The sequence below is a fragment of the Medicago truncatula genome, chromosome 8 (genome assembly GCF_003473485.1).
Source record: "Medicago truncatula cultivar Jemalong A17 chromosome 8, MtrunA17r5.0-ANR, whole genome shotgun sequence".
Taxonomy (NCBI): domain Eukaryota; kingdom Viridiplantae; phylum Streptophyta; class Magnoliopsida; order Fabales; family Fabaceae; genus Medicago; species Medicago truncatula.
Window position 1 is genome coordinate 36,300,225 of NC_053049.1, and position 144,179 is coordinate 36,444,403.

The window sequence follows — 144,179 nt, forward strand, 5'->3', positions numbered from 1 at the left end:
CAAACTACCAAAAAAGCAAGTTCGTCCTTTTAAAAAAAAAAAGTTCGTCGGAAAAATCATTATGTACAGGGTCAAATATGGTAGATTACGTTTATATGGTAGATTATTACTCCCTCCGGTTCTATTTACAAGAGACAATTTACTTTTTAGATACATTAAATAATTTATGCATTTAGTTTAGATTCTTGACTAGATACATAAATTATTCAATGTATTTAAAAAAATCAACTTTCTCTTGTAAATAGGACCGGAGAAAGTACTCCCTCCATTCCTTTTCTTTTGATGTTTTAGCTCTTGACACAAGTTTTAAGGAGTAATTAAAGTATATAAACATTTGTGTATTTTTTACTTAAATGTCCTTATTTATCATTAAATTCACATGTGATAAACCAAAGGTCACAACTACTTTAATAGTTTATTGTGTTTTCCAACAAGGGTAAACTTGAGAAAACAATAACAAATTCACTAAAACATCAAAAGTTTTGGAATATAGTTGAAGTTCTAAAACATCAAAAGAAAAGGAATGGAGGGAGTATTATATATGCATACGAGTCTTATTTTTATGGTTTAAAGTTTCAACTAGGGAGAAACAAATTCAAAAGGTGTAACGTGGATGAGGAAGCAGATTTTTAGACAATGTGATCGAAATTATAAATGAATACAAGTCATATTTTTATGGATCGATGTTGAATTCATTAATTATTTCATTTGGACTCTGAAATTGCTGCTTATATGATTCCCCCATTTCCTACTTGCATTCCACAATGTCACATTTTTCCTTCCTTGCAGATGACAAGTGCACATGAGTTCGTAAAATGCGATTTCTAGTGAAAAAAAGAATGTTGGAAAAATCCCGTGAGTTTAGCTCAGTTGGTAGGGATATTGCAAATTATATGTAGAAGCCGGGGTTCGAACTCCAGACACTCCATTTCTCCACAATTAAATTGTGTGAGCTCTAGCCACTAGGCTACTTGACAAAAAAAAAGAATGTTGGAAAAAGAATTATTATGCATGCATGGTTCTGAAATTTAACTGAAAAAAGAGATCATGAATTTTGTGAAATAAAGTTGGTTGTGAACTCCTATGAACCATTCAGCTTGCAAAAATAATGCAATGAAAGGCGCAGTTTAACATGCATTTTTCAATAATTTTAGCATTGGATCTAACTATGTTTTAATCTCTGAATTTGTGCACCTTTGCCAATTTTTTATTTATATATATATATATATCATATCAAGTTGTTATCAAGAGTTCATTATATATGATATTACACCGATACTTATTTAGTCAGAAGTCCAAATTGTTGTGGATTCATTGAAAAAATCACATTAATAAAAATTTGATGTGTGAAGTAAATTAACCAAGCAACCAATATTAATGTGGGTGATAGTTATAAACACAAGCAAGATAAAACAACAATAGATAAGAAGAGAGAGAACACACGAAAATTTGTTTACCCAATTCGGTCGAATACTGACATATTATGGGGGAGAGAGCAGTTCTCCGTTCCACTATAACTTTTAAGTAACTTTACAAAAGATTCCAAAGGGTTACAAGAATTAGTCTTCAAACCTAATTCTACCCAAAGTCTTGAATCTCTTCCTGACCAAGAGACTCAATCCTAATAGTGTTTCTTCAAGGTGAATCAATGGTGATTCAATTTCAACCCTAGTGTTTGTTGCCAAGAGAAAACTTTACAAATCCTAGTTTTATTCTTGGCTTATAATCCTTGTTTTTCTCTACTCTCTACTCTATTTTTCATCTGATAAAAGATCTGTATTTATAGAGAAATAAAACCCTCAAAATTTGGAACAAATCTCATGCTGAAAATACGTTTTTATTTTTCTCCATCAGCGCAAAATCGGGGGCCGATTTTTTTCACTTCGGGGGGCCGATCTTTTACGAGACAAAAGTTTTAAAACAACACCCAAAATCGAGGCCCGATTCCTCCAAATCGGCGGTCTATTTTGGCAGATTCTTCTCCATCAATTTTGAGTCAAAAAACAACACATATAAAAAGGATTTGAGCGCACACATGAGTAAGATAAGGTAAAAGAAAAATGTATTGAACAATGTACATTTTTTTAAATAAGTAAATAATATTTATTCTGATGTGTGTACGTCTAAAGTATTTTTATTTAGACCAAGTGTTGCTTATGAAATTAAGGTCTCATGTTCGTCAAATCCATCTGCTGACACCAATTTTTATGGATTAGTCCATACAAAATGTGTTATAATTTTAAATGGATCTCTCATTAATGGACGGTAAAATTGATCCTCTCATATTAATCGTCTCTTAAGTCGGATATTTAGTTTTTTTTTTTAAATAGCTCATGAAAAATATTGTAGTCTATCTTAAAGTTTACCTTAACCATTCTTTTAAAAGGCACATGGCTATATTTGTAAAAGTTTTTAATATTTATTAAAACTAAAAAATATTAGATGAAATTTCCTATGCTAAGAAGATTATTAAAGAGCATTTTTTGATAGTGATGGATTTTATTTTATTTCTTTTAAACTGTGATAGAGGATACATAATAATGTGCCTCGTGTAAGTACTCATAAGGTGTTTTATAAAAGTCAACTAGTTTTGGAAACGATTAAGTCAACACTCCTCTAGCTAAGTTAAAAAAGATCAGCATAATTATCCTGCAATTGATCATATATAGGAACAGATCCATAGGTAACATGGAAGAAATCAGATTTAGATCTAGTTATAGAAAATTTATCCCCTAAATCTATGGACTTCAAAGTGATTCGGACCTTATCAAACTATTGACTCCTTTTTATTTAGTGAGACTCATTCATATTTGAGACACTTGTGAGAAATTTAAAGTGGACATCTTAACTGAAATTTAAAATTAATTCGATGTAAGAGTCTAAAGTGTCTAACCACATTTGCTAAACATAACTCATATTAGTAAATAAATCTCTATGAATTTAAGTCAACATTGAAGTGTATTTCCTTCAAAAAAAAATAGCAAGTGTATTAAAAAGTGTAATATAATGTTACTGGTCAAAACAATATAACACTAAATTATGGATATGTCACATGCTCACCAATGTAATTCAACATGGAGTGAGATGGAGTGAGTGAGTAGTAAACATCGGGATCTAAGCTACTTCTATTAATAATGAATTACTCAATTCAAAATGAAATATAAGTAAAAAAAGTTACTATTCTCATTTTTGTTTATATTTCATTTTGAAGCATAAACTTTTTTTATGTGTGTCTTAAATAATAATGTCGACACATTAACAATCTCAAAAATTTATTTTTCTCTATACATCAATAATTAATTCAATTGTGCTCTAATGCGTGAGATCAATTTCATTTATGGCATCCACATTCATTTAAAAAAAAAATTAAAGCCGTAAAATTTTATCAAATAGACTAGTAATTGAACTCACACACTTGAAGTGTAGAGAAATGTAAAATCTTAAGTTCGAACATGAATAACAATGTCTTTGCAGATGCCAACTGACTTGTTCTTAAGATAAATCGCTAAGTATGTTTATCAATTAAGTTACAAACATAGGGCCAAATTTAATATATTTACATAGTTGTTGATAATGCTTACCATTGCTTCATCTTTCATACTAACTCTTTTTAATAGACCTTGATGAATCATTCAGACAAGCTTATCATCTTCTACATTAAGTCTTGTTAATTCGAAGGCTGGATTTTGAGGTTCCATTTGCCTTTCCCTTTCCCTTTCTCGTGATCTTCCCTATTGTACAAAGCTCCTTAATTACTACTTCTAAAAGAGTTGATAATTTCTTTTCATGATCTTCTCCAAGAAAATATGAATCAATGGTTAGTCGAAATATGTTGTCAATAAATCTTGTTTTTTAAGATTTTGGAAATAAAGAAATCAACAATGTGTAGAACGGAGAAGAATGACTAGTGGATTTTGTCATTGAGAGAAAGAGTTGAAAATCTGTGTTTAGTTGCATAATTTCTTGGAGGAAAGGAAGTTGAATTTTCCAATCTATCTCTAAATCACGATTATGTTGCTAGGTAGATTCAGGTATTGACAGAAAAAGATCGCATGTGAGGAAAAGAGTAAAGAATTCTATACTAATCTTGATAGGAACTTCAAGAACCCGGGTAGCACTTGGGTGACATAGAGTTGGGTGACATTGGTGACATTGACCAATCACATTGTCACAATGCTTGTGAAAGAGAGAGAAACACAAGCATTGTGGCATTCTGATTGGTCAATGTCACCAATGTCACCCAACTCTATGTCACCCAAGTATTTTCCCAAGAACCCAACCAAAAACAGAAGGAAAAAAAAAAATCAAATAGAAGGTGTGATATTAGGTGAGTGGAGTTCGTAATTAGTTGTCTCTCGTTGTGTGAAATTTGTGTGATCTTTGTATGGAACATGGCAGATCTAAGGATAAGGGCGACCAAGACAGTCGTCTTTAAAAAAATTGAAAGAATATCATGATATGTGATCATGTAATAATTCAGTCATACTTAATGATTTTCAAAAACATTTTCGTACTTGTATAATTTAGTAAAGAAAAACAAGTCATCCTCTCCACTCTCCTCCAAAATCGTCTTCCCAAACAGACCATAAGTCTTCTCTCTCTTAAAGGTTCTTCCGTGGAGAATTTGTAAAGGTTGTCTCATGACCATACTTAACTTACAAAGATTAATATGTTGATTTTCATTTTTAACAATTTGTGTTGTAATCGTTTCGAGCATAACCTGTGCAAGATTAATAAAAGGGAGCTGCTATATCGCACGAGGACTCAACACACGAAAAGCCGCACGACATGTTCAATAGCACCCTATTTACTTTATTAATGGATTTGTTTTTAAGTTTATGGATGCTTTTGAATGTATATAGTATATATACAGTAAGAAAAAACAATGCTACCAAAGCAATAATAGCATACATGATCCACGTTCCACAAGGGTGATAAGACACATACAAAAGTTGATTTGGAGAACCATCATTGAATGAGGTGTTTTTTTGTGATTTTTCATGAGAAAGATCCAGCAGAGACAAGATTTGTCATTTTGTGCAAAATAAAAATTAGGAAAAATAACCAAATGACATTTATAAAGCCATTCGTGCAAATTTGACGACAATGCTTGTCGTGCTTTTCAGCATTTTCCTTAATAAAAATGTCTTATATTTTGTTAGTTTCAAATCTAAAGTTAATAAAATTAAGAAAAACTAATATTATCTCAATAAAGATTGAATTGATTGACTTTTTTATCACATGAAAAAGAAATATTTAAAAACTAATTACATTAGTATTTTCTCATAAGATCCTTTCACGGAAGGTAATTATATTGAAGGCATGTTCTATACAAAATTTAAGTGTTTCTCCCAACTACGATTTAAACCTTAGTTTGCGATGCTGTAGAAGTTTGGTTTCTTTTGTTAGACCCAACACCCGTTGATTAATGATTACATTATTAATTTAGTAAATTGTATTTTTTTTTTTGACAAAGTAAATTGTATTTTAAAACGTGTAAAAAAATATTATTTAATAATTTTACTCAAACACTAGTTTTACTCAAACTGATTACACTATTTTAAAACTCAAACACTATTATGGACTCTAAAAAGGCTTCATCTTAACGTTTATCTTAGTAGACATCAATATTTGTTGAGTTAGATCAGATCTATTAAGGATGCATATCTCAACTTGTTGGAGGGAGTGCCATCTATTTGGCAGCTAATATCTCAATACGATTCTTGTGAGTATTTCTTCTTTGCAACTCTTTGAATTTTGATGGTCCTAATTGCTCCAACTTTTTCTATTCTTAAAGTCAATTGAAATGTACACATCCAATAAAGCACAATTTTTGTGTTGTGCATGTGTTCTTTTAATTTGGACATAGGTATAGCTTTTCTTTTTTGAAAATCATGTATGGTTTTTCCAAAACATGTTCCTTTCTTTCCTTTTCTTTTTTCTTCATTTTTTTTTTGGACTGCACAGCTTTCTTTATTTTGCTTAATCTAAAGGAGGTGAACCTTTCCTTTTGATTTTACACAAATAAAATCTAGCCTCGATCATTGTCACAGTATTATATGAATATAAATGACCAAATAAGAAATTAATTGCAAAATCATATGCAAAAATGAGCAATGAAATTTTAACAAAAGATCTTCATCAAATTTACACAAGAGTAAAACAGCCACATAAATTAGAAACTCCCTCAATCTTTTTTCCTTAAAATTTCTTTTGTAGTCAAACACTCATGACTAGAAGATGAATACCATAAAATTGGTTGTTGATAACATATTAAAGGTGATGTCCACTGGCTTTACCACAAAGCAAGACATTAGTGGGAATGTTATATTCATTACGAAGGCTACGTTGATCGGTCCAAACCCTAAGATATAATTGTTGCCCAAGATACTGACGTTCCCAGATTGCAGACCTAAGGTTCCACATACCTTGGTTGTCCAACGACACCAATATGGTAGTCCAAGAATTTGGGTACACCTATAAAAATATGAAGCACACCAAGTAAGCATACCAAAAGATAACATATTACAAATGTTAATATCAGATAGTCCAAATGTGACTGACCGCATGCAGTCATACTGTACACAATCCAAATCTGTCGTATGTCTTATAAAGTATATTTATTTTTATTTGAAGTTACGAATATGTACCATCGAAATCTAGCGCAAATGATTAGTATGGAGCGTGTATGAGTGTTGTAAATCTCGGAATCTAAGTACAAAGTTTGATTTTTACTTATAAAAAAGTTACCTGTGCAGTGTGCCTGGTCGGGGCATCGACTAAATTATATATTCTTCTCCTGGCTGGGGTCCACTGGCCAAAACCATAACTGTAATAATCACAATAAACATCATCATCATCTCCCCCTTAAAACAATTTTAAGCAACGATGATTATTTTTAATAAAGCATGTAAACATGATTAAAGCAAAATGAAAATAATGAAAAGATTACATACCCCACAACCCAAAAATCATAACCATCAAGATGCCAAGATTGCATGGTGTTTTCATCATTCTGGAAAACAAGCTCAACAAAGTCATGGAGAGAAGTTGGCAATACTGAGGTAGCTACATAAGCAGGACCGCCATTAGAAGGAATGCTTTGGATTGAATCCACACTGAAGATTCCAGGAATGTTGAAGTAATCAGCAAGCTTGAGAGGGGTTTCAGAGTTTACATAGGAAACCTTGTTAACAGCGTAACGTAATTTTCCATTAATTAATGGTGCTGAATTGGCTAATACAATTGTCTTTGTAGGAGTTATTTTTCCATAATGGTATGATCCTTGTGGGTTTGGCCTTGCAGCATTTGCTGTTAGATTCCATCTGAAATAAAAAATATAGATAGATAAATTATTGCAAACTTTAGGCTTGTTGATCTTGGTTAGAATTTCATGTTTAAATATGTTTTTAGTCTCTCACAAAATACTGTATCTAATTTTTGTATTGAAGGTCTTCTTGATAGTGGAGTAAGATTACATGTTCAATTAGTTGATAATGGGGATGAAAGTATAGTAATCGTGTTCTTTTACTAGTGTGACTGTTTAGTCCGACTTCGGATCAAAATTGGTTAAACGAATGACATAAAAGAAAGATGACTTATACAACAAGTATCTTCAGATTTCGGACGGAGATGTAATGTGAAAGCCTCTTGAAAATTTATTATGGATACTTGAACAAAATTAGGTAAAAGATCAAAATTGACTCATATTTATTACCTGAAACTTCTAGCTTGTATCAAAGACCAATGATATTGGTAAGCAGGAGGACTAGGCAAAGGACCAGAAGCAGGGGAGTGAGAGTTTGTATAATGCAACACTGCAGTTGCTGTGAGAATCCGTCGGGAAAACCTTGTTGAAGCAACAATGTAATAGTCCTTAGGAGATTGGTTTAAGGTTACCAAAACAGCAGCTGATTGCCCAACATGGACATCAAGGGAGTCATATATGTTTTGGATAACATGTGACCCTTCCACCTCAACTAGTTTTAGGGCATGTCCTTGAATTCGGAAGTTAATCGATGTTGACATTCCCACATTGGAGATTCTGAACATATACGTCTTTCCTGAAATTAAGCAACACAAATTTAATGAAAAAGTTGAATGGTTTTCCTAGAATTTGCAAAAAAGTAGAACTATATTCTCTTGGTTGGAAAAGACTGACCTTGATCACCGTTTATAGTTGAATGAGCTTGACCATTGATGAGGAGACCATCAGGAAATGCTAGAGATTTTCCAGAATCCAATGACTCTCTTAATGCCTGCAAAATCAGAACATAAAGATGAATATTAGGTATCAAATCCATCCTTAGAATTAAGAAAGACCTATTGAGGTCAACTTTATTTCTGAGAAAATATTTGTCTTGCCACTTGTCATCACATTTTTTATTTAATTAACACACGACTTTCTCTTCAGACTCATGTTACAACATGATTTGGATTTTCTGCAGTCACGAATTCTATGCATTTATGCAATAAGCAAATCAGCACATCAGTGGTCGTTGGGTCGATATTAGAGTCCAGATTTCAAGCTCAATATTGTAGAGTTAAAAAATAATTAAAATATGTTCGCTTTCTGCACCATTCAATCTCGATCCAACAACTAACGATGTGCTGGCTGCAGGAATTTGTGACTAAAAAAATCGAAATCCCTCCCAACAGAGATTACTATTACTAGTGATGTTAGAAAGTTATGACAATTTGTATAGAAAATGGAGGACAAAAACCTAATCAAGGTTACCTTATGGTTGGTCTTGTACCAATCACCAATGAGCAAAGTGAAATCTCCATCAGGGTATGGATAAGGAACTGAGATTACAGATCTATGATAGACATTAATTGCTCCAAACCCTCCAGCTGCTTTATGAAGTTGAGTTGATGGAAAGTATGTGTATGTTCCAATCTGATCTTTGGCCTGAAACTTGTATGTGTAATTTGAGTTTGGAGGTATTGGACAGTTGGTTCCTAATACCCCATCTTGCCATGAATTTTTCCTTTGTTTAATGCCATTCCTAGTTTACAACAACAATGTTAAACCATTTTCTCAAATAAAATGTCACATTATACTAAGAAAATGCACAATCTCTTTGTAATGACATATATATAAACTCAAAAACAGAAACTCACCAAGTGAGTAGAAATGGTTGGTCCAATTTGTTGACAAGATTGAGAACCACGTTTTCATTAGTTACTAAGTCTAGTTGAGGCCCCGGAAACTGACCATTTATCAAAATCACCTAAAAAAATGAAGTACCAAAACTTTAGATTAGACTTCAAAAACACAATTCGTATTCGTACGACAAATCAAATTCATATTCTCATAGATATTAAGTTTGGTTGAGATCCAAAATTGACCATTAAGTTCAGTGAGAAGAGAAATCTCAAATTGATATATGAAACAATAAGGTAAAAGCTTGTTTGATTATGATTTTTAGTAAGAGTATGTACTGTAAAAGCGTGGCATATCGATCATTTAGTCATTTGAAAGAAAAAAACCTCTGGTAAAATATTACATCTAAATAAGATTCAATATATATTAGAAGTCTATTACAATTAACACACCTGCTGAGGAGTACCAAGTGGAGAAAGAGTTCCATAAGTTACAGTCCATGTAAAATATTTGTATCCATCTTCTGCTTGCACTAGAGAAACACTAAGCAAAGCCAAAACAACAACATGCAGCAGCAGGTAGAGAAAACATGTGCTTCTCATTTCTTCTACAACCAATAAAGAAACATGGTTACATTTTAAGGTAAAAATGTTGAAAACTAGGAATTGAAATTCAAAATTACCAGTTTTGTGATTCTGCACAAAGTGTGACTCACTTCAAGAGTGAGAGTGTGAAACACCTACTCAGGCTTGGAAGCTGTACTGATGAAACATTTGTTTGCATAATAATATATATGCAAAGAGTGTTACTACTATGATAATATAAAATTGCAAAAATAGAGGATCTTTTTTTGGTTGGTACTTTTAAGGTAGCAATTTGATGATTCATCTTCGGCGCTGTTAACGGGTTTAGATGATTTTGTAGTTGCTTCAAACTAAAGTTATACTATGACATGCCTGCTATAAATTTAATTTTGTATATCTATAATAATCACATACCATATTAAAGTGAAATTTTATGTAGCTTTGTATTCTTTTTGACTTGTATACTATACCCCTTAAATGTAGTCATATATGGACTTTGTCTTCCTTGCTTTAGGAGTCAAATGGACCCTATGTTTGTTTCTAAATAATTGTATGATTGTATCAACGTAGTTCTATATCAAATTATAACAATCAAGTTCGTCTCTTGGTCCAAATTGGTATCAAATGCATGTGTACCAAATCATTATTTGGGGCACTAAATTGATAATATACTAGACCAAGTTGATAGAATTCTACAAACTGGGGCGTTAAATTGGGTTTTTCTTTTTCCCCTGCAATTTTTCAAATACGGTTGTAGATTTGATTTACACCAATTATGCGGTTCATAAATGTTATTTTTTGAGTTTAGAAAAAGTACCTTTAAAAATTTGAAATTACCACCGAAGATATTACGGGTTGAGTCACGATCAGGTAGTTTTCTTCAAAATGTTTCGCGCCACTACCCGAGTTTGTGCAAGGTGGACCAACAACAGTGTCGCCTCTACGATAAAACAACCCAATTCACCAGTGCACCACCGTAAGTAATCGTTCGAGAGATAGCACCCTTAATTATGGTTTAATCAATCAATCATTTGATTAGACCACTCTATATGGTAGACCACTCGAAATCGACGGGACAGAAAGGAGTAGAATAAGAAGGACTCGACAACACAAGTCGAAAAAAAGGGAGGAGAGGAAAAGCACAAGAACCTCAACTGTGAATTTCGGTGTAAAGAATAAGTGAGGCGAGCTCTCCTTTTATAGGGAGAGTTTCGTAACAAAAAACGGAGTGATTTAAGGGATTAACTCTAAAACAAACCGTGTTTGTTTTCGTGTGTGGATATATCCGGAACCTTCCGGATACTTTGTTGGATCGGATCGTAACAAATTTCTAAGCGTTATTTTACTCATGTTTGTTACTAATTTTTTTCTTAAAGTCCAATCTTTAATATTATTTTTTGCTCACGTTTGTTACTAATCTTTTTTTAAGAGTATTTAGGTACCATTTGGCCAGACTTTTTTTCGGTCTAAAGCTACTTTAAAACAAAGTTAAAATAAAGCTCCTTAAGGGAAAAGTTAAAGCTGTTTGGTTTCTTTATTTTTTTTTTAATTCTAAAGTTATTTGGCAAAATATTGTACAAAACTTTGAATTTTTTTTTTTGTTGTGGTGTCCGGGGTTCGAACCCTCAACCTTGTATATATTTATACATTGTCTATATCAACTGAGCTAAGCTAGAGAATAGTTTGTGTTTTCTTTTCCAATTATATTGTATAACAAATTTTGTTATAAGAATATCATATTTTTGGTGTCATTTAAAAAGATAAGAATTTATATTATATGATATTATATTTGTTACATTGTTGGTGTCATTGAAAAATATATGTTTAGTTTTTTTAATAAGAAAAAGATATGCATAGTTTGTTACAATATAAATGTGTAAAATATATATATAAGTATAATTTTTTTAGGCATCTATACTAGTAATTTTAATTAAAATCAAAATTTTATAAAAATAATAATTGTATGCATTACGCAACACTGAAAAAATTAGGCTTAATTACACTTTTGGTCCTCGTGTTTTGGCATACTCACGAAATTGATTCTGCCCTTTTAAAACAGAACAAAATGCTCCTTCAATTATCATTTTTGTTGCATTTTTCGTCCTACCCCCAATCATTCTTGCTCCTTCAAAAAGTCTTACCATCCAATCATGTTGTGTATTCGATTAAAACTCACATCAATATTTTGATGTGCGGAGCAAAATTAGTAGTAACCAATGAACAACTTATCAAACAAAAACAAACAATAAGATGAGATAAAGGAGAAGAAAAACATGATGATATTTATTTACTTAGTTCGGCTCAAATTTGACCTACATATGGAGGAGAAAGATTTCTCCAATCCACTATTAAAGATATTATACAATGGTTACGATAGATTAATCTTCTACAAATTCTCCAAGAACCAATTTTTTCGAATCTCTTCCATCAGTCAAAAGACTCAATGATGTGTTATACCAAAGTGAATACAGTGTTTTTCAATCCTATAGTATTACAAGCTCTAGTTTACCTCACACCCCTTCCTCTTTGTTTTAATTGATATAACAATTTTTTGATTTTCAAAAAAGTTAAAATAATACAATTTTCGATTTTCCAACAGAACATTTCTACTGATAGTCATGGACATTTCTTCAAAAAAAAAAATCTACTGATAGTCATGGACATAGTATGGCCCATGGCGGTTGAACTTTATGTTACCACTCCACCGAGTAATGGAAAGCCAAAGTATATGTCTAGCCGTGAAATTGAATGATGCTATTAAACTGTCATTTTCAACGCGATTGACGCTCTCCCTGCCTGCATGTGCCTTTTACAGTTTACTCGTACTGTCCATTGCCTGCAAATTCATCTGGTTTTCCATTATATTTTTTTTTTCTGCACCGATTTTCGACCCACCAACGAGTAATTTATTATTTTAATTTTCCTGGTTTTTATAATTGAATACTCCCTCCGTTCTAATTTATAAGAAAAAACATTAATTCACATTTATTAAGAAAACTAACACTTAGGGGGTGTATTGGATCATGATTCTAAGAGATTTTAAAAGACTTTTTTATCATGAAAAAGTCTTGTGGTATTCAATCAAGACTCTTTCCAATTTAAAAAAAGTCTTGTGTTATTCAATCAAGATTCTTTGTCATTTAAAAAAAGTCTTGTGGTATTCAATCAAGACTCTTAATCACTTAAAAAAAGTCTAGTGGTATTCAAAATCATTCAAATTTCGAAGGATTGTTTAATAAATCAAATTTTGATGGATTTTGTGGGATTTTCTAGTGAAATTTTAGCATGAAAAAGTCTTTCATGAAAACATGAGATTTCTTAAGATTTTTTTTTTTTAAAATTTTTTTTTACTATCTCTCCCTCTCTCTCCTCCCTTCTCTCTTACTCTCTCTTTTCCTCCTCTCTCTCTCTCTCTCTCTCTCTCTCCCCCCCTTCCTTCTCTCTCTCTCTCTCTCCCTCCCATTCCTTCTCTCTCTCTCTAGCTCTCCCATAAAAAACCTCTCTCTCCCTCTCTCTCTGATTCCTTCACTCTCTCTCTAACTCTAGCTCTCTCGTAAAAAATAAAATAAATAAAAGAGTCTTTATTGATATTTTGTAGCTCCAACTCTCCCGTATAAAATAAAATAAAATAAATAAAAGAGTCTTTATTGAGATTTTGTGAAAGAGAGTGTGTTATGATATTTTTTTTCAATTATTTCTTAAAATTCATAAAATCTGTTGAAATATCTTGAAATCCATAAAATCATTTCAAATCCTTTAAAATCTTATGAATTAAATCCATTGAAATCCTTAATAGTCTTTTAAAATCATCAAAGTCATCAAAATCTTGCAAAGTCTTTTAAAATCCTCAAGACTTTTTTAAACAAAAATTGTCCTTTAAAATCCTAATCCAATACACCCCCTTAGTAATTTGAGGAATAATTTTTTGTGTTCTCTTTGGAATAAGTTTCATGGAAAGATGTAAAAATAATTCTCATTAGTTAAAAATCATGGAGAAAATAAAAAGGAAAACAAATTAAATGCAACTTGCATTTAATTTTACATTGGAAAAGATGATTTGTTTGAAAAAACATAAAAATAGCATAAAAGTTGATCTTTTTTGCTTATATTTTGAGGCAAAGAAAATGAGATTTTTTTGCTTATATTTTAGGACGGAGGGAGTACTTCTCATCAGGCCTCTTATTCTTATATGCTCAAAGGCCCCAAATTTCACATTTCTCACCCGAATAATCCTTCTTGATGAGACTCTTAAGACGGAGTTATCTATCTATACATAGGTTTGTTTGAAATTTTAAAACTTATAAAACTTTTTTAATGAATAAATATGCAATTACCTCATGAAATTATAAGTTTCGTCAATTACCCCAACGTTAACAAAACTTCAATCATCTCTCTTAAATTGCACAACGTTAATCAATTTACCTCATCCGTCAAATTCTTCTATTAGCCAACATCACATTTTGAAAATACCCTCCCTAAAGTTTTGCACTTATGTGCAAAATGCCCCCCGAACTTGATATTCTTGTAAAAAATGTATAATTATAATATTTTTCAGCTTAGCTACATATTTAAATTGATATGTTTTGTTTTATAAACAGATTAGATGACATTTTTTTAACCAATGATTAGATGACAATGTTTCTAATGGTTTTAGTCTGCAATACTTATCTGATTATGAAAATTATATCAAGTGACAATATACACTATTATCATTCAGCAATATAATTCATTACCATGTTGCATCATCCACTATTTTGAAATCACAAAGGATATGAAAGAATTAAATGAATAGTAAATAAATACACCTCTTAGATTAAGCAATAGTCTGCTAAATCTTGCTTTAACTTTGGATTGGAATTGGAGATGCATTAATTTGTTAGCAAAATTAGAAACTCATTTCACATATTGTTGGGTTTTGGGAGTTTTCTTGTGTCTCGTTGTGGTTGTTTAGATAGCTAAACAATTTATGTGTAACATCCGTGACAACTTTAAGCATTGCTGTCTGACCTGACAAATCAACATGAGTCTTTTTAGCGTGTTTTGTCCTCACTCGCACGCTTATCATGAAACTTTCCGATAGGTCACCCATCCAAAGACTACTCCAAGTCAAGCACGCTTAATTGTGAAGTTCTTATGGAATGGGCTACCAAAAAGAAGATACATCTTGTTAATATAGGTAGTACCAAACAATTCTTATAAGTTTTCCTTCAACCATACAGTCTCATACCTGCACGGTCTCGGGATCCCTCTCATTCTGGTGTGATTCAGTTCCTCTTGAAGTTATCGGGAGCCGCTCATTGTCGTGCCTTGTGCACCGGCGACCACTCACGCCCTCGTCAGCCTTGGGTGTTACATTATCTATGCTTATCTTCTTGTTCTATTATTGCACATCTTGTGCTTGAATGTGGTTTTAATGGTATAAGTATATTTTGCCTTTGCAACAAAAAAGAAGTGGTAGGTAAGTAAATGTGAAGGGACTGAGTTTGAGCATATTAAATAGATCGTAACAATATTGAAGCATAGGAAAGAAATAGAAAAAAATAGGTGTAGAAGAGTCAACTATTTAGTATCAAACATAATCTAAAGGGACAACCAAATAGTCCATATAACATAGATGAAGAACCAAGTATCAAGTGGAGATTCTAAAACATTTTCATTAAAGTTAACTGTTAATTGTTTGTCTTTAATATCTTTTGAGTCAAGTATAAGAAGAAAAAAATATAAATTTTCAAGTTCGGTGGCATTTTGCACATAAGTGCAAAACTTCAGGGGGGGTACTTGCAAAACGTGATGTTGAATAACAGAAGAATTTGACGGAGGGGATAAATTGATTAACGTTGTGCAATTTAAGGGAGGTAATTGAAGTTTTGTTAACGTCAATGGATAATTAACGAAACTTACAATTTCAGAGGGGTAATTGCCTATTTACTCCTTTTCTAATACACCGACTCAAAACTGCGCAACTCTTACATAGTCATAACCTCAAATTTAAAATATTTAGACACACACAAATGAAAAAAATAATTAAAAGAGGAATAAATTATTCACATCATTTTTCATTTTTATCTTAATATTTCTTATATGTTTGAGAGTGCTTAAGTATATTTTATTTGTGTTTGTGATCAACTAAGACTTTCTCCTCAAAAACACTCCAAAACATAACAATTTTCACAAAATTTGAGTTTAAATACACAATATTTACATACATTACTACTATATATCAACATCATTTTCCTCTAAAAGCAAAGATAAAGTAACTCTAAAACTCTTGCCGTTGTTATTTTATGCAAATTTTCCCCATTAAACTTACGAGGTTCTTTCGGAAGAACCGTTTCGTTATGAAATGACGTGTTTGGATCAGTCGATATAGTAGGTTTTTTTTTTTTTTTTTTTAAAGTTTTGTTTCAATTTAATGATATCTTTTTAGTTACGGAAGATCCCCTTTTGATTTGAACCTGAGCGTTCTCAAATTGTACCACCCATAAGAAATTTATCTCTAAAGGATATTGGATTAGGTTTGTTATGAAGTACTTAAATTAGGTTTTTTTCAAAGTCAGGTAATGGTTCTAATTGAAGAAAAAAATTTCTTGTGTTGGGATGTGAAAGAGGTGATGTGTGTATAAAGGAAAAAGTTGAACGTAAAGATATGAAGAAAATGTGAGTCTCCACTCAAGGTGCGTGGTTATTTCTTGTGTACCAATGTTTGGAATCTTATTGTTGTGTGTGGAAAACACAATAACTGGTTAGCTCCAAAGTTAGAAGATAAGAAACTTTTCGTCCAATGGTATTTTTCATAGAAATAGCATTTTTGCTTATTTCGATGGTACTCAATACAGAAGACAAAATTCAGGAATTACTAAATATAGAACTATAGGAATTCATTCCGTTTTTCAAAAAGAAGATTTCATTGAGTATCGAGGAATCAAAGAATTAAAGCCAAAATACCAAATCAAAGTAGATCGATTTTTTTTTATTCCCGAAGAAGTGCATATTTTACCTGAATCTTCTTCCATAATGGTACGGAATAATAGTCTCGTTGGAATAGGAACACCAATCACTTTCAATATAAGAAGTCGAGTAGGTGGATTGTTCCGATTAGAAAAGAAAAAAAAATCAAATTAAAATTATTTTATGGAAATATCCATTTTCCCGGAGAGAGGGATAAGATATCCCGACACAAATATATCTTGATATCACCCAAAACGGTAAAAAAAATGAAAGGAATAAAAAAAATTAATAATTGGATCTATGTCCAATGGATCGCAACTACAAAAAAAAAAGTATTTTATTTTGGACATTGACCCTTCCAAAAAATATTCTCATGACTTTGAAAAAATGGTTTTACAATGTGACTACTATCAAGCAAGATACAAATAAAGCTATATGGGGTTTAAGATCATAAATTGAACATCAGTTGGAATGTCTAGATGATGAGAAATATGTCTCAGATATAGAACGTTTGGTGATTCTAAAATATGAGATATTTTATGGACTCATCACGAATTCTTCAAGTTGCTTAACCTTTTTTCCGTACGTACATTTTTTACAAAAATTCTCTACATTTCTTAAAATCTTTTAGAAATGAGCAATGATATTTGAACAACCATATACAACTTTCATGACAACCTTCTTTTTCTCTCTTCTTATCTATATAATATAAATTTGGGACCTATTTCATGTCCCTATATAGAAATGTTTTTCTCTTCTTATGGTATTGACATGTGGCACAATAATATAATGGAAGTTTTTTACAAATACTCTCACCACATTCATCCTCACAAAATACTCTCACCACATTCATCCTCACAAATTTTTATTTAGTGTTTATATATAAAAGGAAGTTTTACAATTTCAATTTCTAAATTTGAGATTAAATTTTAGAAATCAATCATTTCGAATTTCGAATCCAAAAAATACAAATTTTAATCAAATAATTTAATTTTTTTAATAAACAAATAATTTAAATTAAAATATTTGAATGCAGAGATTAAAATAAATAAAATAAGTAATGGAATAATTATTTAAATGAAAAAGAGAATAAATAATTGATATATTTCAAATAATAAAAATATGATTTGATAAGGGTGTAACTTTTTAAAATAATTTTATTTAGATTTGGTAATAATCATTAATTTTTTATATAATTTGAATTAATATGTTCTCTTTTAAGGTAATATACTTTTGTTTCTATTTTCAAATGTATATTGTATAGTAATAATACTGTATAATAGTGTTTATTCAAAACAAAAACAAAAATAATGTTATACATTTCTTAATTTTTATTTTCGTAATAATAATAATCATGATGTTGGACAATTTTTTTTTTTTTTTTTATAAATGATGTGAAACAATTGATTTGATTGTAATTATATCAAAGATATTTTATTCAAAGTGGCATTAAAACAATTAAACACAGTATGATTCGATTTTCCTTAATAATAAGGAAAAACCTTCCTCTCAAAGAAAAAAGAAAAACGAATTTGGATCCATTTAGTTTTATGTAACCGAAAAAAAAGGGCAGAAAAAATAACAATCATGCAAATAAATATCATAGATGATTTATAATGGTTGATTGCTTAAATTATGGTCAAATAATATCATGACTGATTGGAAAAGATATTATTCACTTATGATGTGTGACTTTTTTATTTGACCGGAAAAAAAAGTTTTTGGAACCAAAATTGACATTTAGATGGTAACTGAAATTTAAAAAAAAATATATATATAGTACCGAAATACATATTTGACTTATTTACATCATGAAATTATTCTAATGGACAATAAGGTTGTTTGACTCCAATTTTTTTGTTTACCTCTTTTTTTTATGTCTTTTTTTTATATTATTTTCTCCGCGATTATATTAGATCATTTATTTTTGTATCTATAAAAATGAAACCGATTGAATTCGTTTTCGATATCTCCCGTTCACATCATGAAATTTGGAGTATCAATTGTCGAGTCAAAGGTTGATTTATTTACATATTTTTTCGTGTGTAAATACATATTTAAAAAAATGTGTTTAAATACATTTTATATAAAAAGAATTATACATTTGGTTTTTGAACACATTTACAATTTTTTTTACACATTTAAATAAAAAAAATTAAATAGAAATGTACATCATGAGTATTTGTTTCCCCTAAAAAAAATCATGACTACTTTTTTTTTTATAATTTTAATCATACTAATTGTTGATAATTAATGTACCAATTTATTTTCAATTACTACATGGGAAATTTTTTGTGATTGCTTCATACATATTGGTTATAAATATTGTGTTTGAGGCTCACACTTTTCACATCATTTTGAGTTATAACTCATAATTTTCACATCATTGTTATAAGTTGTGCTTTTTGGTTTTAAATTTTCACTCAATTTTGAGCTTGATGCTGAAATTTTGATAATTTTCTCGAGATCATTCTTTTAATTTATTCATTTTTACTTCTTATTCTCATTTTTTTTCTTAGATCTAATTCTTAAGACCGGTTCTATTTCTAATATTTTCTTTGTCAATTCATCTTGATCTTTATTCACCTTTTATTTAGTTGTAGAAGTACATCTCAAACGACGAAGATGATGAAAGAATCAGCAGATGGTGTGAACTTTGAAGAAATTGGATTATGCACTTTGATTAGAATGAATGTATTTTATGAGTTTTTTAAGCAATGATTATTCTTTTGTACAATTATTCATCTAATTAGCTTTAGAGTTACAATTTGTGTTGTAAATGATATTTTACATTCCAAATAGTAGTATTTCTATAGATTATTGAATATGTTGTACTTTCAATTTGAAGTGCATCTATGAAAAAATATTGTAAAAACTATCATATATTTATTATGATTTTTTTAAAAATATTCTAAAATTGATAAAATCTTATTGAATATTATAGAAATTTGTTATTTGCTTCTTTGTAATTTGTTATTCAATGAAATTAATGAGCACCAAAATACAATTATAGATCTTCTTAAGAGACAATGAACATTGTGGTTCAAATCCTTCACCCTATGACTTTGTGTGGGATATGAACATAGACCAATTTTCTTAATCTTTAGAAATGGTTTTAATGAATCAAAAGATTGTCTTGCAATTTTGATTTTTAATTTTTGAATTTTTTAGTAACGTTAAAATTGAAAATTGTTCCATCTATAATCAAAATTACCAAGATTAGTTTTTTTTTTTGAATTCATATCACTTTGTCCGATCCATTTGTAATGATCTTCATTGATAGGAGTAAAATACAAGCATTAAAATAAAACAATCTAAAATACTTTCATTCGACAAAAAAAAAGTTATTGAACCGTATCTTTTTTTTTTCTAAAAAAGAAGTTATTGAACCGTTTATGTTGAATTAAAATGTGCTATCTATTTATGTCGAACCGTTTTATTCACAATGATATTGATAGTTCATTTCGAATATATGGTACACATTAAATGCTCATTTTTCTCTCATGGTAGTGCTATCCATTTAGCAATAAAAATATAGCCATTTAACTTTGCATCTTAAGTTAAAGCACAATTCCTTCAAAAATAAAGCACAATTATTGCATTATTGTTAACCACAACTTTTAAAGGTAATAATTTTCCAAGGAAATGATTAATGAATAAATATTCACCATTCAATAGACATTATCAATGACCATTTATCAAAACAAAAAAAAAAAAACAGACATTATCATTGACCAAAACTTTTAATGCGCTTGAAGTGATACATATACTTTCAGACACTGTTAATATTTTAATTTTAATATATAAAATACAAGATGATATTTTTTTAAAACGAACTTTTAGATGATTATGACCAACAACAAAAAGACATAGACCTCTATTGTCTATATTATATATGAAAACAAAGTTCTTCAAAGCCTACTCTTGACACACGACACCATGGACCAAACCAAGCATTCTCATGTATTTGACATTTGTACGGTTATTTTTTTATGATACTTTTTGTATTTGGTCATGATGTATGCATTAAAATAATTTTACTATTCTAAGGTTTTTTATTTGCTTATTATGTATGCATTAATTGGACCAAACACAAAAATTTAATAATTATAATTAAAAATGAAAATTTAATTTTTTTTATAGATATAATTGTTTTAATCTTATTTTTTATAAATAATTTTTTTTTATAAGGCCAAGAGAAAGGTTGGGCATCCGGGAGAGTCTGAAGCATCCCAACTAGGTTGGCACCCAATAGACACCCCCATCCTCTACCGCCTTTCCAATACGTATATTTTATTAAAAAAAGGAAAAAGAATTACAATGAGGGGGGGATTAAGCCAATACCCTCTAAAGAAAAATAAATATTTACAGAAAACTAGAAACATAAGTAGATAAAAAGATCTATAGTTCGGCATCTCATTTCTGTCCCTAGAAAAATCCGCCCCTAAAGAGGGAGGCAACAGAGTGAACCACAAAGTGTCTTGCATATCATGCCCCAAGGCTGCCAGGCCATCTGCACACCAATTCCCTTCCCGAAAGATATGAGAACAAACCGCACTAGAGGAGTCCCCCTGATATTCCAATAAATAATATTCATTTAAACGGTGGGCGGGGACCCTGAGAGCGGGTTTTGTATGCAACCTTTTGCACATTCTTTTTTTTTTTCTATGACTTTGAAATTACCGCATTAAATAGTACCTCATTATTAACAGCAGCCTTCGCTAACCAATCTTGCATAAAATTTAAATCCTTCTCTAGAACCGGATGTATTGGAGCACCCTCCGAAGCCACAATGCTATTGACATCTAAGGCTTTCTCACGGACGGGAGATAAAATATGTTCATGGTTTTCTTCTACATCATATCTAACAATTTCATCAGATACATTCTCAAGTTCCGTGAATGTATTATTAATAATAACAGGAGTATGAGAAGTATCAATTACCACTGATGTCGGAATTGATGATGATATATCCTCTGAATGATTAATGGAAACATCCCCCTGGACGGGAGATGTTGTTGCACCGAGCCTTGCTGCTCCCTCTGCGGCCTCAAGGGTAATATGCAGTGGAGTATCTGTATTCATAGATTCTTGCTGCATTGTTTCTGTTTCCTTCTTCAGTTTTTATTCATGGATTTTTTATAAATAAATTGAAATAACATTCATGTACTTTAATATTTTTTATCTGTTGAACAAGTATAAATGAAAATACTTTGATTTTTTTTTAAATTTAAATCATTTTAAATCTACTGCATGGTTAAAATAATTTTGTTAAGATTTTAAATATTATAATTATATTCCTAAAGAAAATACTATAATTATATAATATTTATTTCATAAAAGAAACTTGCGAAGGAAGACAAATATTTAAGAGAATGAGAAGCAATTTAAATGATATTATTGTAATACAAACTTTCTAAATAAGTTATCAAATTGAAATTTTTTCAATAAAATATTAGTTTTAATGCGTACTCTCCTTAATGAGTAATGAAGTTTTCAAAATAAGTCATCTCATTATAATATATAACAAAAAATTTAATTTTAATGAGGACATTCTCTTTACCGTCAAAGATTAATAATTATAGTAATAAATAAAAAATTCAATTTTTTTATAACTATAATTAGACATTAATAGATTAAAATAATAAGTACTATTAAAATAAAAAGGGAAAACCAGTCCATTTTATTTTATCACAGGTTGATATAATTTATTGATTTGTCTTTAATGTCCAAGATCTATCTTTTTACCACTAGACCAAACATTTGCAAATGTATTACATTAATATAAATATATTATTTGTAACTAAGCATGCTCTACTTTGGGGTTAATATATAAAAACAGTTAATGGACATACCTATGACACGTTCCAGGAAGCATGCTCTGCTTTGGGATTACTTGATGATGACAGAGAGTTTATAGATGGTATCACGGAAAATGGTGAGTTAGGTTCGGGCAATCAATTACGTTGGTTGTTTGTGCATCTCTTAACCACTAGCACAATGACGAGCCCTGATATAGTATGGGATGCGACATGGCAGTTACTGGCCGATGGTATCTTATTGAACGTAGGAAGCGTCTGAATATTCCGAGTAATGTTTATTGTACTTATTACGAAATCTATGCACCATTTTCGTTTTGTTTACGATCTAATTTTTGCATTTTTTTATTCTTTGGCTAAAAAGGCACAGTTTAGAAAAATGGTTAACATAGTCGTGCTCAAAGTATTGTATGTCTATCTCAATAAATATATTTATCTATTTAAGTAATGATAATAAACAAATACAATATTCTTTCAAAAAAAATAAAAAATACACTATTGAATATTTTTTATTTTGTGAGAACATGTTTATACAACAATATATAGAATAGAAAGAAAGAATTTAAATACGAGTGGATGCACATAAGAAAACAATAGCTTAAGTAAAACAGATATAAATTCAAGGCTACCTAACAAAGTAGACACACCAGAGAGCTTTTCACTATTTTTTTTTAGACGGTAAATATTATTCTTCATCGAGAGGGCGTAGGAAACGCCAAGCACTTGCGGAAATGAACAGAGGATGAATACAAGAACCAACAAAGGCAACATGCCTTCACCCAAAAAATCATGAGGCCGAGGTGTACACGAGGTTGCCTTAATCAAAGACCAAACCCAACAAAGTACCACGACAAACCGTGGTGCTGCCTACACGAGAGTACCCCTGTCTCACAACCTAATGCCCACAAAGATCCTATAAAAAATCACAGTTGCACTACAATAGGCCGAAATACCTGCAACTAAAAAATAGAAAAGCCAAGCGTACGCATCAGCAATTATGCACACACAAAAGCCTCCTAGCCAACGGCTACATCACGTAATAGCAGCGCAAAACTGACACCAACACACCCACAGATAAAACAAACAGCATAAGGTTAATCTAGAACCTACTGTCGACGCCATAAAAATGTCATATATAGCTTTCCACTATGTATATCTTGATTAATTTGTTCACATTATCTGTTCTTTAATTGATTAATTTGTCACGTTATATATATTAGTGAGCATTCATGACATCATTTTGTAGCAGTTCCTATATCTATTTATTTTCGCGTTAAATAAATAATGTCTTGGGAAATCCTTTAGAAATAAGCTTATTTTTTTAGTTTGAGTTAAGCTGAAAGAAACTTTTTTCGATTAAGAATTGAGTCGTAACTTTAATATCATTTTTTCTGTTGCATTGCATATATTCTCTTACTATCATTTTTAGTTTTTATGACAATGACAGAAGTGAAAATAGGCATATTTCAAGACATAATGATATGTTTTTTTTTTAAGGCCATAACATGTTGTAATTGTCATCGATGAGAATCAGAACAAATGATGTGTCATTATGCAACTTTAAAAGGAAAAGCTGCACTTAAAATGCATTAAGAGGTAACATAAAACTTCAAAGTAAAAACATGTCTCCACTGAGATATGTTTTGTTAGTGTTGTATCCACTGCACTTCTCTTTGCGTACTCCACTTAAAATGCATTAACAGAATTTTTTAATGGTATTAAGAGCTCTAGAATTCCAAATCACCGGTTGAAACTAAGGGTGAGATGTCCAGTTATGCTGATGAGAAACATCGATCATGCTAATGGACTGTGTAATGGTACGAGGCTGATAGTTACACATCTAGGGAAGAGCACGATAGTTGATACTGTAATTACAGGAAAAGGGGAAGGTACCAGTGTATTCATTCCCAGGATGAATCTTATTCCGAGTGATCCAGGACTATCCTTCAAATTCAGGCGCAGGCAATTTCCATTGACGTGTTGTTTTGCAATGACAATACATAAAAGTGAGGGTCAATCTTTATCTCAAGTGGGGGTTTATCTTCTTAAGCCTGTGTTCACGCATGGACAACTTTATGTCGCTGTCTCTCGAGTAACTTCAAGAAAAGGTCTGAAGTTGGTCATCCTGGATGAAGATAATAATGTTTGTAAGGAGACCACAAATGTTGTGTATCGTGAAATTTTTCAAAAAAGTATGATCATTGGTTATGTTTTAGAATTGTTATTGCTATAATTTCGAAAACTAAAGTTGCCTATTGTTTGGAAGTCGTTTTATTTTTAATTTCTTTGTAAGGCGTACTGGTCATTATAGACATGCAATTTCTATATAAGCAGATCCCCCTGTCATTGACTATTAATTCATGCACTTTTCAGGTTTAACAATCTGCGGAACCTTTTTTTTTTTTTTACATCGTTGTTACCCTAAAATACAATATTTACATTAAACCATTTGTTTTGTAAAAATTAAAAACAAATAACAATCGACATTTTTGTAGCCCAAACTATATTTATACACACCCGTAAAAAAATTAAACGTTTGCATTTACCGACTACGTGTATGCATGTGGCACTGACTATTATATAAAAAAAAAACATATTTTTTTAGTTTTTATGATTAATAAAATACATTTTGTCAACAAATATTATTATACATTAAGTCAGCGTATTTTTTGCAAAAATATTACATATGCTAAGTTTAACAATGAGTGCATCTTATACAACAAATAATTAGTACAAGTATAATAATCCAAATACTTTTATCGTTATATACAATGTTTAGAGCTTTCAAGAACCATTCCCTCATTCCTTGGAAGCTGAGAAACCGTTGGAACAACTGCTTGCATATTGTCAGAGGCATGAACTTTCTGGTTACACATGTGTTTAGAGAGGGTAATTGTTGCGCTGATGCTTTGGCCAATATTGGCCTCACTCTAGATCATCTCACTATATGGTTAGATTTACCTGATTGTGTTAGAGGGTTCTATACTCAAAACAGACTAGGGCTGCCTTGTTTTAGGTTTGTATAGTCTTGAAGAGGTTTGGTTTGGCCCCCCTCTCTCTTTTGCTTTGTTTTTGTTTCTATTAATATATTTTGGATAGTCTCAGCTAGTTACTGAGCTATCTTTGCTTAAAAAAAAAAAAAAAAATATATACAAAATTAAGATGATATTTTTTTCATATCGAATTTAAATTATAACCACAATTATAACTTTTAAGATAACATAATATAAAATCTATACATATGATAAAAAAAAAAAATTATTTCCCGTGCGTCACTATACTAGTTGGTCAAAAATAATAGAGAGAATAAGAATATAATGTGAGTATGAGAGATAAAATTGTCTAAAAATTATCAGAAAATGGTTGTACATATATCATTTCTCTTTAGAAATATACCAAGTCTATTTTTTAATTTTTTTTAGGGTACAATGTTTAACAACTATTCAATTTTTAACATTTGTTTATTTTAATTTGAAATAAATTACCCATACGTTAAGTTTTAGTTTATTTTGGCCATTATTCTCCTTCTCCTGAATTCTACTATACAATTTGGTCACTATTTTTACGATTTAATTTCGAACACCACAATCAACTTCAGTACAACGTATATATAATGACCAATGCAGAAACAATTCAACAGGGATCTGTGGCGCAATGGTAGCGCGTCTGACTCCAGATCAGAAGGTTGCGTGTTCGATTCACGTCAGGTTCACATCCTGTTTTTATTTTATTTTTTCATCTATCACTACAATGACGTATGCTTATTATTATTGGTTTCAGAAAGATTGGATAACCTTTTTGGATGGTGCATCAATTAATTGGCAGACAAAATTAATGGTGTTTGCTTTCAATACTGTATTACAGATTAAATTATTCTTATTCCTTGTTATCAGAAAAAGTTATTTTTGTGTGTTAATTTCCCGATTAAAAAAAAGGATCATGATTATTTAGAGGAGAAATGCTAGGGACACACTCTCTAACACATCCTTTTAATACACACCAATAATAAATTGCCACGTCATCCAATTTCCTTATTGATTTACCTGACAACCGGCTGCATAAGTTAAGAAACAACGTTATTATTTTTTTCAAAAGTCATCCAATAATCTTAATTGTGAAAAGAAAAAAAAAACATCGTCACTATCCTTTGTTCCTTCAACCACCCTTCCACTAATCTCATTCCTGCAGGTATTTCCAATTACGTTTTTCTTCCCGTTGAAATCGAAATCTAAAACAAACTCACTAGAAATTACCAAACTCAAATTGTTATAGAAATGGAATCCTTATGCTTTTTCAAACTCAAATTCTCTGTTTTTTTTTTTTTTGCAAAGGTTCCAAAAAAGTGAAGGTACAGTCATGGTGAAAAGTGGAAACACATGGAAGAATGAAGATGGACGGTTTTTTTCAAAACTGAAGATGGAGAGTTAAAGTCCAAATAAAAAAAATAAATACTCTTTCAAAATCAAACCGGTAGCAAGTTACCAAATTAAAAATAGTGGATAACATGTCAATTTTTAAAAACTTTTGTATAATATGCAGAATGCCACTTTAATATAGCATATAAGATAAAACTTATGAGCATTTTTCCTTCAAAAGAAAAAATTTATTAGCATTTCTTTACATTCTTTTAGTATGGTTTTCAATAAAACTGATCATGATTTTCTCAAATACTTACTAAAAAAATGATTTTCTCAAATACATAATTTGTTTTAGTTAAAAACATATAAACAATAAAAAAAATGCATCTGCTTCTTCAAAAACAAAAAGAAAAATGCATCTGAGTTTACCCTAACTAACATTATTCCACTCCTTGAAAAAATCACTATGGCGGCACCAAAACTACTGAAATATCCATTCCTCCAAAAGCGAAAGTTGATTAAAAATTTTACATTTCGTCAAAAAAAAAAAAAATTACATATCAAACATTTGGGCACAAAAGTACATATAATTTAATTATTTTAAAATTACACATTATTCATTTTTTTCCTTTCTATTTTGTTCTCAAAATGTATATGTACCCAAACCATAAACTCAAATGTTACCAAAAAAAAAAAAAACAACATAAACTCAAATACTTCATACTTGTGAGTTGCGACCAACCAACTATTTTTATGATTTTTTTTATTTTTTTTAAAAAAACATATATGATTTAACCTATGCATACTAACCCCACACACTCAAGTCCAAGGAATATTTATTTGGACACATTCCCACAATTACGGTTAGGAAATTGTTAACTAATGCCTACGGAGCATTAGTTAAGGACCATAAAAAATAATTTTTTATTAAAGTTTGTGTAATCATTGCATTGAAAACTTTTTAAGTAATTTTTTCTTCAAATTTTATACTACCTCCGTCCCTAATTATAGGGTCCTTTTGAAAAATAACGGAAATTAAGATAGTGGATATTTGTATTAAATATGTTTGTAATTAGTATTGTTTTTACAGTTTTATCCTTTAAGAGATAGATGTTTTATGTTTTCAACATGCTATTTATTGTTGATTGAAGAAAAAGATGTATAATTAATAGGGGCATGTATGTAAAGAAATAATTAATGTAGTTGGAAATAGCAAAGGAGTCTTATAAAAAGGGACAAAAAAAATTCTCAAAAGGGTCTTATAATTAGGGACGGAGTAGTAAATAATATGATATTTTATCCAAATTAACCAAGATTTTAACATTTCAATCAGGGAGGTTGGCTTGAGTCTTGATGACAAGTCCACAACTAAACCAAGAACTCATTCATTCCTTCTAGATCTTAAACAACTAAATTTATGTTGACTCCACTAAGTCGTCTTTGATTCCATCTAAAAGCAAAGTGAACAAAAAAAATGCTTTTGCATTTAATCACTATTAAAAAAAAGAAGGAAATTTCTATGTTAGCAATTGAGCAAGGGACCACAAGATTAAATTCTATGTTAGTTTTTTTTTTTTTTTTTTGGTGGTGAAATTCTAAGTTAGCTGTCCAAAATCCAAATATCAAAGATTTCGTCAAATAAAGATTATTTAAATAAATACAAAATCCAAGATATTCTCAATTATTAAGAAACCATTCTTCCTTGTTTTTTCCGATTCGTGAAACCAGAATTGATTGGATAGAATCTTTTATAGCACATTCGTTTTATTAGTAATAAGTTCATCACCATCCCTTTCATTATTTTTTAACATGATATTTGACTTTCATTGACCTTCCTTAGATCAAAATTTTTTTGTCTATTAATTTTGTTTTTTGTTTTATTTGTTCTTGGTAGATCATGGCTATGGTTCTAGATGCTGTTGTTGGGAAATTAGTTGAAGAACTAATGAGTTCAGTTGTTGACATGAAGAACAAAGCTTTGAAGTTCAAACCAACTCTAGATAGATTAGAAGCTACACTTCAATCATTAGGACCATTGATCAATCAAATAGATGAACTCAAGAAGAAATTGGATCATTCACCCAATGAAACAAAAACACTGATCAAACAAATGAAAGATGGAAAAGAACTTGTTCTAAAATGTTCTAATGAAGACAAAATCCAGTGGTGGAATTGTTGTTACAAAAAAGCACAGTATCAAGAACAACTTGAAGCATTGGATGAAGAGATTAAAAGATTCTTTGGTCTTGATATGATAGCTCAAGGTGCAGTGACTGGATTGGAAACACTTTTGGAGATTAAAGAGTTTCGTGCTGAATTTAGTAAGGCTAATGTTGGGAGAAGTGAAAGAGTTGAATTAAGAGGTGTTTGTTTGCCACCTCAACCACCTGGTTTTATTGTTGGGTTGGATGGTCCTTTGAATGAGTTGAAGATGAGATTGTTGAAGGATGAGGTTAGTGTTTCTGTTGTTACTGTTACTGGTTCTGGTGGTTCGGGGAAATCTACGTTGGCCAAAAGGTTTTGTTGGGATGAAGAAGTTAAAGGTATGATTTTGTTAATTTCTTTCATTGCTTTAGATTTTGTGAGGAATATTGTTCTTTTGTGATGATGTTTTATGTGAAACTAGTTTAGTATATGTCAAGTGACCGAAAGGTCATGGGTCGGGTTCAAGTCCTAAAAACAACTTTTTGTGTAAAAAAGCAGGGTAAGACTGCATACAATACATAAAAAATGGTGACACTTCTTCCCGAACCCTGCGTATGCAGAAGCTTTAGTGCACCGGGTTGCCCTTTAGTTTAGAACATGTCACTTTAGTGTTAGTTATTATGGTCTAAAAGGGGCATACATTTTAAATTTGTTTCACACATTCAATAAGAACTTAGCATTTGCCACTTTATACCACATTGTTAATACTTTTTTAACATTTCAACTGATACATCTAAGCTACACTTTCGAAAATAACATTCAGTTATATTTGTGCATGTTTAATATCTAGAATAAGATATCCACTGCCAAATGTGATGAGTGCCCTAATTTGTGCATGTTTCAAAAGATACTAGAATACGATGATCTTGAGTTTGCATGGCTTCTAAATGTGTATGATTTTGCTCTGGTTAGGTAAATTCAATGAAAATATTTTCTTCATTACCTTTGCAAAAACACCAAAGCTGAATACTATAGTGCAGAAGCTGTATCAACACACTGGTTACTATGTTCCGGATTTTCAAAACGAAGAAGACACGTTTAACCAATTGGAACATTTGATGAAACAAGTTGTGAAGAAAGGACCAATATTGTTAGTCCTAGACGATGTTTGGCTAGGGTCAGAATCACTTGTTGATAATTTTGTGTTTGAGATTCCAAACTACAAGATTTTGGTGACATCAAGATTTGCAATTGGAAGATTCGGTCATCCATTCGTCTTGAAACCTCTTTCTGAAGCACATGCTATAAATCTGTTTAAACATTCAGCATCCTTAACTAAGAGCACCTCAGATGTTCCTGATGATGTTGTGAAAGAGGTGATTTCTAAAGTCCTATTAAATTACAATACTAAGTTACTCTATCCTTTCCAAATATAAGTCATTGGTTTAGCGGCGCAGTTTATTACTTATTTGTCTTCCATTCCTCTATAATTCATTGTAAATATATTTTGATGTATACTAATGTACAAAATATGTTGCAGATAGTAAGAGGGTGTAGCGGTTCTCCCTTGGCACTTCGAGTGAGTGGCAGATCGTTAATTAACGAACAACTGATAGTTTGGCTTAACAGAGCTAGGGAATTATCAGCTGGTAGGTCAATTCTTGATTCTAACAAGGACGTGCTTTCTTGTCTCCAAAAGAGCTTAGATGTTTTGGATCCTATGTCCATGGAGTGTTTTAGGGACCTTGGCTTATTTCCTGAAGATCAAAGGATTCCTGCTGCTGCCCTTATTGATATGTGGGCTGAACTAAGGAATGATGATGATGCAAGTGCAATGGAGAGGATTTATAAACTAGTCAACCTCAACTTGGCAGATATTATTGTTACAAGGTATTATACATTGATTGGTGTTTCGTAAACAATTTGATATGGTATATAGTTAAGACAAGAGTGTCAAAATTTTGGTCACAAAACCGACTTGCAAAGTGAGGAATGTCTCTCTTTATAAACTCTTATCAATAGTTTAATATTTCCAATGCGAGACATGGGATTTCCCAATGAAGAATATCATGTGGGTTTGTAAGGTTGAGTTAAGTCAAACTCAAATTCTTAGATGGTATCAGCTTGTTCAAGGTCTGTTTGATCACTTACTATCACGTTTCTACTATCGGGCTATTTAGATCAGGCTCCAAATATATCACATTGAATATGATATGACCTGATGATATATTTATAAGTGGATGCAATCCGCACCCTACAAATTCGTTTATGAGGTTGAGTTAAGCAATATAGGACGAAGGTAGTACTTAGGTTATTATGTTTATTTTTTAAAATATAAAAGTTAGTTTTGTTAGAGTTTATGTTAGGAATAAGGATCAAACTCTTGACAATCTTGTTACTCCACTCTTTGACACCCTCATTATATCCTCAATGTTGGAACAAAGGGATTCATTTTGTGAATTTTGAGAGAAAATATGGAGGAGAAAAGAGAAGAGATTAGAGACAATCGGAGAAATTAAACTTGTATATCATATTACAAAATTCTCTAATGGAAACACATATGAGAGCTAAACTGTTTATAGTCTATATTACTTGAGTAACAAGTAAACTCCTCTAAAAACTTTACAACAAACTTTTCTAACTTAATTCACAACAAGAAGTTAACTAACTTCACTCAAGGTCATTACTACCAATTTCTTTTTGAATGCACGGTCTTTGATTTGTTTTCATTGATCAGGAAAGTTGCAAGTGGCACAATTGACTACAACTACCATTATGTTACACAACATGGTCTTCTTCGGGATCTAGCCATTCGAGACAATAGCCAAGAGGCAGAGGATAAGAGGAATAGACTCATAATTGACACAAGTGCAAATAATCTTCCTTCGTGGTGGACTTCTGAGAATGAGTATCACATTAAAGCTCGCATATTATCCATATCAACTGGTTTGTTCATTTTTCTCTCTTGACTCACAAACTGATAGAGTTTTTCTCTGCTCGAATGTACAAACTGGTAGAGTACTTTAACATTGATTGTTGAATCTTTTTGCAGATGAAATATTCACTTCAAAATGGTGTAACTTACAACCAACAGAAGTTGAGGTTTTAGTGTTAAACCTTAGAGAAAAGAAGTTTGCACTACCAATGTTCATGAAAAAAATGAAAAAGCTAAAAGCTTTGATAATCACAAATTACGACTTCTTTCCAGCTGAATTAGAGAATTTTGAGGTGCTCGATCATCTATCGAATCTCAAAAGAATCAGATTAGAGAAAGTTTCAGTTCCTTTCCTTGGAAAAACTGTATTACAATTGAAGAATCTTCAGAAGTGCTCTTTTTTTATGTGCAATGTGAATAAAGCATTTGAAAATTGCACAATAGAAGATTCAGAAATGCTACCAAATTTGATGGAAATGAATTTTGACTATTGTGATATGGTGGAATTACCAAATGTGATTTCCAACATTGTATCTCTAAAGAAGCTTAGTATTACAAATTGTCATAAGCTTTGTGCACTTCATGAAGGAATTGGAAAATTGGTCAATTTGGAATCACTTAGGTTAAGTTCATGCAGTGGTTTATTAGAGTTACCAAACTCAATCAGAAATCTTCATGTGCTCAAGTTTCTTAACATTTCTGGATGCATAAGCCTTAGTCAATTACCTGAGAACATTGGTGAGTTGGAGAAATTAGAAAAGCTTAATATGAGAGGTTGTTCAAATATAAGTGAATTACCATCCTCAGTTATGGAACTTGAAGGATTAAAGCATGTGGTATGTGGTGATGAAGAGACTGCTGAAAAATGGGAACCTTACAAAAATATCCTTGGTGATTTAAAGGTAGAGGTTGTTCAAGAAGATTTCAATTTAAATTTTCTTTACAATTAACAGTGAGGATATTTGGGACTTGACTGCATGTGGTAATTGTGGATTTCTTTACATTTTTGGAGTCATTGATTAAGTGATTTTTACTTTATACTTGTGTACTTTATTATACTTAAGAAATGTGATGCCTAACAAAATTCCAATAATAGTCCCATTTAATTTTCACTACTTGTCCTTTCTTGTTTTTTTGTGTAATTCTTTTTTACATATTTTCAAATTCATACAACAAAAACAAAATGACAAATTGTCATTTGTCAACTTCATTCTTTTTGGATAGATCACTCATTATTTTCGCGTTATTTTCTATAAATGAGTCACTAAAGAGTGTGGTTGGAAAAGACAATTCATATACAAGATAATTGTTTGTCATTAATTGATAAATGAATTACTCCCTCCGTTTCAAATGAGTGTCGCTTTAACCAAAATAATTTATTTCAAAATGGATGTCACTTTATATTTTCAATACAACTTTAATTTTTTTCTTCCAACTTTACCTTCTGCAACTTTTCTCTCGCACAATATCATACACAAAGCAAATGTTTGTCACCGCAAAAAATTACTAAAATTTGCAAGACCTAGCACAACCAATAATACAAACATATATTGTTAACATTTTAAGGCTTAATATCTTTTGTGGTGTCTTGGGTTCTACATCATATCCTCTGCTTTGTATGTGTGAATTTATAATGATGTTTGTCACTTCGGCTAAAGACAAAAAAAAAAAAAACTAGAGCTTTTTTAATATTTTTCACATAAAAAAGAGAAGAATTATATAATACATCAATTATAATTTAATTTTTATATTTGACATAAAAAAAGATAATAATAATACACCAATTATAATTTTTTTACGTTTCATTTTTTTCACGTTGTATTTTTAGAAATGAGTCACTAAAGAGTGAGATAAAATTCATACACAAGACAATTGTTTTACATTAATTATTTAGTTTCTTTATATCTTCTAAACAAAAATGAGAAAATTTGAATATACTAATTTTAATGATTATAAAATATTTTTTTGAAATATTATTTAAATTGCTTGTTTTCTTTTAATATATTTTACAGAAAAAAAAGAACAATTATAATACAAATTTGAGATGCTAGATTAGTGGTAAGAACACAACCTTGTAACCTCAAGGTACTATTAATAAAAAAAAATGCCCCCTTCCCTAATTTTTTAAAAATATCACACCCTAATTGATTTCATCATTCTGATTCACTTTATTTTCTTTGCAAACAACAACTTTTTTGCAAGCCCCCCATTTTATTGTTTTTAAATTAAGTTTAGTTTAATTGTCGAGTCGAACCACGATCTATGTGGAGACAATATCTATTTATTACTGTATTACCTTATGATATTTAGCTATGTCGAATGTTTATATTGATGTACTAACATCTATTGTACACTTAATTATGGAAAAAATAGGCAATTATCCGCCTGAAATTGTAAGTTTCATCAATAACTTTCATGAAATTAACAAAACTTCAATTACCTCTCTGAAATTTTACAACGTTAATCAATTTATCTTATTCGTCAAATTTTTCTGTTAGTGAACATGACGTTTTGCAAATATCCCCCTGAAGTTTTGCACTTATGTGCAAAATGCCCCCCAAACTTAAAAATTTATATTATTTTTTCATAAAGACAAACAATTAACAATTAAATATTAAAGCTAACTATTAATTTTGGAGTTTGGAAAAACTACATGCATATATACATCAAAATAAAAAAAAAATGTGTATTTTTAAAGTGACAATAATAGTTATTTCTAATAGACAAATTATTATTTTTAGGGGTTTATAGACAAATTAATAATCAGTTTTAAATTTATATTTTCTCCTTCACCATCTTAGTTTTTTAACTCCTCCAACTCCTTCAACAATTTGTTCAAACCATTTAAACTACACAACCCCCAATATTTTCATATGATTTGTTCTTGTTTACACACTTTATAGAAAACTTCATTCTAACTTCTTGTTTGTGCTTTATGCAGGGACAATCATTCATCGTATACAATCTAGCTCACACCACAATACTATCAGACCGACATATCATATATAACATATGAAGGAATATTCATGTAAAAAAGACACAAATCATCAGCAAATGAAATATGTGATCGGTATGTATAGAGGAACACTTATTGAGAAATGTCAAACACTTACATATATTTCTTTACCTTTGAAATTAATCCACAAATCATCCCATTATTGTCACTTTAAAAAATACACATTTTTCCCCATTTTGAAGTCTATTTTGATGTATATATGCATGTAAATTTCCCAAATTCTAAAATTAATAGTTAGTTTTAATATTTAACTATCAATTGATTGTTTTAAGAAAAAAAATATTATAATTTTTTAATTGTTTGGGGGGCATTTTGCACATAAGTGCAAAACTTCATGGGGTATTTGCAAAACGTCATGTTCTCTAACAGAAAAATTTGACGGAGAGGTAAATTGATTAACGTTGTTAAATTTCAAGGGGGTAATTGATGAAACTTACAATTTCAGGGGATAAATTGACTATTTACTCGATTCAGATTCCTTCTTCTCTTGTTCTATGTAAAGTTGCGCAGTTTTGAATCGGTGAAATTTCACAACGTTAATCAATTTACCTCTCCGTCAAATTTTTCAGTTAGTGAACATGACGTTTTGCAAATACCCCCCTAAAGTTTTGCACTTATGTGCAAAATGCCCCCAAACTTAAAAATTTATATTATTTTTTTCTTAAAAACAAACAATTAATAGTTAAATATTAAAGCTAACTATTAATTTTGGAGTTTGGAAAAACTACATACATATATACATAAAAATAGGAAAAAATGTGTATTTTTAAAGTGACAATAATGGTTATTTCTAATAGACAAATTATTATTTTTAGAGGTTTATAAACAAATTAATAATCAAATTTAAATTTATATTTTCTCTTTCACCATCTTTGTCTTTTAACTCCTCCAACTCCTTTAACAATTTGCTCAAACCATTTAAACTACACAACCCCCAATATTAATCCACAAAATCATCTCGTTATTGTCACTTTAAAAAATGCATATTTTTTCCCATTTTGGAGCCTATTTTGATGTATATATGCATGTAGTTTTTCCAAATTCCAAAATTAATAGTTAGTTTTAATATTTAATTATTAATTGTTTGTTTTTAAGAAAAAAATAATATAAATTTTTAAGTTTGGGGGGCATTTTGCACATAAGAGCAAAACTTCAGGGGGTATTTGCAAAATGTCATGTTCACTAACAGAAAAATTTGACGGAGGGGGTAGTCAAGACTAACGTTGTGAAATTTCAGGAGGATAATTAAAGTTTTGTTAATTTCAAGAGGATAATTGATGAAACTTATAATTTCAGGAGGGAAATTGAATGAATCTTATCTTTTGTACAGAAAAGTCAGGCATCTCAAATCTGAATCTTATCTTTTTTATACAAATCAACTACTTACTTCTCTTCTTTGTGGTGGTAAACTAACAGACAAACAAACATGCTTCTCCTGTGTTGTTACTCTTCTAGAGTTGTGTGATTCTTTGTTCCTTCCTGCTTGCGATTTGTTCATTTTCTTTGTTCAGGTTTGCGATTCTGGTTTTTTTTTTTTGAGTGAATAAGGTTTGTCATCACTTGGTTACCAATACACACACGTATCCGCAGCTTCACTCTTCATTCAATAATAATAAATTAATAATAATAATAATTAATAATTACTTTTAGATGGTTTATTTGTTTATTCATATATTTATATATTAAACTAAAAAAAAGTGTTCATTCATCTCTTATTTAAGTTCAAGGTAATTTTAAATTAACATTCTTAATTGAACCATTTAATTTGAGTATTTAGATAACAAATATTAGATGAAATTTTAGAGAATGAGACCCCCTAAATAATACACGTGACACCTTACTAATGGACCGGAGGTTCAAAACTGCAAAAGAATCAAAACATAGAGGACTGTTTTGTATTTAAATTAGTTAGGGGTCCATAACCGCAACTTTTGAAAAGATAGAGGTCCAAAAGTGCAATTAAACCTATTTTTAAAGATATGGTGACTAGTGGTGTGATCAGTAAGTTTTTATTAGACTTTTTCAAATGCATTAGTAGTTTCTTATGATGTGAACTAAATGTAATTAATTGATCATGAACTTTCTTTAAATGAGTAGTTATTTATTAGTTAGTTTCTTTTCAATCTGTCAAACATTCTATCTTTACTAAATGTAGTCTATTTTTATTATTATATTTACTTTAAACATGTTATAATTATGGAAAAAAGTATTACTCCAAGTTATTATACATTATATGATAATATAAAGTTTTAATACGTTTTGATTAATTCACATCGCGAAGACCGTTATTTGTATCGCAGCGTCCGTTACAGTCGAAATCGCGACAACATTAACGCGATCGCGACCGTTATTTAGAACCTTGGCACAACAATACTAAATTGTAAATTAGCTGTCCAAATATCAAAGAACTCGGTAAACAAAAATTGTACATAAATAAATACAAAAGCCAAGGTATTCTCAATTATCAAACATCTCAGTGAGAACAAAAAACTTGTTGTTTGACTTTCATTGAACTTCCTTAGATCAAAGCTTTTGACTTTTAATTTTGAGTTTCTTTGGTTTTATTGTTCTTAGCAGGTCATCACTATGGTTGATGCTGTTGTTGGTATAGTAATTGAGGAACTATTGAATTCAGTTATTGAAATGAAAGACAGAGCTGTGAAGTTCAAACCAACTCTAGAACGCTTAGAAGAAACTCTCGAATCATTAGCACCATTGATCAATCAAATAGATGAACTCAACAAGAAGTTGAACCGATCACCTAATGAAACAAAGAGAATAATCAAACAAATGAAAGATGGAAAAGAACTTGTTCTAAAATGTTCTAATGAAGACAAAATCCAGTGGTGGAATTGTTGGTACAAAAAAGCACAGTATCAAGAAGAACTTGAAGCATTGGATGAAAAGATTAAAAGATTCTTTGATCTTGATTTGATAGCTCAAATTGCAAGGACTGGATTGGAAACACATGAGGTGACTAGGGAAACACTTGAGGTGACTAGGGAGGTTCATGCTGAAATTCGAAGTGTTCTTGTGAGGACTGAAAGGATTGAATTTGAATTAGAGAATATTTGTCGGCCTCCTAAACCACCTGGTTTTATTGTTGGGTCGGATGAGACTTTCAATAAGTTGAAGGAGATATTGTTGAGTAAGAAGAATGAGCTTAGTGTCTCTGTTGTTACTGTTACTGGTTCTGGTGGTTCGGGTAAGTCTACGTTGGCCAAAAAGTTTTGCTGGGATGAACAAGTAAAAGGTATGATTCTGTTATCTATGAAACAAACTTAGTAGAGGTCATTTTAATGGAAGTTATTACTACGGGATAAACAAAGATGATAAATAGATATCTTTAAATTTCATAAACAACAATGACATCGCCAAACTATCACATTCATTAATTACATCAATATATATTTTATTTTTTATTTTTTTTTGTTTTAAGATGTATACACCTATATGGAGTGTGCACAGAACAGTTCTTCGAATTAAAATGAACATACACTTTCAATATGTGATTAACTAAGCGTAAGAGGTTAGTATTAAATCGACAAGATTTTTGATAGGAGGTGGCAAAAGATGTCCTGATTACACATTAACCTGTTTAGCTTGTTATTTTAAACTGATTAGGGAGGGAGGGAGAGAGAGTTGTCCAACTAAGACACAAATTTCGTAAAATACCTCATGATAGACTTTTAGCAAGTGTACTAAAAATGCATCGAAGTAATAAAATTAAGTTCGTATCCACGAGGACTGTGTTAATCTCAATTTAGCAATACGTTAATATATAGGATGTGTAAATTTCTTTTAGTGCCCAAGGTAGTAGGTTGGTGTGTATAAAAAGTAAATAACAGAAAATAAAGATAGTTTTGGAAAAGATAAAGAGAGAGGTGAGTTTAAGTCTTTCGAATCATCTATGTTTCCCTAATTGGTATACTGCACCTATTCTTATGAATGATTCTCTAGTTCCACGATAGTTAACAAAATAGTCATAATCAATCCCTTGAGTTAGAACCCTCTTCTCAAACTACAACCCCTAATTCCTTAGGTGGTCTAATAATCTTTGAAGGTTTTATGCACGTTAACCTAATATCACTAACAAACGATTATCCATTTCTAGACTAACCATGTTTATTAGAACAATTCAATTAGGTCTAAGTCGAAAGCTAGGGTCAGTAGTCATTCGTTCTCACTAAATCATGTTTATATTTGATCAGGATATAAAAAGCATTAAGAACAATTGAATTGAATAAAAATTAGATTGTCATTCACAATAAATAGAGTTTCACAGAAACATGGTTCAATTAGGATTACAAAGAATCATCTCAGACCTAATGAGATTTAGCTAGACATATAAAAGGATAAGCAATATAGATAAAAGAAATTACACATTATGATCATGAAAATTCCTTCAATTTGATATGCATGTTCTCCTTTTTGCATGCGTTGCTGGCTCTTCTCCTATGCGCGACTCCCCTTCCTTTCTTTCCAAAACGTGATTGCCGCTTTGTACCAAGCCGTCAATCCCCCTTTTCCTTTGCGTCTTGCTTTCTTTTTAGGCTTAATTGCACTTTTGAACCCCCTATCTTTTCAAAAGTTGCGGTTATGAACCCCTAACTAATTTAAATACAAAACAGCCCCCTATGTTTTGATTCTTTGGCAGTTTTGGACCCCCATTCCATTGTTGACTCGGTCAACGCTGACGTGGCACCCTAAGTGAGGTGCCACGTGTCAATTTTTTTTTTTTTTTTTTTTTGTCTTGGGGGTCCAAAACTGCCAAAGAATCAAAACATAAGGGGCTGTTTTGTATTTAAATTAGTTAGGAGTCCATAACCACAACTTTTGAAAAGATAGGGGGTCCAAAAGTGCAATTAAGCCTTCTTTTTATAGGTTCATGTAAGTAACCTAGTTCCTTTCTTTTTCCACAAGTTGTTTCTTTTACAATTTTCTCCACGTGACCTATGTTTGTCATTCTTCAATTTAGGCCCAATTCTTTCTTCTTCATTTCAGCGCCCCCATGTTGCACTAGATGCTACATTTTCTTTTGTTTCAACTTGTTATCATTTTCCTTGTGCTACATGTTCCTAAAATCGTGTCACGAAATAGCCATCGTGACACGTTTTAACCAATGTCGAATAAACCTCATTCTGTGTTCTAAATTGTGACACGTTTTCAACAATCGTGACACGATTTTGCTTTCTTCAAAATCTTCTATTTTTCTTGTTTTCTTTGCTGTTTAAACTTTCTTGTGAACTCAAAATATCATGAAAATGACACTAAAAATAGTGAATGACTGACTGTCATCACAACCCCAAACTTGAACCATTCCTTGTCCTCAAGGAATCTACTTGAAATATTGACAATCGACAGTAAAATAACAATTACCTGATCAAGCGATAGTACACAAAAGTTCAACACCTTACTAGCTAAAGATGAGCTAGTTTGACTTGTTAGCAACCACCAATTTACAACTCCACGCAACAATATGAAAGGGTTCACACACAGTCGACATGCAATCTACATATTACCATACGCTTGAAAAGTTTCTAAACATCAATCAAAATCAATGTCAATGCACACTTTGAGGTCTTTAAGGGTTATAACGGGGCTTAGGTGAAGGTGGGATATTTATTTGGATAAGTAGGCTACACAAAATTTGAGTTAGGCACCTACGGAAGTTAAGCACAAAATTCAATCCATCGTTCATTCCCCTTTTGGAACAACAATTCTTGCAAGGGTACTAGAGATTATCTATAACAATTGGGACAATCGAGTTTGAAGTTACTCGGTTTTTCAATGTCTTGTCCCTTTTTCATTCTATTCTCTCTGTTTTTTTTTAATACATCATTTTAGCATATTGTTTTCAAGAGAATGTTCTTTTTTTTTTTCTTTTTTTCTTTTCTTTTCTTACTTTTTCTTTGTTCTCTAGTACCCTCACCCCAAACTTAGTTGGTTGCAAATTCCAATAGCAACCCCAAACTTAATATTTAGCAACATTCTACAATGCCTAACTCAGAAAAACAATAAGGGATAAATCCTAAAAGTCTCTAAGCTTGTAGTTTGTCACCGAACAAAAAGATCTAAACCTACCGGCACAATTTGACTAAAGAAAGGATAAAATTTCAATACAATCAGGGTAGGCTTCAAAAGGGCTCACAGGACCAAGCACGTTTGCCTCAGTGTGCTAATGACAAAGATCAATCAACAATAGAGAAAAATTGCAAGTTCTAGAAATGTAAATGCATGAAACACTCTTTATAAGTAAATTGGAAAATAAAATTTGGCCATGAACCTTACAGTTTAGATTTCTGGGAGTTGTGACTACCTATCTTTCACTGCCATACACTTCGCCTTTGAATCACAAGTCACTCCTCCTTTTGAACTTTTGGAATACCACTTGAACACATATTTGTTACTAAACTGGAAAAAGTCAACAAACAAGCAAATTCATCAATAATAAACAAGTTCAGATTCAATCACATAACAGGGGGATACAACTGAGTTAATCCAAAATGAAAATTAAAGACAAATTGTTTGACTCAACAATAGAAATAAAATACTGAAAATAAAGACATAATAAAAAGGATGGGTTGCCTCCCACCAAGAGCTTTCTTTTACGTCATCGAGCTTGACGCTTCAACCAATGTTAGGGTGGCAAATATGATAGAAAGAATATATCATCATTCTTCTTCCTCTTGTTTGGTAGGAAATCCATGAATTTGGCATAAAGAATCAGATACTCTCATGCAATCACTGTTGATCTTTTGGAATTTAAGCTCTCCCACCTTAGAGAAGGACGTGCATCCATTTGCACACGAGTTATTTCCTTAACCCCCGTTGATACAGACTTCGAGAAAATATCAACACTCCTAACCTTGCAATTTTCTTCCACCACCACCTTGTGACACACAGTCTCCATCTGAACCAACTTCCTCTGAGACTCATGCGCTTTCTCAACAAGATCACCACACTGAACATCGAACTTCTCAAATGAAACTTGATTTGACACCAAGAAATCATCTAAAATATTTTGAAGTTGAGTATTGTAATCGATGTTGATCACCTCTTTCTTCTCTTCACAATTACTACCTGGTTGATCCTATCTTCAAAGATAGCATATATTTTTCATACTGCAACATACAAATCTCTTTTGTGTCATGGAGGTATAACCTGTTTATCATAGCTGCAAAACTTGGATAAAATTTTTAGTTGCACAATACAATGAGAAGAAAAAGAAGAGCATAACTCATTTTTTTTTTTCAATATATAAACAAAAATATAAATGACAGAAATCCTAAATAAAAACAAAATTACCAAATTGAAATGACTCAACAGTCCCCGGCAGCGGCGCCAAAAACTTGATAGATATTTGGCAAGTGTACCAATAACTATCGAAGTAGTAATAAATATCGTTCCACAAGGACTGTATTAATTCCAATTATAGCAAGTACGTTATTATTTTAGGATATGTAAAAGTTATTTTGATTGCCCTAGGCAGATGATTTTTGTATAACAAAAGTAAGTAAAGGTTGTTTGAAAAGATGATTAAAGAAGAATGATTAAGCCGATGAATCTCATATTGTTCTATATGAGTAATTACCTCCCTTATTTACTAATTACTATTCATTCTTTACGACAAATTAACAAATTGGCTTTGATCAATCTCTTGAATCAAAACCCTTTCCTAAGTTATAACATTTTAATCTCTTAAACCGATTGAATAACTGCGGAAGCGATAAAAGAACGTTAATTCATATGTCATGATTCTCAATTTCCTATCTCTAGGTTCCTATGTTGAATCAAACAGAATTACTAATTCAGGATTAAAAGTTAGGGTTAATAGTCATTCAATTCCTAATATCAATTCATATAAATTCAAGAAGCTAGGGTTAATAGTCATACAAACAATTATATGAAAGCAATAAACACAAGTGATTCTGAATAAAGACTGAATAATATTATTAAATAAGAGAGTATCAACTACTAAATCATATATTACAAAGGTTCATCATGGCTCAATCATACCAAGAGTTTAGCTACTCATGGTTTTACGATTATAAACATAAATAAGAGTGAACATACATAAATCCGGACCAACTATGAGTTGATATAAGATTCAGGGCTTGTTCTTCGGTCTCCTGATGTCTTCTATGCTCAAAATCGCACTTCACAATCCATCCCTAATCCTTGGCCACAACTGGCCTTATATAGAAAGAATTTTAAGGTTCCAGAAAGCCCATCATCGTGCCACGATACGATCCAATCGTGGCACGATAGGTTCATTAATCCTACGTGGCAGCAGACAAAACCTAGCATCGTGGCACGTTGCATTTTGCTTCGTGCCACGAAATTTCCAGTGCTGAACCTTTGTCCCACGTTCACTTATCGTGCCATGAACAAGCTTCATCGTTCATCGTGGCACGATGCTTCACTCTTAGGAATTCTTCATCTTTTTCTCAGTTTTGTCTCTTTGAGCTCTTGTTCCTGTTTTGGTCTGATTTCACCATGATTTATAGATAGTTGTCTCTCTAAATGTCATAAAAACGACATAAACATAACTAAAAACTAGTGTTGATGCAACATCATCACCCCACACCATATACAAATAATATTTTCTATTTTTTCTTTCCTTTTCCTCTTCTCCACTTTTCAGCAACTCTCTCTCTCTAGACGGTTGTGAAGGTCGACGACGATCGGGGATGACCATGATGAGGTGGTGGCTGACAACGGGGACAACAATGAGGACGAGGATGGTGGGAGAAGATATATATATATATATATATATATATATATATATATATATATATATATATATAGAGAGAGAGAGAGAGAGAGAGAGAGTTGTCCAACTAAGGCACAAATTTTGTAAAATATCCCACACCATATACAAATAATATTTTCTATTTTTTCTTTCCTTTTCCCCTTCTCCACTTTTCAGCAACTCTTTCTCTTATACAACTCTCTCTCTCTCTCTCTAGACGGTTGTAAAGATCGACAACGATTAGGGATGACCATGATGAGTTGGTGGCTGACAACGGGGACAACAATGAGGAGGATGATGGTGGGAGAATATATATATATATATATATATATATATATATATATATATATATATATAGAGAGAGAGAGAGAGAGAGAGAGAGAGAGAGAGGGGGGGGGGGGGGATGGTGGTGAGGATGACGGGGTTGGTGGTGACCGATGACGATGACAATGGTCGGACAATGGTGTGGGAAGGATGGTTGTAGAAGGAAATCTAGTGGTGGTGGTTGGATGGTAAAATCTCAATCATGCCATTGTATTTGAAAGGAAATTACAAAATTACCCTTGATGTTGTATTTATTTAAATTTTTGTGTGTTTGATTATCACCGTTCTATGAGGAATGTTAAACAAATACAAAATTTTAGGATGTGTTTGATTTTAAAAAAAATATATAATGGACAAAACAGGACAATTTAAGTTGTGCTGTGTTGTAAATCTTTTTCATTACATTTGACAATGGTTCTTTTATTCTATACATAAAAGATGCACAAATATAACTAAATATTATTCTCTTAAGTGCAGCTCAAAAATATCAGTTGAAACACTAATAAAGTAATCAGCAATGTCATATCTCTAAAAAAAATAACATTAAAAATTCTTTAAGAATAAAGAACACTCAATCACAATGCATTATTTACCGGCTGAAAAATAGGGAGTGAACAAATAAATTATGCAATTAAAACTTGTCAGTTGTTTCTTGAAAAATTCTTGATGCTATTTTTCTAGAGAAATAGCATTTTCCTAAAGTATTATGAATGAAGCTCAAAGTTTGAAAATGAGCTTATATTTAGAAGGAAAAAAAAAAATTTAGTCAAATGATTGCTTATATTTAGGGACAGAAATCTATTGACAAGTTTATTGAGTTATCGACGTCAATAATTATGGACTATCTTACCCTCCTAAAAAAATTGATGTATACATGTTTGATTAGGAATTTTCTAACATGTCAAAGGAATAAGACTACATTATAAATGATTAAATTGGGATAAAAAAAGATAAGGGACTAAATCAAGGGATAAAAAATAAAGGACTAAAGATAAAGGAATAAATCAAAAAGAATAAAAAAAAAAATGACGAAAGTGTTACTTAAAATTAAAATTAAGTTAATGGATGAAGTGTATAAATATATTGTTTTCTTGATTTATTCTTTATGCATATTCTTGAATATGGTTTGCAGACCTCTAAATTATGTTTATGATTTTTGATTAGGTAAATTCAAGAAAAACATGTTCTTCATTACATTTGCGAAAACACCAAAGCTAAATGTTATAGTGGAGAGACTGTTTAAACAGACTAGTTACAAAGTTCCTGATTTTCAAAGCGAAGAAGACACGTTTAACCAATTGGAACATCTGATGAAAGAAATTGTGAAGAAAGGACCAATATTGTTGGTCCTAGACGATGTTTGGCAAGGATCAGAATCATTTCTTGACAATTTTGTGTTTGATATCCCAAACTACAAGATTTTGGTTACATCAAGATTTAAAATTCGAAGATATGGCGAACCACTCGACTTGGGTCCTCTTTCAGAAGAACATGCTATAAATCTATTTAAACATTCGGCATCCTTAACTAAGAGCAGCTCAAATGTTCCTGATGATGTTGTGAAAAAGGTGATTTCTATAATCTAATTAAATTTTCTCGCATCCCTAAATATAATCACATTGGCAATGTTTACATTCCACTAAAAAAAAAATTAAATTTTTTTTATCGATGTCATGTCAGGTATCTCTGTCAATGCTTTATTTGTAATAATAGTATTTGATTTGGTGACAATATGATGCAGATAGTAAGACGATGTAGCGGTTCTCCCTTGGCACTTCTAGTGAGTGGAAGATCATTGATTAACAAACAACTGATAGTTTGGCTTAACAGAGCGAGGGAATTATCAGCTGGTAGGTCAATTCTTGATTCTAACAAGGACGTGCTTTCTTGTCTAGAAGAGAGCTTAGATGTGTTGGATTCTAAGTCCATGGAGTGTTTTAGGGACTTGGGCTTATTTCCTGAAAACCAGAGGATCCCAGCTGCTGCTCTAATTGATATGTGTGCAGAACTAAGGGATGAAGATGATAATAGTGCATTGGAGACAATTAATAATCTGGTTGACCAAAACCTTGCTGATATAATTGTGACAAGGTATGACATATATATATTTTTAACAGCACAAGGTATTCATTTATACATTTATTCTTAATACGTGTGAAATGAGCAAAAGGCTCGGTAGTAAAGATATAATGTCCATGCAAGTGGCACAATTGATTTGTTTTCATTGATCAGGAAAGTTGCAGGTGGCACAATTGACTACAACTACCATTATGTTTCACAACATGGTCTTCTTCGGGATCTAGCCATCGTTCATAATAGCCAAGAGCCCGAGGATAAAAGACATAGACTCATAATTGACACAAGTGCAAATAATCTTCCCTCTTGGTGGAATGCAGAGAATGAGTTTCAAATTGCAGCCCGCATATTATCCATTTCAACGGGTTTGTTCATATTTCTCTCTTAACGCAAATGAAAGTTACCATATTTTTTTTGCACGTTAAAATGAAAAGTAAAAGTTTCATAAAAACGCTAGTTAGATCAGAGAAGGCGTGTAACTTGAATTTTTCTCTATTTGAGCCTCTGATAGACAAATTGATAGAGTACTTTATATTATCGAATATGTTTGCAGATGAAACATTTACTTCAAAATGGTGTAACTTGGAGCCAACTGAAGTTGAAGCATTCATCTTATACTTTCGAGAAAAGAAGTGTACACTACCAATGTTCATGAAGAAAATGAACAAACTAAAAGTTTTGATAATCACACATTATGATATTTATGGTGCTGAACTAGAGAATTTCGAGCTACTTGATCATCTAACAAATCTCAAACGAATCAGATTAGAGAAAGTTTCATTTCCTTTCCTCCGAAAAACACTAGTGCAATTGAAGAATCTTCAAAAGTGTTCTTTCTTTATGTGCAATGTGAATAAAGCATTTGAAAATTGCACAATAGAAGATTCAGAAGTGCTACCAAATTTGATGGAAATGAATTTTGACTATTGTGATATGGTGGAATTACCAAATGTGATTTCCAACATTGTATCTCTAAAGAAGCTTAGTATTACAAATTGTCATAAGCTTTGTGCACTTCATGAAGGAATTGGAAAATTGGTCAATTTGGAATCACTTAGGTTAAGTTCATGCACTGGTTTATTAGAGTTACCAAACTCAATCACAAATCTTCATGTGCTAAAGTTTCTTAACATTTCTGGATGCATAAGCCTTAGTCAATTACCTGAGAACATTGGTGAGTTGGAGAAATTAGAAAAGCTTAATATGAGAGGTTGTTTAAATATAAGTGTTTTGCCACCCTCAGTTGAGGAACTTAAGGGATTAAAGAATGTGGTATGTCATGATGATGAGACTGCTGAAAAATGGAAACCTGACAAAACTAACCTTGGTGATTTAAAGGTAGAGGTTGTTCCAGAAGATATCAATATAAATTTTCTTAACAATTAGCAGTAATGATATTTGGGAATTAACTGCAGAATTCAAGAACTAAATGAGAAGGTATTATGGATTTCTTTACATTTTTCGAGTCATTGATTTTACATTTTTTGGATCAAGTGATTGATATTTGTGGTTGAGAAATGTAAATCATTCTTACTTGATCTAAGAAATACTATTAGGAAAGAGTTCAATAAATCTCAGGATTGATAATAAACCTGATGATATACTTTAGGGTTAAATAAGTAAATAGTTCTCTTAAATATACCAACATTTGATTTTAGTCCCCTCAAAATATTCTTTAGGTTTTTGGTCCTTCTAAAAATTTTCATCTATGAAATTAGTCCATACTCTACATTGAGTATTAGACTAGATCAGGGACTAATTTCATAAATGAAAAATTTTAGAGGGACCAAAAACATAAAGAATATTTTAAAGGGACTAAAATCAAATGTTGGTATATTTAAGAAGATTGTTTACTTATTTAACCCTATACTTTATACTTATCTACTTTATTATACTTAAGAAATGTGATGCCTAGCAAAATTCCAATAATAGTCCCATTTAATTTTCACTACGTGTCCTTGTCTTGTCTTGTTTTTTTTTTTTTTTTTTTTTTAATTTTGTTTTACATATTTTCAAATTCATCCTACAAAATGACAAGTTGTCCTTTGTCAACTTCATTCTATTTTGGATAGATTATCATTTTCTTTATGAATCAAGAGAGTAAGGAATACATCAAGGGGAAGTTAGACATCCTAACTAGACTGACACCCGATAACTGCTCCCATCATTTATCAGTTGCACTAAAATTTTATTAAAAGAGGGAAAATTGTACAAAAGATAAGACTAGGTCAAAACCCTAAAAAATAACAACAAAAGTGAAAACTAAGGGAATCTAAAATACAGAAGACCATGTATGTCCCTCTAAAAATCTTGCCTAAGAAAAATAGGTAAAGAATTCCACCAGACAACATTTGTAATAACATGACCATAACTAGCCTATTGAGCCGGAGGAGTAATTTCACCCTTAGTAGTACCAACATTGTTATGTTTGGTCTCTTTCGTGGTGCCTTGGGTTCGACAATGGATCTTTCACTTTGTGTGTGAATTTATAATGATGTTTATCGCTTTGTTTACAGAAAACAAAAATACTAAATCTAGAGCTTTTTTTATTCACCAATTATAATTTTTTTATATCCTCGACATAAAAAAAAATAAAAATAAAACGTAATACGGCAATTACAATTTTTGTACTCTTCAATGTTTTCAAGTTGCTTTTCTAGAAATGAATCACTAAAGAGTGAAGTAGGTACAATTCATACGAGACAATTGTTTGTCATAGAATAATTAGTTAAATTTAGTTTCTTTATATCTTCTAAATAAAAATGAGAAAATCTTAATCATACATGGAATACTTTTTTTGAAAAATTACTAAAATTGTTTTTTTTTCTTTCTCAATATCTTCTACAGAAAAAATCATAACAATTATAATAAATTTGAGATGCTAACTTAGTGGTAAGAACACAACCTTGTATACCTCAAGGTACTAATTAATAAAAAAAAAATCTCCTTCCCTGATTTTTTTATTTTATTTTTAATATTACACCCTAATTGATTTCATCATTATGATTCACTTTGCTTTCTTTGCAAACAAATGCAAAACCCCCAATCTATTGTTTTAAATTAAGTTTAATTTAATTGTCAAGTCAAATAACAATTCATGTGGATATGATATCTACTAATTACTTTATTACATGTGATGTTTGGTACATTTATCGAATTTATCGTCAAGCCGTTACATGGTCGTTTTAAGTACAACATCGATGCTTCTTTCTTATTTTATATGAATCATGTTAGAATATGTATGTGCATAAGAGATGATGAATCATGTTTGTCCTTGCAAAAAAACATTTTTTTTTCTCCCGTTTGTAATGTTTATGTGGGGGAAGCTCTCAACCTCTTCTACGCTCTCCATTGCTGGTTTTACGATCTACATCATAAATTTTTTTATTTTGTTCTTGACTCGAAAAAAATTGTTGTATGCTTCAACAATGGTCGGAATGACATAACACAATTTTGGTCATGTGGTGTTGGAATGTAGGCATAGTTTTGCTTCTTATTTTGAAAACTCTTGTACGGAGTTTAGTTGTAGACAAACTAATGTAACCGATCATGATCTATAGTTGCATCTTTATTTAACTCCAAACTTTATATTAATGTACTAAAATATATTGTACACTTGATTATGACTGAAATGCAATATGAGAAACATTTCCTAAAAATATTCAAATCCTAATAAAACAGTATTTAAAGTTTACCTCATAAAAAATTAATGTTAATGACAGTGTTGATCGCAATAGATTACGAATGTGATAATATAAAATAAGCAAAGTCGTCCCTAAATATATCAAGTTATTACTAAGTGATATATGATGATGGATTGATGGTACGGGACTAACATAAGAATTTTTTCTCTCTCTAGAGAGTGGGAACAACCAAGAGAAACCGTGAAGGCAAAGTAACATGAACTCCTATTCTATTAGGAAGAAGGAATAAGGACAAGTTCTCAAACAGAAGCTGTCAATTTTGTGAGATGTTTGTCCATTTAAAAAGATTTTAACAAACTAGTTAATGCCACCCAACATGCATATGGTGATGTGAGAGGCAAATAGAGAATCAATTAAATGGTAAAAACTGTTGAGAAGGAACATAACATCCCCATCATAGTGTATATTTTTAATTTTTTGAAAACAAATAATACTTGATAATGTAATTTATTAAATAACTTAAAAATAAAAAAATAAACATCAACCTTAAGTAACAACTAATTTAGTGGAATAATTGCATTGTCCACTCGAATCTGATACCTAATAAGGAAAAAAACACTTTTAAATCTTAAACTACACCACCATATCAAACATACTTCCATCCATAGTTGTTATCATGATACTTGGATGGAAGTATGTTTACTCTCATAAAACCTCTGTTATCATGTTCTAAAAACTCAATGTTCAAGTATGATTTGTTACATGTTAAAGGGTTTTTTTTTCTTTTCTTTTTAAATATTGATCCACTCCTTTTGAAAGTCTAATTTAGTCTGAAAGTATGCTAGGCTTGTCATCATATCTACATCAAAGTTAAAAAAAACTAATAAACTAATCGTCAGTTGAAAACGAGTTTGTGCATCGCTACCCTACGACTACGTTATTTGAACAATTTTTTTTGTTGACAATTTATGTGAATATAAACAAAGAAATATAGATATTGACACGAAAGAGTAAAAACACAATGAGAATATGAGAGATATAATTGTTTTAAAATAATTGTATAAATCTCATTTTTCAAACTTAAAATTACAAAGTTTTGAATCAATGGGTGTTTAAATGCACACACCACCAAAACAAACATGTTAAATAGGACAAGTTTTAGGCTCTATTTGAGAGTTTTTGAGGAAAGGTGAGGGGAAGACTTGTAAAAAAATGAAGAAAGAAGCAAAAAGAGTTGAGAGCTTTGGAAGTAGGGCTTTGAGAAATTTAGTTTTTTTTTTTTTTTTTTTCATAATAAAAATTTGGCTAAACTTCACTTTTCGCCCTCTAAGTTTTAAAATGTTGCAATTTTGGTTCCATATTAAAAAAAAAGCAAAAGTGATCCCCTATGTTTAGGGAAATATGCTCTTTTGACCTCCTAACATAAGGGAAATATGTTTTTTAACCCCTTATCTTTACAAAAAGTTGCAATTATGGCCCTTTTTTTGGACACGTGGCGTCTTCTCAGAAATTTTTGGATGAAAGGGGCCAAAATTGCTATTTTTTTTAATAGGGGACCAAAATTGCAACATTTTAAAATATAGGGGGCGAAAAGTGCAGTTTAGCCTAAAAATTTCTCTAATTTAGAGAACTAAAAAATTACGTCAGAGGAGTTTGGAGGGTTTTGGGAGGAAAAGATTTCCTCCAATTGAGCCTCTCCAATTTTATCTGCAGTTTTAATCCTAATATTTAATAGCCATCTCTCTCTTCTTTTTAATCTTTAAATACTCTCACTTTATTAATGTTTAATAGTTAAGATTCCACTACATGGTGAATATATATTATTTTTTTACAATAAGCCGGCCCTAATTTTCTCTCTCTAGGTTTTCTCTTCGCGTTTCTTCATTGGGGGTGGTTTTGGGTCAATTCTTGATCTAAAGTCACCCCTCTTCATCTTTTTCTCTCTATTTAAATCTAAATAAGTGACTTTCACATAGATCTAGGTTTTTTTTCTTTGTGATTTCATCATCTAAGTGTGGTGGTTTGTTGTTCGTCTTCTTGTGCGGCGTTGTTTGTTTTCCCGTCTTCTTGCGGTGTTCATTTTATTCCAATTGAAAGATCGATTATTCAATCAAAGATTTGGACGTCAACGTTGCAGATCCGGAGGCCATGGATATTCCGGTGACTTTAATTTTATCTATCATATATTTTTGTAGGCATTATGCTGTTATATGCTATTAACTTGGATGTTGTGAGTTTTTTCGCAGATTCATCCTTTACATTTTTAGCGGTGTTGAATGATGTAATCTCTCGATTTGAATGAATAAATATCATTTTATTTTTGTCAAAACAAAAAAAAAAATTCCACTACATGGTGTAGTCACGGGATGAGATCCGTTTTTGGAGTTTTGAGAAAAAATTTCAAGTCTAATCTATGTTGTTACAATACTTTCAAACTAATATATGTTATAATACTTTCAAAATTAAAAATATATTAATCATTTGTATTAATTTATCATTCTCTACAAAATCACTTTATAGTAAATTTTGAAAGATTTATCTATTTTTTCTCTAATCTCAACCCTCCAAAACTCCCCTTCTCCTCCAAATTACCAACCTTAGGCATAGTCGCATAGACCATTAAATATATTATCATATTTTTGTGATATAGTTAAATGGGTTTTTTAAAAAAGTCATAGCCTTATTTATTTAAAGTAAATATGGTATGTCCTTCAGCCTAATTTAGGTTAGACTATAAAAAAGTCATAGTTAGCCTTGTTTATTTAAAATAAGGTGACAACTAGGGTACCCATGAAAAAATGGTGGGTAATTTACTCCAACCAATAAACATTCATCTTTTTAGGTGGTATCTATAAACTATCTTGACCCCACCAATAAATTGCTCATTATGATTGGTTGGTGGGTAAATTACCCACCATTTTCAAAGGTAATCTAGAAAAAACCTTAAAATAAATATGGTATTTCCTTCAGCCTAATTTAGGCTATTAGACTATAGTTTTTTTTTTTTTTTTTTTAACACGATTAGACGACCTAACTGTAATCTAAACCTAATCCATGGTGGAGTAATCAGCCGGTTCGTTTTAGATTCTCCATCTCATAATGTAAATATGTGAATTAGTGTTGGGAAAATGTCCAATATCATATAATAGGAAGAAATATGTAAAGATTTGACAATATAAATAAAAGTCTTGTGTGTTAGTATTTTTTACACCAATAATTAGTAGGTTTTGTTATAGTTTATATTATCTCCACTATTCAATATTTCAATATTTGTAATTATCTATTCTCGTGTCCTGTTATAACACATAAATGTTTGTTTTTTTGCTTTGTTTTTGACACTTGAGTAATTATTACATGTTAAACGGTATGATTTCTTTTTAAGCATATCTTGTTCTTATTTGGATCTCTTCTTCGTGTCATAGATTTTTTATACGTTATCCCTATATGAATTGAGGGTAATTTACTTGTATCAAAGAAAAATCATATTTTCTTCATTTTTCTTCTTATAATCGGTTATCATTTTCATCTTAAAAACATTAAAAAAAATTATCTCCTTCATTTAACATGTGATTTACATCTTTTTCGTTCTAAAATCTAATCGTGTTTATCATCAGATGTAAATTACTCTCAATTAATCAAGGAAAAATGTAGGCTCGTCGATATATTTTTCTTTACTATCAATTACTATTTTCATCTCAAAAACATCAAAATTCTTAATTTCCTTCATTCAACATGTAACCTCCATTTATTTCGTTTCAAAATCGAATCTTATTTATTATAAGGATAACTTAGGCCTCACCCGTTTAATATAATTTGAAATGATATCAAGAGAAAGCCTCTTGATTAATATATAACATTAGTTAAGTAAGCTAGCCCATTGGGAATAAAATAAGGTTAGGAGTACGTCTCTTACTACCCCACTAATCCTCAATCATATGCGCACCCTCTTTCCTTTGCTTCTACAATCCCACACGAATCATGCCCTTTATTTATCATTGGATTCTTCTATAAATATAACTACAAAAGGAACCAAGGAATTTATGCACTGGATGATATAAAGTGTAAAAAGCTTTAAAAAAAGGTAGTAACCACTAATCATCAGTGCTTAAAAGTAATCATCAATAAATGTATTAGGAACAATTATTGATATTAATGGGTCGTAAAAAGTTTGATGGTGCTTGGGAATGCATAAATGGAGGATTGCACTTGCGGTGCTGTGGGAACCTGTCACCTGAGTCACACTATCCGTCGATGACGACGTATCCGAAAGGAACGTCGTCGTCGATGGGTGAAGGCTCAGAGGTGGCCATAACTGTTGTTTTCTGCGTTATGGGAATGACATGTGCTGCCTGTGCTGGATCAGTTGAGAAAGCCATCAAACGTTTACCTGGTATTCGAGAGGCTGTTGTTGATGTCTTGAATGATAAAGCCCAGGTTCTATATCTTCCCACCATTGTTAACGTGAGTATATGTTCAATCTCAACATTTTATTTATATTCTTATTATTTATTTTGTATATATGTTCCTTGGTCTTATAAATAAGAAAATCGAATTGAAATGTTACGTGTCTACTTCTTTCTCTAGGAGATTACTTATGGTAAAAAAATTGTGAATACTTTTCATAAAACAACTTAGAGAGTAATATTTGTAATTAGCAAATGATATGCATATCAACACGTGTATATTCTTCTTTAAATTATCTACTTTCACATTTTTGTTTGTGAGAAATCTACTTTCACATATTATTTAAATGAGTATTATCCAATTATATATACAAACACTATCAAAAATTTAAATTATGTATAATATATCTTGCATCTGATTAGTTAAGGAAGCTGAAGAGGAAGGCATGTTATATCTGCATTCAAGAAAATGACATTCTTTCTTTTTAATTATATTTTTTTAGATTGTAGGCTGAAAATTCTAAAGAGACAATTTATTTTTAGGGTCATACTAACCGGTGTCCTGGACACTGGTTAAGGATGAAAAAAAGGAAATTATTACTATAAAAAGAAATATTTTTGACTTTTTTTAATATTACACAATTTTCAATTCAATAATTATTATATAATTTCCTTTTTTATCATTCTTAACCAGTGCCCCGGGCACCGGTTAGCATCTCTATTATTTTTAAACGTGATCTTTAAATACACTCCATCCGTTCCTTTTTTTTTTTTTTTTCTTTTTTAAGTATTCTTTTTCTTACCAAAACTGTTTTCATTTTAATTTTAATTGTTATTTTCAAAGTTCAAATTAATAAACCTAAAAAATATTAAATACTATTTTTTTTAGAAGGAACCTAAACTTAAAAAAAAAAAAAACCTATATTAAGAATTGTTTTTTCAAAATTATTCTTAAGCTTTGTCAAAAAAAATATATTCTTAAGTATTTTTCTTCTTGTTAGAGAAAAATAAGTGTCGTTAGATAATAATTAGACTATGATGTTAATGTTATCAAAAATAAAAAATTTTATTGATTTTCTCAATATGTGCAAATTTTATAATTTTAATTAATTGAAAACTCTATTAATAAAAAGCATAGATAAGTACAAGAGGTACTAAATCTTACAATATGATGAAGAATAAGTAGTACTAGTCCTTCTCAAAAAAAAAAATTACCTCAAAATATAACTTGAGCCATTCATAATAAATACACAAGTAGTCGACTTATTTCCCATGATAACTTTTTTTGGAATCCACCACCTCTTCTACTTTTGAGTTGAAAATTTGATCGTTCTTTGCCTTTCAAATAAGCCACCACCGAAATTACTCCTAAATACTTGAAGAACTCATACCGAACCACACTTGTGAAACCATATTTTGCAAACAAATGTTCATACAAAATGTTCTTTTTCTCTCTTTTCATTTAAACTATTTTTTTTGTACACAGGAAGAGAGCATACGTGACGCCATTGAAGATGCTGGATTTGAGGCCAAATCCATGGAAGATGATAGTTCCAACAACACTTCATTTCAAATATGTAGAGTACACATAGGGGGCATGACTTGTACTTCTTGCTCCTCCAACGTGCAATCAGTTCTTCAATCCCTTCGTGGGGTGCAAATAGCACAAGTGGCCTTGGCAACTGAAGAAGCAGAAATTCGTTATGATCCAAAGATTATAAGCTACACTCAACTAATGGAAACTATATCAAACACAGGTTTTAATCCCATATTAATAAGCAAAGGGGAACACATAAGCAAAATTGAACTTAAAATTGATGGCATAAAAAATGAACAATCAATGTATATCATTGAACAATCTCTTAGGACACTTCAAGGTGTTGAAACCATAGAAACATATTTAGACATTAATAAAATTGTCTTAACTTATAAACCTTATATGACTGGTCCAAGAACTTTCATTGAACTCATTGAATCTTCAGGATCAGGGTGTTTTAGAGCCACAATATTTCCAAATGATGGTGGAAGAAAAGCACATAAACAAGAGGAAATTAATAGATACTTTAAATTATTAATTTGGAGTTTGGTTTTTACTGTTCCTGTTTTTTTAACATCTATGGTTCTTATGTATATACCTGGAGTTAAAAATGTTTTAGAGGTCAAAATTGTCAATATGTTGAATATTGGATTGCTCATACGGTGGGAGTTTTCGACACCGGTACAGTTTGTCATAGGAAGAAGATTTTATGTTGGAGCCTATAAAGCTTTGAGCAAAGGTTATGCAAACATGGATTTGTTGATAGCATTAGGAACAAATGCAGCTTATTTCTATTCTGTTTATGTTGTTGGAAGAGCTACATTTTCTTCCCATTTCGAAGGAAGTGATTTTTTTGAAACAAGTTCTATGCTTATTTCTTTTATTCTACTTGGCAAGTATTTGGAAGTGTTGGCTAAAGGGAAAACATCACAAGCTATTGCGAAACTCATGGATTTAACACCTGATACAGCAACCTTACTAACTCTTGATGATGATAAGGGAAATGTTCTAGGTGAAAGAGAAATTGATAGCAGGTTGATACAGAAGAATGATGTGATCAAAGTTGTGCCGGGCACGAAAGTAGCATCGGATGGTTTTGTTGTTTGGGGACAAAGTCATGTAAATGAGAGTATGATAACTGGTGAGGCAAAGCCTGTTGCTAAGATGAAGGGTGATATGGTGATTGGTGGTACTGTGAATGAAAATGGTGTTTTGCATGTTAAGGTAACAAGGATTGGATCAGAAACTGCACTTTCACAGATTGTTAGACTTGTTGAGTCTGCTCAGATGGCTAAAGCTCCTGTCCAGAAATATGCTGACCAGATTTCTAAATACTTTGTTCCTATAGTAAGTGTAAATTACTAATACTAACTTAGCTCCGTGATTTTTACGAAAACTAAACTACTGAGCTTCAACAAAATCACGGTGTCAATATGATTTTGTCAAATTCACCGTGATTTCAGACATGCATTATGTGTTTAAACATTTAAGTCAAATAATATAATTGTATTTTACATATACTTACTGGTGCCTGTTTTTTGTAGGTGATTGTGTTATCTCTTTCAACATGGATATCATGGTTTGTAGCTGGAAAATTGCATTCATACCCAAAATCATGGATACCATCTTCTATGAATAGTTTTGAGCTTGCACTTCAGTTTGGAATTTCAGTCATGGTCATAGCTTGTCCTTGTGCTCTAGGCCTAGCCACTCCTACAGCGGTCATGGTTGGTACCGGAGTTGGTGCAACTCAAGGTGTGTTGATCAAAGGTGGCCAAGCATTAGAAAGTGCACACAAGGTGAGTAAATAACATTGGCAATTGCATGCATCCATTGTTCTCTCAACTTGCCATTTCAACAGTAGGAAACTAACTTGTTACTTACAATTTTTCAGGTGAATTGCATTGTGTTCGATAAGACAGGAACTCTCACTATTGGGAAGCCAGTGGTTGTAACTACAAAACTCTTCAAGAATATGCCAGTTAAAGATTTCTATGAACTTGTTGCTGCAGCAGAGGCAAGGCTTCTTCTACTTTTAATATTCTTCTACTAAATCAATGGTCTATTCATAGTTGTAACATTGTTCAATAATGTTGATTGTTATATCTACATCATTAGGTGAATAGTGAACATCCAATAGCAAAGTCCATTGTTGATCATGCCAAAAATATCACACAAGATGAACAAAATAACCCATCATGGCCACAAGCAAAAGAATTTGTGTCTATTGCAGGACATGGAGTGAAAGCAATTGTTCAAAACAAGGAAATAATGGTTGGAAATAAAAAACTGATGTTAGATCATAACATAGCTATTTCAGTGGAAGCTGAAGAAATACTAGCAGAAGCTGAAAACATGGCTCAAACAGGAATTTTGGTATCATTGGATGGAGAAATTGTTGGAGTTTTGGCTGTGTCTGATCCACTGAAACCTGATGCAAAAGAAGTTATTTCTATTCTTAAATCCATGAAAATAAAGAGCATAATGGTGACAGGTGATAATTGGGGAACTGCAAATTCTATAGCTAGACAAGCTGGTATTGAAACTGTCATGGCTGAGGCTCAACCTGAGACTAAAGCTATTAAAGTAAAAGAATTGCAGGTACACACAAAATTATGGTCCCCAATTACCAAATTATTGCTTCACTCCTTTAGAGTGTGTTTGGATGGAGGAATGTTTTGAGGGAATGTAATGTTTTGAGGGAATTCAACTACTTTGGTGAATTCTATTGTTTTGAATTCACCTCAAAGTAGTTTGAATTCCCTCAAAACAAAACATTCCCTCAAACATTCCCCCATCCCAACACACTCTTAGGGTTTCCTCTCATGGTCAAATTCAATAACTGCTGTTATTTAATCTTTAACGTCAGCTTATTGGGTCACGTGACGTGATTTTATTGGGTCACATATGACGTCAGAGACTAAAACCAACCGTGTTTAATTTGTAAGGATTGAATCTGAACAAAATATTTAGCTGGACTAACCAAGTAATTGGACTCAAATAGTCAATAAGCTCCTCTAGGACGAATCATTCAGGAAAACTCGAATTTGATTTTTGCTGGCAACAATTTTTGGTCAGACTTTATTTATCCGAGTTCAAAATAATTTGCAATAATTGCAAAAACTAAAATCATATTTAAACCTTCATTTTTTTATATATTAAAATTGAACAAAATTTACTTAGACTTCAAATAATTAAAATTTGTAGGGACCAAAAATATATTAACCCTATATAATCTTTAGACAATCTTGTGATAGTTATTTGACATACTTGGTGGCAGAATTCTGGATACACAGTAGGAATGGTAGGAGATGGTATCAATGATTCACCAGCACTAGTAGCAGCTGATGTTGGAATGGCAATTGGTGCTGGAACAGACATTGCTATTGAAGCAGCTGACATTGTTCTTATGAAGAGTAACTTAGAGGATATAATAATTGCCATTGACCTTGCAAAGAAAACTTTCTCACGTATACGTCTAAATTATATTTGGGCTTTAGGTTATAATATTCTAGCCATTCCTATTGCTGCTGGCATACTTTTTCCTTCTACTAAATTTAGGTTACCACCTTGGATTGCTGGAGCTGCAATGGCTGCTTCTTCTATCAGTGTTGTTTGCTCTTCTCTCTTGTTGAAGAAATACAAGAAACCAACCAAGCTTAACAACTTGGAGATGAATGGTATTCAAATTGAATGATCAACTTGTCATTTGTAAATTTGTAAGTATAATAATTAGTCTTGTTTGTTGGGAGCAACATTTTGTTATGTTGCAATTGTAATTTCAATGTAAATGAAAAAGTAGTTTTTTCTATTAAAAAAAAAGTAATTAGTTTTAGTAAAACAAGATGTTTAATTTCAATATTGATCTTGAATACGAAGAATATTGGATTTTTTTTTTTTAAGAAAAGATGTTTATAGTATTTCTTATAGTAAGTTGTTCAACAAATGTAGATACATCAATGTAAATATGAAAATTTGCTAGAGATCTGGTCATCCGCGGTGAAACATGAACGGTTTCATTTGTTTGTCTATAGTAAACTTAATAGGAGAGTTTTTCAAATGGGAGAAGAAAAAACGATCACACTTATTATTAATGTCTTCAAATTCAGCAATGTCGTTCTTATCACTATTAAGATCAACCACTTTTTTGGCTTAGTGTAAAGTCCAATGGTCTCAGATGCAATTCAAGAACCCAAGTGATTGCATGTAGAAGGCCAAGGCTTCCCTTATATCTACACTACGTATAGGCGAAATCCAAACTGTTTTTGTGGGAACAAATTGGTCATCTACATCACGAATGCAAATGTCAATCCCAAATTGATTTTGATGTGAAGAGAATGACACGTCAATGTTGCATTTGTAGCACCCCGTTGTTGGTTTCATCCAATTTGTATCAACTATAATGAGGGATACGTGAAGTTATATCATAATCTTAGAAAATATACATTCAACCAATAGTAATCATTGAATGAATAGTTAACAAAGTCTAAACTTTGATTTAGAATTCTTTCAAACTAATAGAATAGTCTAAACTAATGTGCGGCCTATGTGGTTTCGTAATTTATTTTTGATAAACGCGGAAATACGTATTATTGTGTTGAGGATTTTGAAATCATCTTTTATCATACATGCCAAATCATTTTCTCCTTAGATGATCTTTTAGTTTCCTTGTGTCGATTACCCCTATGAATCTTGCAAAGTTGAACGATTTTCCTTCCTTGTTTCGCTTCTTTGGCATGAACACGTCAACCAAAGCTCCATATTGTTGGAAGGGTTACATAATATCCTACAAGTATCCTCGAGAACATTGGTGAAATAACACGTGGTGATGTCATCGTATCAGTTAATTTTGTTATATGTCTCTCTCTTCCTCCCTCCCTCCCTCATCATAGATACATATCTAGAATATGCATCTAGGATATATGGGAGAAATTAGAGACTGAATAAGCCAACATTAAATCAGACTTATGTTGAGTTCTTTTAAAAACTTTTGCGTTGATATCCAAGCTTTGTCTTTTATAAAATTGTGTATCAACTTCGTAGCAGTAGTACCAAAGTTAGCGCGTAACCGTATACACCACAAAATCCATAAGTTAATTAATTATTTTAAACTTTTTGGCATCTCGTGCTTTCCGGGAATCGCAAGTCATCATAAGTTAATTAATTAACGGGTCATTTCAATTTGTATCCTAAGATCCAAAAATAAAAGTTTTACGTTTAAAAAAAACAAATATTTTTTTAGAGGCTCTTATCAATAAGATCAAAAAATTAACGGGTTATTTCAATTTGTTATTCATTTGATACGAATCTTTTTAAATAAAGGCATGTAGCCTCTTCATTTTTAAATACATGTCACTGTCAATTTTTATACAATGTCAATATACAATTTTGATCAATAATAGATTTATTTATTTATAATTCTTTTTTATATTTTGAAGATATTCATCGAAAAAATAAAACAACATTTTATATGCTAACATTTATATTTATATATTAGTTAAAAATATTGTTAAAGCAAATTTTCTGGATAATATACTTTATAAAAATGCGACGTATCTTTGGAAATGAATGAAATATCACTAAAGTACATTGACATATTCCTTCGTTAATAACTTATATACGTCAATTCTACCAAAAAAAAAAAAACTTATATACGTCAATTATCATGTCGTGAGGTAGTTTTCCTCACATTATTATACTAACAAATACTCCATTAATTTTAAAATGAATGAAAGAATATTTATTTTGCCTAATTATTGATGTCTTTTAATTTCACTATCATAATTTAAAAGTTAAATATGTTTTTAATCCTTACAAAATTACAAATTTTCAAGTTTAGTTTATATATTATTTTAATATTACTTTATAATATTGTAGTTGTAAGTACCTTATTTTAATTTATTTATTTTTAATAAAAAATAGATACTTTTAGTCTTCCAAAATAGTCTTTATAAAATATAAATAAGACTAAAAATAAATATTTTTTTTTTCAAAACTAAACTTAAAAACTTACAATTTTAATTTGCAAGAACCTATTTAACTCTAAATTTAAACTAGAAGTCATATTTTGGTTTTAGCAGCAAAAGAAATAAGTAATATTTGGGAGTTCTGAACATAGATGGTACAATTGAAAAGAATTAATACTGTATCGAAAATAATTAGCCTTATTCATTTTAAAATAACTTTTTTGTTAAAAAGAATATAGATATGGAAAATTCTATGGTGAAATTATGAGAATGACTTTTCTGGTGAAGTCAACACTATAGTATTAAAAGTGTAGTGAGTAGCACCCCACTGTTTATAAAGTTCAGTCTTCATAGTATCATCAATTCATCAGATTAACAAGACTGCACTTAATCTAATTTTATCATACCTTGTTTTAAGGGTAACATTCCAAAAAGTGTAACACTTAAGACTATCGCATAATATCATCAACTATGTTTGCATGTTAAAGATGTCAACGATAAAATAGTACATGTAAGTCCAAGATGTTGCAAGCATTACTAGATGAATTACTATTGATCATTAATCAGCAATCAAATTTAAAAATGAATCGAATAGTAAGATCAAAATTAACTTTTTCAAAAAAGTCAGTTTTCTGACTGCACTGTAGAAGCTCCCGATAGATATATCTTTTTGCAAGGTATAAAGATAAGTTTTTTAAAATAAAAAAAAAATAAGCTAAATGTTGATAAATATCTTTAGGGCATTGGTTAAACATCTAAAAATAGTAATTTAACATTAAAAGTTATATAGTTATGATTTGTCCACATTAAAAGATATATTATAAAAATATATATATTGTTTTCATTATGTTTTCAAGACAAAAATTCCCTTCGTAAGCTCCTTAAATTAACAATACCTTTAAAAAAAGTTTTTTTCTTTTTTTGGAAGAAACCTTTAAGACTATTGTTAGCAAGCCCGTAACCACTAATATTAAGATTAACAAAGATATAATATCCATTGAGCAACCACCTCCAACACGCGTAGTTTTCGTCTGATAACCACAAAGGAAGGTGCTAAGAAATTAAGTGGCAGTGGCAATTCACAACGAAACTTCATAAACCTCTCTATATAAGATACGCTATATACCCACTCTCTTTCCCCCTCTCTCCCTCTGGGGTTTCAAATATGAACTTTGAAGATTCATAATCACAAAGTTTTATATATAGTACCTATAAACTTTGAATTCTAGATCCTAGTTACAACAACCTAGACTTTCTCGACCTAGTTATTATACATAGGTGACACTCACACAACAGAACTAGATGCTATTACATCACAACTTCCACAAAACATTCAAACAAGTTCAACATGACCATACATCGTTGCAGTTTCTTAGGTCAACTCTCAAAGATTTTTCTCCACTTGTTGAAGATATCAACCAATAAAATGAACATTTAACTCAACTCATTCGGGTGGTGTATGCCCCTAGAGATCTTTGCCTGTTGTATCCATTCTCGAAACGAGAATGTATAGAACGATGGGTTGGTGTATCCCTGCGTTGAAGCCAAACATATTGAAGGCCTGTTTAACCACTTGGTTGACGTTGTGGTCAACCTAATTGGTTGCAATATTTCAACACAACGTTGCTATTGTGGTGGTTGGTAAAGTTTACACCATTGCATTGGTTATGGGCCAAAACATTAACGTCGTGTCCCTTGTGATTGTCGTTCGGCCTCTGATTCAAATGAACGAGGACATGTTCGTCAATCCTTAGGATTTCGTTATGAAATTAAGGCTGCTGAACTTCACCTTGTTCCAGCATACCAACACCCATGAATTGGTTTAATGTAGCCATTTGGTTGGCCATAGCCATAGAAGCATGGTTTGTATTCTTGATCAACTATGTGATAACTGCCCCATCTGTTGAGTGAAATGTTCACCTTCTGATGGTTGCTATTTGTCCATCTGTTGTCAAACAATCGTCATCGAATCTTATGTCAATCTGACATGATTCTATGGTATATTTGAAAAACCTAGGCCAAGTTACCCTGGCCATATGACATGTCTGCCAACGAGTTAATAAGACTCGGCAACATTAATTCTAATGGTAGGCCTAATAGGTCAGCAACTACTGGGCGTGACTACATGAAAGTTATGTCTGTGTCGCACCATCTCCTACGTTAAAGCCTTACTAACATCGTGCATAAACTGAAAATGTGCCTATCAAACTGCATATCGTCCGCGTTGAAAGAATCCACCTTGTCAGACGAAGGCGGTGGATGATGAGTCAACCGACGACATGGGTATCAACATTGTCAAGTGTGACTACTAACAAGTCAGTTATGGTATTAGAAATTCCAACACTTTGCGTATTAAACTTTTTTTTTTTTATTAGTTTTAGAGTTGTTAGAAGGTTCACAAGGTTTCTTAAACTTCTTATAGGCATGCAAACTTATAATAATTGTCGAAAACAATATTTAAAATACATGTAGGTTACTTCAAACTTGTTCCACTACGTGTGCGTTTACAAATATTTTTTATCTAAGGAAAATCAACCAAATTCAAAGCACAAATAAATCTATAATCACTGTGATTAAGGGAGTCTAACAAGTTATTAGGCGTATACTAACACGTTTAAAGGTTGATTTTGAAAAATGTTGTTCAATTGGATTTAAGTTTTGTGTTCGAAATTGTTTAAAAACGGTTTAACGGTTTAAAGTTAACTGCTGATGAAGTAAAAGATTTGAAGTGAAAATGACAATTAAATTAAAAGAGTGTGAAAGCAAAAAGCTTTTAAGTTACAAGACTGGACTGTAAATAGCGTGAAAATTATAAGTGTTGAGTTTGAACTTACTTGAAATATAAAGTGCGAGAAAAGCAAGAGGAATTGAAAGACAATGTTTTGAAGATAAATTTGTGGAAATTGTAGAGTATTTTGAATTGAAATAACAAGAACTTTAAAAAATTTAATAGATGGTGAAAGGTATGCTTAAAGTTCTGAAATACTTGAGTTAGTTACGTGTAGATTTTAAAAAATTAACTATATGACCATTTGTCTTTGTGAGAACTCATATTTATAGGAAAAAAAACCATTTGTTATTTGTTGAGCTATTCTTAACAAATCATGTCTTGTACGTCGACACACACTCCAAATTTCGTTATTAATCGGTTGATAATCCACCTAATTGAAGTCATGATATAAGATGTACTTAAAATGTCACTTTCTCCATGATGTGCACTAATAGTATGAATGCGTTGAGACTCGTCACTTTACTCAAACGTCTCTTGTAATCCTGTTAAAAAATTTGAATTTATGTTGACCCGCAATCCTCTTACACAAAACTCGCAATCCTCTTAGACAAAACTGAAATTTCGCTAAGAACATTATTATTGATTGTCGCTCTAAAATATTTCAAAGGCTACGGGATTACCAAACTACGCTTTCCTACCAAAGAAATAAACAAAAAGCCTCGAGGACAATCAAAGATTAAGATTTTGTAATCTGATATCTGGAATTTAAGATTTCAAATTGATGAAGATGCAGTTAATAGATTGGTACTTTGCTGAGGAAAATAGATTGGAAGGGAAAAGAAGTCTGTCCTATATCCTGGTCGATGTTTGTCAGTTTGGCCTGATTCAAAAGACACCATTAGGAATTTTCAATTCCAGATATCATGTTATAAAATTTTTGTGACTTCAGAGGTTAAAAAATAAAACATAGTTCATAATCATATCATGCCTCTCAAAAAACTGTTCATATCATTATAATCAGTTATTTCAAAAAAATCATTATAATCAGTTGAAGAAAAAAAAAAACATAACAATTCGTATATTCCCAACCTTACAAATATATTGTCCGAAAGATTGCACATGATATTGGCAACTCAGAATTAATTGTTTTGCCGAACAACTTTTCATCAAATTCACATAAAAAAATTGCACATGATTGGACCCTTTAAAGCAATATTACGATATGTTACTTGTTAGTTTGGTGCCATTGATAAACTTTTGATTTTGATTAAATACATGTTGTGGACCTTGTGAGTTAATGCTCTTAGAGGAAGACCGTTGGAGCACATTTGCAAGTGCTTTTATAATTTTTCAATCTGCCCCTATATTCTTAGAGGTCCCCCAATATTCTTAGCAGTGTGCATTTCAGCTAAAATACATTACCATAAGTCTGCATGTCCCATATTATTTAGGGGAAATGCTAGTGTTCCCCACAAATTATACCCCGAGAGATCACGATGTTAGTTAATTAATACCCCACCTCCACCTCTTCAATCTTTAGCCATCCATGTTTTCCAATTAAACCAAGATCTAACGGTTTGAATTATTCTTATACTTTCGTTGTGAATAGCATATATAGCTCTTTATTTAGCGAAAATGTCAACTTGAGTGTGAACGTTGATTTCTCCATTTATGTGTGAGTTTCCAATAACAATTGTTATTTGGTTTATCTAAAAAAAAAAAAAGTTATCGTAAAGACTCTTTCAATAGCTACCAAGGGATGGATTAAAAAATTATTATTATTTTTTTTTTGCAAAGGTGAGGATGGGCAAAGGTTATTTCAACAAATATGGTTGGATAAAACAAAATTGGGAGTAAAGAACGGGACAAAAGTTTAAATTATCAGTTATCCATGAAACATTGCAAGGAAATACCAAGGAGTGTTCAATGACTAAAGGGTTGAAGTTAGCAAGATCTAGCTTTATACATGTCAAAAATATCAAATATTTTAAAAATTATTGTTAACGAGTGTTTTCATATATTCTTTAAGCATTTTAAAAGAAGAAATTATTTCATAAAAAAAAGTTAAATATTTCAATTTTATTTACATGGTTACATAAATTTTAAAAAAAGTTAGCATTTAAATATCTTAATTAAAAATGCCCAGGACACTTGTTTTTCTTTGTTCTTTCACAACCCTAAACTAAACCCTCGTACAAGCTGTTCATTAGACAAATTTACATAAGTTTGCTCTCCAATACCCGGTCTTTGGCATTGATAATAAAATTTCCACTAAAGTCAAAGCGTAGAATCATGACAAGAACTTGTTGTGCATTCATATACTACTACTTGTATTTTGTTTTCCTTGAAACATCATATATCAGCACAAATTCCTCGCAACTTCTTCATATTTATATATATATTCCACACACACCAACCACATATTTCCCATCTATCTATCTACTTGTTCACAAATATTAAATATCTTATCTTATTCTTATTTCAAACCCATAAATTGCGGTGTAATTTCCTTTACCCTACCAACACGTTACAACAAATAATAATAATATTAAAACTAATACTACCCGTTGAGTTGATCAACTCCCAACACACGTTAATGATAACCACAAAGGTAGATGATGCAAGGAAATTCAGCATCTAGCTGCAAGTAACACCGAAACTTCATAAATATAAGACTACATATACCTCTCCCCGGTTCTGAAATTTGAAATAATAATCTTCACCATCTTACCTACAAAATAAAAATATCTTTACCATCATTTCATTTCAATATTTTACTAATGGGACACAACATAGAACTAGATGCTATTTCATCACCACAGCTTCAACAAAAGAATCTTTGTTGCAGCAAGTTTTTTTGTTGGTTTCACCTTTGTGTATCTGGATTTTTGCATAAGAAGAATTTTGGTTCTGATTCTCATGCTGTTGCTCATGACAAGCCAAAAACATTTTATGAGTTCAAAGAAATTCTTTTTTTTGATAAGAAAATAAGTGGATATGGAGTATCCATTTTTAAGGGTCCTTTTGGTGTTCCTGAAAATCCTGAATTTACTGTTGGTTTGGATTCGCAATTGATTAAGCCGAAGATGGAACTTCTCAGGGATGGTAGATCTACTCTTTTGTTGACTGGTTTAGGTGGAATGGGAAAAACCACTTTGGCTACAAAGCTGTGTTTGGATCAACAAGTTAAGGGTAAGTCATAATCCCTTTTATTTAGGAATTTTTCATGTTCTTATGCTATTATGCTTATTATAAAGATTTGTTTAGTTATAGTTATCTAGAAAAGATTGTTGAAATTTGCTAACATTGAAGAATTTTCAGTTATTATCCTGTTTTGAAAGGCATATCATATAAGTGTTTATGCAGAAGCTAATTGTATTAAAAAAAAGTTAAAATAAACTCAAACTGTTTCTATATAAGTTATAAGTTGTTTACATAAGCCATATTGCAGAGTTTATAAAGATAAGCTGAAAACAACTTCAGCTTATAGTCATGTTTTCAATAAGTTCTCCCAAATAGTCGGTCACAAGTGCTTATGCCAAACATGGGCTGTTTTTGATAAATTTATCATAAAATTTTGTTGTTGTTGTGAAATTAATACCGGTACACAATCATATGTATGCATTATTGTAGGAGATATGAAATATTATGGGCTTATTGTTTTCTTTTGATTCTTTAGGCAAATTCAAGGAAAACATTATATTTGTAACCTTCTCAAAAACACCCATGTTGAAGATTATGGTACAGAGACTATTTGAACATGGTGGATATCCGGTGCCTGAGTATCAAAGTGACGAAGAAGCAGTTAATGGAATGGGAAATTTACTGAGGAAAATTGAGGGAAGTCCAATATTGTTAGTCCTGGATGATGTTTGGCCCGGCTCAGAAGACCTAGTCGAGAAATTTAAATTCCAGATATCAGATTATAAAATTTTGGTCACTTCAAGGGTTGCATTTTCTAGATTTGACAAAACCTTTATCGTAAATCCTCTTGTTCACGAAGATTCGGTGACCCTTTTCCGTCACTACACACAGTTGGGAAAAAACAATTCAAAAATTCCCGACAAAGATCTTATCCAAAAGGTGCTTGTTCTTCTTGTACTGACACCATTTGAGCACCAATGTTATATAATCTGCTGATTGCTGACTATATTTGTGTGCTTTGAAATACAGATTGTGGAAAATTGCAAAGGTTTACCTCTTGCCATTAAAGTGATTGCAACATCACTCACTAATCGTTCATATGACTTGTGGGAAAAGATTGTGAAGGAACTTTCTCAAGGTCGTTCTATACTTGATTCTAGTACTGAATTACTTACTCGCCTCCGAAAGGTCTTGGATGTTTTGGAAGATAATGCTATTAACAAGGAGTGCTTCATGGACCTTGCATTATTCCCTGAAGACCTGAGAATTCCCGTTTCTGCTCTCATTGATATGTGGGCGGAGTTGTATAAACTAGATGATGAAGGCATAGAAGCAATGGCCATCATCAACAAATTAGACTCTATGAATCTGGCTAAGGTCTCAATAGCAAGGTATAATATAACGACTACCAAATATATCTAACATGAATTATATGGGGCAGAAAATTTAATAGCTCGAAGAGCTATTCTAAGAAGCATTGGATTCCTAAATTAACGTTATAAACAGACCATTTGTCTTGGATTGAATTTAAACTTTTCACAAATTGTAACTTTGCAATTTGCATTGATAATTTTTAATTCCAAGGGAAGAAGTCAATAATTGTAATTAAACTATCAAATACAGAACAAGCTTTTTTATCTAGTGTTTAGAGTTTTCTCTTCAAGGAATACTAACTTTTGTTTGTTTCTCAGGAAAAATGCAAGTGACACAGAAAGTTACTACTACAATAGCCACTTCATATTCCTTCATGATCTTCTAAGAGAGCTAGGAAATTATCAAAACAACCAGGAACCAATTGAACAAAGAAAAAGACTTCTTATTGATGCAAATGAAAACACACATGACCGGTGGCTTATGGAGAAGCAGCAGGGCACAATGACCCGCATATTGTCCAATTTTTTTAAATTGTGTGTTAAACCGAAGCCTCAACAGGTCCCTGCTCGCACAGTGTCTATATCAACTGGTTAGTTATACTTTCACCTTTCTCTAAATGTATTCACTAACTTGCAAGTTAAAAATAACATCAACTCTAAATATATCCACAATTGATTCCATGTGTTGCGTTTTCAGATGAAACTTGTGCTTCTTCAGATTGGTCCCAAGTGCAGCCAGCTCATGTTGAGGTTCTGATTTTAATTCTTCAAACCGAACAGTACACACTTCCAGAATTGAAGGAGAAAATGAGCAAACTAAGAGCTCTTATAGTCATAAATCATGGTTTACGCCCTTCTGTACTGAACAATTTTGAGCTAATTAGCTCTTTATCCAACCTGAAAAGAATCAGGCTAGAGCGGATTTCTGTTCCTTCCTTTGGCACAATGAAGAATCTCAAAAAATTATCCCTCTACATGTGTAATACAAGACTAGCTTTTGAAAAGGGTAGCATCCTAATTTCAGATTTGTTTCCTAATTTAGAAGATTTGAGCATTGATTATTCCAAGGATATGGTGGCATTGCCTAATGGGGTGTGTGACATTGCCTCATTAAAAAAGCTCAGTATTACTAATTGCCATAAGCTTTCTTCGCTGCCCCAAGATATTGGAAAGTTGATGAATTTGGAACTCTTGAGCCTGATCTCATGCACTGATTTGGTAGAGTTGCCAGATTCTATTGGAAGGCTTTTAAATCTAAGACTACTTGACATCTCCAACTGCATAAGCCTTTCAAGTTTACCTGAGGACTTCGGCAATCTGTGTAATCTAAGAAATCTATACATGTCTAGTTGTACAAGTTGTGAATTGCCATTTTCAGTTGTCAATCTTGCGAATTTAAAGGTGATATGTGATGAAGAGACGGCTGCTTCATGGGAATCTTTCCAATCTATGATTTCCAATCTCACTATAGAGGTTCCTCAAGTTGAAGTCAACTTAAATTGGCTTCATGCAGGTCGCTCCTAAAATTTGCATGCGCTCTTCCTCTGCCTTTGCTAATCTTTGTGGCAGTGTTCTTCAAATGAATGAATACTTATCATGGGTAATAGAGGTGGTTGTTGGTACCTCAGAAATGGCTCCCAACGGAGGGGCTGAGTGGATGCTAGCTCTTAGGTACAGCTCACATCAACCATCCGAACTGCTTCATCAGGTGGTGACCTCTGGCCTTTCAACACTTGGGGGCTAGACATTCTTTGGCCTTTCCACCTGCACCAGGTTTGTTAATTCATCAACCATTCTTTGGTGAATCATCCACAAGCAAATAAACAGGTTGGATCAACTAACAAAATCATTTTCAATGAATGAAGAAAATGATTGGATCAAGCAAAAGCAGAATAGACAGAGGAGCTAATAAGAGTATTGTAGACAAATCACATTACACCCCAGTCATCAACACATAAAACACCTTTCAAACTTGTCTACATATTTCATGCAATGGTATCAGTATAACTCACATCAGCTTCAATCTGTGCGAATTTAATAAATGAGTCCGCATCGAGATCAAACAGGAGAATAGATCTTGACTTACTCTACGAAGTCAGGGAACTAGTGTACATAACTAAGTATGTTTCAAAACTTAGGACTGCAAATAGGTATAACAGCAAAGTTAAATCTAGAAATTTCAAGGAAGGAGATTAGTCTTACGGAAGACCGAGAAGGTAACGAATAAAAAACACGGAAAGCTAGCGGCTAGTTGGAAAGGACCATATGGATCAGCTCCGCTCTGTGCAAAAGAGCATACAAGCTAGAAGGCCGAGCTAGAAACATTTATCTGAGATTGTGGAATGCCACACACCTCAAACTCTATTTATTTAGATTTCTTGTAATATGATGTACTCTTTTTCCTGCTTGGACCTTTTTTCTCGAAAAAGTTTTTGGTTCTTGGAGGTTTTAACTAGCACATCTTTTTTTTTCCATTTCATTATCAATAAAGTCTTTGTTCATTATACTATGATCTCCATTAAAAGAAAACACATAAGCCTGATGTGTTTCCGTCAATGAGTCAATTCAATATATAATATAAGCTTGAACAGGCAAATACAGTATTTCTTTTATTTATCTCAGTATAAATAGCCTTACAACACATGAACTTTACATAGAAGATTGCATAAAAAGGAATATACATGTACAATTACAAGTCTTATATCATCTAGGTGAAGATGCAACATCCAACAGGACAAACCCATATCCTACCCCATGTACCATCTCAGGAGTAAAAGATGAGGCACAGTTTCACGTCAGCAATCTGGTATTAATGTAAGGGAGGAACTCCTTTACAACTAGAAAATGTAGTATTCAAATTTTCTTGAAAATCAATCAACCAAGGAGGCTCTCTTTTGGTAAACCATATTGTTCTCACAAATCAGGGCATAAATGTTCACTGTTGGTCAATATATTGGTTCTTAAACTCACCATCAACGAGTGATAAAAACAGTATGTTTGACCAATAACGAACAACCTCAGCCGAATTTAATATACACGTCTCAAACTTTTGAAGAATTAAAATTTGGAGAATGTTTCAAAGCTAGCGAGGGAAACAGAAAATTGATTCATAGCAAAGGAAACAACTATTTTATAAGCCAAAACCAAAACATAAAAGTTAATGAAAAACAGTGTCTTCTTAAGGTTCTCGACCTTGTCCTTCAAAAACAACTTACTCGACTTTAACCTTTTCATCTCGTATTCCAATATTTTGATCTCCCATGTCAGACCTTCAAATTTGACACCAACATCTTCAAACACTTTTTCAACTTCCTTCCTTGACTTCTTCTCATCCTCCAAAAGTTTTTCAATTTCTTACTTGTCTTACAAGCAACAATCATTTTTCTTTTCGGCCAGCTTGTGCAACCTTTTTTGAAGGTTATCTTTGCCATTCCTCGCCATGTCTAACCTATACTCTCTCGCATAGATATTTTATTGTTATTGTTGGGCAGCACATAGAGCACGAAGGAGGTAAGATGTGGAAACCACACACAGACATTTTTTAGCCGAAAACTTTGTACAGTATGTTGATAAGACGCGACAGGGTGATCTGCAACAGGACAGTTGAGTAAACCCCATGTTACTGGCAGCTGCAAGCATGACATTCTTTGAAGAACACGACCAATTGTTACCGGCATTTGTTACCGAGGGGAATTATTTGGAAGCGGTTCCTCTAACGTTTTTGTGGGAACTCACATTTGAGGGACATAATTTCTCCCTCTATATCAATCATTTAGAAAATGAATCCCATTGAGAAAACACAGCCAACCTCAGCTGAATTTAGCTTCCATCAACAGCGGGTTAATTATGGACCAAATTTAAATGAGACGGGTCAACCTGCATTGCCATCTGTATTTGAAATTAGGGGTGTTCGTGGTGCAATTTCAATCGGTTTTGAGACAAAAACTCATCTGATCCAAAGTTAAATTACATGCGGTTCAGTTTTTGACGACTCGTTTAAAAAATTGGATCTGAATTGATCCAATTTAATGCATATTATTTTGGATTGGTTCTTGAATATGCAAATTACAAATTGTAAATAATAAGTTTGATGCAAAATATAACACATAATATGTTGATGAAAATTTTCGATTATATTTCAAACATAGAAAATAGTAAAAAGTATAATAAATTAAATTGGGATATAGGTGGAAGATTGGAGATGGCTCCCAGATCAAAGTTTGGTCCACATCATGGATTCATTCACTTTCTACTCTTCGACCCTCAACAACGCCACCTCCACATCTGGAACATTTATTGGTTCGTGATTTAATAAATCCTGATTTGCATACTTGGAATAGTTCGCTCATTAGTAACATCTTTTCCATCTCAGAAGCTTCGGTCATTTGCAGACTGCCACTCCATACGTGTAACCTGCATGATACTCGAGTTTGGCAAATCGGCTTATAACTTATGCATGTCTCTGAAAACTGACGCTAATGTTTCCCCCACTGCAGCTGCGCATAATTGGAACATTATTTGGATACAACATGTGCCTCCTAGAGTATGTTCCCTGTTATGGAGAATGGCTCATTGTTGCCTTCCAACCCGCACTCGCTTGATCCAGAAAGGTTTATCTATTGACGATACTTGTGTTCATTGCGATGTCCTGGATGAATCCCACATCTAGTCATTCTTTGTGTGCCCAAAAGCAATCAATTGTTTGAACAAGTCCAATTGGATGGTATTGTGCGAGAGTTACCACGTGATGCTATTGATTTCAGATCTCTTCTTTTTTATTTCTTTAGCAGGTTACAAACACATACCCAGGCAACAACATCTATTATTCTATGGAGTTTGTGGAAAAATAGAAACTCTAAATTATGGCAAGCAGGGACACACCCTCCTCATCATTGATCGTTCAGCGAGCGCATAATTCCCTTCATGAATGACCCTGTTTACAAAGAGCAAGACAATCTAACCAAAATATTTCAGTTTAAAATACAATGTAGATTGTGCCCTCTTCAACAACAATACCATCACATGGCTCGTCATCTGCTATCGAGACTCTTCAGGGGCATTACATTATGGATCATCTAACTACTCTTTATATACTTCTTCCCCTTCAGAAGCCGAGGCTCTAAGCCTTAACCTTCGCTGACAATCAAGGCATTGAGTCTGTCATATTTGAGTCTGATTGTAAGCTAGTTCTTTTATTCTATTTGGCAAGTATTTGGAAGTGTTGGCTAAAGGGAAAACATCACAAGCTATTGCGAAACTCATGGATTTAACACCTGATACAGCAACCTTACTAACTCTTGATGATGATAAGGGAAATGTTATAGGTGAAAGAGAAATTGATAGCAGGTTGATACAGAAGAATGATGTGATCAAAGTTGTGCCGGGCGCGAAAGTAGCATCAGATGGTTTTGTTGTTTGGGGACAAAGTCATGTAAATGAGAGTATGATAACTGGTGAGGCAAAGCCTGTTGCTAAGATGAAGGGTGATATGGTGATTGGTGGTACTGTGAATGAAAATGGTGTTTTGCATGTTAAGGTAGCAAGGGTTGGATCAGAAACTGCACTTTCCCAGATTGTTAGACTTGTTGAGTCTGCTCAGATGGCTAAAGCTCCTGTCCAGAAATATGCTGACCAGATTTCTAAATACTTTGTTCCTATAGTAAGTGTAAATTACTAATACTAACTAGCTCCGTGATTTTTACGAAAACTAAACTACTGAGCTTCAACAAAATCACGGTGTCAATACAATTTTGTCAAATTCACCGTGATTTCAAACATGTATTATGTGTTTAAACATTTAAGTCAAATAATAGAATTGTATTTTACATATACTTACTGGTGCCTGTTTTTGTAGGTGATTGTGTTATCTCTTTCAACATGGATATCATGGTTTGTAGCTGGAAAATTGCATTCATACCCAAAATCATGGATACCATCTTCTATGAATAATTTCGAGCTTGCACTTCAGTTTGGAATTTCAGTCATGGTCATAGCTTGTCCTTGTGCTCTAGGCCTCTACTCCTACAGCGGTCATGGTTGGTACTGGAGTTGGTGCAACTCAAGGTGTGTTGATCAAAGGTGGCCAAGCATTAGAAAGTGCACACAAGGTGAAGGCAATTGTTCAAAACAAGGAAATAATGGTTGGAAATAAAAAACTGATGTTAGATCATAACATAGCTATTTCAGTGGAAGCTGAAGAAATACTAGCAGAAGCTGAAAACATGGCTCAAACAGGAATTTTGGTATCATTGGATGGAGAAATTGTTGGAGTTTTGGCTGTGTCTGATCCACTGAAACCTGATGCAAAAGAAGTTATTTCTATTCTTAAATCCATGAAAATAAAGAGCATAATGGTGACAGGTGATAATTGGGGAACTGCAAATTCTATAGCTAGACAAGCTGGTATTGAAACTGTCATGGCAGAGGCTCAACCTGAAACTAAAGCTATTAAAGTAAAAGAATTGCAGGTACACACAAAATTATGGTCCCCAATTACCAAATTATTGCTTCACTCCTTTAGGGTTTCCTCTCATGGTTTTAATACTTTGTTCATTGTAGGACATTTATTCAATTATTATAGTGTTTATTGGTTTTAATCTCTAAAAAATTTTATTTGGATTGAGTCCGTGCAAATTCAATAACTGCTGTTTTTTAGTCTTTAACGTCAGCTTATTGGGTCACATATGACGTCAGAGACTAAAACCAATCGTGTTTAATTTGTAAGGATTGAATCTGAACAAAATATTTAGCGGGACTAACCAAGTAATTTGACTCAAATAGTCAATAAGCTCCTCTAGGACGAATCATTCAGGAAAACTCGAATTTGATTTTTGCTGGCAACAATTTTTGGTCAGACTTTATTTATCCGAGTTCAAAATAATTTGCAATAATTGCAAAAACTAAAATCATATTTAACCTTCATTTTTTTTATATATTAAAATTGAACAAAATTTACTTAGACTTCAAATAATTAAAATTTGTAGGGACCAAAAATATATTAACCCTATATAATCTTTAGACAATCATGTGATAGTTATTTGACATACTTGGTGGCAGAATTCTGGATACACAGTAGGAATGGTAGGAGATGGTATAAATGATTCACCAGCACTAGTAGCAGCTGATGTTGGAATGGCAATTGGTGCTGGAACAGACATTGCTATTGAAGCAGCTGACATTGTTCTTATGAAGAGTAACTTAGAGGATATAATAATTGCCATTGACCTTGCAAAGAAAACTTTCTCACGTATACGTCTAAATTATATTTGGGCTTTAGGTTATAATATTCTAGCCATTCCTATTGCTGCTGGCATACTTTTTCCTTCTACTAAATTTAGGTTACCACCTTGGATTGCTGGAGCTGCAATGGCTGCTTCTTCTATCAGTGTTGTTTGCTCTTCTCTCTTGTTGAAGAAATACAAGAAACCAACCAAGCTTAACAACTTGGAGATGAATGGTATTCAGATTGAATAATCAACTTGTCAATTGTATATTTGTAACTATAATAACTAGGCTTGTTTATTGGGAGCAACATTTTGTTATGTTGCAATTGTAATTTCAATGTAAATTAAAAAGTAAGTAATTATTTTTCTTAAAAAAAGTAATTAGCTTTAGTAAAAATAGATGTTTTATATGTACAAACTATATTAAGGAACAATTATTTTTAATCTGGAAGAATGTTGAAATTATGATTATAGGCATTTTATAATAAGGTGTTCAAATTCAGTACATGTTGGAACATCAATGAAAATATGAGAACTAGCTAGAGATGTGGGCCACATCTAGCTATCCTTGATGGAGCGTGAGCTACCGATCATTTGTTTCTCTTAATAAACTCAACACGAGTTTTCCAAATGAAAAAAGAAAAAACGTCCACACTACCTATTAATGTCTCCGAATTCTTTGACGTCAATCTTATCACTATTAAAAAGATCAATTGATCTTTTAGTGTAGTGTAATCCACTTGACCACTTGTCCCAGATGCAAGTCATGAACTCAAGTGAGCGGATGAAGATGGCCCAAGGCTTCCCCTATTTGGTGAAATCCGAATTGTTTTGGCGATTTTGATGTGAACAGAATGGTCCGCCAGAGTTGCATTTGTAGCGCCCGGTCGCTGGTTTCATCCAATTTGTATCAGAATGTCTGGTGTAACAGCTCCACCCAAATATGCAGTGTATTCTCCCTGCTCCAATTTTCAGTCAAGTATTTGACCATGTCCATAATTTGCAAACTAGCTTCAAAGACATTATTCCTCAATTTTCGCTCCTTTAAAATAGTCCCAAATCAGTCTGAAAAATTCAGACGAAAACTTAATCGTCCGAAAACACAGTTTTTTTTAGTAGCGTCGTTTTAGTTTTGTTAGCTTTCTAGCTTATTGAACTTATGATTTTTTTACATTGAAACTTTAAAAAGTAATTATTTTTTACATAAAACTTATCTATTATTAAAGATATTAATGGTCAAAATTGTACATTGACATATGTGAAGTGGACTTGAACATGTATTTTGAAACGAGAGTATATTTTAAGGTTACAAGACTAAGATTTTAATGTTAAGTCATGTAATATTGATGATATTCATTAACTACAACTTGTGCTCAAATATATCTAAAAAGAGGTGGTCAATAATGTCGAAAATTAACCATGGTTAATGAGTTGAGGGATGGTTATCAACTAAGAATAACTAACCACATATTTAAATTGTATTAACAATCTATAATCTAATTTTGATGTGGAATTTATGTTTCCAAAGACCATTTTTCTTTTCTAAGAACAATAAGAAATACGCGGTTAACTTTTGCTAACACCACTGATATATAGCACCTTGATGTGATTATGTGTCAACACGACATTGAAACGAAAAAGCAAAGAAAGTAACATAGAGAGGAAATTACAAGGAAACTTCGTGATAAAATATCTATATAAACCTTCATTGATTTCCTCTTTCTTCAACAAAAAATTTCAATTTCATTTTCATCAACAATAACAACAATGATAGGCATTAGGCAAGACAGAAGTACAACACCTGGTTGTCGTTTCAAAGGTATAATATGCTAAACTTTCACTTTTAAATCCTCGTTGTTTTTTCTTCATTTTATAACTTGTTCTTTGTTCGATTTGAATGTAAAAAAGGAAGGAAAAATAATTAAACAGGTTAGGTTGGTCCATGCAAAGTGTTCGACAACACATGATTCAGCATCTTAGCGTTCAATGCGGGAAAAGATATTAACAACTAGCAATATATGAACTTTGAGAGCCTAAAATCAAAATCATTGACTAAACTCTATGACTATTCTTAGGGTATGTTTGGATTGAGGGTTTAGGAAGGGAAGGGAGAGTTTACTTTTCTTTTTTAAATTCCGGACTATATAACATATTTTTTTAAAATAAATTTAGTATGATTGAAGTATGATATGATTGTTTATCATGATAATATGTTAACTTTTTAAAAAAAAAAAAACATTTTTATTGTGTTCGTAATCACATATATATAAGTTTTTATTGTTCTACTCTATTTTTAAAACTTCACCAATCTTCACTTCGAAACAAAAAAGTTGAAAGATGATTAATATATGTGGACTAAATTTTTAAATATAAATATTGAGTTTTCAAATACTATTTTTGTTTATATCTCATTCGGGAGGGAATAAATTGTTATCATAATTACAAAATACAGATGTTTAACCTTAGGATTGAGAGTGAAAACCCATTTAATTTTAAAGTCTTTTTTTGGACAATTTGTGACCCTCTAACTTGATTCCTAAAACATTGTCGATTCCAATTTTATGAAGGCAACTTCTTTTTTTTTTGTCAGATTTTATGAAGGCAACTTAATCACTTGCTATATTAATATATGTCATATTCTTAATTTGACATCTTGGGACATTGCAAATCTTATGTCAACTACAATTTATTTTAGAATTAATATTAAAACATATCTACAATGCTTTCGAACATTAGAAGAGAATGTGAAATGGTACAAGATGTTTGGAAGCATTGTAGATATCTTTTTTTTTTTTTATAAAAGAGGGTAAAAGTCCATTGTAAATATCTTGTTTTAATTTCTATCGAAATGACTTTTTAAAAAGATTGTTTTTTGAAGAAATTGGTGATGATTTGGCGACAAAAATGCAAAGAGAAAAATACTAAAATGTCTAATGAATTTTCTTTTTTTGAGAGAGCCCTAATGAATTTTCTTGTTCTTTGTCTGCACAGGGGAACTAAAATTTTGGGGATGGTGCGGCTATGAAGTATGATTTATGAATCACATTATTTAAAAATATTAAAATTAAAATCATGATGAATGCTAAAAACCTAAAAAAAAAAAAAAAAAAAAAAAAAAAAACAAGAAAAACCATCATTAATTAAATGGTATAGATGAATGGATGGATAGACACACCAATTTTTTTTTGAAAAAGCTAAGTGAATATATTAAACAACTAAGAGAAACCCTTCTAGCACAAGATGTATTAGAGGAAACTTAAAAATTTAAAACCTACAAGAATTACAAAATAGGTTGTAAGCACAATAAAACAACGTTCAACCGAGTAATCAAATGTAATATGATTTTAACAAAGGCTTGCCAATTGTTAACATTTTCAAATGTTGCCATATAATATAGTAATCTTATATTCAACTGGTGAACAAATTCTATTTATAATCAACTAATATGAAAAAATTCAGTCCATCCACCATATGCTTAATAAAAGGCTTAATTTTATTTTGGTCCCAATATTTTCACTAATCACAATTTTTTTTTTTCTATTTTAAAATCATTCAGCTTTGGTGCCTCCATCCAAATTTTGTTGTAGCAAAATAGTGATTTGATATCTTTTGAATAACGTAACATACGACCCGATTATGTGAAGTGATCAACAATCATATAATTATAAGAAAAATTATTTTAGTTTCAAATTATGTTTCACAAAAAAATACAAAAATCTAATGAAGGAATCAAAACTGAATGATTTTAAAATATGGGATAAATTCCATAAATAATTGAAAATCGGTGGATCAAATAATTAAATCTTAATAAAAATAATCTAATCCATATCCATATATATTAAAAGTTATTGATATATGGATAACCAATCTACCCCTAAAATTATATTTTGAATCAATTAGAAATATTAAACAAAAAGGAAGACTAGTTACAACATATTTTTGAAAAAATTAAGCTTCAATGAATGGTTGAAAGTGAATCACATTAATTTTACTTTCGAGTGTTGCATGTCACCACTAAACATTATCAAATGCTCCTTGATTAATTATGGTGGTTTCCTTCACACACTAAAATTTCGGGATTAGGAGTCACTTTGAGAAAGTCACTACCATCTTCTGAAAACCTCCCAGTTTGTGATTTTTCAAGATTTTGTAATCTGATATCTGGAATTAAAATTTTAAATTGATGAAGATGTGAACAGTTAATAGATCATGGGGACTTTGCGGAGGAAAACTAAGGGACAACAATGATTATTGAGAAGCCGCCAATAGAAATTTCAACTCCAGATATCATATTATAAAATTTTGGTGACTTCAGAGGTTAGTAAGATGCAGTAATCTTCAAAGGTTAAGTATATGCTCAGTTGAAAATGAAAACAGTTCAAATATTCCTAACTTGACAAAGATTTTGTCCAAAAGCTCCGTGCTCTTTTCTTCTGACTTCTTGTAGTAAACATCGAAAGATTGCAGGACCATTAAGAATTCATTGTTTTCCTTGATCACTTTTCATTAAATTCACGTAAAATGAGTTTTGTATAATGTATTTGAAGTTTTGATGATAACAAAATACTCCCTCCATCCCGAATTAGCTGAGCCATTTTTTCTTTTCACACATATTAAGACAAATGTATAAATGAAGGAGAGAGAATAGTGGTTTTAAGTGATCTTCACTATCATATATAAATGCAAAGTGGAATATATTGAATTGAAAGTTGTGAAAGTAGTATTAATTAGAGTTATAAAAGGAAAAAAGTAATTAATATTGTATTGAGTTATAAAGAATAATTGGATGGATATGTTAATGTATGTTTAAATGTGTAGGATTGTAGACTAAAATTTTAAGTATTAAAATCAAGTTTGATTCTGGAAGAACATATACGAGAGCATTTGAATATTGAGGAAAACTGAAGTTCTCGACCAGACTCTAAAGACTCAAGTCTCTAAAGGATATCAGACTCTGAAGGTCAGAAGTATCTGGAAATTACCTGACTCTGAAGAATGAAGACTCTAAAGAACACGTCAAACTTATCGTCTTCTGAAGATGTCACTATCAGACTGAGACGGTACATTTTTTTTTCTTCTGACCACGTGCAGGAACAAACAAAGAACTTCAAAGACAAATGAAATGAAATGGATAATTCATTTTGAAGCAAAGAAATTTCAAATATCTTTTCAACGACATTAACCAAATCAAGAAACATTCTAATGTCTATGATCAAGCTTCTCAAAGACCCTAAAACACGTGATGGCACCTCTCCAACGCCTCCAATATCCTTCACTATATAAGGAGTCGAAGACTTAAATAAATTAACAAGACTGCTAAAAGTGCCCTTACTATGTCAAAATTAATAGCGCATTTGAACTTAGAATTTCTTACAAATTTTAAATCTAAGAAATTCGTAAGTCTTAAGAGTTTTAATCTGTTTTGTATTTGTTTACCTCTCTGATTGTATATTAAGTGTAAAATCAAACAATCTTTTATTTGATTAAGTTGGATTTTGCGAGAAGTCTTTTTTCAGTTGTGATTGAGCATTAAAGTCTCTTGCTTGTGTGCTTAAGCATTTGTAATTTTTAGTGATTATAGTGAAAATCCCTTGGAAATGCAAGGAGACTAGATTACTCTCGGTTTATGACATGAACTAGTACAAATTGCTCTCTCTCTCTCTCTCTCTCTCTCTCTCTCTCTCTCTCTCTCTCTCTCTCTCTCTCTCTCTCTCTCTCTCTCTCTCTCTCTCTCTCTCTCTCTCTCTCTCTCTCTCTCTCTCTCTGTGTGTGTGTGTGTGTGTGTGTGTGTCTGTTTTGGTCTTATAACCTCTGCATTCAGAACTCTACATCAGACTTTAAACACTACATTCAGACTCTGATTAGTAAGAACACTTAGAAAAGGTAAACACAATTCAACTCTACATCAGACTTTAAACACTACATTCAGCTTCTCAAACTCATACTCGGTGATTGAGGCAAGGTCACTAGTCCAATATATAGAAAACTTACGCTCACCTTCAAATACTAGCGTAGCTTCAAGACAATCCCCCCATCTCCCTCTCTTGAACTCAAAAGTATTTCTCCTTACAGTTCTTATAGTTTGATATATAAGTTGGAAATTGGCTCCTATTGAGATGGGTGCTGGTAGAGACCTATAATCTTTTATCAAGGCCCTTGTTTCATATAAGGAAAAAAGCATGCCCATTGAGGGCTGAAACCAATGTTTTAAAAATCGAACCGGACCGATTCAACCAGTTGACCCGGGAACTGGACCAAACACCGGTCCGGACAACACTTTAAAACCAGAAGTCTATAGAACTAGAAAGGAACCAAGAAAACCGATATAAACTGGGAAAAATGGAAAAACCGATGAGTTGGTTTTGGTGAACCGTCCAGATTCACTTTTCTTCTAAATTTCTTTTCCATAAAAAATTCTTCTTTCCCTTTTGATTTGTGGATATTGAAATTTTAAGAGTTTCTAATTTTTTTTGTATGATAAGACTTTTATTTTTGTGTACCTATATGCTAGATGTTGAAGAATCTGGATCTGCTTGTTTATTTTTGAAGGAGTTCTTGGTGTTGCACTAACAAAAATAATTGGGTTGTATAATATTATAAATAAGAAAAAAGAAGAAACATCATCACATAAAGCATAAGAATAAGAAATAATAAGAATATGTGCTATGAAAGAAGAAGAATAATGGAAAACAGCATCCTATGTGTGTAATGCATCGTGTGAAAAAAAGATGTCATTTAGGGTTACAAAAGGATTGTTGAATACAATTATATTGGCTATAAAAGATTAATTCAATTGGGCTATAAAAGATTGGTGAAAAAAAGTATTTTGGATCTATAAAGTGTTGGAACAAAATAATATGGACTGTAATCTATAATAAAAAATTAAATTTATTTATCAATTATTAATAATCTGGTTTAATAACGGTTTAACCGGTTGAACCGGTTGAACCTTGACCCGAACATCACAACGGTTTAACCTCTGGTCCAATTTTATAAACATTGGCGAAACCCCAAGCTTTCGCACGAGATCTCGAAACCGCACATGAACGCACAACAGTTTGGATGAAGTTGTGATGAAGCGACGTTAAGAGCCTTAAGGAAATCACACTCAAAGTTAGTAAAAGGAAACTTAAACCCTATATCCTCAAAAACAAACGAATACATATGAAGCATCTCCATCTTCACTCCCTAAGGACATTGGAGGCACACCTTCTCGCCAAGCCTACAAGGTTCCACAATAATATCTGCCTCCCAAATAGTATACGAGATATCCACTTTACTCCTAAAAAATGACACCCTCTTGTTGGTTACGAAAAGAGAGTCCAAGCAGACAACAACCACAGCAAAGACATGGGATAACAAATTTCCCTCTTACCTACTCCTGGGGAACGAGAAATTAAACCACAATCAATATCCTAGCTAGAACTATCATCATTACTGTCAGAATCACTCGAAATCTCTCCCAATAGTAAATGTCTATAATAACCCATTTCGAAGACAACCTGTTTGTAACTCCAATCCAGATGTTTTGTAATTTTGATACAAGAATTTCACAGTTTACTCTTCTTCTCAAATGTATCGGGATTGACAACCCTTCCAGACTCATCCCCCCCCCCCCCCCCCCCCCAAAGAAATTTCTTAACAGAGAAGGTTAAGACACTTGAAGATATGAAAAAAGGGTAAAAAGCCAAAAAGCATAAAGAAACGAAAGAACAATGGGAAATGGAGGAGAATCTCTCTTATAAGGACATAAAAACAACAATAAAGCTACCTCGGGTCACCAAATGACTATAAGTAGTGATTGGGACAAGTGTCAAAGAGAGGTAATGTCTACGAAGGTAAAGGTGCACAACTAAAAAAATGAACCCTCATAGATTGTGAGTCATCAGATCAATCTTGCATACCACACCAAAACCTCAAGGGGGGCATATCACACTCAGCCACTTTACCCTTACAAAGGACTCGTGCTTGGGGGGTTGTGGATCCTCATATCTCATTCAACCACTTTGCTCTTAACTGGGACTCGTACTTCTCTAAGTCATGTTTTTAGTTCTGATACATCAAGCTTTGAGCACAAAGGAAAGCATTTTGATACTCAAGAGAAACACTGGAACTTTTGAATATAAGATAACATGAAGAAAGGTTAACAAAATAGTCAAAGCTATAATCAGAAAATGCATCAAACCTTGAAGGCTCTGATGAGAACAAGCTCTAATGGACTCATACTCTGAAGAAAGCAAGTTATGAAAGACATGTCGGCAGATTGGGTGACTCTAACCTGTTTTGTCTTCTTCTGAAGGAACGTCGCTTTCAAAGTTTTGATAGGTCTATTTGTTTTCTTCTGACCACATGCAGAAACAAATAAAGAAATTCAATGATATATAGAATGTAAGAGATCAATCGTTAATAAGCAACTGATTTCTCTAGTACTACTCCATGACATTATCCAATTAGAGGCAAAGTTTTCAAAATTGATTTAAAGTTTCTCAAGGACAATTTTGATGCGTTGCACCAAATGATTTCTCATTTCTCTCTTATATAAGGACCTAAGCAGTTTGAAGAAATTAAGAGATGAAAATATTTCACAAGTGTCAAAACTCTGTCGAATTCAAAAGCGTTCAATCACTTAATTCTTACAAACTTTACATCTTAGAATTGCTTAGTGTAACAAGTTACTTGAACCTCAAGTTTTGTTTGCCACTCTCTTAGTAAAAAGTGTAAACAGAATCTCATTTATTTGTTAAACTTTGATGGTATAAGTCCTCTTGTGTGAGGTAATAAAGTCTCAACTTGCGTGTTTGATAAATTATAATCTTGTGTGATTATAGTGAAAAATCATTTGGAAGTGCAAGAGGACTGGACTAACCTCGGATTATTGAGTGAACTAGGATAATTGCTTGTGTTGTTTCTCTTCTCTCACCCAATGACCATCTGTTTGTTTTGTTTAAACACTTAAAAAGATTTTCAAAAAAAGCCAACATAATCTCCCCTGCGTTTTTCTCACCTTCTAGGATAAGAACAAGTGCCTAAAGTAAGAGCACAACCAAAGGTGCAAGTGGCTGCCCTTATCTCGTAAACCAAAGTCGAACTGCTAAATCCATGGCCTTCAAGCGAGACATAAGGTTACACATAAGCTTGACGTGCCCGTCACTATAGGAACGAACCGGCAAAAAGCTCAATGATAGACTCTTATGTTGTTACAAACCAAAGGGGACCTAGAAACACTATATACAGAACCTCTGAGATCATTCCCGACCCATGACTTAATGGGTAGCATTTAGGTGACATAGCTTTTGGTGACATTGTCCTTATCTCTATTAATTAATTATTCTAAAATGCATTAATGTCATCAAAAAACTATGTCATCCAAGTGAAATCCTGATTACAAAAACCTAAGAGTTTCGTCTTATTCACAGACTTAGTTTTATATTGTATTATCACTACAACTATGAATAAAATGAACTAGTTGGGTGTTTGTATAATAATGATAATGATAATAATAATAATAATAATAAGAATGGATTTTTTTAAATGCAATAACAATAAGGGACCGTGGGTCATAAGTTAACACGGTTTCCTCCAACAACAAAAAAAAATTATGCTCACACGGTAACAACGCGGATGAAACTAAGGAACAAGCTTTAAATCAACAAAACAAAAACAAAAAAGAAGCAAGGAAGATGCAAAGAAACTTACATGGAATGGAAATAGCAAGGAATGTTCGTGAAAAAATCTATATAAGCATGTTTTGTGTCCTCTCCACTCATGATTCAACAAAAAAATTTCATTTCTACTTTCACAAACAATAACATAGATAGGCCAGACAGAGAAGTATAAAATCTTTGACACCACTGCTTGTCATTCAAAATTAAAGGTATATATTTCCCCTTTCAATTTAGATCCTGTTGGTTTCTCCTTTAATAGCATGTTCTTTGTTCGATTAAATTATAAGAAGGAAAGAAGGAAGGTACAAATTTCATTGTTCTCTTTTTTGTTTCATATTTAATTTGGTTTCAGATCTAGCAATTAAATTAAATAAATGGTTGGAGTAACACTAGAAATCTGGTTTGACAGCATGCATTTTGTTGACCACGCTATATGGACAAACTTACCTTATCTTATCTTATCTTATTTTATTTTATTTGTTTATTTGTACTGTTTTATTTTTCCTTTTTTAAAAGTAAATTCTTATGTACCCTAAAACTTGATTGAATTTTTGTATTTTGTATGTAAAGTTTATTTAAGTTTGATTTTAATTTTAAATAAATTAATATAAAATATGATGTGACATTGATTTATTGTGTGGTCATTCTTTTATTTTTGAGGTAAGTTTTTATGTGGTTGTTTCGAACAAAGAACATGCTATTAAAGGAGAACATGCTAATATTTCTCTTTAATTTTTTTACTAAATAAATTCTCCTATTCTTATCCATAACAAAAAAACAACAGATCACTCCTATTATTTCCTTTTATTAAAAAACAAAACAAACCTATTTTTTTATTAAAAACAAAAGAAAATCATCCCCTTTATATGAAAAACAAAACAAACCTATTTTTTATTAAAAACAAAACAAAATCGACCCCTATTTTTTTATGAAACCTAAACTAAACTAATTACCCTATTTTTTTATGAAAAATAAAATAAATTAATTTTGTTAAGTCTGCAACAACTTAATCTAATTTTTTTTCCTCCCTGATCCTTTGTTAGGTTTGCAACAACTCAATCCTAAAAGTTTGGCTCTAAATTTGTATCATATATGTTTTTCATTTCTCTCTCTAATAACCGTTAATATTTTTCAAAGCAAAAATAGATATCTTAATCCTTATTATTTATTAAGGAAATCCTTATTTTAACTATAAAAGTAATAAATAAAATTAACTCGTAAAACAATATAATTTTATATTCTTTTTATCTTTTTTCTTTATCATTTGATTGTATTATTGTATATCTAATAATTTAATTTGCGTTTATTGATCGATCCGTGATCTTACGGGTTAAAGATTATTTATTGATCTCTATTATAGTCGAGAAGACCCGTGCGTCGTACGGATCAAAAGTCTAATTTATGATTATTTCTTTTCGTGCGGAGTTGGTAGCATGAATTTCAGAATTTGAACCCGGTGATGATATTCTATCTTGCTATCCTGATTTCTTTTGTTCTTTCTTCTCCTTTTCTTTTTCTTTAGATTATTAATGATATTCTACTTCTAAATTTTATAAATTAGTTCATAGGTCATAAATAATGTTTGATAATTACTGGTTGAACCTGTGGATAAGTTGACTAAGAGCAGAAAAGTTAGCAGATTTAAGTTACAATGTTTGATAAAATTAACGATTGAATTAGTTGATAAATATAAAATGTTATAGAAAAATATTTTTAATTAATGTTTAGTGTTTTCCATTAAGATAATAGCTACTTATATAAAATAGCTTATAAAAAACGTAATAAAAATTCTTATAACTCTTGTGTAAAAATTGTTACTAAATAGGTCTAATTTGACCATATGAACTCATAATATAAACTTGAAAATTGACTTGACCAAACCACAATATAATTTTGCATCCCTTGGTCAGGGGTTCTGGCTACACCACTAGTTGTTGTTCAAAGATTTGAAGTACAATATCTGGTTTCAGTAGTTCCTCTACTTCTTCTTTTTTGTCATTATGCTATATATTTATATTTTAATTTATTTGTTTCTTAACATGATGTATATATGAATTATGAAATGTTGACATCATATTTCTGCTGCCACTTAGGAAAAACAAAACAATAACCATGCTCACTCTTGCAAGCCTTGGTTGGTACTTGGTAGAACAAGGCATTCCACAGGGTAACCCAGAGGCATTGCTAGTGTGGTCTACATTTGATTCAGAGTGAGGATTTAAACTATAAATACTCTGTTACTTATCTATCCACAAATTGTTTATTGTTTATTGATATTTTGTCATTTTTAAAGTTCAATGTAACACTAATATTATTTTATTAATAACGTTCTTAATTATTTATTGTACATAGAATGTGAGCTGATAAATAATAAAAAAAAAAAAAACTTTACATTACAGAAAAATGACAAACAATTTTATCAAAAATAATAAAATTTAGGTTTAAGTATGCAGATGTTTATTTTTGTCTATGTAAAAGAAATCTTATGTTTTTAGTCATATAAATATGTAACTTTTCCATTTGATCTTTGTTGTTATGTTTAAATCCTTACAAGATTGATTCATATTGAAATCGATCTTTTGTAACATCTAGAATATTTGATTTTAGTCTCTTTAAATAAAGACTAAAATGGATATTATAAGAAGTAATTTCAACGCGAACAAATTTTGTTGAGACAAACGCTAATGACATAAACAAAAGATTGCAAACTCGCAAGGACTAAAAAAATGATTTGTAGGCATTGATTAAAAACTTATTTAAACCTAAAATTTATTCGATTTTTATCAAGTGTAAATAGCCTTTAAAATGAGTATAATATGCATTTGTTTCGTCAATTCTTTATGGATAGTGTCTTTATTCACCTCTGTTATTGTTCGTGTATGTAAACATGAATTACAATAGATGAGCTATTCAGTGGAGCTTCCTATGAGGAGCTCTAAGAATACTCTAAAATGACTAAGGTGAAAACACAATGGTTAAGCTAGAATGAATCCATTTACTTCTCTCTAGGTGTCTCCTTTTGTAGGCCCCACTTTCTTGACCTAATGGGCCTCTTTGTTCTGGCCCATTAACCCTCTAAGGTCCATATGACTCATTTATACCAGGCGCGTGGAGCTGATCATGTTTCATGCTCATTCGTACAAGGTGCTTGGAGTCAAGGGTAGACAACTCATGTCACTTGTCCGTGCAAGATGGGTGGCACGTTATGAGATACCTTCAAGAGGAGGACCACAATGTTGCTTGGACAACAACCTGAGAGAGAGCTAGTGATGTTGAAAGTGGAGCTAATGTGACCTGAATGATCAAGCTGAGCAGGTGGAGCTCAAGTGACCTGAACGATCAAGCTGAGCTGAGCAGGTGGAGCTCACGTGACCTGAATGATCAAATCGAGCTAAGCATATGGAGCTCATGTGACCTGAACGATCAAACCGAGCTTAGCATATGGTATAGTCAATGTATAGGAGAGTCCACGTGGTATGGTTTTCCATACCAATCCAATTATGAATTGGTTCTTTTGCACCAAGATTCATTCAAAATACTTACAAAAATCATATCTTTATTTTGGATTGCGATTCTCTCCCTTGAGATTTTCACTGGAGGGAGTCCGGTGAAAATCTGCACGGTTTAAATTCTTCTCAATTAACTTTGATCGCATGTGGAAAATCAATGAATCTAAGATCTCATTGTAGAAAAATATCACTAGCGAGGATTTATTCCCCTTTTTTTTTTCTCACTTTTGACAAACTTCACGATACACCAAATGTTGAAAGAAACTTCAGGAACCAATATCTTCAAAAGCCACTATTTGTTCGATATTCAATTCAAGGGATAGAAATCAACAAGTGTAGCAAAACATGAAGGTTCATTTGTGTTATAAAAAAATGTGCTGAGAATATTTCACTTGCATTTATAGTGAAATCACTTGCATTTACGAGCACATATATGGTAATCTCTTTAAACACATACTCCCTCCGTTTTTTAATATAAGCAAATTTTGATTTTTAGGTTCATTCAATCAATGATGTATGTGGTCTATAATAAACCACATACATCATTGATTGAATGAACCTAAAAATCAAATTTTGTTTATCTTAAAAAATAGAGGGAGTACTTATAAACCGGAGACAAGAACATTAAAAATCTTGGTAATAACACTAATTTATAATCACCAGTGAAATGAATGAACAACGCATGCAGTGCAACAAGCAGGGGCGGTTCTAAGGCCCGGCGACCCCGGGCACTCGCCCGGGCTCCAGGCCAAATTTTTTGCAATTTCTTTTGTAAATTCCTATGAATTTCTTATATAAACCCCTATAAATTGGGCAATTTTTTTATATTTTTTATTATTTGCTTGCAATTTCTTATGTACGCCCTATAAATGTGTTGCAAAATTTTTTTTTGCCCGAGCTTTACAATATTCCTAGCTCCGCCACTGACAACAAGATTCACATAATAAGACCGTGGAATATAACAACAATGAGGAACTAATAGAAAAAAACATGATATGCTGATGGAATATTCTTGATAGAGTTGTGCCTTTATTTTTCTCATTTTTCATGTAGAAATAGTGACAAGTGGCTTGGGGTCAAATGTACTATTCATTGTTCTATGTACGGCATATTTAGGGTTATTGATTAGGTAATGGTGGTGTTTGATAAAGTTTTATGTAATTAGACGTCTACTCGTGCTGCCGCATGGGTCAGATAAAGTTAAAAATGTAACTTGAATCAATATAAAATTGTCAATGTGGTGATTGTTTGCTTTTGTTAAAATGCAGTTGAATTAGTGTGGTTAATTTGATGGATTATTGAGAACCTTTTGCCTTTTGTTAGGCACCAATTCGCCAGCATCTCTTTCAGACATGATTGCAGAGTCATATGTTGCAGAGGTCATTCCATGGGAAGTAATAGAGCGAAAAAATGGTAAATATGTACTACCTTCGTTCCTTTTTAATTGTCACATTTTGACATTTTACACAAACCAAGACAATCAATAATTGATACTACTTTTGATGCAATAAGCTATAATTTTACTATAATGACCTTATTCATTTAATATCTCATTTCATATATTTCTCTCTCCGCAATAAATAACTAAGGATAATATTGGTAAAACAATATTTAATGTTGCATTAAACTTTGAAAGTGACAGTTAAATAGGAACAAAAATTTTCTTCAAAAGTAACACTTAAAAAGGAACGGAGGGAGTTATAAACCAGAAGTTTTACTACATAATTCAATTGGAAAGATTATAACAGATTGGTCCCAATGTATTGAGAAACGCATAAGACTACATGAAAAAGCAATAGTCTGGTTGATATTGCTTGTAATTGATAACCGCAACAATAAATGACAGGTTGACAGTGGGAAACTCAATAGACGCTTGTATACAACAATTATATGCAAAAAATAATGTTATCTTCTATGGTAAAAACTCAAGAGTCTAGTTCATAATGCTTGCACATGACATCATAGGCCAACTTAATTATCTAATAAAAAATTGAAATAAACATTACATTGCTGACCATAGTTAAAATATTATTTTATCTTGTTTGGTAATGTGTTTTTATTAAAAAATATCTACATTACTTTGCTGCGATAGGTAACTTATTTTTTTTTTTTGGCTTTCGCATTGGTTTCCAACTATCAGAGGTGAGCGACTAATCCGACTCATGCGTATAGGCATGCGCACTGGCCAAGTGTTGTTCTCCCTAGGAATCGAATCCGGTATTCCTTGGGTACATCCTTAAAAGGAGCTCCTTGCAACTGGAGCCCAAACAACTTGGTTATAGGTAACTAAATTTTGTGAACCGCCTAATTAGCATAAAAGCATGCATGTACATTAATTTTTTGACTATCCAATTAGTTGTTTATTAATTGAAGGATTATTTTCATATATTTTGGTAACAAAAAAAAAAATTAAACATGGTCATCAATTTATGCACCACGCGTAATTGGTTGTATTTTGACTTAAATAATAATTTCAGATTTTGACTTAAACAAAGTCTAAAGCAACCATATCAATTGCTTTTCTTTGCTACTTATTTGCACGGGTAGACTCAAAGAAAATTTAAAGATTTTTAATTTTATTGGCTAAGATTGCTCAACTAATTTAAAACAAAAATACATACTACATAGGAAACATTTTCATTCTCTCGTAAGATGTATAATTTGACGATTTTTAAGCTACTACTCAATTACGATTCCATGTACAACATTATTTGAAAATTATAGAGCATAGGTAAATTGCATATTATTATTAATTGGATTACAGCAAAAGTAAGACATGTCATTCATGTCGTTTAGACTTTGATATCCAAATGGATTCTCTTAATACTTCATATATGTTCCCCTTGGACTTAACAATATATAGACAAAGGTTTCATTTATAGAAGCAAGGCATACATAGCAGAATCTCATATAGCAAAGTGCTAAAGAAACGTAAACACTGAATAACCTGATTTGATTTAAGTACATAAACATATGAGTTGTTGCATTGGCATCACTCACAAAAATTAAAGTTCAAGGCGACAATTACCTTCAAACATAATCAGAAGCTAAATGGAAATAACAATGAAACAGACATAATTGAAACCAAATTCATAAAACATAAAGATAAAAGGCCATATATGGCACCAATACTTGATTCGAACAACATGAGTCTTAAAAAAGGGAAATGAGCACAAAAAAACTAAATAAATTAAATTGATCCAGAATGAAGACAAAATCTGGATTCAATTAAACAGTACTTAATCAGTTAAACTGTCATGTTCCTCATCAAGCCGCTTTCTCAATCTTAACACTTTTGAGCTTACGTGGTTTGTTGATTGACCTTTCTCCAAGAATATCAATTCCCACCTCAGCAGATACATCTGCATCAGTAGATCTTTTTTCTCCAGACTTGCTACATGGGGTTTTCTCACTTTCTTTCTGGTCCAGTGATGAGATAAAACCGCAAATGCACGGTCTTACCGAAGTAGTATAAAAGAGTATCGTTCCGACAGGGAGTTATGAATTCAATCAACTTTAGATAATGATTAGACTAAAGGTTTATAAGATAGAAAAGTTTGGGTTTTTTAATTAAAAGTAAATAATAAAAGAAAAGATAAAAGTCTTGGAATTATTGGTCCATCCTAATGACAAGTCCTTCACAAACCAAACTATTAAACTTATAACCTTATGTTAGACCTAATTTCTCAAGACAGTTTCTCTTTTGTTCCTCTAGCAACCAAGCCTATTTCGCTGACTTGATTACTATTAGATTTTGGTTCCTCTAACAACCAAGCCTATTTCGCTGACTTGATCATTATTAGTTCCCTTGAAGATCGAAACTATATCTCTCAAAGATTGTAAAGACTATTTCGCTGCCTTTACAATCTTTGTCTAAATTCACTTGTTCGAATATCAAAGCTCCACTTTCGTTTTATGAATTGATATTTGAGATGATGGATAAACAATTATCAAACCCTCCACTTTCGTTTCCACAGTTTGATAATGGTTGATCCATGTTAAAGCGGTGAACTTAGATTAGAGATTAGGGTTACATAAGATTAAGGTTTAAAGCTTGGTTTGATTAGGATTATGTCATTAGACTTATCCAACAATCCCAAGACAAGAGAAGTCTACTCACTGACGTTCATTGTAGACAAGGAGAAGAAGAGAGAAAGCATAAAGATAAATAACAAGAAAGTAAAATGAACTTTTATTAGAAAGACAATTGTCACATATTGCATTCCAAGAAAAGATGATTATTTGTGATGGATGGCTACTCTATTTATAGCATTTATTCGACTTAAAATCTAAGCTATTACATTTGGGCTAAAAATAGAGTAGCTTAAAATCTAAGCAAAAGCAGCAAAAGAGGCATTGGAAGGTGGCACGGCCGTGCCAAGCCTAGCACAGGCCGTGCCAAGGTTCTGACTTGGGGGAGACATATTTTGTCTTCCGAATCTTCGTATTTCTGCACCGAATCAGCTCCAATCCTCTTTCTTTTGCTCCAAGACTCAATCCATCCAATATTCATTCCTGAAATATAAAATATGCAATTGTAGTAATATAATTCAAAAGGGAAATATTATAAATATAAATATAACTAAAATCTAAATAAAACAATACTAAATATTATGGATAAAATAGATATAATAATGACTCATCATCCAGCTCAGTTTTGTTTGAGTCACCACCTTCAATCATCTTAACCTGTTTACTCGAAACATTAAGCGATTCATTGATAAGCTAACGGTCAGGATAAAATGGAGCCAAAAAAGTAGGGCTAGAGGTTGTCGATTAGGGTTTGCATGTTTGCAACCATTAGATATAAAGGATTGAATTCACATTTTATTTATTATTTGTAATTTAAAAAAGTGTAATAACTTAATTTTTAGTAAAGTTGAAGTGGATCATTATTTGTTTTTACACTACAATTGCTTTGACGAGAGACGAAGCAAACTGAACAAGGATTTATGCCTAAAGAACCTTAAATCGTATAAAACAACAAAATTATTCAATGCTATAAAAAAATTTCATGTACTGTTCTACCTTATGTTGTGTTGTTATGTCTTGTACTGTTTTGTCCAGTACTACTGTTTTGCAAACCAAAAACACCATTAATTATTACGAGGATCAACTGAACAAGAGATGCTTTAGAAAGTTTAAACTCTCGAACGTTCACCACCGTAAAAGAAGACATTGTTTATTTCAAAAAATCATTTGACAAATCTCCACGTGGTTTATAACAGAATTATCCTTTCAAAAAAACATAATAATTATTGAGTAGTGAATAAAGGTATACCATAAATATACACCCCTATGTAGTATGGGCAATTTTGTCCATTAACAAAAAAACAAATGATAATCTTGTCCAACCCATACCATCTTCCTTAATCCTCTCACTAGACACCAACCACCACACCCACCCACCGTGTTGCCCTTGTCACCACAACCGTTGTCGCTGTCATCACCCTCAGAAATCGGCGAATAAGTCGGAAAACCTAGAAATTGCACCCAAAAACAGTGATGGCAACCCCACCCAAAAAAACACAGAACCCACCACTGTCGCCATTGTAACATCCTAAACCCTTAAAACGATAAATTACGTGAATAATACAAATCATGCAAGGATTTAGATGCTACTTCTTCTATAAGTTCCAAAACATGCATAAATAATTTTCTCAAAACATCGCAGCGGAATATAATATCATCACATCTCAACAACAGCTAAAAAAAATCTCCAAGTAGCCATGTCAATAATCAAAATACATCTCCATGATAAATCTGGCACCTCAACATAATGGGTGATAAAAACATCTCAACAAGTCAAATGTAAATAACAGACAGACACCTCTAATCAGTGCCCGACTCTAAAACTCCAAAAGCAAAATACGAGGTAGCTCCAAAGTTAACCTCCAGCAACTCACCAAGCAAAGCAAACTACTTCTGCACGTCGTCTACCCATTCATAAGAATAAGGTAGGCAATCAACCAAACGATCACTAGGGGTTAGTTCACAATTCATAATTAAAGCATAATCAAATGAAAGTAAATAACATAATTTAATTCCACATGATTAATAACCTCAACATCATCATAAACATTGAGTATACAAGCACAATCAAGTAATGCATACAATTCACCTCTTTCGAGTATTCACAATAATAACCAAGAATTCACCAATGCATATATACACCGATTCACATATCAGAGTATGACTTGACTCACCAATTAAGAAATGTGTGCAATGTTCGAGACTCATCTAGCTGCATGTGGTATCATTGGATTCCGGAGATAATTTTACCATTTGAACTCACAACATGTAAGAGTACACCTCCTCCTACGTATTTCACCTATGTAAAAGTACAAATCTTTTTACATTTCTCATATGAATCAATATGGCCATGATGCATGGACTTCAAGTAAGACTCGACAATCCGCCTAACACTAACTATATAATCGCCAAGCAATGTAAAAGTACACCTCCAATTACATTCTTCATAAATCAACACCATATGCATTATCAAGTTTTACGATCCACACAATCAACAAGTCATAATTCCAACAAGAGCCGTCATTATATTATCAAGTTAAAATCACAAAAAGGATCATCATCATAATCAACATCTTTCACCTTTAAGAAACATTATCGTTTCTAGTTCATATTTCACAACAAAGACGGATATATAGCACAACATGTTATACATCATCTCAAACACCCAATTATCATTGATTCTTCCTTACTTATAAACATGGATTCAAAGCTACTTGCAAGTTATCCGACTACAAAAGATTAATCCGACAAAGTTCGTCTATGTTTATGAAAACTAGCATTTTTCGATTAATTCTCCAAAATCAAGGTAACCAAGTTCAATCACCTCAACCAAGTATATACACAATTCACAAATGAGTGCAGTAGCATATATACATATACATATCACAGGCCAATTACGATTAATTCCAAAATTCACCCAAATTCATCTCATTTTATCATTTTCAAAAGAATTCCATTTTTCAAAGTAAAACCAAGTTAAAGCTCAAGTAAACCATCCACAATCATTTTTAAAAATCAACCTTACAGTAAACAACCTTAACTCCACCCTTTTTCCCTTGAGAAAACGATTTTATACACACCAGAGTAGTTCGATACAATACAAATTTAAAGTCGCTAAAAATAAAAAGGATGAATCTGCGAACAAATCACATCATCATATTAATAGCATAAAACAACAGAGTATATATGCCTACAAATATGAACATATACAAGACTCCACAACACTTATGTCTCTGAATCTACAACGTTGACGATGCCAAAGTCATTGATTGAATCTACATTTGCTCAAAGTTAATCTCACAACCTGAATCAAATAAATACTACACTTAGACGAAAAATTAAAAACACATCGCATAAAAGATGAAAAATCAAAACAAAAAGTTGTGCAAAGACTATGAAATCATAAAAAAAAAACGAACAAATACTAAAAATATGCAGAAATCACTTATATAACTAAACAATAAGAAAAAACAATTTGAATGCATGTTTTTGAACAAAATTAACCTCAAATCACCCTCTTCAATAAACAAGAAAAAGAAAGACAGGGAGGTTAGCGAGATATGGTGAGGAGGAAGGGAAGTTGGAGGTAGGGGGTCGGAGTACTTCATCTTGGTGGAAGGAAGTAGTGAAGATTAGGGACGGGTTGGGTGAAGATGAGGGGAGTTGATTTGCGGAGCGGGTTTCGAGAAGGGTAGGTAATGGCGTGTCTACTTACTTTTGGTATGACAGGTGGATTAGTGATGTCCCTCTTCGGACAAGGTTTAGACGTTTATTTGACTGAACGAATAACAAACTGTGTACGATGGCGGATGTGTTTGCTCTTGGGTGGGAGAGTGGAGGAGGGGCGTGGAACTGGAGGAGACCTTTGTGGGTGTGGGAGGAGTTGGTAGAGGAGTGTAGGCAATTACTTAATGGTGTTGTTTTGCAGTCTGATATTTCTGACAGGTGGCTTTGGGAGTCCAACACTGATGATGTTTACACAGTGCGTGGGGCCTATCAAATTTTAACTACTGTTTCCGATCCTCCAATTGTTGGTGTCTGTAACACCCCGTTTTCCCAATATACAAATTTCTTAAATCATTTATTAGAGTAAGCATCATAAACAACGGGATATCACATATAACATAATCCAAAACAGTTAAATATTAATTTAACCCAATATCTTAAACATTGCAGCGGAAATTATATCATAATCATAAAACGTTTTGGCACGCAGGCCCCGTCAAAATATTCTCAAAAGAGTTAGTTCAATAAACAGATAGCATAGTATTCACGTAATAGAACGAAGCATGCATAACATATAGCCCCATCCCGTTACGTATCAGAGCGACCTATACGACACAGTGAAGGCAAGGCCACTCACGACGGCAACTGCACACTAAGCACGATCACCTGCAAGTTACCCATATGAAGGGCAACATTTTCAAGTAGAAGGGGTGAGATTTCATAACAAAATAATGTTAAGCAAAGAAATTCGAATCATAATTAACAATATCATCATAATCATTCTTAAATAACTTTGCATATTCAAATAACAAGTATCACGTATTCACATATTCGATCGTTATCAACAACATAGCATTATGGACATGACAATGTGACAATGCTCTTAGACTCCTTATATGCATGTGGTACCAATCGTCATCATAAGTATTAATATACTTTAATCGTGCGGAGGACAAAACTCCTATAAATCGTGCAGAGGACAAAGCTCCTAATAATCGTGGTGAGGACTAAGCTCAATGAAATGCTATGCATGGACTCTTATGAACAAATCACGTAATCAACATATCAACATGCATCCAATAATTTGGAGCTAAACGTCATCATTTCATCATATATATATATACACATTATGCACTTAGTTAAATAACAGCAGCAGCATAATCAAGTCACATAACAGGATGATATCATTATATCAAAAGTACATCAATTGCATCATAATTAAACTTCCATAACTTACATAATTGTACAACACATTAATTCATGTTCAATTAGTATCAACATGTCTTAAACAGCTTTACAAACTGCATTAAACGTCATCATTAGGTCTCATTATCTTAAGGGGGGTTCACTCTTGATCCAAACGTGCGACACAGATCGCACAACACTCAAGACACTCAAAGCTGGAAGTGCTCGCGAGGTGAGAGTTCTTACTCGCCATGGCGAGTACCAAACAATTCCCAAACTAAAGTTGTTCTGGGTTCAATCTTGCCCTACATTCATTCCTAATCACTACTAGGTATGTTCAGGCACTCAAAGGCACTCAAGGTCCAACTAAGAAGGTCGAAACACAAAATCTAACATGCTTTCTGCCTTAGCTCGCTATGGCGAGTAAGGTTGCTCGCTATGGCGAGCGATACCAAAGGAACTCGCGAGGCGAAGGGAAAGGGCTCGCGTGGCGAGCGATGAAGTTCATCCCTCGCGAGGCGAGGTTCATAGCTCGCCGTGGCGAGCGATGAATGTCGTTACGGCCAGGCTTCCTATTTTCACAAAAAAACCGACGATTCACATGGTTCTAAGCCTAATATTGATTTCAAAGTTTGTCCTAAACATTATCTAAGGTCCAGGAACACTTTCTACAACAATTTAATCAATTCCTACCGTTTAATTATCAATTTTAGGGATTTGACCTAGTTTTTGTTTTCTCCAAGTAAATCCTAATTCTTGCTAACTAATCATCAGAATTACATTCAATTAACAATACTGAGTTATTAGTCTCACCCTTACCTTAATTTGCAGAATCGCAGTCTCCCTCTTGGTTTCTCTTCTCTTGGCTTTTTCTCCCTTTTATCCAAAAATGTACGTACAACAATGTTTTTCTAAAGCTAGGTCTAACCCTTTTATATCTCCTCTTAATTACTTATCTTATCTCACTTTCTCCCCCAAAGCTATCTAAAATATCAAAACAGCCCTCAACTAAATATTTTATATTATTTGCAAATCTTTATTTTATTTAACAATAAAATAAATCCCTTAATCTTATCAAATCTTCCAAAACTCATAACTTATCACAATATCAACTAAACCATCAATATAAACGTAATTCATTCAAATCATACCATAATCATGCATATATTATATAAATATAATATAATCGTCTAAACTCGATTTAAATAAACAATTAACGAAAGTGGGCGTTACATCGGAGACCTTGTCTGGCATAAGCAGGTTCCTTTGAAGGTTTCCATTCTAGCTTGGCGTTTGATTCGGGATAGGCTTCCAACTAAAGCCAATCTAGTGAGGCGTCGGTGTCTGGCAGTCGAGGCAGCTGGGTGTGTGGTTGGATGCGGTATTGCAGAAACCGCAAATCACTTGTTCCTTCATTGTGCTACTTTTGGCGCAGTTTGGCAGCATATCCGTGCGTGGATTGGCGTGTCCGGAGCTGATCCCCATGATCTTAGTGACCACTTTATTCAGTTTATTACTTGTACAGGTCATACGAGGGCGCGTAGATCCTTTATGCAGCTCATTTGGTTACTTTGTGTGTGGATGGTTTGGAATGAACGCAACAACAGACTTTTTAATAATACCCAAACATCCATTGAAGGCGTATCATAAAAAGTAAAATTACACTCGTTATGGTGACTAAAAGCTAGTAAAGTCACATTTGTGTACGGTTCTCAAAGGTGGTGGTCGGCTCCTATGCTTTGTTTAGGTATCGACGCACCCGGTTTAGTGTAATTACTACATTTGTTTGACTCTTTGAGGGGTGACTTCTTAGTACATCTTGTACTTAGGAGGTTTTACCACCTTTGTTAATATATACCATTTTTGTTTCTTCAAAAAAAAAAAAAAACAATGATGATTAAGGATTCACCTTTCCCATGATAAATGTCACCACCTTTTTAATTGTATATGTCTGCTTCAATTCTGTCCAATCAAATATTTTTCTATGCAAGAACCTTCCTCATCTATTTCTTCATAAATATCTTATTTATATTTCACAAGGACCGTAATTGCGCTGTGATTTACCCCACGTTGCAACAAATAAAAATTGGTTCTCTAAAAAAAAAATTGATTCTCTCCTAAAACAATAATAATAATAATAAGATTGATACTAAAAGCAATAATTTCCCTTGAGCAATTACCTACCACACACCTAGTCTTGTTTTGACATGCGTAATGACAACGACAAGGAAGATGCAAAGAAATTCACTAGCCCAAAAAAAATGAAAAAAACGTAACACGACTACGACTTTTTTTTTGTTGTTGAAACTTGAAAGGAAGGTAACACAAAACTTTGTCGTATAAGATAGGCCAAACATACCCCCTCTCGTCACTCTAAACAAATATCTATATTTTAAATTTATTTAATTAATAACGTATATGATTTTTATTATAGATCACATATATAATTTAATTAATGAAACTAAACTGTAGATTTTCTTTTATAATAGTGATCAGATGATGTATAATTTATTTTTTGTACTAAAGTGGTTGCATCAGAATCATAATGCTATGTTTTGTGAGTTTAACTCAGTTGATAAAGACAATGTATAATATTATGCAAAGTTCGGAGTTCAAATTCTTTTAGGATTATGCTAACTTGTGTCTCAAGAACACGTATTAAGAGTTAAAAAAGAAAATAATAAACAAATTTTGTATTGGAAATATAATATAAATTATTAAATTTTTACAACATTGAATAAAAAAAATTTAAAAAAAAAATTTATATTTAATTTTTTAACTTGTGTGTTCAAATGGTACAAGTTATCTTAAAAAAAAAAATAAAAAAAAAAAAAAAAAAAAAAAAGGTACAAGTTAGAATTTAGATTTCCCATTATGTTAAGAGCACGGCTGTTGAGTGTTGCGCTGACACGTCGAAGTCAACAAATTATTTTGTAGTAAAAAAAAATCAAAAAACAAAAAGTCTTGATGTTCTTCATGATGATGATGATCTTCACCGTTTCATCTCTCGTCAATTCAATTTGAAAACGTGAAATTGTTTTATTTGAAAGAAGCTTTGTGATGCAATTTTCGAACTCCCTTCCAGTATTTTGCTTGAAAACGCTTGGCAGTTGGCATGAATTGCTTTCGTTTATGTTCCAATCCGTTTTTCTGATTCGGCTAAGCTTTAGGAATCTGCGTTTTTTATTTTCACTCAGTTGTTGCAGTATTTGGTAATTCTCTCTCTCTCTCTCTCTCTCTCTCTCTCTCTCACGCCGCATATCATCTATCAACCACCTTCATGGTATCTTTCTTCACTGTCTTTCTTCGTCTTCTATGTTAATTCTATTGTGAGAATTGCTGCTCTTTAATGTTCTTATCAATTTTATTCAATACAGAAAAATTTATTTTCATCACTAACTCAGATCCATAAATTATATTCAAATCGAAACAAAACAAAGATCTAAACACCAGTATTCCAGTAGCATGATTTTATGTGATAGGCGATTGTTTTGTTTTGTGTGATGATGAAGATGAAGATGGTGAAGAATATTGAGATTTTTTATTTTTTCAATAAAAATTAGGGATAAATATGTTTTTATTTTAATTTCTTTAAAAATATTTCTCTAAAAAATTTCTTTAACTTTTAATCTTGTAAAATATTCAGGCCCGTTTGTTATAGCTTTTTCTAAAATAGATTTTTGTAGTGTAACATTTTTTTGTTAAAGTTTTTTTAACAAAGAAATTTTTAGAGAAAGCTTTAAATAAAAAATCGGTTTGAATAGCTTATCTTAAAATGTAATTCTAGATATTTTATCATTTTGTTATAATTTTTTTGGATACTAAAATTTTGAAAAAATCTTTAAAAAAAAGCTATTTCAAATAGCTTTTATTAAAATCATTTTTGAAATATGCGATTTTTACTATGTAAAATTTCGAACAATAAATATATAGGTTAATGAATGTCAAAGTGTCTTTTTTAACTTATAATAAATGAATTTGAATTTGTAAAAAAAAAAAAAAACAAATGAATTTGAATAACTTATACTATTTTTGAATAAATTTCAAAAAAATCTATTTTGAAAAATACAAAGAAAAATCTATTTTTTTAGAATCTATAACAAACAGGCCCTCAATCACTACTTTTAATCCCAATTTTTTTATTTAAATTTTATATTTTTTAATCAAATTGTGCATAAATGTGTAAAATATTAAAAAAAAAAAATTAGAATTTAAAAAAAACACAAATTAAATATGAATTTTTAAACGTAAAAAATATAAAAAATTGATATTAAATTCATGTTTGTTAAAAAATTCTAATTATTGTTTGAAAGATTCTTATAATATTATGAATTTTTTTAAAAAAATTTATTCAAAAATATGATTCTACGTATGATTTTACTTTAAAGAAGGGACCAAAAGTAAAGATAATTTTTTTTTTTTTGAGAGACTATAAGTTGAAGAATTTTTTCAGAGAGACTAAAACGAAAAACTAACATATTTATAGGGACAAAAAACATATTTAAAATAGCTAATACAAGCATAAAACTTAACATTATTTGAGCATTTACATCAGCACTTAACATCACTTCAGCACTCTTTGACAAATTTAGACACACAAACTATTAAAGAGATGAATGATCAATATGAAACTTAAAATAGCTAATACAAGCATAAAACTTAAAGAATACATGATGTATTTGGCCAATAAAATACATATAACTCCCATTCTAAGGTTCTTTCAAAAAAAAAAAACTCCCATACTAAGGTTTGAATTATTTTTTTTGAATAAACTAAGGTTTGAAATATGAAACTTTCAATTTTAGAGGCAAAGTTTTATATCATAAACTTTTCAATTTTGAATCTCGCTGCAACAACTTGAAATTTCTCAACCAAGTTATTATTCATGGGAGAAACATTCAAATAAGTTTAAGATGATGAAATGTCCATGTTTAAGTGTTTCATTTGAGTGGTGTATATTCTTCAAAAATTTCAGTTTTGTTAATTAGAGAAGAATCGAATAACCTATTAAATCAAAGAGGAATGATATTTATACAATCAATTCTATACAACTTTTATGATAATTATTTTTTCTCTCTTCTTATCGGATAAAAACAATAGAGAGAGAAAGAAGAAGAGAGCGAATAAAAGCCTATGTGATCGTTTAAAACTTCAAAATTAAGTAGAGTATTTAGCACCCTTGTTGATAAGTCTCGTATAATGGAAAATACTTGGGTGCCATAGTTTTTTGGTGCCATTGATGACATAGGTTCATTTTAGATAAAAGATAATGATTAAAATAAATTATTTAGATGAGAGAGAATGAATTGTTAAGAGAGAGATAGACACAAAGTTACCTATGAAACTAATAAAACCAAAAAACTACCCAAGTGCTACCCTATAATAATAGCGGTTGTTGAGGGGACAACATTTGTCATATAAAATAAAAGTAATGGCAGACGAGCTAACTACGACAAAGGAAGAATCAAAGAAAGAAGTAAAGAACGTAAGTGGAAATTTACAATGAACTTCACAATAAAATACAACAATACTTCTATATAAAGATGTGCAGGATTTGCTTCTTCTCTTTCAACCACATACATAGTCAAAGATAACCTGGTAACAGAGAAGCACAAAGACTTTGGAACCATCGTGTTTATCATTTCAGAGGTAAATAAATAAACTTAGTTCTACCCTTCAAAAAAAAAAAAAAACTAAGTTCTAGATCCTCGTTGTAACAACCTAGATTTTCTCGACCTAGTTAGTTAGTTAACTACTCATGGGAGAAACCACAGAACTGGATGTTATTTCATCACCACAATTTCAACAAAGATTCAAACATGACCAAAAGAATCTTTGTTGCATCAAGTGGTTTTCTTTGGTTAAGCGCTGTATATTTGTAGTTTTCTATAAGAAGAAGAATAAGGATGATTTTGATTCATGTGTTGGAGATGATGACGACAAGCAAAAAATGGGAAAAGATGTTGAAGGTAAGCTGAGAGAACTTCTTAAGATTCTAGATAAAGAAAATTTTGGGAAGAAAATTAGTGGATCTATTCTTAAGGGTCCTTTTGATGTTCCTGCAAATCCTGAATTTACTGTTGGTTTGGATTTGCAATTGATTAAGTTGAAGGTGGAAATTCTCAGAGAAGGTAGATCTACTCTTTTGTTGACTGGTCTGGGTGGAATGGGAAAAACAACTCTGGCTACAAAGCTGTGTTTGGATGATCAAGTTAAGGGTAAGTACTAATTCCTATTTCATTTTCTCATACATGATTATAAACATGTGCTGATTTGTTCTTGTTATTTAAAAATTTGTCATGTTATGCTTATTTTGCTTATCAATACTTTCTAAAAAGATCATTTTTTCTAAAAAATCATTAAATTCTGCAACTTAATTAAGCATTTATAGTATAAGTTATTTCTTCTTTCAAAAAAAAAAAAAACGTATAAGCTATTCTAAAATAAAATAAAATTCAGAGTAAAGACCTAATTTGGTCCTTGATAATTTTCTCACGAATAAATTTTGTACCTGAAAAAAAGTAATACCCAAACTAGTTCCTCATATTCTCATACTTGGGACAAATTAGTCATTCTGTTATAATGAGTTAGACACTAGTTTTTCTTTCGTATAAATATGTCAGAAAGTAATGTTGGTATTATTGATTGTGAGGATCCAAATTGGGTAATTACTGAAAAATTAAAATAAAGTCAAACTGCTTATGTAAATAAACTAAAAAAAGCTTATGACATGTGTATAAGCTGTTTTCATAAGCTCTCTCAAATTGTCTCACAAGTGCTTATTTATGCCAATAAGTAAGCTCAAATAAGCCAATACATCAGAAATTTTTGTTGTTGTGGTATATGCATATAGTGAAATTAATACCTATACTCACATATATGCATTTGTAGGAGATATCTGTTGTAAAATATTGGCATAAAATTGTCTTAATAATAATCGACATATAAAAATGAGCAACAATTAAATGTTATATCAAGTAAACTTATCTGTGCTTAAAACCGTTGTATCATTTGGCCATTGACACAATTCTATCAACATCCTCCACTAACAGTTCATATGAAACTTACACAATAGTCAACCGGTATATAACCTGAGGCTTGACGAAGTCACTGTCCTTAAGGATTTATCCGTCTCATAAGTGCAAATCCCTCCGGATTCAGCAGGCTCTTCTTGATTTAAAACCAATGATGCAGAACTGGCAAGAAGAAACATTTACAGGAAGATGAAGCCCCCAGATATGTGTATCAGACTCATGAAAAATCTATTAATGTAGCGTAAAAAGCAAAGAGGGAATTTTGTTTAGACTGTGCAGGAAAATGATGTTACAGATGCTCATAAACTTAAGGACAAAACTTTAAGAAAATCATGGTAAATTTAGTTAAGAACCATGTGACAAACACCTAAGGAATTGTACTAAGTTTTTTCCTAAACTAAAAGGTAGGCATTAACTTCTCAAATATAATAGTAGCAATTTATACTCAAAAGTATAACTGCCTTCTTAATTATTTTCGGTTGCAAAATAAGACATGTAACTAAATTACCTTCAAATGATAGTGTAAAGGCTTAGATTTCCCTCAAAAAAAAGAAAAAAGTGTAAAGGCTTAGATTTAACCAAGTAAAATAATGTGGTCAAAAAAATTAGACCAAGCCAAATATTAATATTAATCATAAATAAAATAATAATAATTTTCTATTAATATTATTAAACTTTTGAAATATACAAAAATTACAACAATATCAACTACTTTGGGCTTATTGTTCTCTTTTGATTCTTTAGGTAAATTCAAGGAAAACATTATATTTGTAACCTTCTCAAAAACACCCATGCTGAAGATTATTGTAGAGAGATTATTTGAACATTGCGGATATCCGGTGCCTGAGTACCAAAGTGATGAAGATGCGGTAAATGGATTGGGACTTTTGCTGAGGAAAATTGAGGGAAGTCCAATATTGTTAGTCCTGGATGACGTTTGGCCCGGATCAGAAGACCTAGTCGAGAAATTTAAATTTCAGATATCAGATTATAAAATTTTGGTCACTTCAAGGGTTGCATTTTCTAGATTTGACAAAACATTTATCCTAAAGCCTCTTGCTCAAGAAGATTCGGTAACCCTTTTCCGTCACTACACAGAGGTTGAAAAAAACAGTTCAAAAATTCCTGACAAAGATCTTATCGAAAAGGTGATTGTCCTTCTTGTACTTACACCTTTTGAGCCCCAATATTATATAATCTGCTGATTACTGACTATATTTGTGTGCTTTGAAATACAGGTTGTGGAACATTGCAAGGGTTTACCACTTGCCATTAAAGTGATTGCAACATCATTCCGTTATCGACCATATGAGTTATGGGAAAAGATTGTAAAGGAACTTTCACGAGGTCGTTCTATACTTGATTCTAATACTGAATTACTTATTCGCCTCCAAAAGATTTTGGATGTTTTGGAAGATAATGCCATTAGCAAAGAGTGCTTCATGGACCTTGCATTATTTCCTGAAGATCAGAGAATTCCTGTTGCTGCCTTGATTGATATGTGGGCAGAGTTGTATGGACTAGATGATGACGGCAAAGAAGCAATGGACATAATCAACAAATTAGACTCTATGAATTTGGCTAATGTCTTAATAGCTAGGTACAATTTACTACTGATATTTTCTTCAAGGCCACTTAATCCAAATATATCTAACATGAACTATATTAGATAAAAATTCAATAGCTCGTGTAGCTATTATGAATAGCATTGGATTCCTTAATTAACATTATAAACAGACCTTTGTACAACTGTCTACTCTGCATTGATAATTTTCATTCTAAAGGAAAAAGTCAATAATTGTAGTTAAATTGTCTAATACAGAACATGCATATCTTATCTAGTGATATAATTTTTCTCTTGAAGGAATATTAACTTCTGTTCAATTCCCAGGAAAAATGCAAGTGACACAGAAAATTACTACTACAATAATCACTTCATCGTCCTTCATGATCTGCTGAGAGAGCTTGGGAATTATCAAAACACCCAGGAACCTATTGAACAAAGAAAAAGACAGCTTATTAACACAAATGAAAGCAAATGTGACCAGAGGCTCAGGGAGAAGCAGCAAGGTACAATGGCCCACATATTATCCAAATTGATTGGATGGTTTGATAAACCGAAGCCTCAGAAGGTCCCTGCCCGCACATTGTCTATATCAATTGGTTCGTTATACTTGTAACTTTCTAAATATATTACAAGTTAAAAATAACATTAGCTCTAAATAAATCCTCAATTGATCCCATATGTGTTGCATTTGCAGATGAAACTTGCGCTTCAGATTGGTCCCAAGTGCAGCCAGCTCTTGCTGAGGTTCTGATTTTAAATCTTCAAACCAAACAGTACACATTTCCAGAATTGATGGAGAAAATGAACAAACTTAAAGCTCTTATAGTCATAAATCATGGTTTACGCCCTTCTGAACTGAACAATCTTGAGCTACTTAGCTCTTTATCCAACCTTAAAAGAATCAGGCTAGAGAGGATTTCTGTTCCTTCCTTTGGCACATTGAAGAATCTTAAAAAATTATCCCTCTACATGTGTAATACAAGACTCGCTTTTGAAAAGGGCAGCATCCTAATTTCCGACTTATTTCCTAATTTAGAAGATTTGAGCATGGATTATTGCAAGGATATGACAGCATTGCCTAATGGGGTGTGTGATATTATCTCGTTGAAAAAGCTCAGTATTACTAATTGCCATAAGCTTTCTTTGCTGCCCCAAGAAATTGGAAAGTTGGAGAATTTGGAACTCTTGAGCCTGATTTCCTGCACTGATTTGGTAGAGCTACCAGATTCTATTGGAAGGCTTTCAAATCTAAGACTACTTGACATCTCCAACTGCATAAGCCTTTCAAGTTTACCCGAGGACTTTGGCAATCTGTGTAATCTACGAAATCTCGACATGACTAGTTGTGCAAGTTGTGAATTGCCATTCTCCGTTGTCAATCTTCAGAATTTAAAGGTGACATGTGATGAAGAGACAGCTGCTTCATGGGAATCTTTCCAATCTATGATTTCCAATTTAACTATAGAAGTTCCTCATGTTGAAGTCAATTTAAACTGGCTTCATGCAAATCGCTCCTAAAACCTACGTGCACTCTTCCTTTGCCTTTTCAAGTTGTCGTTGAGGACATTGAAGCCGATAGACCAAAATACTCCGTTTTCTGCTTTGGAACTCGTCAACATCTAGGGTCATTCAAATATTGATTCTAGTAGCAAGTAATGTGCCTACATGTCTCAAAAAAGGCTTCATGTTTACGATAGATAGGAAGGCAGGAAGTAATAAAAAAACAAAACAGTCTGAAAATGAAGAATGATGGTGATACTGATGCACTAAGGCACATGGAAAGAAAATGAAATCATGATGGTTAAGCATTGGTTTGGAGTAAAAGTGGCAAAGGAAGAGGTAAAGGTGTTAGTAAATGTGTCCCCCTGTGAAACTGAAACATCGTCTAGTAGTATTTTAGGTAAATTCTAGGCTGCCTTTGAAAAGTTGTGGATAAGTTACGCATATATCAATTAAAAACAGCCGCATGTACTCCTAATGTTTTTCTTCAAAAATTACATGTTTGATATATATTATGGAGTACATGTGACTGATTTTAATTGGTTGTGAGTAATTTATCCACACCTTTTTAAAGGTAGCCTAGATCTCGCTGTATTTTAAGTTTTTAACGTTAATAAGTTGATGTGTCAAAGTTGCTGAAGTTGTGCAAAGGCAAATCCTCATTTTAATCCTTCTAATTTATGACTTGAAAATGTGAAATAAATTTCTGCTTCAAGTTATTTCCTGAAGACACGAGGATCCTCTGCTGCTATGGACAGAAATCCATGATGAAGATGATTTGAGTGCAGTGGAGAAAATTCAAGCACAGGTCAATGTCATGTTTGGTATTTTATTTTTATTTTTTGTTTTGTTTGGTTTGTATAATAGTACTAGTGGAGTGGCTCTTAAACAATTTGTGATATTATGTGTGATTTTCTGAAAAAGCCACTAACTGCAAGTTGTGTAAAACTATGGTTATGAAATAAAACTGTTTGATATTTCTGTTTGGCAACAAAGAAAGAGACAAATATGATTGATGACTTTTGCGCCATTAGGCGCCATAAGGTGCAAGTAGTTTTTCTTGACTTTTTTTATTTTTAATTAATAATAATAATCAAAACAAGATTAGTTCAAGTTCAAATTTCAATAGAGTTGTGGTCATTTTCAAGTCTTCATGACACACACACAAAACAAACTTCTTGACATCATTGATTACACAAGGATTTTGAGCCCTGGTAAATGAGGGTCGATGTTATAGTGGTTGTTTGACATTAATCAAGATGACTGGATGAGCCTCTACTCTACCACAAGAAATGTGTATAAAAAATTGAAAAATAATAGTTGTAGAACTATCCTGTGACAATTATTAAACAACTTTTTTCCCTTATATTCACATAATGTTATTATCATTTCTCTTCATTTTTCTCTCCATTGTTTTTGATCAATAAGAAGACAGAAAAGAAATGTCGTCATAAAAATTGTCATCAAATAGTTGTATAAATATCATTACTCTAAGAAATTAGGGTGGTCTTACTCATCGGTGCCACAGGGATATTAGTTAAGAAATCCTTAAATAAAATTTTTGTCTTGAAAATATAAACAGTTACTTTTAACTAATTAATAATTATACTATTTTTTATTTGATTGCTTAACCAATGTCCCTATGCGAGCTCCAAAAAATTATTATATGTAAGTTTTAATTCCATTTTGGGTTATGATAACATGTGTCTTTAAGAGACGTGTTAAGATTACATAAATAACAATACTTATTGAGAAAGATTAATTTTCTACTTTTCTTTTTTTATAAATAAATTGGTACAATTTTTAATACATAATTTTTGTTTGAGAAATCTTTAAGATGTGTACTCTTTAATCTTATACTCTATCCGTCTTAAATTGGGTGTCGTTTTTACAAATTTATTTGTGTTAAATTATTTGTCCATTTTTATAATATAAATACAATTTTTTTTTTGATGAAGCAAAACTACCCTATCAAAATTGTTATCAAAGAGAATCGAACCTGAGACTTTTGGAGGGGCACACTTCAAAGTCACAAGCCAAGATCACCATGTCAACCCAAGTAAGTTATATAAATACAATATTTATTATTCATTTTCACTAACATACCTTTATTTATTGCATTTTAAGGACCCTGAGTCTTTGAAGAAGTATACACAACTACATGCTTTCAATTGTGCCAAAACTCTGATCAATTCTCAAGCACAAAAACACACTTAGAAAAATTCTTACAATGCTTATCTTCGAATTTCTTAAGTGTTTAGAATTCAATTTAGTTTACCAATTTTTGAAACTGAAGTCTAAACAAAGAACAATTTTATTGTAAAGTGTAATCTTCTTGAATTGTAGAAAGTCTTCGAGGAATGGCAAGAAATTTAGATTTGTGTGTCTAAATATTTTGTTATAAAGGTTGTTTATAGTGGAAAAATCTCTCAAGTATGAGGTGATTAGACATAATCCCAAGTTGTAGGGTGAATCCGAATAAATATTTGTGTTGAATTTATCTTCCTTAATTGCTTTCTTTTCTTAACTCTTATTAGTTTTATGTTAGAAAAGAATTTTCAGCAAAAGATAACACAATTTAACATCCCCCATGTTTTTCTCACCTTCATTGACATGCAGCGTGATTGGGTGGAGGTGTAGCTAAGGAGTGCTTTCGTAGATTGTTTAATTTTGCAAAGAAAAACGTTTCATTGAGGGATATGATGTTAGACATTGATGTTAAGGGAGGTTGTTGGAGGTGGATAAAACATTTGTTTGTGTAGGAGGTTGCGTTGGTGGATGACTGTAAGGTTTTGTTGTCTAATATTTCATTGAAGGATAATGTGGAAAGATGCCTGTGTTTGAGATCTTAATTCTGATGGCATGTATTCTGCTAAAGAAGCTTATAAGTTGATGTCTAATTTTAAAGATATAACATGTATAAAGTCATCTAGAATGCTTTAGTTCCTTTGAAGATTTTATTGTTTGCACGGAGATTACTTCATAACCGTATTCCAATCAAATATAGTCTACTTCAAAAAGGATGCAAAATTTAGTTTCAATTTTTTTTTTTTTTTTTTGTGTGGGTCGTTGTAATATGAATGAAAGTGCTAATTATTTGTTCTTTCATTATTCGGGTTCTGAAAAGTTATGAATGAATGTTTTATCTTGGTTATAAATTATACGTAATGACAAATAATTGCTTTAGTATTGTGGTTTAGCTCATAGGTTTGGTTTTTCAAAGGAAGCAAAGTGAAGGAGCTCTTTCATGCAATTTGTTTGGCATGCATTTGGTCCATTAAAAGCACCATAACATCATAACTATGTGGTGTTTGATAATCACGGTTGTTTAACTCTTACATCCTTAGACATGGTAAAACTTTTGGTATGATCTTAACTTAAGTCAAAAAGCTAAAAAAAATTCATATGAATTCTATTAATGAAACAATCAACAACTTAAATGTCTAAGAAAGATTTATCTGTAATTTGATTTTCAGTTATTTATTGATTGTCTAGGATACACGGTTGTTTTTGCTGTTGTTTTTTTATCGGGTAACTGTCTGACCTTTCGATCATAGCATTCCTTGGGTTTTAATTGTGCCCTTTTAATATAGGCTTAATTGTACTTTTGGACCCCTATCTTTCCAAAAGTTGAGATTATGGACCCCTAACTAATTTAAATACAAAACAGCCCCCTATGTTTTGATTCTTTGGCAGTTTTGGACCCCCAAGACAAAAAAAAAAAAAAAAATTTGACACGTGGCACCTCACTTAGGGTGCCACGTCAGCGTTGACCGAGTCAACAATGGACCGGGGGTCCAAAACTGCCAAAGAATCAAAACATAGGGGACTGTTTTGTATTTAAATTAGTTAGGGTCCATAACCGCAACTTTTGGAAAGATAGGAGTCCAAAATTGCAATTAAGCCTTTAATATATGATCTTGTTGTCCGTTTCAAAAAATCATTTAAAACATATATATTTTATTTTAAATTGTAATAAATTATAAATGATAAAAAATTGATTTTAGATAAAAGATAAAAATGAAAAAAAAAATTAGGGTTAATTGTTCAAATTGACCATGTAATATAGGCGAAGTCTGAAAAATGACTCTGTACAAATAAAAGCACGTATTTTAACCTTGTAATTTGAGATTCTTCATATGTTTGACCCTATAATATATGTGAAGTCCAAAAAAGTGACACAAAGGTTGAATTTTTTTCATAATTTTTTGCAGTCATATTTAAGACATTAAAATACGATTTTCGACAAAAAAAAAATAATTTTTCGACTAAGGAAAGATTAATTATGAATTTTCGATGCCCCAAATTATGAATTTCTTATACAACCATGTAATTTTTTTGCGTAAAGTCATATTTTAACATCCTAAACATTCCTGCCAAAGATCATGAAAATATTCATCCTCTAAATCACTTTTTTGGACTTAGCGTACATTAGAGGGTCAAAAATAAGATGAATTTCAAATTACAGGGTTAAAATATATGTTTTTATTTTTACATGGTCATTTTCAGACTTTACGTATATTACATTGTCAATTTGAATAATTAACCCAAAAAACTATAAGCTAACGAAATAAAATATAAGTTTGTAATAAAATAACTGTACCAAACAAGTTTTTTTTTTTAATCTCATGCGAGATTATAAGCTACGATCCCTCTATCTCAAAAAGCTAAAGATTTTTCATATGAATTCTATCAATGGAGTACTCAACCACTCAAATGTTTAGGAATGATTAATCTGTAATTTGATTTTGAGTTATTTGTTGATTTGGTTAGGATACAAAGTTGTTTCTGGTGTTGTTTTTGTATCGGTTAAATGTGTAAAATTTTGATCATAACACTCATTGTGTTTTGATTGTGCATTTTTAATATATGATCTTTTTGTCCTTTTCAAAAAACCATTTAAAACATATATATTTTATTTTAAATTATAATAAATTATAAATGATAAAAAAAAAAATATTTTAGATAAAAGAGAAAAACGAATGAAAATATGATATGCTATAAGTTCAAACGCTATTAAAATAGCATATGAAAAAAAAAAACTATAAGCTAACGAAATAGGAGTAATATATAAGTTTGTGATCAAATAATAGATATCGTCGAACATGTCTTTTTTATCTCATGCGAGCTTACAAGAGCATCATCAATGTCTGTTCTTTCTTAGTGTTCTTAGCAAACAAGAACATATTTTTATGTTCTATGTATTGGAGATCAATGAGGTGGATGACACTGTGGAGAATAGTTATTCCACTAGAACACGTTATAGCAGTGGCTGCATCAGAAATATTGAGTTTTGTTTGTGTTCCAATAGGATCATTGATTTTGGTTTTGACACCCCTACTCCAATATGGAATTAACCCATGTGACACTTTATAGCCTTGCCTTGACTAAAGCTTTTATGGTCTTGGTGCAATTACAGCAGCTTTGACGAGTCTTCAAAGTTCATAAGACCGGGTCAATTAAGTTTTCTAAACTTATTTTCCGCGTATGAGAGTGATTTCCAAACATCTTGGAAATTTTATCCATATATACCAGTACTAAGTCAACTTCAATTTTATAATATTAGGTCAAGTCTAGGGCAGAAATTGCTATGAAAAATTTGAAAGAAAAAGTACCTGTCATTTGGTTCAAGTCATGTAATAAAATATCACGTATCTTTGGCATTTTCAATATTGCTATTTGTGGAAAATGTATTCCTTAAGAAAAATTATTGGTACTTGACCAAAATGTTCTTGGAAATAACTCAGCAATTCCAGCCCATTTTCTATGTACGATTGTAGCAAAGAGTAGCATAATTCCAGCAAATATATAGCAATGAAAGGTAGTTGGCAACTAATTTGCAGTGATCATCAACCACTACGGAGCACCTTCATAAGTTTTTGCAAGGTTATTCCGGTGGATAATGTTATGAAGTGTTTCTTACAAGAAAACTAGCACATGCAAATATTCTAAAGATTAACACGATTACTAATTTAATTAAATATTGCGACCACAAAAGAACAAATTTAAGGCCTCCAATCCTTTTGGTCAATTTTAAGGCCTCCAATCCTTTTGGTCTTAAGTCAAATTCTGGATTCAACAAAATTTAATTTATTATGCTTTTAATAAGTATTGTGTTATTTTTCTTTTAAATTTCAAAAGGCCTCATTATTAAATTTGTTTTAGGTCTCTTGACATAATGGGCCTGCCCTGTCTGTGACCTAGCGACCAATACGTACTCAAATAAAAACACACGGGGAGCAAAAGTGTCAGGAATTAATTAACAATGAAGACATTTGAATCATCTAGAATTTTAATGGGAAATATTAACAAGTGCCCCGAGACACTCTTTAAACACTTTAATTAGTAAGTTATTTATGAAAAGTTGTGTATTGAGTGCATTTGAAATTGTAATAGTTGAATTTTTAAAACAATACTTACTAAATTTAATATGCTTAAAGAGTGCTCATTAACAAGACCTAATTTTAATTTATGCGTTGTGATCTTGTAACTCAGAAACAACCCTAATGAGTTGAGCAAGGACATGTTCAATGCCTAAAATGAATAGCATAAATGACTTAAAAGTGATTGGTTGGGTACCTTATTCTATTGTAGAGGAGTGCTATAAAACACTCTCTTTCTACATTTTCTTAAATATCTATTTTTTTAATGGATAAAATTCATGTAAATACCATATATTAGAAATAGATCATACATAAAGTTGTGAAACCCATATGAGTGTCACAAATATGAGAATGAATATAAGAGAGAGTGCGCTAAAAAGAGTGTAGTGTAATTCTTTGATGCATCTAATCTAATATTTGTAGTTGAATTATTTGACGGATATAATGGCCAAAAATATATACATGTATCTTATTTGAATATTTCAAATTTAATAAATATGATTAGTTTTAGATAAGTTTCATGAATGATCGTCAATATTTTAAAATAATAATGTCAAATACAATGTACAATCGCGGCGTAAAAGAATAAACAAAACATGGTATGAATTGTACATTTGTTTATTTTTATGGTGAAATGGCCTACTGAATAATGCCACACGTTAACATAAAAAAACCATATTTTAACGAGTACACACATTACCAAGTTTGTTTCTTTCTTACAAAACAGCGTTCCGAATATTTAAGTAAAAAAAGACAAAGAAAGGAAAGAATAACGAAGATTAGTACGTAATGTGCCGGAAAGAGATAAAAAAGAACACGGTACCATTCCATTCTTGATACTACTATAAATAGGGTTTGTATCACATCCAAAGTTTCAATTTCAAAACATTCTACTACAACAATTATTCTAAACTTTCATTTCTAAAGAACACAGACAGGCAAAAACAGAAGAAGGAATCTCAAATTCATGAGTAGCGCTACACACATTATTACCCTTACAACAAGATTTCAATTTAATGATGTCTTGAACAAAATATCTCAAATTCTTCAAAAAGCACAAAAGAACCAAAGTTCAAGGCGATCATTGAGGTTAATCTTAAAGGATTTATCTCCCGTTGTACAAGATATAAAGCAATACAATGATCATTTGGATCACCCCAGAGAAGAAATAAATAGTCTGATAGAAGAAAATGATGCAGGAGAAAGTGCATGTACATGTTCTTCTGAGAATGATTCCTATGGCTATGTTGTTGAGGAGAACCAATCTCTTACTGTAAATGATGTTGAAGAGACGCTTTATAAGACCAGAGAAATTCTTGAGCTTCTCAACCATGAATTCAATGAAGATGGACAACTTTTCAAGCGTCCTTTCAATGTTCCTGAAAATCAAAAATTCACTGTTGGGTTGGATATACCATTTAGCAAGTTGAAAATGGAGCTTCTGAGGGGTGGTAGCTCCACACTTGTGTTGACTGGTTTAGGAGGATTGGGGAAAACCACTCTGGCTACAAAGCTTTGTTGGGATGAAGAAGTTAATGGTAAGTCATAAATCCTTTTTGCCTTATCTCATGCATGTTTGGATTAGCAGTGTGTTAGACAGAATCATGAAAACTTGAAAGAAAAAATTACGCTGCCACCATAATTTTGCCAAATTCAATTTGATTCTAAACATGAACTTATACATGAATTATATATATCATTGCCTTAGATGGTACTCAATAATATATGGATGTTTTTTTAGTAAAGAATGGATGGAAATAAGGACATAAGAATTTTTTCATATAAATATTTCTTATGTGTAGAGCAGCTTAAAGCTGTATTCATTCTCATTGATTGCAGATAGTTTGTCCTTAGAGAATATTATGTTTAGGAGCGGTTCATTATTTTCCAAATTACATCATAGGAAAACATTGTAGGCTATTCCCTGCAAATGACGATTTAACATATTAAAGAAGCATTTTTCTTTGAATTAGATTAATTAACCTTCTTTTCTGTCAAGTGTTCATTTAGTTGAGCATGTTAAATGTAAAAGACATTAACTTCTTTTGTCTTACAATCTGTCTTTGGTTTTACTAGGTAAATTCAAGGAAAACATTATATTTGTCACCTTCTCAAAAACACCCATGCTGAAGACTATTGTAGAGAGAATACATCAACATTGTGGATATCCAGTGCCTGAGTTTCAAAGTGATGAAGATGCTGTCAATAGGTTAGGACTTCTGTTGAAGAAAGTTGAGGGAAGTCCACTATTGTTGGTTCTGGATGATGTTTGGCCAATCTCAGAGCCCCTTGTTGAGAAAATTCAATTCCAGATATCAGATTTCAAAATTCTGGTGACCTCAAGAGTTGCATTTCCAAGGTTTAGCACAACATGTATCTTAAAACCTCTTGCTCATGAAGAAGCAGTGACGCTTTTCCATCATTATGCTCAGATGGAAAAAAATAGTTCAGATATCATCAACAAAAATCTTGTCGAAAAGGTACTTGTTCTTACTTTCTAACATATGAGCGTTATCTATTATGTAGCATTGACACGCTTCAGATTGATGTCAAATAGAAAGAAGCCTAAGTTATAATCATTTGATTACTGACCAAATTTGCTTGCAATGAATTGCAGGTTGTTAGAAGTTGTCAAGGTTTACCGCTTACCATTAAAGTAATTGCTACATCACTCAAAAATCGGCCTCGTGACATGTGGCGAAAGATAGGGAAAGAACTATCACAAGGTCATTCTATTCTTGATTCTAATACTGATTTACTTACTCGCCTCCAAAAGATCTTCGATGTTTTAGAAGATAATCCCACAATCATGGAGTGCTTCATGGACATAGCCTTATTTCCCGAAGACCATAGAATTCCTGTCGCTGCTCTCGTTGATATGTGGGCAGAGCTGTATAGACTAGATGACAACGGAATACAAGCAATGGAAATCATCAACAAATTAGGCATCATGAATTTGGCTAATGTCATAATACCAAGGTACTATGACTATTATTATTATATTTTCTTCTAGGCTACTTAAATTGTTAAATATCTCACATGAATGATACTCTACATAAATCCTGTCAAATGATTTTTTATCTTTTAAGTAACTAATTAACCTCTGCTCATTTACCAGGAAAAATGCAAGTGACACGGACAATAACAACTACAATAATCACTTCATCATCCTTCATGATATTCTAAGAGAACTTGGAATTTACCAAAGCGCCAAGGAACCATTTGAGCAAAGAAAAAGACTGATTATTGACATTAATAAAAATAAAAGTGGGCTCGCGGAGAAGCAGCAAGGCTTGATGACCTGTATATTGTCAAAGTTTATGAGATTGTGTGTTAAACGGAATCCTCAACAGCTCACTGCCCGTATATTGTCGGTATCAGCTGGTTAGTAATACTTATACTCCCTTTTTCTAACTTTGACCATCTAAAAAATGCTATTGAAATTTTTTTGCAATCTGTTATTCATTCCTTTTCCGCAATTGATCGCTTGAGTTTCACATTTGCAGATGAAACATGTGCGTTCGATTGGTCTCAAATGGAACCAGCTCAGGTTGAGGTTCTGATTTTAAATCTTCATACCAAGCAGTACTCATTACCCGAGTGGATTGCAAAAATGAGTAAACTAAGAGTTCTGATAATCACAAACTACGATTTCCATCCTTCTAAACTGAACAACATTGAGCTTCTCGGTTCTTTACAGAACCTGGAAAGAATCAGATTAGAGCGGATTTACGTTCCTTCCTTCGGCACATTGAAGAATCTGAAAAAACTATCTCTCTACATGTGTAACACAATACTGGCTTTTGAAAAGGGTAGCATCCTAATTTCAGATGCATTTCCAAATCTAGAAGAATTGAACATTGATTACTGCAAAGATTTGGTGGTATTACCAATTGGTATCTGTGATATCTTCTTACTAAAGAAGCTCAGGGTTACTAATTGCCACAAGCTTTCTTCACTTCCCCAAGATATTGGAAAATTGGAGAATTTGGAACTTCTAAGCCTCAGTTCATGTACTGACTTGGAAGCTATACCGACTTCCATTGGAAAGCTGTTAAATCTAAAACATCTTGACATTTCAAACTGCATCAGCCTTTCAAGTTTACCTGAGGAATTTGGTAATTTGTGCAATCTAAAGAATCTGGACATGGCAAGTTGTGCAAGTATTGAATTGCCATTCTCAGTTGTCAATCTTCAGAATTTGAAGACGATAACCTGCGATGAAGAGACGGCTGCTACATGGGAAGATTTCCAGCATATGCTTCCCAATATGAAGATAGAGGTTCTTCATGTTGATGTTAACTTAAATTGGCTTCTTTGAATGACTTTTGTATAGCATATAATTAAAATTCTTTTGTAATATTTTGTAATTTCTTTTTGTATAAATACATGATTTGTATTAGCTATTCTCAATCAATAAATTCAATTTTTAATTTTTTTATCAGCTCATTCTATTGATTTATTTACATTCTAATAAGGTGGTAGTAAATCCTTCTATGCTTCTCCAACTCTAAAAAGCTTTTTGTAGTCCTTTGGTTCCCTGTTTCTGAGTTCTTCAATCATAGATCAAAGTCGGCAAGAAGCAGTTGATCCTCAAAATTTGTCAAGCATGGTCTTTGTTGCTTTCCATTGAATGGATCAAAATATATAAATACACACTCACAGTTCCTTTTGTTGGTGAGTCTTTTACTAAAATAACGAACAACCACTTCGAGTATTTCCCCTTCCAAATTTGCCTATGGATTATAGATATTGGTGTCACCTTTTTTCCTTAAATATTGAACTCTGTGCATTGGACCTATAAAGGTGATATCAATTTTTATTGCATATAAATAAATCAAATTTCATTTTTAGTCCTTAAAAAGGTGATTTTTCAACATATCCTTAAACTATCCTTAAATTTCATTTTTATTCCCGACTAAATTCAAATTTATTTAACTTATCCTTAAACTTTTAAATTTTTGGTCTTCAAACTATTTTTCAATATATCAACCAATTGGTCTTCAGACTTGACAAAATATGTGGTGATTTCATCTGGAAGTACCTTGTCTATTACATAATGACATCCATCTCTATTTGGTTCGTTCATGGAAAATTGGATGCATTGATGAGTGCAATTTGAAAACATGTCTTATCATATTTATTAAATGATGTGGCAATACATGATTGGATGCAATGTAACATAGTGTAACACAACTATATAAGGATGACACATACAAATTAACGTTACACCCTATTTATAGTCGTGCCTTGTCTTAGCTTTTCTGGTCTTGACGTGCATTACATGTACATTGACGAATCTTCAAATCTCAATTTGAGAGTGTCAAACATAATTCTCAATTTGTGCATATGTATGAGAATAACTTCCCAACTTCTTGGAAAATTATCATAAACTTGTTCAATGTTAACTTTACTCTAAATTTTGTCGGTATGTCCTTAACTTGTTCAATGTTATATATGTTAAGTCAAGTGTACAAACTTCAAGAGGACTTTAAAGCAGAATTGCTAGGAAAAATATTTGAAAGAGAATAAAGGATGTTAACCGCCGTTTGGTTCAAGTTATGGGATAAAAAATCATGTGACTACAAGAATATTGCCATATACTACGGATGTTTATAGCGACGGATGGAAAACTGTAGGTATTGATGTTTTACCTACGGAAGTGGCCGTAGGTATAGACATCTAAAATAATAAAATAAAAAATATCAAAATAATGCAGCGAGCGCGTAATGAAATTGTGGACTGTGAAAAACCCCACCTTTTCCCAACTCTAAATTGCAAAATGATAAAAATAAAACTAATAAAAATAAAATAGAACCCCAACTGGCCAACTCCATTCTTCACGTTTGTACCGGGCACACTGTAATAATAAGTAAGAGCTATTGTAATGAAATGTGATTTTATTTGTAGGGTATCTTTCAAGGAGAATTTGTAGGTTTGGGGAGTTATTTGTGGAAAATGTAAAGGTATAATAGTGGAAAAAATAACAAATGTTGTATTGTTATTTTACGGTGACAATTATACAAAAAGAAAATTCTAAAGAAACAATTATTTTAAGACGGAAGGAGGTATTTGACTAAAAATTTGTATCAAAATATAAATCTCTTTTTTAAATTATTAAATATATTTATCGTTTCCTTTTCAAATAAACTCCTAATTGATACCACTGGGTGTTTTGAAATATGATAACTTACACTTTACTACATATACATATATACAAATGATATTTTAGATAAATTTATACATAAAATGAACATATTAACTACACTACCAAATATATTTTATAAGAGTTAAAAAAAAAAAAAAAATTATATATAAGGATGGAGGAAGTATATGACTTTAACCTTTAATTTCATCAAAAGTAGTTCGGAATTATTGGAAGACAAGGTCACGAGATTCATGCTTGAATTCCATAGCAGCATAGACCATGGCTTCCCGATATTTTTGGTTTCTACATTTTTTGTGTGAATTTATAATAGGTTTTTTACTCAACTTATTGAGTTTTAAACACTTAAGTTTCTACTGTTTTTTTTTTTTTTTTTTGTGTGGGCACAATACTATTAAAAACTTTTTAATTAATCAACTAAAATATAAAACAAGCATGAGCATAAGTTTGTTATAAAATTATAAAAACAATGCTATCCAACAAATGGAAGATGATTTTCTCAGATTACTTGATCGTCTATATGATAATAATTGATGATTTTAACTTTATTTTTTTGGATAAATCAGGAGAAAGGACATACATCAAAAGGTAGCACCGACATCCTAATTAGATTGACATCCCGATGAAACTCCATCCTAAGACGCCATGCTCAATTTTTTATTTTAAAAAGGGGGAAGAGTATATAAAAGGGGAGGAGACCAAAAACCCTCAAAACAAGAAAGAAAAAGGAAAAGAAAATCAACAAACTAGGGGAATCTGTAATTAGACAGACCACATCTGTCGTGAAAGAAATCAAAGTTCAATTCTGAAGGTAAAGCCGTCAACCAAACTGAACCATGTAGTGCATATCCCATATTAGTCAACTTGTCTTCCCGATAAAAGTCCCCCATGAACAACCAAGGCCTCTCTTATATTCCAATAGAAAAAAATTCATTGGGCAGATGGCGAGGGCTCTCGCGTAAAACAGGTTCTATACGGCGGCTTTCTATAAATTGTTGTTTCTTTAAATTTTCTTTTTTCTTTTTTGACAAGAGGAGAGTGACGGGAGCTTCATATCATGTTGAATCCTTGGATTATTGTGCTGCACAATACCAACTTCATGCGTGGCTAATGAACTTGCAGTCAGAGCCAAGCTAGACACAATGGCCACAACTGCTGGTACTACATCATCTGTCAGCAAGAGTTCATCTGTCAGCAAGAGTTGTGTGCCTATGTTGCTGTCCACGGGAACCAAGTCTGCAACAAAGGCAGGGATTACTGGGATGGGGTCTGGAACCGAAGTAATGAGACAAGTTGGTGTAACTGAACCATCCAACGGGGTTGTAGGGACTGTGTGCACCACAATATTGTGTGGATGCACAACTGTGGATGAGGGAATGTCTTTAGAAGAGGCAGTGACTTCCTCGTGCACTACAATGTTCAGCACTGCCGAAGAGCTCACCTCCCTAACCGAATCCAAGGTAGCACCATCAAAATTCTCATGCACGTCAACGTGCTCTACATAAGTCAAAAGCGGAGCAGCAGCGACAAGAAGCTTTGGAACACTTTCCTCCTAAGATTCCTGATGCGTTCTCTCTACTTCAAGAGGGTCCACGTCATCGTGCACAACACCGGTAACCAATTCCAAAACGGGGATAGCTGATTGAGGTAACACGCCCTGAGGAGTTGCATCAGAAACATTTTGCAAAGCAAAGCTGAAAGAGCTGCTCGAAACATCCTTAGGAAGAGCAATGTTTTTAGTTGTAGACCGTTTTGGTGTATCTATGATAGTAGCTGAAGCTGAAGGGTCTGCAACATCAACATATTGCATGGTACCTGAAGTAGAAGTACCTCTATCACTACGGTACTGCCAAGGAGAAGGTTTCTTAGTAAGTGGTTCAGCCGCCATAGGTTTCTTTCCATGGTCAGTCACCTTAGTTGCCGGGTGCAACCACTTGCAAGTCGAAACATTATGTCCAATGACATAACAGTGATGGCAAAAGAGCGGTCTCCTTTCATATTGTACTTCAACCTTAAAGGCAAAACCTTCCCGTTCCACAAGAATTTCATCATAGGCTCTTTTAGATAAGTCAATGTCCACCAAAATTTGTCGCATAGTATCTGAAAGCCCTATTTCATGTCGAGGCATCCAAATCTATCATAGTACCGACAACACTCGCAATTTCCTTCGAAGCTCGTTCCCACCATTGATCATTCTAATATTTATCATTCTAATGATGGGTACTATTTTTTTTTAGATGTGTTATTTGAACAATCCTTTGGTTGACAACTTATTTGACAACTTAGTTTTACAAAGAAAAAATAGGTATTAACACGAAAACCAAAACAAAGATAAGTAAAACATAATGTGAATACGAGAGAGAAAGTTGTCAAAAAAATTGTCACAAATTCATTTTTACACATATCATTTATCTTTTTTTTCTTTTCTTAAGGAAGCTATTTTTTATTGTTGATAATGGTCGTTTGTTTGGATAAGACTGAGATATTGATTCATGCAATATTGAACTGCTATGTTTGGATAAGACTGAGATATATATTCCCATTTAAAAGTGTTTTGTTTAACCAACACATTAGCTTATCCACTGGAATAACCTTCACTTTAAAAAAACCTTAATTATTCTAATGGTTGCTGGAATATGGTAACCACTCTGGCTACACAATCGCACATAGAAATTGGTAGAGGAATTACTGGGGTTATTTTCCAGGAACATTTTCGTTAATTACCATTAATTATTCTTATGGAAGAGTACATTTTCTACAAATTCTACTTTCGAAAATGCCAAACAACAAACACATGATTTTTTATTGGGTTAATAATAGTGTTTTAACCCCTGTAATTTAGGTCATTTTCTATTTTACCCTCTGTAAAAGTTTTTTTTTTTGGATTTCTTCCTTGTAATTTGAAATTTTTTGATTTTGGACCTTCATCAATTTTGACCGTACAAAATCGAAGATATGAGGGGTAAACTGAAATTTGCTCAAATTACAATGAAGGTAAACCTAAATTTGCTCAAATTACAAGCGGTGAAATTTTTCATGAAGATCCAAAACCAAAATTCCATAACTTGAACCAAACACCGGTTAATGTCCAAGTATCCTTTAAATAATAATACATTTAAATAATTTATAACTCATTTTTTACCAAGTTGTACTTTTCTTTGCAGACCAAACCAAACGTGTGGAATATTTAAGGGGAAACAATAGCGAAAATTGTACGCAATGTGACGGAAAGAGACAGAAGAAAGCAATGATTTTTCCTTTAAGGGGTAAACGAAACTATAAATACCAAGTTTTACACATCAAAAGTTTCAATTTCAAAACATCGTACTACAACAACAATTGTTAAGGTTCGATATACTATACTACAAACAACATCGTACTTTTCATCTTCTAAACATACTCACGCAACCAACATTGAATTTTTCAGCCTTTCATAACTTGCATTGTGTTTGTTATTAGATTACAACAAAGGAAGGAACAAATTCATGAGTAGCGCTACACACATTATTACCCTTACAACAAGATTTCAATTTCATGATGTCTTGAACAAAATATCTCAAATACTTCAAAAAGCACGAAAGGATTTATCTCCTGTGGTTCAAGACATAAAGCAATACAATGATCATTTGGATCACCCCAGAGAGGAAATAAATAGTCTAATAGAAGAAAATGATGCAGGAGAAAGTGCATGCAAATGTTCTTCTGAGAATGATTCCTATGTTGTTGATGAGAACCAATCTCTTATTGTAAATGATGTTGAAGAAACACTTTATAAGCCAAGAGAAATTCTTGAGCTTCTCAACCACGAAAATCGGCCTCGTGACTTGTGGCGAAAGATAGGGAAAGAACTAGCACAAGGTCATTCTCTTCTTGATTCTAATACCAAATTACTTATTCGCCTCCAAAAGATCTTTGATGTTTTGGAAGATAATCCTACAATCATGGAGTGCTTCATGGACATAGCCTTATTTCCCGAAGACCATAGAATTCCTGTCGCTGCTCTCGTTGATATGTGGGCAGAGCTGTATAGACTAGATGACAACGGAATACAAGCAATGGAAATCATCAACAAATTAGGCATCATGAATTTGGCTAATGTCATAATACCAAGGTACTACGACTATTATTATTATTATTATATTTTCTTCTAGGCTACTTAAATTGTTAAATATCTCACATGAATGATACTCTACATAAATCCTGTCAAATAATTTTTTATCTTTTAAGTAACTAATTAACCTCTGCTCATTTACCAGGAAAAATGCAAGTGACACGGACGATAACAACTACAATAATCACTTCATCATCCTTCATGATATTCTAAGAGAACTTGGAATTTACCAAAGCACCAAGGAACCATTTGAGCAAAGAAAAAGACTGATTATTGACATTAATAAAAATAAAAGTGGGCTCGCGGAGAAGCAGCAAGGCTTGATGACCTGTATATTGTCAAAGTTTATGAGATTGTGTGTTAAACGGAATCCTCAACAGCTCACTGCCCGTATATTGTCGGTATCAGCTGGTTAGTAATACTTATACTCCCTTTTTCTAACTTTGACCATCTAAAAAATGCTATTGAAATTTTTTTGCAATCTGTTATTCATTCCTTTTCCGCAATTGATCGCTTGATTTTCACATTTGCAGATGAAACATGTGCGTTCGATTGGTCTCAAATGCAACCAGCTCAGGTCGAGGTTCTGATTTTAAATATTCATACCAAGCAGTACTCATTACCCGAGTGGATTGCAAAAATGAGTAAACTAAGAGTTCTGATAATCACAAACTACGGTTTCCATCCTTCTAAACTGAACAACATTGAGCTTCTCGGTTCTTTACAGAACCTGGAAAGAATCAGACTAGAGCGAATTTCGGTCCCTTCCTTCGGCACATTGAAGAATTTGAAAAAACTATCTCTCTACATGTGTAACACAATACTGGCTTTTGAAAAGGGTAGCATCCTAATTTCAGATGCATTTGCAAACCTAGAAGAATTGAACATTGATTACTGCAAAGATTTGGTGGTATTTCCAACTGGTATCTGTGATATCATCTCACTAAAGAAGCTCAATGTTACTAATTGCCACAAGCTTTTTTCACTTCCCCAAGATATTGGAAAATTGGAGAATTTGGAACTTCTAAGCCTCAGTTCATGTACTGACTTGGAAGCTATACCGACTTCCATTGGAAAGCTGTTAAATCTAAGACATCTTGACATTTCAAACTGCATCAGCCTTTCAAGTTTACCTGAGGAATTTGGTAATCTTTGCAATCTAAGAAATCTGTACATGGCAAGTTGTGCAGGTATTGAATTGCCATTCTCAGTTTTCAATCTTCAGAATTTGAAGACGATAACCTGCGATGAAGAGACGGCTGCTACATGGGAAGATTTTCAGCATATGCTTCCCAATATGAAGATAGAGGTTCTTCATGTTGATGTTAACTTAAATTGGCTTCTTTGAATGACTTTTGTATAGCATATAATTAAAATTCTTTTGTAATATTTTGTAATTTCTTTTGTATAAATACATGATTTGTATTAGCTATTCTCAATCAATATATTCAATTTTTAATTTTAACTACTCATTCTAATGATTTATTTACAAGATAATAAGCTGGTAGTATGCTTCTCCAGTTCTAAAAAGTTTTTCGTAGTCCTTAGGTTCCTTTTTTTTTGTTCCTTGTTTCTGAGTTCTTCAGTCATAGATCAAAGTCGGCTAGAAGCAGTTGATCCTCAAAATTTTCCAAGCATGGTCTTATTTGCTTTCCATTGAATGGATCAAAATACAACGAAGAAGGTGCTGCTTTCAAAGAACAATGTGAAGTTTGTTAATGGAGATATTTGAAAATTAAAGCGCACTTGTTTTAATTAGTTCTGTAAGATGTTTCAACGTTTATAACGTTCCCTTAAATGTTCCAACATCACGAAATAAACAGAAATCAAAACAAGAAAATAAATGACAAGAAAGTAAAGAACACTGTGAGTTTGTTGACCCAGTTCGGTAACAAACTCACCTACTCTGGGGGCTACCACGTCAGGAAGGAAATCAACTAGTGTAGTCCGTATTCTATAGGACTCAACAAACTCCTTGTTTACTCGTATATACTTCAACCTAGGAACTCCTAGATCTGAGATCCCATCTCTATCTTATGTTCAGTCACAGCCCCTGTGACCTATCAGACCTAAGCACAAACTCAAGGATGAAGTTATCTTTAAACACAACAACTAACACCTTGCTTACAAGGTTTGGTGTAGTACACAAAAGTATCAAACTCAACACACAGTCCTAAACATGTATCACAGACGATACGAGAAAGGCTCACAATAAAGGTTCTAAACTTGCATCAGCAGGATACAAGAGTAGAGCACATGTAGACTCAAAATCTTAAAAATCTAAACTTTTAGAATGACGGCTTGAATAGTTCATTAGGTCTTGAAGTCTCACTTATATTATACTGAAGCAGCTCGGGTCAAATACTTTAGTTGGGCTTCAGAACAAAGCAGATCGGTTCAGCTAATCTGCAAAACAGAATCAGAGACAAATATGTAAAGTCCTAAAATGTCGCTAGGATCGTCCAAATCAATAACAAATTTTTCCTAAAAAATAAATACTACTTTAGGAATATTCCACGACTGATTCTGTAAAGATATGCGCGTTGCTTGATCAATAAGATAAGGAAATATTGTTTCCTTAAACAATAAAGGGCGCGCGTACAAAGAGACATGACCTCAGGCACACTGAACTGTGCCAGGATGTTGGAACATAATATCCAACATCTTACAGAGATGCCTAAATACATGTTGGAACATTGGTTCCAACAACACAAATAATATTTATTTTAGCAATAATGCAGCCAATACAAATACTCAACAATATTTTATTTTCTGCTACACATGATTAAACATAGGTGTTATTAACAATATTATGGTAGATGCATTTTCTAAGTCACAACATATAGATAATGCCATGCATTTGGAAAATAAGCAACGGATATCTCAGTTCAATCTTAAGCAAGTTTAGCATCTTAGTTGTGTGGTGAGTCAGAAACACACTAATATACAACCAGACACAGTGCCTTTTGGTGGGGCGAGTCTTCTATTAAAAAACGAACAGCCACTTCAAGTATTTCCGCTTCCAAATTTGCGTATGGATAATAGATATTGGTGTGTCACCTTTTTTCCTTAAATATTGAACTCTGCATTGGACCCATAAAGGTTATATAAGTTTTTATTCCCTTATTTTTCAACAATCAACCAAATATATGGTGAGTCTATCTCTGTGATTGATTCCTTCATGGAAAATTGGATGCGTATATTGTTGAGTGCAATTTGAAAACATATGTCTTATCATATTGATTAAATGATGTGGTAATACATGATTAGATGCAATGTAATACAGTATAACACAATTATACAGGAATGGCGCATACAAATTAAACCTTACACCCTATTCATAGCCGTGCCTTGTCTTAGCTTTTCTGGTCTTAACGTGCATTACATGCAGGGCCGTTCATGAGAATTCGGAGGCTCGGCTTTGAGAATGAAAAATTCATTAAAGAAAGAAGAAAAAAGGAACATAAAAATTAAGTAATGGGTGTTGAACCCATGACCTAGATAGTGCAAACTCCCATTCATTCCGCTCAGCTATATTTGCTTATCCAATTTTTTGATCACGCCGCTTCTATATATTATTTATTTACATGCAGCATATATAAAAAAATAAAATAAAAATTGGGCCTCCAAAATTTGGAGGTTCAGCGCAGTAGAGCTGTTTGCACCCCCTCAAGGCCGGCCCTGATTACATGTACAACATTGACGACTCTTTAAATCTATTAGTCATTCTTTAACGTTTGTACAAAGTCATAAGTCACTTTACAGCGTCAAATATTATTGTCAATTTGTGCATCATGTATGAGAATAATTTCCCAACATCTTGGAAAAGTACCACAAACTTGTTGAATGTTAACTTTACTCTAAATTTTATACATATGTGCTTAACTTGTTCAATGTTAAGTCTACAAACTTCAAGAGGACTTTAAAGTAGAATTGCTAGGAAACATATTTGAAAGAGAATAAAGGACATTAACTGCCGTTTGGTTCAAGTTATGAGATATAAAAATCATGTGTTTGGCGTTTGGCATTTTCGAAAGTACTATTTGCAGAAAATTTACTCCTCCATAAGAATAATTAATGGTAATTGACCAAAATGTTCCTGGAAAATAATTAACTCTAGTAATTTCTCTACCAATTTCTATGTGTGATTGTATAGCCAGAGTGGTTACCATATTCCAGCAACTATTAGGTAGTTTGGCAGTAAATCATCATCGCAGTCAACTATTATTAATGATGATGATAAGGTTTTTTAAAGTGAAGGTTATTCCAGCGGATAAGTAATGTGTTGATTAAACAAAACACTTTTTCTAAATGGGAATATATATCTCAGTCTTATCCAAACAAAGGAGTTCAATATTGCATGAATCAATATCTCAGTCTTATCCAAAAAAAAAAACGATCTTTATCAACAATAAAAATAGCTTCCTTAAGAAAAGAAAATTCAATTAATGATCTTTCATGGTAATTAATGTCTTACAAGTCTCGTACGCTTAGCTCAACTGACAAAGATAATGCATAGTATCAAGGTTTGGGGTTCGAATCCTAAACACCATAAAAAAAAATAATATCCATCAAACTAGAAGGGCAATTTGATATATATTTAAGTTTTTATTTTTATTTTATAAAAATATGATATATTTGTCCCGTAAGCATTCAATCGTTAACTAGAAGGACAATATTATATAGAGGTTGAAAAACCGCGTACTCTTCACTTATTCACATTTAAATGTGAGTCATTTTTTCTTTTACAAAAAATGTGTGAGTCCTATCCATAAGGTAGTTGACCAATTTTTTATATATATATTTTTGAGAGGATATATTTATATTAATTCATCATCAAGATTCGAGTCAAATTTTTAATATACTATCATCAATTTTTTTAGGATATTATGACCAAATTATATATATATATATATATATATATATATATTTTTTTTTTTTTCTTCCAAAAAGCTAAAATAAAATATATTAAAAATCCTCCTCATTATGTACCAGATGTGTCTAAAGATAATTAATATAAAGAGTCAAAATAATAAAGATGATGAAAGTAAGAATAACTATTACAAAGTTGTGGTGTATCATAAACAAAGTGAAAAATTAAATTGTTGCGCATGACACCTAAAATCTGCAGGAACAACCGTAAACATGTCCAACCAGCGATGAACGAGATTCTAAATACTACAAAAAAAAATGTCAAACTCCCAGTAAAGATGATTAAACATTTCCTCTTTGCCGCAACCGCATAAGCACTAAACCAAGTTGGACAAAATTACTCCTCTCCGCACTAAATTGTCCTTTGTATGAATTCTCTTGTTAAATGTTCGCCATACACACACTGATTTACTTCAAACTACATATGAATAAATCTCATTAGGAAGCTGATCTGCACCCATAAGAATATATGATAGACATCTTTTACTGAGTATTCTTCAATAGGGTCCTGTTTCCAAAATCATTTGTCATTAATATCAACCTGCAAAATAAATACCACCAAGCAGTTTAGTAAAATCTACCACCGCGCGAACAACCTACTTCTCCACCGCCACCCCTCCTCGTCGACCTCCCAACCTGGCCTCCTCATATCAGCAACAGTAACATTAGGTTCCACACTTAGCTCAAACAGACGCGAAAATCCTATCCCGCATTACCCCACCATCTAACCACATATCACTTCAAAAGGTAGAATTTTCACCATTTTCAACTCTACAACCCACCCATCTCTAAATCAACATGTGTCACTGCCGCTCTCTCCCTCACAAATATCACACACATTTTTCTACCACACCGAAAATAATTTACCCCTTCCATTAACCCGGCCTCCCTCCAACCCGTATTTCTCAAAAATGCTAAATTAAACTCCTTGATCCTCCTGTCCTTAAAACCTCTATACCCTCCTTACTAGAACACACCTTGTCCCAATTTATCTAGTGAATTTTGCAAGCTTCCTCACCCCTTCCCCCCCACCCATTTAAAAAGACATTCAATGAAAGATATGCTACATGTGGGAGCTTTGAAGAAGGAAAGAAAATAAACTAGTAATGATGACAAGAAAGATTTGATGAGCACAAGACAACTGACCATGGATAGGCTTTTACTCATTTATTACGCACATTCTCAATTAACCGAATCCTAAATAACAGACGCCTCGGGTCCTCACCAATGTGAGGCCCTAAGTACACAAACGAAATATGACTAATCTTAAAATTAAAAACAACATGAGCTTCTACAAACCAAAAATCAAAAACATTCACACCAACCAATATGCTTTTGCGAAAATTCACCTTCAAACCTGAAACGAGTTAAACAGTATCAAAGTTGCCTTTTTAATGTCTGAATATTTCCCCAATTCTTTTCTCCTAAGATCAAACTTATCATCACCAAAACTGAAGGAAACAAGAGAGAGAAGCTCTTTTCTCTCTTCACCCTCTCCTTCACTTCCGACCTACCACCACCTCCACTCCGTCTCTCTCTCTCTTCTCCTTCAACATCCAAACATTACTACCCTCATGTAGCTGCACGCGTCGGTGGTGCGATTGGCGGAAGCTCCATCGCGTCACCACCTCAACACCCCTTTTGGATTGTTACTGCCGGTGATTCCTCTGTCAACGATATGTTTTCGTTCTTGGATCTGGGCTTTCCGTTTTTGGTGGTTTCAAACGGACGTGGTTGGCTGTTAACCACCGTCGTCGTCGTGTTTTAGTTGTTCTACCGTCGTGTTTTCTGTTGTATTTTTTGGATCTATTTTAGTGGTTTCACTGTTGGTTTTGGTAAGACATATTTGTGTGGTGTGCTCCATAATCCGGATCTGGTTTTTTAGTTGGGGTTTTGCTGTACAGATCAGTGACAGTGTGCCGCTGGATTTGTTGGTGGTGTTCGATCATGACTGCTCAGTTGCCTGCAGTTCCTTCACGATTAATCCTCCTTCGCAACTTCCGGATCATTGTCGTTGTAAGGATCGTGGTGGTATTGTGGTTGTCTTGCCGGTGGTTGTGGTGTGTGCCGGTCTATTCAGATTCAGTTTGGCTTTTTGCTTGTTTGGATGCCAGACTCCCACTTTTTTCGAGATTGCCGTGTTTTGGTGGTGCGTGTGGTGGTTAGTGGTGGTGGTTATGGGTGTTTTGTGTTTGGATTCTAGGCATTTTTTGGGTGATTGGTGTTAGGGTGGTGATGTTTTAGAGGCTTTTAGACATGTTTGTAGGGAATGGTGGTGTCGTGCTGCTGCCTTTGGAGATGTTCAAGTGGTGGTGATGGAGGATGATTTTGTGGCTTGTTTTTTTGGTTTGTTTGTGTATGTTGGTTCAATTTGTGCTATTGTTCCACCTTGTCTCTGTCTTACGAATTTGTCATCTGGATAATGATGGGCTGATCGCTTTTGCTTCGAGATTAGAAGTTAGAGTCTAGCTGTCAAGTTGTTGGATAAGTTGAGGTGTATGCTCTGGTGGTTCGAGAGTTTAGGAGTCTGGTGGGCCGATCACTTTTGATTCGAGATCAGGAGCCAACTTTTTGACTTAGGTCTTTTTAGGTTTATTTTGGTGTCTTCTCCGATTGACTAGAAGTTGATTGGTGGTCGAATCTGAACATTTGAAACAACAAATCATTATCTGGTGCTTATTTGTTAGGGGTTTCAGCATGTACGATGGTGTTGATGGTTTTCGCTGATTGGTTTTGGTGTTGCTTTTGGGTTTGGAGATTTGTTTTTATTAGGGTTGATGTTAGCCTTAGGTGGTATTGTGTATGTATTGGTGTTTATGTTGTACTTTTCTTTAGGTGTTCTGCCTATATACGGTACCTTTTGATGTACTTTTGGTGTTATACCGATCTCTGTTCGTCTCGTGCGGAGATCTGGTTTATTAATAAATTTTGCTGTTTCAAAAAAAAAAAAAGACACACACAAACATAATGACTTATTTTATCATAATAACAATAAATTTTAATTATCAACTATAATAATTTTTTTTAAGTAGTCTAGTGGCTAGAAATTAATCTTTTATTGGGTGAATAAATGGGGTCTTCGAGGTTTAAACTCCAACGTCTGCATATATTATGCAGCGTCCCTACCAATTGAGTTAAGTTCACGAGAACAAATTAAATTCCTTTCTAAATTTCTATAATGAAAATATTAAATTTTTCCTTATAATTCTTTAAAATTATGTAAATTGGTCCTTATAAATTTTCTAAAAATTGTAAATTAAATCCTTTAAATTTAAAAAAAATTTAAATTGCTCCTCTTGTTTTATATCTTTAAAAATTTGTAAATTGGTCCTGAAATTTTAAAATATTTAGAATCCGTCCCTATTTTTCATAAATTTTATAAAAACAACAGAACAAAGTTTAACAATGAAGAATTGTTTTACTCCACCGATACAAAAATAATTAGAAATGAAAGAAATTCAATTAAAGCATTTGAATTGTCTAAAATTTTCATTTTTAGGTTATGATTCTGTAACTTAGGAACAACTGCATGAGTTGAGCAAAGACTATGTTATGTCATGAGTTGAGCAAAGACTATGTTATGTCATGAGTTGAGCAAAGACTATGTTGCCTAGTTCTAGGAACAAAACATTGGAACCATTGCCGGTGCCATTGGAACCATCGTTTCTCTTTGTATCGAAGAAGCCTTGAACCATTGGAGCCTTCCTCGAGTTGACTAAGCACTTGACAACTACAAGGACAATAATGATGAAGGGTGATCCTATCTGCTTATGTCACTCCTTCTTGTAAAGAACCCAACAAATACTAGACATGGTCTCTATATTAAGCTATCATGGCCGATCGTCAAAGTGGAGGAGAAACAACGTTAGTCTCATTTGGTCAAAGCATTTAGTACTAAACCACAAGATGTTAGAGTGTTATTGGATCTAGATTACAAGGGAGCTTAAAAAGACTTTATGATTAAAAAAAAAAAAATCATCTGGTATTTAATTAAAACTTTTATAAAATTGTTGGCCTGTATTTCTAAGGATGTGTTTGGTTTGGAAGAGAAGTTGAGAAGAGAGAATTAGGTAAGAGAGAGTATTAAAAGAGAGAAAAAGATGACAAATATAGTATATTTGAATTATTGTTTGGTATAAAAAGAAAGAGAAAAGAGAGAAGTATAATTGTATTTTAAATTGACAATAGTATCCTTTAACTCGTAAAAGATGTTTGAATTACAACTCTCTCCCCCGTCTTATGTTAAAATGTACACTCCCCTCTTATTCAAAATATATTAAAAACATTTTCACTCCCCTCCCTTAAGAGAAACTTGAATTGCATTCTCCTCCCCTCTTATGTTAAAATCTACACTTTACTCCCTCAATTTTTTTTTTTTTTTTTTTTTTATATCTAATAATCTAACACACTTCCAAAAAAATAGCATTGCGCGTCTATTTTAATATAATAAAATTAAAATATGTGAAAAATTACTAAAGACAATAAAGCATGGTTATTTAAAGGTTAATTTTATACTCTAAATTATAAAATCAATACCAAAATATTTAAATTTAATTATCATTGACATTTAAATTATAAAGAAATGAATTAATTTTTCTTAAATGGTGGTTCAAATTAATATATATCATAAAAATATTTATTTATGTTAAAATTGATTAAAGTGTAGTGCATATTTAATTATTAAGGGAGGTGGTTGTAATTCAATCATTTTATAAAGGAGGGGGTATAAATTTTATTTTTTAAGGGAGAGGAATGTATATTTTAATACAAGAGAGGAGAGGAGTGTAATTCAAGCATCTTTGAGGGGATGTGAGTGTAATGTACTCTTTAATTTTTGTCTTTTATGAGGCTTATAATGGAAAACCATGGGCCGGAGTTCTTTCTCCACTCTTTTGCTCCATCAACGGAGAAATTGATTTTTATGTGGAACCCATCTACTTTTAGCCTTTCTCTCTTGTATTTTGCTCTTGCTCCAAACACAATGGCTTTACTCTCTCCCCCCTATTTTCCTCTCACATTGCTCTTTCCTCTATCTCTCTTGTTCCAAACACACCATAAGTGTTTGTTTTCGACATGATATAGTATTTGTCGAAAGAAGTTTTTCTTCAGATATAGACTTAATAAATGCATTCGACAAGGTTTGATGAAAATTAACATTTTCAAGTCTTTTGAGTTCGACTAGAAGGAATCCAAATACTGTTTGAAGAGGCAAGATCAAAGGTCCAGGCACGTGGAAAGTAAATCAAGTCTGTCGAAAACATATGGTTTAGGACCATTGGTTTGTTAGTTATTTTTCTTATGTATAGCTTTTCATAACAAAAAAGGGTCATGAATTATTATCAGAGTTCTCATACTCGAATCATCCAGCATAGAGAGAAAAGAGTAACACAAAATGTATGTAACATGAGTTTTTAGTTGTATATTCTGTGGAGTGGATTTCTTTTTAGAGTTTTTAGTTAAACATAAAAATACAACACTGATTCAATAATCTCACATTTTGATTAGAATAAGGTAACTTGTGAGACTTTGAGACTCTCTGCAATTTATTTTAGTTGTCTCTCTAAAGATACCATATGCATTGGCTCTCATTATTATTTTTATTTCCTTTCAGTTTTTTCTTATTCTATTTTGACATTTTTGACGTTTAAATCATATCCTCTCATTTTATTTCACGGGAAATGTTAAACAGTTCCCTTATAACATTTGTTAAAGAAACAAAACTAGAAATTTTATTTAAAAAATGGTGTATTCAACCTAAGTCATCTTTTGAAAAGTTTAAAATTTAAGGTTAATTAAGTAAATGGTCTCTATAAATATTCATAATTTTATTTTTAGTCCTTATAAAATAAAATCGCACTTTTTAGTCCTTGTAAAAAATTTATTCAACATTTTTTGTCCCTGTAAAATTTTCCATCAACATTTTTAGTCCTTATAAAAATTTTACGTCCGCATTTTCGATCCTTAAAATGTTAAAGAAAAATGTCACAGAAACTAAAAAGTGTGATTTTATTTTGTAGGGGACTAAAAACAAAATTCTGAATATTTATAAGAACCGTTTACTTAATTAATCTTAAAATTTATAATTTTCAATGCAAAGTTTACATTTTTTGTATGCTTAACTAGTAAGTATCTTAGACACTTGTTAGCATCACATTTATTTTATTTTGATGTTTTTTTTTTTTTTTCCGGTTCTCTTCTTATGTATTGTTTTGTCCAAGTTCAATGTTTTATGTTCAACGATTTTTACATTCACTTCCTCAAAAAAATAAAATTACATTCACATTGCTCTCGTTTTATTGTCGACGCCTATATATGGTGGAAATGGCTTGGTATTAGAATAAAAAAAAATGGCTTTGGTGACTAATGTTACACGTCAACATAAATAAACTCAATTTTTAATGGCTGAAAGTTACCAAGTTCTTTTCTTTCAGCCCAAGCAAAGCAACGTGTTACCGTGTCACGCAATGCGGCGGAAAGAGACAAGAAGAAAACAAAAGATAATTCTCTTCCTGGCCACTACTATATAAATACATTACATGCATGTTATGTTAGTTTCAATTTCATATCATCGTACTACAGCAATACTTCTGAGTTTCAATTTCACTTCTTGCATAGCTAAAGAACACGGACAGGCAAAAACATAATCACCAAATCAAAGGTTCGATATATTGTACTGTGGAAATTATTGTTCTATTTGACTTTTTTTCTTTTCTTTTGAAAGAGTTCTATATATTTGGGGAAATTTACGAAGTGTATTATGACAAGTTTATATGCTAAGCCATGTTTTCAGCAAATTCGATAAACTCTTATGAAAACATATCATATACAGGTTGCCTTAAGCATGGACGGAAGAGGCGAGTGCCCATGACATTGTTTTGATAAGAGCACCAATATTATTTTTGTTTTATTTAATAGTTAACAATATATACGTATATTATTTTAATTCACTTTGATTAATTTTATTGAAAATATTTTTATAAAAACATTGATTATGAATAAGGGGTTGTATTGGATTTTTTTTTTTGAAGTTGGATTTTTTTTGAAGAAATCAAAATTATATATAACAAAAAAAATTGGCTACCTTTCCGGCACAAGGTTTATCAAAGAAAGGACAATTTTTATTTAAAAAAGTCTTAAGGATTTTAAAAGACTCTGCAGAATTTTAATGACTTTGATGGTTTTAAAAGACTATCAAGATTTACAATTTGAATTTCAATGAATTTAACTCATGGTCACCTTAACTCATAAGATTTTAAAGAATTTGAAATGATTTTATGGATTTCAAATTTTTTTACGAATTTTAATTAAGCACTCATTGCAAAAATAATGATCATAACACACTCTATTTTACAATATTCTCAATAGAGACTCTTTTATTAATAAAGATATTTTAATAATTAAAATGACACAACTTTATTGATTCGCTAAGAACATAAATAATCTTAAGATTGTCCTGATAAGTGATAATATCATCAATTATAGAGTAAAATTATACTCCCCTCCCCTTAATGTTGCTTGAATTACACTTCACTCCTCTCTTATGTTAAAATATACATTACCCTCTCATCTTATTCAAAACATATTAGAAAATATCTCACTCCTCTCCCCTAAGAGAAACATGAATTACATTCTCCGCCCCTCTTATGTTAAAATCTACACTTTACTCCCTCATTATATATTTTTTATTTCTAATAATATTGCAAATTAATAATAATCTAACACACTTCGAAAAAATATAGTATTGCAGGTCTATTTTAATATAATCAAAATTTGAATACATATTTTTTCTATTTTTTATTCAAAATTTCATTAACATAAAGTTTTAACCCCTATTATAAAATATGAAACAACCCAAAATAAAATTAAAATATATAAAAAATTCCTAAAGACAATAAATTATGGTTATTTAAAAGTTGGTTTTATGCTCTAAATTATAAAATTAATAGCAAAATATTTAAATTTACTTATCATTGACATTTAAATTATACATAAATGAATTTATTTTTCTTAAATGGTGGTTCAAAATTAGTATATATCATAAAAATATTTATTTATGTTAAAATAGATTAAAGTGTAGTGTATATTTATTTATTAAGGGATGGAGTTGTAATTCAAGCATCTTACATGGAGAGGAGTATAAATTTTAATTTTCAAGGGAGGAGATTGTATATTTTAACATAAGAGGGAGTGTGTGTAATTTAAACATCTTTTAAGGGGAAGGAGTGTAATTTACTCTAACTTATATTCAAAAGAGATTGCCTTTATTTTATCTTTTACTTCCGGAGTAATTTTTACGTAAAACACTTATTTGATATGTATTTATGTTATGTTATGTTATGAACGCTTATGCAACCATGAGTTTTTGTGCCGTTCATAACTTGTTTTCCTTGTTTGTTTGAATCAGAGGAAGGAATCAAATTCATGAGTAGCGCCACGACACATATTATTACCCTTACAACAAGATTTAATGATGTCTTGAACAAAATATCTGAAATAGTTGAAACAGCACGAAAGAACCAAAGTTCAAGGCTATTGTTTAGGTTAATCTTAAAGGATTTATCTCCCGTTGTACAAGATATAAAGCATTACAATGAACACTTGGATCAACCCAGAGAAGAAATAAATAGTTTGATAGAAGAAAGTGCATGCAAATCTTCTTTTGAGAATGATTCCTACGTTGTTGATGAGAACCAATCTCTTATTGTAAATGATGTCGAAGAGACACTTTACAAGGCCAGAGAAATTCTTGAGCTTCTCAACCACGAAAATCCAAAATTCACTGTTGGGTTGGATATACCATTTAGCAAGTTGAAAATGGAGCTTCTGAGGGGTGGTAGCTCCACACTTGTGTTGACTGGTTTAGGAGGATTGGGGAAAACCACTCTGGCTACAAAGCTTTGTTGGGATGAAGAAGTTAATGGTAAGTCATAAATCCTTTTTGCCTTATCTCATGCATGTTTGGATTAGCAGTGTGTTAGACAGAATCATGAAAACTTGAAAGAAAAAATTACGCTGCCACCATAATTTTGCCAAATTCAATTTGATTCTAAACATGAACTTATACATGAATTATATATATCATTGCCTTAGATGGTACTCAATAATATATGGATGTTTTTTTAGTAAAGAATGGATGGAAATAAGGACATAAGAATTTTTTCATATAAATATTTCTTATGTGTAGAGCAGCTTAAAGCGGTATTCATGCTCGCTGATTGTAGATAGTTTGTCCTTAGAGAATATTATGTTTAGGAGCAGTTCATTATTTTCCAAATTACATCATAGGAAAACATTGTAGGCATCTTCTATCCTCTGCAAATGTTGATTTAACATATTAAAGAAGCATTTTTCTTTGAATTAGATTAATTAACTTTCTTTTCTGTCAAGTGTTCATTTAGTTGAGCATATTAAATGTAAAAGACATTAACTTTTTTTGTCTTACAATCTGTCTTTGGTTTTACTAGGTAAATTCAAGGAAAACATTATATTTGTCACCTTCTCAAAAACACCCATGCTGAAGACTATTGTAGAGAGAATACATCAACATTGTGGATATTCAGTGCCTGAGTTTCAAAGTGATGAAGATGCAGTCAATAAGTTAGGACTTTTGTTGAAGAAAGTTGAGGGAAGTCCACTATTGTTGGTTCTGGATGATGTTTGGCCAAGCTCAGAATCTCTTGTTGAGAAACTTCAATTCCAGATGACAGGTTTCAAAATTCTGGTGACTTCAAGGGTTGCATTTCCGAGGTTTAGCACAACATGTATCTTAAAACCTCTTGCTCATGAAGACGCAGTAACGCTTTTCCATCACTATGCTCAAATGGAAAAAAACAGTTCAGATATTATCGACAAAAATCTTGTAGAAAAGGTACTTGTTCTTACTTTCTTACATATGAGCGTTATCTATTATGTAGCATCGACACACTTCAGATTGAAGTCACATAGAAAGACGCCTAGTTATAATCATTTGATTACTGACCATACTCGCTTGCAATGAATTGCAGGTCGTTAGAAGTTGCAATGGTTTACCGCTTACCATTAAAGTAATTGCTACATCACTCAAAAATCGGCCTCATGACTTGTGGCATAAGATAGTGAAGGAACTATCACAAGGTCATTCAATTCTTGATTCTAATACCGAATTACTTACTCGCCTCCAAAAGATCTTCGATGTTTTGGAAGATAATCCAAAAATCATGGAGTGCTTCATGGACCTAGCCTTATTTCCCGAAGACCATAGAATTCCTGTCGCTGCTCTCGTTGATATGTGGGCAGAGCTGTATAAACTAGATGACAACGGAATACAAGCAATGGAAATCATCAACAAATTAGGCATCATGAATTTGGCTAATGTCATAATACCAAGGTACTACGACTATTATTATTATTATTATATTTTCTTCTAGGCTACTTAAATTGTTAAATATCTCACATGAATGATACTCTACATAAATCCTGTCAAATAATTTTTTATCTTTTAAGTAACTAATTAACCTCTGCTCATTTACCAGGAAAAATGCAAGTGACACGGACAATAACAACTACAATAATCACTTCATCATCCTTCATGATATTCTAAGAGAACTTGGAATTTACCAAAGCACCAAGGAACCATTTGAGCAAAGAAAAAGACTGATTATTGACATGAATAACAATAAAAGTGGGCTCGCGGAGAAGCAGCAAGGCTTGATGACCCGTATATTTTCAAAGTTTATGAGATTGTGTGTTAAACAAAATCCTCAACAGCTTGCTGCCCGTATATTGTCGGTATCAACTGGTTAGTAATACTTACCTTCCTCTAAATTTGACCATCTAAAAATGCTATTGAAAAATCTGTTGCAATCTGTTATTAATTCCTTTTCTGCAATTGATTGCGTGAGTTTCACATTTGCAGATGAAACATGTGCGTTGGATTGGTCTCATATGCAACCAGCTCAGGTCGAGGTTCTGATTTTAAATATTCATACCAAGCAGTACTCATTACCCGAGTGGATTGCAAAAATGAGTAAACTAAGAGTTCTGATAATCACAAACTACGGTTTCCATCCTTCTAAACTGAACAACATTGAGCTTCTCGGTTCTTTACAGAACCTGGAAAGAATCAGACTAGAGCGAATTTCGGTCCCTTCCTTCGGCACATTGAAGAATTTGAAAAAACTATCTCTGTACATGTGTAACACAATACTGGCTTTTGAAAAGGGTAGCATCCTAATTTCAGATGCATTTCCAAATCTAGAAGAATTGAACATTGATTACTGCAAAGATTTGGTGGTATTGCAAACTGGTATCTGTGATATTATCTCATTAAAGAAGCTCAATGTTACTAATTGCCACAAGCTTTCTTCACTTCCCCAAGATATTGGAAAATTGGAGAATTTGGAACTTCTAAGCCTCAGTTCATGTACTGACTTGGAAGCTATACCGACTTCCATTGGAAAGCTGTTAAATCTAAAACATCTTGACATTTCAAACTGCATAAGCCTTTCAAGTTTACCTGAGGAATTTGGTAATTTGTGCAATCTAAAGAATCTGGACATGGCAACTTGTGCAAGTATTGAATTGCCATTCTCAGTTGTCAATCTTCAGAATTTGAAGACGATAACCTGCGATGAAGAGACGGCTGCTACATGGGAAGATTTCCAGCATATGCTTCACAATATGAAGATAGAGGTTCTTCATGTTGATGTTAACTTAAATTGGCTTCTTTGAATGACTTTTGTATAGCATATAATTAAAATTCTTTTGTAATATTTTGTAATTTCTTTTGTATAAATACATGATTTGTATTAGCTATTCTCAATCAATATATTCAATTTTTAATTTTAACTACTCATTCTAATGATTTATTTACATGATAATAAGGTGGTAGTATGCTTCTCCAGTTCTAAAAAGCTTTTCGTAGTCCTTAGGTTCCTTTTTTTTTTTGTTCCTTGTTTCTGAGTTCTTCAGTCATAGATCAAAGTCGGCTAGAAGCAGTTGATCCTCAAAATTTGCCAAGCATGGTCTTAGTTGCTTTCCATTGAATGGCTCAGAATACAACGAAGAAGGTGCTGCTTTCAAAGAACAAAGTGAAGTTTGTTAATGGAGATATTTGAAAATTCTAGCACACTTGTTTTAATATGTTTTGTAAGATGTTTCAATATTTGTAATGTTCCGTTCAATGTTCCAACATCACGAAATAAACAGAAATCAAAACAAGAAAATAAATGACAAGAAAGTAAAGAATACTGTGAGTTTGTTGACCCAGTTCGGTAACAAACGCACCTACTCTGGGGGCTACCAAGTCAGAAAGGAAATCCACTAGTGTAGTCCTTATTCTATAGCTCTCAGCAAACTCCTTGTTTACACTAAAGACCTAGAACCTACCCGTATATACTTCAATCTAGGAACTCCTAGATCTGAGATATCATCTCACTATCATATGGTCAGTCAGAGCCCCTATGACCTATCAGACTTAAACACAAACTCAAGGATGAAGTTACCTTCAAACACAACAAGTAACACCTTGCTTACAAGCTTTGGTGTAGTACACAAGAGTATCAAACTCAACACACAGTCCTAAACATGTATCACAGACGATACGAGAAAGGCTCACAATAAAGATTCTAAACTTGAATCAACATGATACAAGAGTAGAGCACATGTAGACTCAAAACCTTAAAAATCTAAACTTTTAGAATGACGGCTTGAATAGTTGATTAGGTCTTGAAGTCTCACTTATATTATACTAAGCAGCTCGGGTCAAATACTTTAGTTGGGCTTCAGAACAAAGCAGATCGGTTCAGCTAATCTGCAAAACAGAATCAGAGACAAATATGTAAAGTCCTAAAATGTCGGAACATCTCTAGGATCGTCCAAATCAATAACAAATTTTTCCTAAAAAATAAATACTACTTTAGGAATATTCCACAACTGATTCTGTAAAGATATGCGCATTGCTTGATCAATAAGATAAGGAAATATTGTTTCCTTAAACAATAAAGGGCGCACGTACAAATAGGCATGAACCCAGACACACTGAACTGTGTCAGGATGTTGGAACATAATATCCAACATCTTACAGAGATGCCTAAATACATGTTGGAACATTGGTTCCAACAACACAAATAATATTTATTTTAGCAATAATGCAGCCAATACAAATACTCAACAATATTTTATTTCAGCTACACATGATTAAACATAGGTGCTATTAACAATATTATGGTAGATGCATTTTCTAAGTCACAACATATAGATAATGCCATGCATTTGGAAAATAAACAACGGATATCTCAATTCAATCTTAAGCAAGTTTAGCATCTTAGTTGTGTGGTGAGTCAGAAACACACTAATATACAACCAGACACAGTTCCTTTTGGTGGCGAGTCTTCTATTAAAAAACGAACAGCCACTTCAAGTATTTCCCCTTCCAAATTTGCCTATGGATAATAGATATTGGTGTGTCACCTTTTTTCCTTAAATATTGAACTCTGCATTGGACCCATAAAGGTTATATAAGTTTTTATTCCCTTATTTTTCAACAATCAACCAAATATATGGTGAGTCTATCTCTGTGATTGATTCCTTCATGGAAAATTGGATGCGTATATTGTTGAGTGCAATTTGAAAACATATGTCTTATCATATTGATTAAATGATGTGGTAATACATGAAAAATTAATTAAAGAAAGAAGAAAAAAGGAACAGAAAAATTAAGTAATGGGTGTTGAACCCATGACCTAGATAGTGCAAACTCCCATTCATTCCGCTCAGCTATATTTGCTTATCCAATATTTTTATCACGCCGCTTCTATATATTATTTATTTACATGCAGCATATATAAAATAAAAAAAAAAAATTGGGCCTCCAAAATTTGGAGGCTCAGCTCAGTAGAGCTGTTTGCACCCCCTCAAGGCCGGCCCTGATTACATGTACAACATTGACGACTCTTCAAATCTATTAGTCATTCTTTAACGTTTGTACAAAGTCATAAGTCACTTTACAGCGTCAAATATTATTGTCAATTTATGCATCATGTATGAGAATAACTTCCCTACATCTTGGAAAAGTACCACAAACTTGTTGAACGTTAACTTTACTCTAAATTTTATACATATGTGCTTAACTTGTTCAATGTTAAGTCTAGAAACTTCAAGAGGACTTTAAAGTAGAATTGCTAGGAAAAATATTTGAAAGAGAGAATAAAGGACATTAACTGGCGTTTGGTTCAAGTTATGAGATATAAAAATCATGTGTTTGGCGTTTGGCATTTTCGAAAGTACTATTTGCAGAAAATTTA

The 144,179-nt window shown here is 32.1% G+C and overlaps 9 protein-coding genes, 2 long non-coding RNA genes, 1 other non-coding gene and 1 pseudogene across 16 annotated transcripts in view; 12 read left to right on the plus strand and 1 right to left on the minus strand.

The window, feature by feature from the left end:
• Nucleotides 1-6,122: 6,122 nt before the first annotated feature.
• On the minus strand, nucleotides 6,123-9,947 carry LOC25502901 (L-ascorbate oxidase homolog). 2 transcript variants are annotated; one of them, XM_013591019.3, is made up of 9 exons: nucleotides 9,789-9,947; nucleotides 9,559-9,713; nucleotides 9,124-9,233; nucleotides 8,738-9,008; nucleotides 8,162-8,258; nucleotides 7,718-8,063; nucleotides 6,957-7,325; nucleotides 6,751-6,829; nucleotides 6,123-6,477 (listed from the first exon to the last, which is right to left on the minus strand). In XM_013591019.3, exons 2-9 carry the CDS (start codon nucleotides 9,706-9,708, stop codon nucleotides 6,274-6,276), a joined length of 1,626 nt encoding a protein of 541 aa, XP_013446473.1. In that variant the 5' UTR covers nucleotides 9,709-9,713; nucleotides 9,789-9,947; the 3' UTR covers nucleotides 6,123-6,273. The 2 variants fall into 2 exon arrangements, with proteins under 2 accessions (XP_013446473.1, XP_024629086.1); XM_024773318.2 differs by having other exon boundaries at nucleotides 9,559-9,710; nucleotides 9,789-9,936.
• A 16,150-nt stretch (nucleotides 9,948-26,097) lies between these two features.
• Nucleotides 26,098-26,169, plus strand: TRNAW-CCA (transfer RNA tryptophan (anticodon CCA)). The gene has a single exon. It is a non-coding gene; the product is annotated as a tRNA-Trp (tRNA).
• A 2,256-nt stretch (nucleotides 26,170-28,425) lies between these two features.
• LOC25502904 (probable disease resistance protein At5g66900) lies at nucleotides 28,426-33,007 on the plus strand. Of its 2 annotated transcripts, XM_024773246.2 has the most exons (6): nucleotides 28,426-28,585; nucleotides 28,710-29,358; nucleotides 29,933-30,336; nucleotides 30,501-30,850; nucleotides 31,698-31,906; nucleotides 32,013-33,007. In XM_024773246.2, exons 2-6 carry the CDS (start codon nucleotides 28,713-28,715, stop codon nucleotides 32,843-32,845), a joined length of 2,442 nt encoding a protein of 813 aa, XP_024629014.1. In that variant the 5' UTR covers nucleotides 28,426-28,585; nucleotides 28,710-28,712; the 3' UTR covers nucleotides 32,846-33,007. The 2 variants fall into 2 exon arrangements, with proteins under 2 accessions (XP_024629014.1, XP_013446475.1); XM_013591021.3 differs by lacking the exon at nucleotides 28,426-28,585 and having other exon boundaries at nucleotides 28,614-29,358.
• Nucleotides 33,008-36,231: 3,224 nt separating this feature from the next.
• LOC25502906 (probable disease resistance protein At5g66900) lies at nucleotides 36,232-48,014 on the plus strand. The gene is made up of 6 exons (XM_013591023.3): nucleotides 36,232-36,422; nucleotides 37,489-38,164; nucleotides 45,155-45,558; nucleotides 45,732-46,081; nucleotides 46,223-46,431; nucleotides 46,620-48,014. Exons 2-6 carry the CDS (start codon nucleotides 37,498-37,500, stop codon nucleotides 47,450-47,452), a joined length of 2,463 nt encoding a protein of 820 aa, XP_013446477.1. The 5' UTR covers nucleotides 36,232-36,422; nucleotides 37,489-37,497; the 3' UTR covers nucleotides 47,453-48,014.
• A 5,679-nt stretch (nucleotides 48,015-53,693) lies between these two features.
• Nucleotides 53,694-59,650, plus strand: LOC11411344 (probable copper-transporting ATPase HMA5). Its single transcript, XM_003629492.4, has 6 exons — nucleotides 53,694-54,171; nucleotides 55,600-56,997; nucleotides 57,195-57,449; nucleotides 57,545-57,667; nucleotides 57,769-58,251; nucleotides 58,931-59,650. Exons 1-6 carry the CDS (start codon nucleotides 53,863-53,865, stop codon nucleotides 59,345-59,347), a joined length of 2,985 nt encoding a protein of 994 aa, XP_003629540.2. The 5' UTR covers nucleotides 53,694-53,862; the 3' UTR covers nucleotides 59,348-59,650.
• A 7,244-nt stretch (nucleotides 59,651-66,894) lies between these two features.
• LOC11409724 (probable disease resistance protein At5g66890) lies at nucleotides 66,895-71,370 on the plus strand. The gene is made up of 5 exons (XM_003629495.3): nucleotides 66,895-67,539; nucleotides 68,027-68,430; nucleotides 68,521-68,882; nucleotides 69,183-69,454; nucleotides 69,562-71,370. Exons 1-5 carry the CDS (start codon nucleotides 67,128-67,130, stop codon nucleotides 70,386-70,388), a joined length of 2,277 nt encoding a protein of 758 aa, XP_003629543.2. The 5' UTR covers nucleotides 66,895-67,127; the 3' UTR covers nucleotides 70,389-71,370.
• A 1,273-nt stretch (nucleotides 71,371-72,643) lies between these two features.
• On the plus strand, nucleotides 72,644-76,337 carry LOC120577563 (probable copper-transporting ATPase HMA5; annotated as a pseudogene).
• A 1,492-nt stretch (nucleotides 76,338-77,829) lies between these two features.
• Nucleotides 77,830-81,777, plus strand: LOC112417099 (uncharacterized). Its single transcript, XR_005643421.1, has 3 exons — nucleotides 77,830-77,906; nucleotides 79,079-80,404; nucleotides 80,906-81,777. It is a non-coding gene; the product is annotated as an uncharacterized lncRNA (long non-coding RNA).
• Nucleotides 81,778-85,660: 3,883 nt separating this feature from the next.
• Nucleotides 85,661-100,092, plus strand: LOC11415835 (uncharacterized). 2 transcript variants are annotated; one of them, XR_005643527.1, is made up of 5 exons: nucleotides 85,661-85,961; nucleotides 87,846-90,390; nucleotides 90,530-90,674; nucleotides 91,402-91,543; nucleotides 99,465-100,092. It is a non-coding gene; the product is annotated as an uncharacterized lncRNA (long non-coding RNA). The 2 variants fall into 2 exon arrangements; XR_005643526.1 differs by lacking the exon at nucleotides 99,465-100,092 and having other exon boundaries at nucleotides 91,402-91,647.
• A 2,903-nt stretch (nucleotides 100,093-102,995) lies between these two features.
• On the plus strand, nucleotides 102,996-109,312 carry LOC11417961 (probable disease resistance protein At5g66890). Its single transcript, XM_003629503.3, has 5 exons — nucleotides 102,996-104,422; nucleotides 105,983-106,386; nucleotides 106,477-106,838; nucleotides 107,130-107,401; nucleotides 107,500-109,312. The coding sequence occupies exons 1-5, from the start codon at nucleotides 103,963-103,965 to the stop codon at nucleotides 108,321-108,323; spliced, it is 2,322 nt and encodes a 773-aa protein (XP_003629551.3). The 5' UTR covers nucleotides 102,996-103,962; the 3' UTR covers nucleotides 108,324-109,312.
• A 6,238-nt stretch (nucleotides 109,313-115,550) lies between these two features.
• On the plus strand, nucleotides 115,551-119,132 carry LOC120575717 (probable disease resistance protein At5g66900). Its single transcript, XM_003629504.4, has 5 exons — nucleotides 115,551-116,226; nucleotides 116,765-117,168; nucleotides 117,306-117,667; nucleotides 117,807-118,072; nucleotides 118,195-119,132. The coding sequence occupies exons 1-5, from the start codon at nucleotides 115,656-115,658 to the stop codon at nucleotides 119,007-119,009; spliced, it is 2,418 nt and encodes an 805-aa protein (XP_003629552.1). The 5' UTR covers nucleotides 115,551-115,655; the 3' UTR covers nucleotides 119,010-119,132.
• Nucleotides 119,133-124,183: 5,051 nt separating this feature from the next.
• Nucleotides 124,184-126,430, plus strand: LOC11406742 (probable disease resistance protein At5g66890). The gene is made up of 3 exons (XM_003629506.4): nucleotides 124,184-124,965; nucleotides 125,111-125,376; nucleotides 125,499-126,430. The coding sequence occupies exons 1-3, from the start codon at nucleotides 124,340-124,342 to the stop codon at nucleotides 126,311-126,313; spliced, it is 1,707 nt and encodes a 568-aa protein (XP_003629554.1). The 5' UTR covers nucleotides 124,184-124,339; the 3' UTR covers nucleotides 126,314-126,430.
• A 10,017-nt stretch (nucleotides 126,431-136,447) lies between these two features.
• Nucleotides 136,448-144,179, plus strand: part of LOC11419017 (probable disease resistance protein At5g66900) — a 22,175-nt gene continuing 14,443 nt past the window's right edge. Inside the window, exons 1-6 of one of the 2 annotated variants that reach the window (XM_003629508.4) lie at nucleotides 136,448-136,555; nucleotides 138,302-138,817; nucleotides 139,362-139,765; nucleotides 139,902-140,263; nucleotides 140,409-140,674; nucleotides 140,792-141,686. In XM_003629508.4, the coding sequence (XP_003629556.1) occupies nucleotides 138,319-138,817; nucleotides 139,362-139,765; nucleotides 139,902-140,263; nucleotides 140,409-140,674; nucleotides 140,792-141,606 (2,346 nt within the window). In that variant the 5' untranslated portion in view covers nucleotides 136,448-136,555; nucleotides 138,302-138,318 and the 3' untranslated portion in view covers nucleotides 141,607-141,686. Of the gene's footprint in view, nucleotides 136,556-138,301; nucleotides 138,818-139,361; nucleotides 139,766-139,901; nucleotides 140,264-140,408; nucleotides 140,675-140,791; nucleotides 141,687-144,179 lie in introns of those variants that run through there. The other variant, XM_003629512.4, reaches the window with a different exon arrangement.

Bases quoted from the DNA above. Each gene is read 5' to 3' on its own strand.
- LOC25502901 (XM_013591019.3), bottom strand. From the start codon at position 9,708: ATGAGAAGCACATGTTTTCTCTACCTGCTGCTGCATGTTGTTGTTTTG. The intron at 8,259-8,737 runs GTAACCTTGATT...CTGATTTTGCAG, and splicing joins GGTACAAGACCAACCATAAG to GCATTAAGAGAGTCATTGGA. The intron at 8,064-8,161 runs GTCAGTCTTTTC...GCTTAATTTCAG, and splicing joins AACTATAAACGGTGATCAAG to GAAAGACGTATATGTTCAGA.
- LOC25502904 (XM_024773246.2), top strand. From the start codon at position 28,713: ATGGCTATGGTTCTAGATGCTGTTGTTGGGAAATTAGTTGAAGAACTA. The intron at 29,359-29,932 runs GTATGATTTTGT...TGCTCTGGTTAG, and splicing joins TTGGGATGAAGAAGTTAAAG to GTAAATTCAATGAAAATATT. The intron at 31,907-32,012 runs GTTTGTTCATTT...ATCTTTTTGCAG, and splicing joins CATATTATCCATATCAACTG to ATGAAATATTCACTTCAAAA.
- LOC25502906 (XM_013591023.3), top strand. From the start codon at position 37,498: ATGGTTGATGCTGTTGTTGGTATAGTAATTGAGGAACTATTGAATTCA. The intron at 38,165-45,154 runs GTATGATTCTGT...ATTTTTGATTAG, and splicing joins CTGGGATGAACAAGTAAAAG to GTAAATTCAAGAAAAACATG. The intron at 46,082-46,222 runs GTATGACATATA...TTCATTGATCAG, and splicing joins GCTGATATAATTGTGACAAG to GAAAGTTGCAGGTGGCACAA.
- LOC11411344 (XM_003629492.4), top strand. From the start codon at position 53,863: ATGGGTCGTAAAAAGTTTGATGGTGCTTGGGAATGCATAAATGGAGGA. The intron at 56,998-57,194 runs GTAAGTGTAAAT...TGTTTTTTGTAG, and splicing joins CTAAATACTTTGTTCCTATA to GTGATTGTGTTATCTCTTTC. The intron at 58,252-58,930 runs GTACACACAAAA...ACTTGGTGGCAG, and splicing joins TTAAAGTAAAAGAATTGCAG to AATTCTGGATACACAGTAGG.
- LOC11409724 (XM_003629495.3), top strand. From the start codon at position 67,128: ATGGGACACAACATAGAACTAGATGCTATTTCATCACCACAGCTTCAA. The intron at 67,540-68,026 runs GTAAGTCATAAT...TTGATTCTTTAG, and splicing joins TTTGGATCAACAAGTTAAGG to GCAAATTCAAGGAAAACATT. The intron at 68,883-69,182 runs GTATAATATAAC...TTTGTTTCTCAG, and splicing joins GCTAAGGTCTCAATAGCAAG to GAAAAATGCAAGTGACACAG.
- LOC11417961 (XM_003629503.3), top strand. From the start codon at position 103,963: ATGGGAGAAACCACAGAACTGGATGTTATTTCATCACCACAATTTCAA. The intron at 106,839-107,129 runs GTACAATTTACT...TTCAATTCCCAG, and splicing joins GCTAATGTCTTAATAGCTAG to GAAAAATGCAAGTGACACAG. The intron at 107,402-107,499 runs GTTCGTTATACT...TTGCATTTGCAG, and splicing joins CACATTGTCTATATCAATTG to ATGAAACTTGCGCTTCAGAT.
- LOC120575717 (XM_003629504.4), top strand. From the start codon at position 115,656: ATGAGTAGCGCTACACACATTATTACCCTTACAACAAGATTTCAATTT. The intron at 117,169-117,305 runs GTACTTGTTCTT...AATGAATTGCAG, and splicing joins ACAAAAATCTTGTCGAAAAG to GTTGTTAGAAGTTGTCAAGG. The intron at 118,073-118,194 runs GTTAGTAATACT...TCACATTTGCAG, and splicing joins TATATTGTCGGTATCAGCTG to ATGAAACATGTGCGTTCGAT.
- LOC11406742 (XM_003629506.4), top strand. From the start codon at position 124,340: ATGAGTAGCGCTACACACATTATTACCCTTACAACAAGATTTCAATTT. The intron at 124,966-125,110 runs GTACTACGACTA...CTCATTTACCAG, and splicing joins GCTAATGTCATAATACCAAG to GAAAAATGCAAGTGACACGG. The intron at 125,377-125,498 runs GTTAGTAATACT...TCACATTTGCAG, and splicing joins TATATTGTCGGTATCAGCTG to ATGAAACATGTGCGTTCGAT.